General features: G+C 46.0%; 3 protein-coding genes and 1 long non-coding RNA gene across 10 annotated transcripts in view; 2 read left to right on the top strand and 2 right to left on the bottom strand.

Annotated features, from left to right (window-relative positions):
• Positions 1-58,900: 58,900 nt before the first annotated feature.
• LOC132021803 (uncharacterized) lies at positions 58,901-64,325 on the bottom strand. Its single transcript, XR_009405449.1, has 3 exons — positions 64,166-64,325; positions 59,650-59,742; positions 58,901-59,364 (listed from the first exon to the last, which is right to left on the bottom strand). It is a non-coding gene; the product is annotated as an uncharacterized LOC132021803 (long non-coding RNA).
• On the top strand, positions 63,501-109,059 carry PSMF1 (proteasome inhibitor subunit 1). Of its 4 annotated transcripts, none has more exons than XR_009405448.1 (8): positions 63,501-63,782; positions 70,604-70,756; positions 72,519-72,601; positions 84,268-84,453; positions 105,381-105,434; positions 106,148-106,306; positions 107,965-108,043; positions 108,702-109,059. XR_009405448.1 is itself a non-coding variant. In XM_059406702.1 (7 exons), exons 1-7 carry the CDS (start codon positions 63,654-63,656, stop codon positions 107,990-107,992), a joined length of 792 nt encoding a protein of 263 aa, XP_059262685.1. In that variant the 5' UTR covers positions 63,501-63,653; the 3' UTR covers positions 107,993-109,059. The 4 variants fall into 4 exon arrangements, 2 of the variants coding, with proteins under 2 accessions (XP_059262685.1, XP_059262684.1); XR_009405447.1 differs by having other exon boundaries at positions 107,965-108,098; XM_059406702.1 differs by having other exon boundaries at positions 107,965-109,059.
• On the bottom strand, positions 107,336-126,907 carry TMEM74B (transmembrane protein 74B). Of its 4 annotated transcripts, XM_059406698.1 has the most exons (3): positions 126,085-126,907; positions 120,821-121,187; positions 107,336-108,004 (listed from the first exon to the last, which is right to left on the bottom strand). In XM_059406698.1, the coding sequence occupies exons 1-3, from the start codon at positions 126,594-126,596 to the stop codon at positions 107,795-107,797; spliced, it is 1,089 nt and encodes a 362-aa protein (XP_059262681.1). In that variant the 5' UTR covers positions 126,597-126,907; the 3' UTR covers positions 107,336-107,794. The 4 variants fall into 4 exon arrangements, with proteins under 4 accessions (XP_059262681.1, XP_059262679.1, XP_059262683.1 ...); XM_059406696.1 differs by lacking the exon at positions 107,336-108,004 and having other exon boundaries at positions 119,106-121,187; positions 126,085-126,906; XM_059406700.1 differs by lacking the exons at positions 107,336-108,004; positions 126,085-126,907 and adding an exon at positions 125,060-125,488 and having other exon boundaries at positions 119,106-121,187.
• An 11,241-nt stretch (positions 126,908-138,148) lies between these two features.
• The window catches only part of C7H20orf202 (chromosome 7 C20orf202 homolog), a 5,979-nt gene continuing 763 nt past the window's right edge, over positions 138,149-143,364 (top strand). Inside the window, 2 exon segments of the mRNA XM_059407933.1 lie at positions 138,149-138,369; positions 141,772-143,364. The exon segment at positions 141,772-143,364 is cut by the window's right edge and continues 763 nt beyond it. Coding sequence (XP_059263916.1) covers positions 138,307-138,369; positions 141,772-142,005 — 297 coding nt within the window. The 5' untranslated portion in view covers positions 138,149-138,306 and the 3' untranslated portion in view covers positions 142,006-143,364.

Below are 143,364 nucleotides of genomic sequence, written 5' to 3'. Positions count from 1 at the left end.
ACACCATCTCCTCAGAGAGACTTGGGCCTACCCATCACTCGCTACACTACCTGTGAACTCTGTGCTGGCTGTCCTCATCTGACTACTGGCTGATGGGCTCCTATTGACTTACTCATCTTCAGTGTCTTTCTAGAATGTGAGCTCCATGGTGGGAGGGAATTTTTCTTTCACCCTTCTATACGCCCAGAACCTAGCACAGTGCCTGGTACATTAGTAGAGGCTCAGGTCATGGTCTCAGGGTCCTGGAATCGAGCCCCGCATAGGGCTCTCTGCTCGGCGGGGAGCCTGCTTCCCCCTCTCTCTTCGCCTACTTGTGACCTCTCCCTCTGCCTACTTGTGACCTCTCTCTCTGTCTCTCTGTCAAATAAATAAATAAATAAATAATCTTAAAAAATAAAAGTTGTTAAGTGAACGGATGTCCAAAGGAAGGATTATGTGAGTGTACAAGTTTCTATAAAAAGGCAGGAGTCCCGAGGACGGGAGGAAGCTGAAGTGAGATAAGAGAGCCTTGCTGGTCTAGGCAGTGGGCTTGAGTTGCCGACCATAACTGGTCCTGCTCTTGGGGAACCATAGCTGCTTCCCTTCTAATAATTCCCTCCGTGGAGGTCAAGGAACTATGAGAAAGGGAGAGAACACAAGGTCCCTTTATTCGGGGGAGTGGATTCCATCCCGAGACAAATTGTTACCTCCAAGGCCACCAGCCACCCAGCCAGCCTATCACTATGGCCTCCCTTTCAAGGATGTGGGCACGGGCCTGGCCAGAGCTGAAATTGCCCTGGAAACTAGTCTCCTCTTTAATTAACAGGGAGAGCAACCAAGCCTGCTAATGGAGTGGGGTATGGTGTGGGGGGTAGGATCAAGTTCATAAAGTCCCCAAAGCATCAAGGCCTCCTTGTTTATTTTCCCAAAAATGTTCCCCTTTACCCAGAACAGGGTGGGGGCCCAGTGGGCCGCAGGCAGGGAAAAAGCTTTAACCTCCAGCCCGCTCAGCTCAGCAAATCACAATTTGATTTGCATTTTTTAATAATTGCAAACTTAATGAAAAAATAACCTAACCCCAAAACACAGCAGGGACTCATGGCCAGTAGTTGGCGGGAGCCCCTGGCGGCTATGAGGACAAGACGCAAAGGGTAGAGGACCCACTGAAAGACCGCAGATGCCCTTCATCTGGAGACTCTCTCTCTCCAGAGCCAGGCTTAGCTCCCCAGTGCTTGTTGTGTCGTGCCCAGCTGGGCCCAAGTCTTGGAGCTGATTTTCTTCAGGTCTTATGTGGAAGACACTGGGACTGGAAGGGGAGAGGACATAATCAGGTTTTGTGCTGTGTGAGAGTTGATGCAGGTAGTGGGACTGGTTGGGATGAGTTCTGAGAATGTTGGAGGGAATTAAGAAGATGGCCTTCCACAATCTGAGCCCTGGCTGGGTATGCCCAGTGCGTCAGGCAGCTAGCCCTGGGAAACAAGCACTATGATTATCCCTTTTACGTTCCCAGGGCTGGAGCCCAGGCCTGTCTGGCTTTTAACTTACACATTAAGTGCTCAGAAGTGAGGTGAGGGTTGAAATCAGCACAACTACTAGCCACTCCCATGGATGGCAGACCTGCTCAGTGCCAGACACTGGGCTAAGCCCTTCACTCTTTTTATCTTTACAATAAGTCTATGGGATAAGTGGTGTAATCGGACCATTTTACAAATGAGGCAGAGTGTTGGCACAAAGTTTTGTAGTCAGAAGGTGTCCTGCACATGTGGGAACTGAAATGAGTTTTGTGAGCTCCCAAGAGCAGAGACTTTGTCTGTCTTCTTCACTTGTGGGTCCCCAGAGCTGAGGACAGAGTTTAGAATATAAATGCTTAGATAGAATATAAATGTTTAATAAATAGTTGTGGAGTGAATAAATGAAGGTATTTGGACCTAGAGGAAATTGCCAAAAAACCCATCCCATTCTCCCTTCCCCATTCAAGGTGACCTCAATTTACTTTGAAGAGAACAGTGTGTAAAGGGGTTCCAGAATCCAGGATGAGAAATAGGACTTGATTTGAAGGACAGTAGGGAGCCACAGTGGGTCCTTCTGAAAGGGAGTTCCAAGTGAGGGGGTGACTGTCTTCCTATGTTTCCATGAATTCCAGAAGCTCGTCAAGGTCAATAAAACTTTGCACAGAAAGTCAGGTTATCTCCAGAGGTCTGCACGTACTGAGGGCCCTTCTTAGGGCTTGCAGGTCCCAAACTTCTCATGTCTTTTGGACTGGCAGCTGAGAGTGCCAGGATTGGGCCAGCCAGCCAGACCTCTCAGCTTGCCCTATAAATTCCCATGATCCTGGGGCAGGATCACCAAAACACATATGTCCACAGCCAGTCTCTGGAGTCCGTGTACCACGAATCCATCAAACAATGAATTCTTTGAAACTTTTAACCCTGGAGCCTTGGAGGCCCAGAAACACCCACCTCAGACTCGGAGACAATAGAAACTTTCCAATTTAGAATAATAGTAGGAGTGAAACATTTACTGAGTGCTCACTGTGCTCCAAGCTCTGTTTAAAAATTAATTCATTTAGTCCTTGCAACTGCTCCACGAGGTAGTAACTGTCATGGTCCTTACTTTGCATATGTGGAAATTGAGGCACCAGAAGTTCAGATGATTGGCCTGTGGGCCAATCCAGTTAATAGGGGGTAGCTGAATCCAGGCCATTGGCCTCTAGAGGACACTGCCCAGCTTCAGACGCAGAGTATCGTTGAGGCTCGGATTTTTAGAATCATAGGAGGTTACAGGGACAGGATACTAGAGTCATTGAATCTTAAGATCATATCATTTTAGAAGCCACCATTGTTGACTTATCAAATTCTGCAATTGTAAAATCCAAGTGTCTTAGAATTAAGGAATTCTAGACTCCTGGATGTACAAGTCAGAGAAGTCTAGATTTTGGGGTATTAGACCAAGAGAAAGGTTAGCAACCCAAGGTTCTTCCTCTCATATGACAGCCAGGGAAACTGAGGCCCATGGAGAGGAAGAGAGGTGTCCAGGAGAGATAGAGCCTGGAGGAGTAGGTGTTGGTGTTTGGTGAGAGAAACTTGAAGGAACAAGGAAAGGTCCCGGTGAGCAGGAATCTGTTTGTGAAAAGCAGCGGGTTTAATGTGGCCAAGGATTTGCTCCTGTTCTGCTACCCTGCAGGTTTCTGCCCTCTCTCTTCCCTTTCAATTCTTTCCTCGGAGCCTGCCCTCGCCAGGCTCTGTATCCTGTTTACATTGCTGACAAATTGAGTTTTCAGAAGTTGGCTTTCTAGAAGCCAGCTTAATACATTGGAGGTTTTCTTTGCTTGCATCCTCCTTCTTGGTGAGACGCCTGCTCTCCAGGAGCCCAGAGGGAGCCTATAGAGGTGTGGTACTCTTGCATCAGCAGCCCAGAAGGGAGGAGGGATAGGAACCATGAACAGGTGCGTGGGGACATGGACAGACCCTGGAGCAGGGAGAGAGATGGACCTTCTCAAGGCAGGAGGTGACAGGCTCACAGGGCCTCCATGCTTCTCAGACCACACCTGGGAATGTCTGTCCTAACTGGGGGTCCTCGATCTCTCAGAGATATCAGCCAATGGGATTTGTCCAGACAAGGGCTGGGGAGAGGTGGGTGGGAAGCCCATGCACTGGGAGGTCTAACCTGAAGCTGATGGGCGGGAAGCAGGAAACTTAGCCTCTCAGGTGCCACCCCCTTGAAGGCAGAGGAAAGGCCAGTGGAAGCCTCAGGGGCAAACCTATGACCGAAGGGTGGAAACTACTGGAGAAGATTTGTCTTCCTTCAAAAGCAGTGGTCCTCAGGAGTCCTGGGTGGCTTAGTTGGTTAACCATTCGACTCTTGATTTTGGCTCAGGTCATGTTCTCAGGGTTGCAAGATTGAGCCCCGTGTTGAGCCCTGCCATGGGCGTGAAGCCTGCTTAAGGATTCTCTTTCTCCCTCTTCCTCTGCCCCTGACTCCCTCTCTAAGAAAGAACGAAAGAAAGAAAGAAAGAAAGAAAGAAAGAAAGAAAGAAAGAAGAAAAGAAAAGAAGAAGAAGAAAAAAAAAACAATGAGTCTTGAAATACAGTCTGGAATCCCTGGGGTCCCATGACCAACCCAGGGGAGTCTCCAGGTGATATTACCGTATTTCATAATAATACTAAGACATCACGTACCCTTTTCACTCTCAATGGGATTTTCCAAAGTTGAGATGACATGCAAAAATCACCTTCATTCTGAAAACAATGAAAAAAATTAATGTAAAAAAAATTCATGATGACCAAAATGTCAAAATTTTAAATAAAGACAAGATCAATATCATTAATTTTTCCTTCTGCCTTGGGCTCCCATATGGATTTTTCAAAATATTATTTTAAAATACTCATTTTGATTACTGAGATTTGGGGGCTCCCCTCCAATTGTATGCTCATTGAACACTCCCTAATCCTGGCTCTGGATGTAGTCCACACAAATAGAAGCATTTGGGGGTCCTCAACAGTTTTTATAGGTGTACCCATGACAAAGGGTTCCCATGAAAGTTCAAACCCTGCAGAACCCCTAGCACCCTCCCACCCTGCCAAGCCGGGCACTCACTCATACCTCTGCTTAGGTGACCCACTCTCCTCTGATATCCTATCATTCATCATAAAACAAAAGGGCAGAGAATAGAAGTTTCCAAGCAGACAAACCTCCTTTGATTTCTGGAAGGTCTGGGGAACCTTGATTGGTTACAGAGGTTGCAGAGAAGAAGGTCTGAGGGTGAAGTGTAAAAGTGGGTGTCCCTGCCTATGTGGGTTGATTTATAAACTGCCTTCCTTGTCCCTTAGGAGGGGTTGCATAGCAAGTAGTATTTAGGGTCAAACTTGAGGCTCAGGCACTATGCTAAGAGCTCTGCAGCACCCCTTGTTGATTCCTTGCAACCCCATTATACAGTTGGTACCACTGAGGCCCAGGAAGTGAAGAGACTCATCCAAGAAAGAGTTGGGAAGCAGACTTAAAGGAGGGTCCCAAAGCCAGCATCCCCAATCACTGGGACCAATCACCAGGGAACTAGGGAGGGCTGGGAGACAAGGGCAGGAAGAAGGTGGGAATGTTCCAGAGACCCAGGACAGGGATGCCCAGCTTTGCTCAGGCCAGTGCTCCACCCTCCACTTCTGGCATTTCTTTCCATCTCCCACCCTGCCACTGCCTGGGTTCCTGTACCATCTTCCCTGTTTAGGAGTTCGGGAATTCCTGCCTCAAATGCCTGTTATCTTCCATTGGTTCTTGAGATAGAGATCTAGTTCAGAGCCTCAATCAAGAGAGTTCTCAGGCGGGAAGGAGGGAGGGTGGGAATGGGGAAGCCAAGACTGGGATGACACACAGTGGATTTGCAGTAAAAGCTCAGCTGATCCCACAGGAGCTCTGGAGCTGAGATGGCCCCTCAGCATTGTCCCCAGCTGAGGGGTGGAATATTTGAACTGCACATCAATCAGTGGACCTTCCATGGGAAAGTCTGTGTCTTTGGGCGGGCAATTCCCTGCATCTCAGGGCAGCTCCCAGCTGGCAGTCATCATCAGCCAAAAGTCCCATCGGGGGAGAGGGTGGCCAACTGGGATCCAGGCAGAGCCCCCGGAATTCACTCCACATGCCCACCATCATCTGACAGCAAGGATTGTGCCTTCAGCGGTTTCCACCGAGAGAGCACTGCCTACCTCTCAGGCACCTCCCTGATTCCCTCATTCTATCCTTGTGAAAATCCCGAGAGTGACATTTATAGCTCCACTTTACAGATGTGTAAACTGAGGCTCAGTGAAATGGAGAGGTTGCCCAGAGTTACATGCCTGGAGAATGCTGCAGCTGGGATTCTAACCCAAGCCAAATAGGACTTCAGGATCTTACCGTTGCCCCTTTTAAGAATTTTTTCCTTTAACCCAAATCAGCTCTAAGTCCATGGAGTCCAAGTTCCTGCACCTAAGGATCTTATAGTCTGGTGGGGAAGTCAAGGCATCTAATGTCTTGCAGTAAGTGTTGTGAGGAGAGGTGACCTTGGCAAGAGGAGTAGGGGGAGGGGTGACAATTTTTGTCCAGGAAGTCAGGGAAAGGAGGCAAGTTCAGCCAGGTAGAGAGGGGCCAGCTACATGGTCCTCCATGACAAGCCCTGCCCCTCCAGGAATTTCTGCTGAGTGAATGAATGCAGGCATGGATGATGAATTGATGGGTGGGTGGGTTGTTGGATGGGAGGGTGAGTGAATGGATGGATGGATGGATGGATGGATGGATAGGAAAATGGATGGCTACCAGTAGGGGGCGGATTGGAAGATCCAGACAGGAGGCAGGAAACAAGGAGACAAGTGAGGAATCTAGAGCAACTGTCCAGGGGGAGAGAGTGAGACCTAATCCTGCAGGGAACATGGAACTGGAGCAATGAGAGAGAAATCGGAGGTGAACCTTATTAGATTCTGTGACCTAGAGCCTCTACCAGTGCCATGTCTCAAAATTCCATCCTTGTCTTCACTTCTATGCCCTGCAATGTGCTGTATCCCTTTTTTCTCCTCTGAATCTCCCACACTTGCCCATTTCCCCTAGCTGCCCCAGCCCTGCTTCCTCTGGGAAGTCTTACCAACACCATGGTTCTCCCTTACCCTAAGGGAGTAATCACTTCCCATTCCCTTCACAGTTTAACTTGCCATTTGGAGAGTACTGTGTTCAAATCCCTGCTCTGCAACTCCTGATGTCATGCCTATGGGGAACCACTGAACATCCCAGAGTAGGGGAGTGATGGGAGAGGGTAAAGCCACACACCTAGCACCGGTGGGGTCTCTATGCCCCCATATCACCCCTTCATTAGCCCTCTGAAGGCAACATCTGACAGTAAAAATCAGGGCGTGAAGCTTAGATAATTGGAAACAGGACCAATGTCTCAGGATGGTCCCTAAATTCTCATGGAGTGGAATGTGCAAGCCCTCACAGAGAGGCCTGCAAAAGCCCTTAATTAAAGATACCATCAGAACAAAAATTCTCTGAAGCAAAAGGGTGTGGATCCCATCAGAACCCCAAATCCAGGGAACCAGGCCTGCCCAAGTGTGCAACACAAAACCAAATGAGTCCTGAGGACGACAAGGTCCTGTTTTCTCAGGCTGCCCACATGAGTGATGCTATCCTGCCGCCAACATGCCCTGGGATTGTATCAGTTTACCCCCCTGGTTGTGGGCAAACCTCTTGTGGAAAAAGGGGACTTTTTGGACCAGAAAGTCCAGGCTGGAGCTTCAGATGGGGGTGGGGTCTAAGGGCTCCAATGATATCATTGGAAGTTTCTCTCCATTTTGCTGCTCAGCATCCTTCAGAGTTGGCTTCATGCCCTTGTCCCTATAAAGGCAAGATGGTGGCATCAGGCGAGTCTACTTGAACCCATGTAGTCATACAACTGCCCTGAACCAATCTCTGTGGCCATGGAGTACAACACCCTGATTGGCTAAAGCCTGGAGAGTGTCCCCCAGGTTGCAGTGACCAAAGAGCAGGAGAAGGTTCTCCAAACAGAAACTGAAAGGGGAATGAACTCTGGGGTAGTAGACAACCAATGTTCACCCGCTGGGTGCGAGGTAGCTATTGTTATCTATTCTAGTTTACGGAGGAGAAACCAGTATCAGAAAAGTGAAATCATGGTCCCACTTAGGAAGGGGAAAAGGCTGAACCCAGCTTTCTAACCCAGCTCTGCCTGGCACCAGAGCCCGAACTCTGAAGTGCTTTCCAGGCAACACCTACTTGAACTCGGACTTGGTGCAGCATAATTATGAGGAAGATTGCCATCCTTAGGGGGCATTCTCCAGAACACTCTCTTGGACAATCTGACACTTGGCAGCATTGGCTTTAATTAAAATCACACTCAGAGAAAACCCATCTAGGACTATCTGGGGAGACAAAATGCAACCTGTGTGCATGACCTCAGACCAGCTGGGCCTGGAGGGAGAAAACACTCTGACTTCACAGGGCTTCATGGGGGTTATTCTGAATAATGGGAAGTAACATTTATTGACCACTTTCTTCACAGCAGGCATGATTCTAGGACCTTTGCATGTCTTCTTCAATCTTTTCAGCAACCTTTGAGCTTGGTGCTGTTATTAATCCCCACTGTGGAGTTATGGAAACTGGGGCACCATGTAGACTTAGCTCAGAGGAAGTACTCAGTCAGTGCTGCTGTTTATCATTAACATCAGAGGATCTTTAAGCCTCAGATTCTGTGGGTCTCTCCAGGACTCAATTTCCCCATCCACAGCTCTGGTCATGTCTCAAAGACTCTGTTTCTACCATGTCATGGAACCAGTGCCTTCTATTCCCTTTCTTTCTTCTTTTCACTCCACTCAGAGAAAAAACAGAGTTTGGAAAAAGCCCATCCTGCACTTAGATACCTAGGATCATACTTTAGTGACTGGTGGGGGGCGTGAAAAATGTCCATTTCGGTGTCAATGGATAGCAGGTTCCAGAAAGACTGCTGATTTGGGAGCCAGCTAGATCTGAATTCTAATCTTGATACTCCTACCACAGTTGTGCAATGTACGACCTTCACAACCTTATGTGGTGGGCTGCCAAATATCCCTTTCATAAAATGAGAAGTATGGGGGCTATCTCAAAGAGCTGCTGAAAAAACTGAATGAGACAACATTTGCAAAGTATTCAGCATAAAGCCTACATAGAATAGGTACTCAAAAATAAAAATAATTATAAGATTGCACAAAATTGTCTAAGGTCACAAAGGCAGAGCTCAGATTTAAATCTTAGTCTGATAGCCAGAAAAGTAATACTTTTGACTATGTACTCAACATCACATGACATAAAGCCGGAAAGGAATGAAATGAATGATTTACTTATCTCTGTTATAGTCCAAGGTACACAACTGATGCCAGATAGACCTTGGATAACCCAAGTTGTGTTGAAAGGACAGATAGATGGGGGTGTATGTGCATAGGTGAAAGAATGGATGGACAGGGAATGAATGAATGGGGGGTAGATGGGCGGGTAGGTGTAAGGACAGATGGATGTTGGATTATTGGCTGGGGAAAGGGCAAATTGGTAGATGGTTAGATGGAAGGATGGGCGTGTGGACAATTGGGCAGACACTTGAATGCTTGGGTAGGTAAATGAATGGGTCAGTGGAAGGACAGGTGGAAGAATGGGTAGGTAGCTAGAAGGGCAGACACTAGAATATGCTGAGAGAAGCACAGGCGGCAAATATCTCTGGCCTTTTGGCTACCTCCCCTGAGTTGCCTTTTCCAGTGGAAAATTGAAAATCATGGGCCCTGGGAAGACATTTCCCTGTGTGGTCTGTTAATAGAGGCCCAGAAAGGCCAGCCAAGGCTGAAAGCTCACCCCCTACCAGGACCCTGTTATTAGCCATGCTCCCCTACCCTGGCCCTTGGGTGGAAGTATGGGCTGGTGGCCACTGAGGAGCTGGGCCCACCCAGGCCCCTCATTAAGCCCTATTAAGCCCTCAGAGTAGGAGGAAGAAGGGGAGGGGACCTTTCTTCCAAAGGTCAGCAGTTGGAAAAAGAAGGTACAAATGTACTCTGGGGTGGTCGTCTACTCTTGAGCCATGAGGAATGTGGACGTTTCCTTGGGCCAACCTGCTCCACCTCCATTTTGCAGGCTGGGAAACTAAGGCCCACACAGAAGAGTAGAGGGACATGCCCAGAAGTCAGGACAGGGTCACACTCAAACTCAGGTCTCCCAGTTCACAGACTGCAGCCTAGCCTCTCCCTGAAAACTACAGCATTAAGATTGACATTGGAGATAAAAAGGAATTGGCATGAGCAGAGCTCCTACATATCCTGGACCAAGCATTTCCTGTTCACGAAGCCCTTGGTCTCCTCTGTGCCCCTGCTGGTAACATGGAAACTACTTGTCCTTTTGTTGATTCAACAAGCACTCATTAAATATCTTCTCGGACAAAACACTGATGTAGGTGCCAGGAATATGGTGTTAACTAGCTAAAAAATGTTTCCACACTCACAGAGCTTACCTTCTAGAAGGGGATGAAGATATTAAACAAGAAGATAAATACAATGTACTATGAAGACAACCAAATAGGGATATGGGGGTCCACTGGGTGGCTCAACTGGTTAAAAACTGACTCTTAATTTCAGCTCAGATCATAATTTCAGGGCTGTGGGATCAAGCCTGGCATGGGACTCTGCACTGATTGTGGAGCCTGCTTAAAATTCTCTCTCCCTCTCCCCCTCCCTCAACTCCCTATCTGAAAAAAAAAATAGGGATATGAGATGTAGAGTAATGGGAGGAACATTTTTTTGGATGGGATGGTTGGGGAAGCAGGACCTTTCTGAGAAGGTGCCCATGGCCAAGGTAGTCAGGTGTCTATAAAATCCATGTTCCCCTTTGCTGGTGTACAGTTGGAGCTGGCCAGGCTGGAGCAACATTTCCCAGCCCTCTTTGCATCCAGGGGTGGCCACGTGACCCAGTTGTTTCCTGCCAGTGGGATGGGAGCAGAAGTAGTAAGTGCTCTTTCCAAACCCAGGCTTTTAGATATGGTTGAGCTTCCCCCATGCTTTCCTTTCCCCCTGGCTGGTAGCAAGGGACAAAAAGGCTCCAGGACGGAAGAGCCTGGATCCCTGCATTACCACATGGAAGAAAACCACAGTGCACTGGCACTACCACTACACTTTTAGTGTGCTTAAGCCATTGCCACTTCAGGGTCTTTTTGTTGAAGCACTTTAGCTTAACTGAGGCCATACTGTGAAGTTTGAACTGAGACTCAAAAGACCACATGGTAAAATGGGTTAGGGTATCACAGTCAGGGAAAATGGCAGGTGGAAAAGTCTCAAGGCAGGACTGGGCTTAGCATATTGGAGAAACAGAACTGATATCAATGAGGCCAGAGTGAATGAAGAGGTGAAAGTTACAAGCCTCAGTCAGGAGTCCAGATTTTAGGGGAGGCCACTATGGGCACGGCAATAAGCAGGGGAGAGATACAACTCGGTGTGTGTTTTGGATATCCCTGGCCTGCTGTGCAGAGATGAGCCGGAGGGAGGCAGGAGTGGACCTGGGAGCAGAGAGGGGCTGAAGCAGTCATGGCAGATGATGTGGGCCTGGATGTAGCTGGGGGCAAGAGAGAGGGAGTCAAGGGAATGGATTTAGGGTACTTTTTGGAGGACTGGCTGATGGATTTGTTGTGGAGGGCAAAAGAAATTTAGTAATCCTCAAGCTGGTAAACAAATCTAACGAAGCCAATATGTATTAATAGGCACTTGGAGGGTATTTTTCCAGCTCCCAACCTCCTCTCCTGAGAACCTCCCACCCATGGGAACTCTGCTTAGTCTATAAGGGGGCTCCTCCCCCTGTTGCTGAATAGATCAGAGATGAGCTCATAATTGGGGCTCAGCCAATCAGATCCCAGGGCTCTGTCCTTGAGAGAGACCCTGGAGAGATGTGTCTAGGAGCTGAGCATGAATGCTCTCCCATCCACCCATCCCAGAGGAAAGGAAGCATATAGCTGCAAATGGAGTCAACACTCCCTCCACCCCAGCTGGAATTGCCACCAGCCAAGCACAAACCAGCTACCCCTTGCAGAGCCTTCGCCTGGCAGTGCAGGAATGGGTCTCCCAGGGCAGAGGATGGGTGGGGCAGGCCAGACTTCTGGACCCCAGGCTGGAAGGCATAACCATTGGGTTCCGTCTGTGTGTGAACAGAGGCCCGTCATCCCCCTAGGAAGGAGGATGGAGCTTCTGTTTCCCCTGTTTGTCAAGTGGCTTTCTATGGTAGCTTGTATTTTCCAGAAACGGCCACAATATTTCCTTTTCCCACATGCTCTTCAAGAACTCTGCCACTCTCCATCACCAAGGGGTGGAGTCTATCTGGCCTCTCCGTGGGTCAGTGTGCAGGTCCTAGAGCCTATGTGGGTTCTTTCTCCCTTGGTTTCTTCATCTATAACATGAGGATGACAGGAATAGTACCTCCCTCCTATTGTTCTGTCCAGATCACGTGAGTTAATCCACCTAAGCACTTAGAACAGTGTTGGACATGTGATAAATGTGAACTGATTTTAAAGTAGGAGCAACAACTACAGAGCCCTTCACCAGTGCATGGACTTGGCACCCAGCTGGTACTTAGTAAATGGTCAGGATCTCTCTATGTCTTACTCTGCAACATGTATCATCACCCAACATGGAATTCATCTGCTTATGTGATTATTGTCCCCTTCCTCCACCACAAGGTGAGCAGCATAAGGACAGGGATTCTGTCTGTTTTCTTCCCTGCTTTATCCCCAGAGCCCAGCACACAATAAGTGCTCAGTGAATATTTGTTGGATGAATGCATTCCTAATCTAATTTTTAGTTCTGTGCTTGGTTCCAAGCCAGCATTCAAAAAAAGCTCATCCTCCTCACCCCTGCCAGTCTCTCCATCCTACCAGCCCCATTTCCACCTGCTCCAGGAAGCCCCCCAGGGCCTCACAGCACCCATGATGTCCCTGTGGTCCTAGGGTCTCAGCTGCCCACAGCAAAGTTCTCCACTGGCCTCCTCAGCCCACTTCTCACGTACTTCGCTGAATCTGTTGCGTAAATGCTCTCCTTCTTCCTAGCCCCTCTGGCCAGTATGTGGCATGCCCAAATGTGGGGACTAGAACCAGCCCAGAGAGAAACCCCAGCCTCCCTGCCCACCCCTATACCCCAGGCAAGGCACACTCTTGCCCCTGGACAGACTGTGGGGATTTTCCACGTGACTGAGCCCAGATGCTGCTGCTGGACCCTCCCCGCCTCCTCCAACTCCCAGCTGCAGGGCCTGCCATCCCACCAGGGCCAGAGCCATCCCCCATGCGTGATTCCAACATCTGTAATACTTTCCCCTCTCCTGTGGACCTCCTCCTCCAAATTCCTCCTGCTTCATTATTAGTATATATAAAAAATAAAAAAATTAAGCTGTCTTAATCATTTTCCATATTAGCTGACAGCCGGCTCCCATATGCCTGGGAATGAGACCATTTCTCCTGTGCCCCCCTCGGCTTTTCCAAAATAACTAACCCCAAACAAGGCCCAGTTGTCCAAAACCCTCCGTGTTGGAGACTCCACAGCTCCGTGTCCTCGGGTCCTGTCTGGCTGGTGTGGCCTGAGTCAGAAGCGAAGGATGGAGGTTCTCTCATGCCCCCACCAAGCAGACCTCAGGGCTGGGCTGCTCAGGGTTCAAGTCGGCATGATCACTCACAAGCTGGAGACCTCCATTTTCACGTTGTCTGTTTTGTTTAGCCCAGAAGAGGAAAGTGTATGAATTCTGGAGCAGACAGATTGGAGTTCCAAGTCCAGCTCTGCCGTTTGCCAACTGTGCAACCTCAGGGAACCCACTTAACCTCTCTGAGCCTCAGTTTCTTCTTCTGTAAAATGGCAAGATCGATAGCATCACTTTCTCAGTGTTGTGATGAGGGGTTGAGACGGCTATGATGACAACAATTACTAATAGTTATTAGCCATACATCTCCCGCCATATACCAGTCACTGAGCTGGGCCCCTACCAGCATCCCCACATGCGATCTACACAACAAACTGCCTACAGACAGGGAACAGAGAGAGAGGTCGAGAGCGTGCAAATCTCCCCCTGAGAACAAGCAGCGGGGAAGTGGAGGAGCTGGCTTCTGAAGCAGGCATGCTGACTCCAGCCCCTATATCTTCTGGTCCTCTCCCGGGGATGGCCCAATGTAGATACTCCTTGACTCCTTGTCCCACTCCCACCCAGCTTCACCTTGCCCTTCTCTCTCTCAGCCTTCAACCTGAGCACCAGGGATTGGCTGTTCTGCTGAATCTTGTCTGCACTCTTCCCCCACCGCCCTACCCCACTATTAGGCTGTGGGCATCAGGAGGGTGAGTAGGGGCTCAGGGCCCATGTACAGCTGACTCAGGAAGCACATCTCCACTCAGGCCACTCATCAGCATTCCCTGGGAGCGTTTAAAAGCATGGACACCCATGCCCCATCCCTGGGGTTGAAGAGCTAGACATTCTGGGTTGAACTTGCCCTGAAAGAGAAGTCACAAGACAGAAGGGGATACACTGCCTTTCCCACCTCAAGCTTGAAATCTACTTTTATTTTTGCTTATGGTGAGCCAAACTGCTTTTTTGTTTGACAATAAATATGATGAATCAGTTCATAATAGAAGCCCCCAATATAGCTCCCAGAATTTATCCAAAATAGCCAGACCGAACGTGGCTAAAATATCAGAATAGTCATATTGATATTGACATGTTGGGAAGACTTCCAATATTTCTTCTACATCCTTGATCCATACCCCCATGGTTCTAGTTTCTCCATGTGAAGAATTCTTTCTGAGTCAGGTGCTCTGCATATACAATTCCTCATCCTTTCTACAGCGCTGTGAGGGAGGTATCATTTATTGCTATCTTTCAGATGAGGAAATCAAGATTCGAGGTGGTTAAAGAAATGATCTGTAAGAGTCATAGCTGGATTTGAACCCAAGTCACAGACCTGCAGAGCCACATTTTTGCTAACACAGCCTTTGCATGGTTCTCCAGGAGGTCCCTGGTCCAAACCAAGAAATAACCTTGTCCCAAGGTCTTAACCGTTATTGTGTGAACTCTCCCTCCTTGAGCCAGCTAGCCTCCACCTGGAGAGGCAGCATCACGCCCAGCTGCCTGGGTTCAGATCTGGGCCCAGCCATTCACTCACCATGACATCTTGGACAAGTCATGCGCCTCCTCAGCTTCTGCTTCCCCATTCATTCAGTAGAAATACGATCTCCCACCTTTTAGGACAGGTTGGAATGAACCCATCCTGCACCTAGAGTGTGAGCACAGAGTGGCTAGAACTGTTTTACTTCTAAGTCCCTACATGGGGAGCATAAAGTAGGTACTCAAAAATTACTCATTAATGGTAAAAAGGAGACTTGGAACAACGAAAGTAAGAGACTGGAAAGAAATATGACAAAACGTGGGCAATAGATCCCTCTGGCGATGTGGTAATGGGTGATTTTTTCTGTCTTCTTAGTGATTTCCCCCCTGCCCAGGCTCTCAGACTGCAAGAATATTATATGGTTTCCCTCACACCGTGACCTCATGAGCTATGAGATACATGGTCAATCGAACAGCATTTTTTCAGAGGAAAGAAGGAAATGTGACCATATGGAATTATAAAACTTCTTCCAATTTTAGAAAAGTTCAAGTCTGTGGAGGAAGGTGTTCTAGAATCAAGGAAATTCATGAGTAACCAAGTAATCAAAATGGGGGTGGTCTGTGTGGGAGGACAAAATTTATTTTTAAAAGAAGAGAATACATCTCTTTCCAGAACCCTGGAACATCAGCTTAATCCTTCCAGCATACACCTGACTCACCTGAGCCCCATTCCAGTCCTACTGACCCGGCATCTCTGGGCTGGGACCTGGGGGTCTGTGTTTTGTGCTACCAGGGCAGATCTATGCGAACCATGTTGGAAACAGATCTTCCCCTCCTTCACTTTCTGTCTCCATCTTATAGATGAGAAATCTGAGGTCCCTGATAGGCGTCATTAGGACCCTCTTGTGTGAATAGTATAAGCAACCAATGGCCCCTCACCCCAATGGGTCTTTCTCACCCCCAGCCCCAGTCTTTCCTCTCCCCCACCCACCACCATTGCTCTGTCTGCCTTGAGCTGTTTCTTCCCTTTCTCCCTAAGGGAGTGTCCCCTGTTCTTCATTAGGAGACTCTGGGTATTTTTGTCTCTTTGAGTACAGTATTCTATTGCCAGCAAATAACTTTAAATAGAAAAAACATGCCCAAAATTAAACTGGAAAACAGAAAATAAATAGGAAAGGAGTGAGTCTGCCTGCTCCCTTGATGAAGAGGGTGGGCCCTGAGCCTTCTTTCCCACATCTCTGAAATGGGATCATAGCACCCACCTCCCGGGTGCAGGGCGGACCAGATGAGAAATGCACGCAACACGCTCTGCCCAGAGCATCTGTGTTCGTCCTCATCTGTAGTTACTCACCAGGTTTATCAGTTGCTTGCTTTTTGGACTTTGAGATAATCATGTGAAGAAAACATCAAGGGACCCCAAATCCTCCACTGGACATTTGCCCATCATTATGTAGAGTCCTCTTGATTTTCATTCTGGTGGGAAGGAGCTTAGAAAATGTGATATTGGTGTCAGAACCCCAAATTTACATACACAATTAAGGTCTGAATGTATTCAGAGAAGGACCTTGCCTGCTGATGTCTATGTGATTGTATCCTTCAGTCTAGAGTGGCTTACACTTATATCTATTTAAATTGATATTTCCCAATTAAGAGCCGTTTTAAAAACATGCTATCAAGATGTCAACGTTCGGGGCGCCTGGGTGGCTCAGTGGGTTAAGCCGCTGCCTTCGGCTCAGGTCATGATCTCAGGGTCCTGGGATCGAGTCCCGCATCGGGTTCTCTGCTCAGCGGGGAGCCTGCTTCCCTCTCTCTCTCTGTCTGCCTTTCTGTCTACTTGTGATTTCTCTCTGTCAAATAAATAAATAAAATCTTAAAAAAAAAAAAAGACATGCTTTAAAAAAAAAAAAAAAGATGTCAACGTTCATATCTGAGTGACCTTCCAAAAGCCTGACACAGACCCTATGTTCCTCCAGCTCCAGAACTTTCCAATACTCCTCACTGTCGACAAAACAAAGCTAAGACCCTCAGCCGCAGAGCCTGAGAGAGCCCTCCCCCATACCATGAAAGGTTTCAAATGTCAAGTTTTACCTTCCTTTACCTTCCTCCGTCCTCTGCTCTCCCGCCACACAGAGCTGCCCGTCAGCCCCAGACAGAGCCCCACCTTTCTTCCCCCCGGGTGGGAGTCAGGTGTGGAGTTGGGGGTAATTATCAGCCTTAGCTTCAGGTGCACTTTTGTGACTGGTCAGAGTGAGAGCCTCCTTTGTTTTATTATTTGTCCCTTTCATGCCGCATTCCTGCTGTCATCTTCCCGCACCTGGGCACCCCCTCTAACACACGTGGTGAATGTCTGTAAATATACACGTGTCCTTGGAGAAGATGCGATGTCGTGTTGTGTGTGTATGTTTCTCATTTACATAGATGCTATTAATATCATTGTTCCTTCTTTTTCTCTCAATCTGTTTTAAGATCTAGCCTCCATGTGTGGTGCTTCTAACTCGTGAATAGTCTGCCACAGTGAGCGTCCCCCAAGCTAGACCTGCCTGGGGTTGGAGGTGTGCGTTACCTCTAACTCCTTAACTCTAACCCCGGGAAATAAAACTCTGGAGCACTTGTTGTGCCAGAGAATTTAATAGCTTCTGCTGATCATGTAAGCAAGTCATTGTTTAGTGACAAGAGACAGGTGCCTGACTCAAGCTGTTTAAACACTAAGGACAAAGAGCATACATGTAGATGTTTGTTAGCAGCTGTTGTTAATTAAATGCAACTCTCTGTCCATCTTAACAACTCCAAGGCCCAGCCTCCCACCTGTAGCAGCTCCAGTGAAAGAATGCCTACAGCATTCAGGGCTGGCTGTCAGCACAGTCTTTGCCCACTTCCTTGATGGGGTCAGGGGGTGCTGGTTTGGTCCTGTCTTCAGCTCCCTCCCCAGATGCACCTGTTCAGAAACTGTGGGCTCCAAGCTCAGGAAGTAGACATTGGTCTAAGGAAGTGTTTCTCAATCTTTTTTTCTTTTTTATTATTGTCCTCCTTGGGAGGCTTTTTAGACATTTTTCTTCCTAATTGCACTCCATGATGTTTTAATACAAGAAATATACCATGTATATGTTTGTGCCCTTTAGAGGACCACAAACCACTGTAGCATCTATGATTTTTTTTTAATCACCTCCACCAACCAAATTTTTACCCCCTTGGGGGATATATTGCCCTGATGGGGAATGCATCAGCTAGGGCAATTTTCCTGGCCAGTAACTGGCTAGAGCATGGGCAGGTGAGGTCAGTGTAGACAATAGTTGTGAGATCCACAATAGAGGAAACAGTTCCTTTTCCACCTTTGGTCTTATCATGTCTGGGTGTGATGCCTGGATCTGCAGCAACTATCTTGGGACTGTGAGGACAAGGTTGATGTGCTTCAGGTGGCCAAATAAGACACCAGAACCTATTCCATCAATCATATCGTTGAACAAAGGAACTATCCCTGAAGGTGCCCTATCCATGAACTCCCTGTTATGTGAAGTAATATATTTTCTCTTGTTGTTCAAGCTTGCCCAGCTGTTTTGTTGTTGCTTTTGTTATTGGTTTTGCTTTGTCTCGTAATTGCACCTGAAGGCATCCTAACAGATTCTGTTCTCTTTCCCATAAATTCTAATGACTATCCTGAGGAGTGATGGGCCAAGAATCCATCCCCAAACTCACCATGTAGCAGGCTTGAATCCCTTGCCTACACACCCTTGGGCCTTAGGGGTAGGAAGGGGTTAACCACACCTGGACCTAGAGTGAGGAATGTTCCCCAGACAGAGATCAGGAACACCTTTCAGGAAGGTGTTTCCCGAAGGGTCCATGAATGCTGAGAAGGTTCCACACCTACACTGCCCCTTCTTCATAAAGTCCCTCCTGTTGCCCCCCCCACTCCCATCCCCCAGATGCCATATTCATCTTAATGTAGCTCACAGCTGTTTCCACTGGAAGATCTCCCCAAGGTCCAGTTGCAGTTATCCCTTCTCCTCTAGTGGTGCCTCATGGTGCATTTGTAGTCTTCCCTTGCTCTGAGTCTCACCCAGTCTTCACGGCACGCAACCATCCATCTGCCTAACCACCCAGCCATCATTAACTTGCACTTTCTATGGCCATCCACAGGCCTTGGGATGCAAAGGAAGAAGACAAGATTCTCGTCCTCAAGGATGTCGCAGTCCGGGAGAGGAAGCAAGACTCACAGGCATTCATTCAATACACGTTTATTAGGACCTTCTCCATGCCAGTTTTCAATGTACAGGAGATGAGTAAGATATTCCTTCTCAAAGAAAGAGGGAGATCCCCCGCTGGGGATACAGAGAAAGAAAGAGCAAATAAGAAAAATGTGTAATGAGGTGCATGCAGAAGCCATCCCCACTGATTGCTCTGATTAGGAAGAAATGACAAGATGCCTTAGACAGTCTTGACCCCAAGGGGTGCACCCGCTGTGTAGATTCGCGGAAACATGACACCATTTCCGGGGTGGGGGGCAGGGCAGGTGCAGTGGATGCCTTTGTGGCCTGATTGAGGCCCCCCTCACCTCACTCTCGGTTTGCAGAGCTCCTGCCTGGGGTCCTGCTTAAGGAAGGGAAACCTGGATCTTCTGGGAAGGAGAGTAGGAGGAGCCAACACCTCACGTGGCGGGGATCTGTGCAGGCAAATGCTAGGAGGTTAGGGCGGAGGAGTTTATTAAGAACCAACATCTGTGGAAGAAAGGGAGGAGAAGGACCAAGCAGCAGGCCCAATGCAGCCTTGGCCAATCTGGCGAGGAAGTCGGGAGCAAGAATTGCCCTTCAGTGTGCCCCAAAAGGGGCCTAAGTGTCTAGGTCTTTAATCCTACGCTGCTCATCCAGCAGGTGCAGGCTGCCCCAGGGAGGCATGACCTCTGTCAAAACCTCTGACCTTAAAGGGGCTGACTCTGAAGTCTCCTTGTGCCTCAGGCTGAGCCTCAGTTCTGAGAGCCACCATTCTCGGGGCCCCTTCTGCGAGAGGAGTTCCGGGGACACACCACACTAACCAGTACATTTAGGGAGACCTGTTTTGGGGGCTCAGTGTGGCCCAAGCTAAGGTCTAGAGAAACCCCCAGAACAGGCAAGTGGTTTTGCATGTTTCTTTTTTATTATTATTATTATTTTTTAATGTGAAGCTAAATCTTTAAGTTTGAGATGGCCTGAGAAACCTCTGATAGAAAACCGCAATGAACAAGGAAAGCAGGGTGGGTGGGATTCTTGCTCATCCGCTGCCAAGGTCACTAAGGATGGGCAGAACTTCTTGTATTCACGTGGAAGACTCCACCATTTTTTGTCTCATGGCAAAGGCATGGATCCTGGAAAAGGTGAGAAATTAGGGACAACAGTGTCATTGCCATGACAGATGCTTTCTGGTACATGCCGACCCCTCCAACTTCAGCCATGACCCTTCCTCGCTGGCCCACCATGCTCAAGACCCATGCTCCTTTCAGTCTTTTGAACACACGGACCCTCTTGCCTGAAATACTCCTTCCCTACCCCGACTTCAATCTTAGCTGACATGTTGCTTCCTCATAGAGCCCTGGGTCTCTGCAAACACATTTGCATGGACATGGGCTCTGCCTCCAGGAGGTAGTGATTCCAGAAACAAGCATGGATGGGTGAGCCCGTGAACCCAATCTAATCCCAGCCCTGCCTTTCACTGCTGTGAGACCCTAGGAAAGTCTGATCTCCTCATTCCTCCTTTTTCCCCTCTGCCAAAAGTCAATACCAATGGATCCCTCCTGGATCCATTAGGAATGCTTGCAGCTGCAAATAGCAGAAGCCCCAACCAACAGTTACTTAGACAATATCTCGCAAACAAAAAGCCTGAAAGCAGGAAGCACCAGGGTAGGCTTCCTGGCACAGTCATGTGACAAAGGACCTAATTGCTCCCACATTCTCTCTCTCTCCCCTCCTTTCCTTCTCTCTCCCCACCTCCTTCTCTGCCTGCTCCTCCCCCCATATCCACTGTGCCGTTAATTAACCATTTGCCTTTTGTCCAAAAACCTGCTGCCTTGTGATCTGTGGAGCTCGGAGCATCACCTTCATGTTCAAAGCTAAAAGAAAGCTTTGAAAGGCAAGACGCCCTGCATGGACCCTGCTCACGTGCCTATCTCTTTTATCTGGAAACAATGTCTTCATGAGAACCCTCCCATCAGCTTCCCCTTACATCCCACTGGGCAGTTAAGGGCTATCTTGCCACCCCAGCTGGCAAGAAAAGTGGGAATACCTGTAGGAGGCATCAATCTTCAACCTCCCTAATGGGAGGAAGCCAAGGAGAAGGAATAAGAATGGGCTCCTGGGGGCGCCTGGATGGCTCAGTGGGTTAAAGCTTCTGCCTTTGGCTCAGGTCATGATCCCGGGGTCCTGCGATCTAGCCCCGCATGGCATCTGGCTTTCTGCTCAGCCGGGAACCTGCTTCCCGCTCCCCCCGCCCCCCGCTGCCTTTCTGCCTACTTGTGACCTCTGTCTGTCAAATAAATAAATAAAAATTTTTAAAATAAAATAAAATAATTGTCTCCTGGATAATCAGCCCGCAGTGTCTCCCTTTCTACCTCATAGAATGTTTGTGAAAACTTGACTTTGCTTGGAGCACTCTGAAGGCCACGGCATGTCAGACAACAATCTATCTTTATTATTCATGACCTGTTAAGAGAAATCGATATTGGAAGAGATCAATAATACTTTGCATTTGTTTAACCACAGATTTCTCGAAGGGGAAGAGAAAAGCAAATACTAAGCATCACTCAGGTCCCAGGACCATGGCGATGCCTCACCTGCAAGCCCATCTCCTCCCCGGCACCTCTTCAATCCTCCCCGGCTGAAACAGCCTCGCCAAATCGCCCAGGATCTCCGCAGCCAGACCTTTAGCTCCTTTTCCTGGCCTTATATTTATATGAATCCCCTGCAGCATCCGTGATATTTAAGTTGACTAGTTGTCCACTCCCTCCTCCAGAGGATACTGGCTGCTCCTGAACTTGGCGAACTGACTCGGCGCTCATGCCTGCACTCTTCTCTTTCTCCCCTGCTCTCCTATCCCCAGGGTTCTCAAATCTTTGGGTGCATCGGCATCCCTGGGAGCACTTGTTGATGCCCAGAGGGCCGGGTCTCACCCCCATGGTCTGTGATACTGCAGTCTGAGATGAAAACTGAATATCTGTATTTCTGTTTTTATTATTATAATGTTCAATTAGCCAACATATAATACATCATTAGCTTTTGATGTAGTGTCCAACGATTCATAGTTGTGTAGCACACCCAGTGCTAAATATATGTATTTCTAACAAGTTTCAGGTGATGTGATGGGATCGCACCTGGAGAACCTTTCACCAGTGTTCAGGGTCCTGGCTGTCAGTGTTGGCTGCATGTTGGAATCACCAAGGAAGCCTGAAAATGCTGATGCCTGGATCACATTCCCCAGAGACTGAACTGAACAGTCTGCATTACATCCTGGGCAGTTTATAAACCTTTACAGGTGCTGCCGGTGTGCACCCGAAGTTGTGATCTACTGATTTGGTTACTCCCGGCATACTGACCACTCCTAAATCCTTCTCCCTTTCCTGGACTTGTCCTCGAGTTCCTGTCCAATTAGTCACTCAGAATCTCCACCTGGTGGACACATAGCATCTCAAGCATCTCAAGCCTCAACACATCAAAAGTTGGAAGTCTGGATCTTCCAAACTTGCTTCCAAATATGCTTCTTCTCTTATCTTGCCCCCTCTCAACAGACAGCAACTATACCTCTCTAGTTGCTTAGTCTACGGAGTTTTTCCTTGACTTCTCTCTTCCTGTCTGCTCCCATGTATAATCCTTCAGCATAACCTGCTGGGGCCACTTCTACAACACAGCCCCTAATTCTCCTCTCCACCTGCACTGCTCATACCTGGCGCAGGACTCCATCCTCCCTGGGTGGCCCCCGTTGCATCCTGACCTTCCCTGTGCTTCCACTCTGAGCTCCCCTGCCAATGCACTCTTCACAGAAAGGCCAGAATTATCTCGGCAAATCATAAACCAGATCATAGTACACCTCTGTTTAAGGTCCAGCAAAACGTCTCCTCACCCTGGCATGAAATCTCAACTCCTGCTTCCTTCTCAACCTGATCTATTCTACTGTCTCCCTGGCTTAGGGGCTCCAACCATACCAGCCTGCCTTCTCTCCCTTAAACACACCCAGTTCTTGCTTGCATTTGCTCTTCTACTCATGCGGATATCTGTGTTCCTGGGTCTCAGTGTGGCCAGCGATTCTCACCTTCCTAAGTGTCACCTCCCCCCAAATAATAACCCTGCCCCCGCCCCGTTATTCTTTATCACACTCCATTCCCTTCTCAGCACTTATGAGTCTGTGATTATTAGATTTCAGTATTTACTGCTTCAGTGAATTTCCCACCAGACTGTGAGATTTTTGAGGGCCAGAACTGTGTCTGCCTTGTTCACGGCTGGGGCCTCTGTGCCCAGAAGAGGGAATGAGACATGGTGGGTGTCTAAGACATAGTTGAGGAGGGAGGCGAGAGAGAAATGGGAGAAGGAAGAAAAAGGTCTGGGGATACTCAGAGCCCATGAACTACCCACCACACTGGTCTTGCTTCTGCCCAAAGAGATGGTTCTGCTCACATATTACATCTCAAGTCTCCAGTGTGGAAGTTCAGAACTGCTTCTGTGAGAGAGACAGGGTATCCAAGCAGCAGAAGCAAATGCAAAAATGTTAATAAGTTTCTTGGTAATCGTAGTTTGGTTACTCCTTTAGCATTGGCGTGCGCACAGACCCAAACCCCAAGTGGATGTCCGTAAATGTTTCGTGAATGATTTGAATGGCATTTACCCAAAGGAATTCTAAGATAGTCTTGTCTCAGTTTCCCCATTAAAGGGGACAAGCATTTTCAATGCCTCCTTCTGTGGAGCTGCTGCCAACCTACAGACTCCTTCCTAGAAGAGAAGGCTGGCAGCCATCTCAGCTTGATGGGGGTTACCAGCTGCCCTTGCCGCATCCACAGCCCTCAGTTTCCCAGGCGACCCCAGTGGACCAGCCTGTCCCAGCAACCGGAGCATATGCTCAGTTATAAGCACTCTGCAGGAGGATGTCTAACGAATTGCCTTTGCTAGCACGTAGCTAATCCCCCAGGGGGCTTCCTCTAATTAAAACCAAAACTGAAATTCTAACTGTGCCAACGCGTATGCACATGGTGCCACTTAAAAGGGACAGATTTACAAGGTGTTAACAATTCCAGGGACAGCCCTGCTCTAACATCAGGTGCTACAAATCATCAAAATTGGAACCAAATGAGTCACTGGGGCTCAAGATACAACATTCAATGAGGGCTGCTGGGCAGTTCTAAGAAATTTATGAGGATTATTTGAAACACACTAAACAATGTTCCTGCCACAGGGCCCTTGCACTTATAATGTATACTTAAAGATTATGGCCTTTAATCCATTGCATTTTTATCCTGACACTAGAATTGTCTCATCTTTGGCCACTAAGAAACACTTTAAATTGGCTCTGGAGTCCTTTGGACATCTCTGCACTAGTCTTTATATCTAGTAACATTTCTATGTAGTATGACAAAGTATTCCAGGTTTTTCTTACCCTAGATTCCAAACTCTTTCTCCAAAGAGTCCTGGATTCTTTTAATAGCATGATCTGGATGCTAAGGATGCTCATTGTTAGTGAGCTGGTCTTTATTTCTAGGCCTTGTTAGTGGACAGACCTAGAACATAGTATGCAAAATAATGCATGAGTACTTTTGATTTGAACTCAGAACCGAGGTTATCTTCTTTCCAACATATGTGTATCTTTGCTGTCACCCACAAAATTCTAGTTCTCAGTGCCTAGGGGAATAATAGCAGTAGCCCACAACTAGCCATTTGCTTGATCCTATGCTACACATACAGCAGTCTTAGGTAAATAATGTTAACACTGTCATCATTAACTAGAATCACTAAGAGTAGATTTACAATTTTTTACATAAGCACTCACATTCCCTTCCCCATTTTGAAGTTGACATTATCAGATACAAAAACCAGATACTAAAGCCAATACTATATTCCTTTCTTTCAAGACACATCCGGCTTTATTTCTGCAAATATCATTAATGCTCACCAATAGTCTTTTTTTTTACAACTCTCTATTCATTTTTGTTGTCCCAAACTTATTTTCTAATAGATTCTTCAGGAAAGGCTCATGGAAACAATGTTGTCAGAGTTCCTACATGTTTGTATTTGAAAGTTGGTTTTGATAGATACAAAAACTTTGGTCATTTTCTTGCCTCCGGTATCCTAAATTCTACTGTATAGTAGTGCATTCAAAAAAAAATCTGATGACAATACAATGTTCTTCCTTTATGTAAAGGCTCTTTTTGCCTAGATACCCTTTATTTAAAGTAATTTTATTGGGATTTGTCTTGGTCGGTCAAGGTCAATATTGTCAGGCATGTGGTGTTCGCTTTCAATACATAATTTCAAATTTGTTTTTTGCTTCAAGAAGGATTTCTTGAGTTGTGGTTTTTAGTGTTTATTCTGTTTGGTTTTTTTCCTTTCATTTTTCTCTTTTAGGTATTCCTGTTATCCATGGCATGTATCTTCTTGGCCTACCAACCAATATCTGTCACTTTCTTTTGAGGTGGTTTTAATTAATTTATTTATTTAGTTTATTTTTTAAAAAAAGATTTTATTCGTTTATTTGACAGAGAGACAGAGATCACAACAGGCAGAGAGGTAGGCAGAGAGAAAGGGGGGAAGCAGGCTCCCTGGCAAGCAGAGAGCCCTATGTAGGGCTCAATCCCAGGACACTGAGATCATTACCTGAGCCGAAGGCAGAAGCTTAACCCACTAAGCCACCCAAGCGCCCCCCACTTTTTTTTTTAATGTTTGTCTTCAATTCTATTTGATTGTTTAAGAACTTTCTCCAATTACACTTTCCCTTTCTCTTAAAGTATTATTTATTGTGTTGATTTACTCTGCCCTTGTTTATTTTAATGGTATTCTTTTTATTTCTAAATATAATTTCCTAGTTTTTCTTCAAGTCTTTTAGCTCAGTTAGAAAGAGTACATTGTAGTTCTAGTCTACTTTATGAAGGCTTTCAGTATCTGTAGGGATATTATTGTCCATATTCTTTTGTTTTTCAATAACTTAGTATAGTATTTGACTTTAATATTTCTCTGAGTCTCAATTTTATGTTAAGTTAGTTTAAAGTGGGGCCTTAGAATGCTCGCACTGTTTGGGGGAGCTTTTCTAAGTTCTTAGAGCTTCCTTTTTTGCTATTTTTATGCAATGTCCCAAAATACAGGGTTTGCTTTCTGACATACTCAGGTTCTCATCCCCTCCCCCACTCGAGTCAAGGTCATTCTCCTCATCTGTATCCCTCAATCCTGCTCAGTTTTCAATACCTGTTTACTTTGGGGTTTCTCCTACTTTCAAGTCTGCCAGACACAGGTTGCTTTCCTCAGCTTACTCCAGCACAGTCTTGATAGTCCACAGGTTTTGTGGTGGTGATGGTTTCCTCACAGTATGCTTATACTTGAAGTTGAAGGGAACTTTGTTACTTGGTTTTGTTACAAATGTTATCTATGGATTTTGATTTGCTATCCACCTATCTGTTCTGTTTTTGGCTAGGAAGATCCAAACACTAGGCATCTATCATTGTTTCCATCTTTCCAGAATTTTCTGGGACATTTTAAATTTAGATTTTTAATTTAATTTTTAATGTAGATCAAATTCAACCTGAGTTTTTAATGTGAGGCTATAAGGTAGACATCAGAAACATAGGTCAGTACTAGTAGATTACTACTCTTTGTGGTGGGGTTAATGTTTTTGAACACAGAATTTTAAGTATTTTCAAGTAGCTGTCAACATTTAACAATAGTTAAGATTTTAAATATAAGACCAGATTTCTGGCTTCTCTGGAAAACCTGGAAGTTTGAGGGGCACCTGGGTGGTTCAGTTGGTTAAACTCCTGCCTTCTACTCAGGTCATGATCCCAGGGTCCTGGGATTGAGCCCCACATCAGGCTCCCTGTTCAGTGGGGAGCCTGCTTCTTCCTCTCCCTCTGCCTGCTTGTGCTCTCTTTCTCTAAAATAAAATAAAATTAAAATAAATAAAAATTAAAAAAAAAAAAAACCCTGGAAGTTCTGGATACAATGGGCCTACATTTCAACATGGTGATGCTGGGCTGGACCACAGAGTGGGGACCCCATTCAGAGGGTGTATGTGGTCTCTAGTGGGCCAGAGACCCATTCCATTCAGCTTTGCTTTACATTATCTGCTTTGCCCTATAATCTTTTGAGTTTGCAACCCCTGAACTTATGGGGACTCTGGGTATATGGGTATATCAACTCCCTAACAACAAAGTACCACAAACTGGGTGGCCAGCTTAGAACAATAGATATTTGTGGCCTCAAAGTTCTGAAAAGCAAGGCATCAGGAGGGTCATGCTCCCTCTGAAGTTGTCGGGGAAAGATCTGTTCCCATCTTCTCTTTTGGATTATGGTAGTTACCTGGCTTGTGGTAGCAAATTCCAGTCTTCACACAGTATTCTGCCCATGTGCATGTCCAGGTCCAAATTGTCCCCTTACATGGTCACATTGCATTAGGGCCCACCCTTCTCCAGTACCAACTCATCCTAACCTGACTATACCCACAACAATCCTATTTGCAGATAAGATCACCTTCTGAAATACTTAGGATTATACTTCAACATAGGATTTCGCAGGGTGGGTGGGAGATAGTAGGGGATTGAGGTGGAGATACAATTCAAGCCACAACACTGGGTTTCTCCACTTTTTTGTTTGGAGAGAATCCGTCCTTTGAGGCCCTAGGAAAAAACTCAAACCCAAGCCCCTACCTCTCCAAGTATCTGCAGAAGAAACACATTCCCATGGTGGTAACATTGAATTTCTTCAAGGCAGTTTTAGGGTCCTTCATCAGCCTGTTGCTAAACCACATGGAGAGAAATCTCCAAATGAGACTGGTAAGGGAGGAAGAGCAGGCAGACGTGAGCAGCCCCCTTTCCCAAAGAAATCTGAGCCCACACCAGCCCACAAAGCAAATTAATCTCACTTTACTTAATTTCCTTAAATACAGACACTGGCCCCTTGAGTCAAACCCAGACAGGGATGGGATCCAGTCAAGGTCCCACAGAGAGATGGGGAAAGCTGGACCCTCCTGGATCCAATTCACAGTCCAGAGACATCACATAATTTGAATCAGCTTCAAAGTATGAATTCTAGATGGGAGCTGTGGCAGGCACATTCCTAGATGGACGCATGACCTTGGCGAGGTTTGTTTCAAACAATTCCCTCTCTCCCAAGTTGTGTACCCAGCTGAACTGCCTAGACATGCCCTTGACCGCAGTGGGATCCAATGCCAAGGTACTGTATCACCATGGTATGGTTTGGGCCAGATCCACCAACATCTGCACTTTTATTGAGTCCATATTTTTCTTTAGATTTCTTTTTTTTTCTTTATACAAACAAATACCTTAAAATGTATTTGCTTAAGGAAATAGAATTAAAAATAAAACACAAAATAATAAAAATTCAGACCATAACTCTAAGTCAGAAAGACAGTATCTATCTCTTGTTATGACTAACAGAGACCTGTAAGAATAAATGCTCTAAAAACTAAATAACATTATTAAACTCTTGCCTACCTGAAACACTCAGACCCGAGTTTGTTCTTTGTTAAAAGAAGATTAGCAAGTGTTGGAGAGGCGTTGAAGAGTATTGGTGCCTAACTGAGAATTTCTCCTCAAAGTTATTGGTATTGATGAAGAATTAGAAGGGGAATAGCACTCTCCCTGAGTGATTCAGTGCTTTTCAGAGTCCTGTCTGAGTCCTGCCTAGAGCACCTTGGGTCCACCCATGGTGCTCCATCCACACTTGAGGAAACACTGACACCATGGGGAAAGACTTAGAAGAATTATTGGTTGTCCTGTACTGGTCAGCAGTTGGTGCATAACAGCCAACCCAAAGCTCAGTGGCTTGAAACATTCCTTATTGTAGCTCATGTGTCTGTGGTTCAGCTGGGACTCTGCTTGTTTGGGCTGGGCTTGACCATGTGGCTGTGGGCTGGTTGGGACTTTGCTCAAGGCTGGGCCTGGCCTGGGCACATTAGCTGGGGCAGCGCAGCCCCCTGTTTCCCACTTTCCCCCTGTGGGAGCCCAGAAACATTCTCATCATGACAGCAAAAGGATAAGGCAGCAGATGGAAGCACAAGAGGCTTCATAAAGCCGAGGTATACTGTCATTTCTGCCTCATTTCATTAACCAAAACAAGTCACCTGGCTGAGTGCAGCATTACCTCTTTTGTGGGAGTAACTGCAAAGGACACAGATTCAGAGAGAGAACTGGGACCAGCAATGTACTCTCCCACAGTAAAGCAATTGCTTGCATTATTTTACAAATTTCTCCATTTGAAAGACAATGACATTGGACTATATTAGCTTTTCAGCTCTTTTGCCCCTCTTTATTTTACTTCTACAAGGTCTAAATTGTGAAAGATTTTTATGTCTGTAGTAAACTGCATTTATTAAGGTATAATTTCTTTTAGGCTTTTTGATATAGTACTGTGGACATCTGGGACATCAATTTTGAAAACACTGGATTAAATACCCTTTAAGTATTAACATTCCACATATTCAAGAGTCTATAAATTTATTGAACAGTTATTCTAAGAGTCTATGCTTTTAAAATAGTCAAGATGTTAGTATTTTTTGTTGTATACTTCTAGGATTCGGCAACTGGCCAAAGAAACTACATTTTTAAAGAATCTGTGTTTATTCTTCTATTCTTCTATTATTATTCTCTGGATTTGCTTCCAGGATCCAAAGACTATATATGCTAATACATCTTGGGATATTAACTGAAGGATTTTCCCCTGCATTATCATACTCACTGTCCTATTTCCTCATATAGGATAGAGTGTTTTAGTGAATGTTCTGGTGCACTTAAAAAGAATGTGTATTATGCTGTTGTTGGGTAGAGTATTCTGTAAATGTCAATTAAATGCAGTTGTTTGATGGTGCTGTTTAGTTCTGTCTTCTTGCTAACTTTGTCTGCTTATTCTATTGATTCATGAGAGAGGAGTATTCAACAATAATTGTGAATTTCTCTATTTCACCTTTCAGTTCTGTCAATTTTCACTTCCTATATATATGTATATATTTTAGAGATTTATTTATTTATTTGAGAGAGCACAAATGGGAGGGGCAGGGAAAGGGATAGAGAATCTCAAGCAGAGTGTGCTGAGCATGAAGCCAGACATCAGGCTCCAGACTCCTGATCTCAAGACCCTGAGATCACAACCTGAACCAAAACCATGAGTTGGATGCTTAACAGACTGCACCACCCGGGTGCTTCTCACTTCCTATATTATAAAGTTCTTCCTTCTCAATGCATACACATTAGGATTGTTTTGTTTTCTTAGTAAATAGGCCTATTTATTATTATTTAATGTTTCTCTTTCTCCCTAGTGATTTGCTTTATTCTGAAGTTCACCTTGATATAATACATAGTCACTCCAGCTTTCTTGTGATTATTGTTGGCATGGTATATCATTTTTCATCCTTTCAAATTTAACTGGACCCTCTCACCATATTTAAAGTGAGTTACTGGGGCACCTGGGTGGCTCAGTGGCTTAAAGCCTCTGCCTTCGGCTCAGGTGGGGGCTCTCTGCTCAGCAGGAAGCCTGCTTCCCCCTCTCTCTGCCTGCCTTCTGCTCTGCCTACTTGTGATCTCTCTCTCTCTCTTTCTGTCAAATAAATAAATGAGTTCTTTGAAAAAAAAAATAAACTGAGTTACTTGTAGACGTCATATAATTGGGTCATGTTTGGGTTTTTATCTATTCTGGCCATCTCTGATTTTTTATTGGTATGTTTAGACCATTTACATTTAGTGTACTTATTGATAAGTTTTTGGACTCACATCTACCATTTTATTGTTTGTTTTCTTTGTTTCCTCTATTTTTCATTCGATTTCTTCCTTTTCAATTTTCCGGTTATTTGAATGTTTTCAGTATGCCATTTTAACTTATCTATTATGTTTCTTTTATGTCTCTTTGGTGATTTTTAGTGGTTCTTTTATTGATTGCAACATACCTACTTGACTTGTCACCATCTATTTAGAGCCAATATTTTATCACGTCAAGTGGAAAATAGATAGTTTTCCATTTTTATGTCTGTTTACCCTCCTTCTTTTATGTTACAGTTGAGTTGTACTTCTCATCTACATACACTGAAATTTCTAACAGACAATGATTGGCAAATTTTCACTATTACATGTCTGTATATTTTAAAGAGCTTAAGAGAAAAAGAACTACTTCATTATTTTTACCCAGATATTTACCATTTATGACCCATTATTACCATTTATGTTGCTCTTTGTTCCTGATCTTTTAAATTGCCTTCTGTTTGAAGAACTTCCTTTAGCAATTCTCTTAGAGCAGTTTTATGGCTATGAATTCTCTGTTGTTGTTGTTGTTTTCACCTAAGAATGTCTTTATTTCACTTCCATTCCTGAAGGATATTTTCACTGGGTATAGAAGTCTGCACTGACAGTTCTTTTCTATCAATACCTTAACTATATTGTTCCATTTCCTTCTCACCCCATGGCTTCTGTTGTAAAATCTGTAGTCAGATTGTGGGGAAGAAGTATTATAAGGAGTATCAGTTAAGAAAAATAGTGTGTTATTTTTCTGGATTTTGCATTGCTTGTGGCATTTATCATCTTTTAAAATTTGTGACTTGTTTTCATTTTTTTCTCTCATTCTAAAGAAATATACACAATCCTACCTAAATGTACATTCATAATTTTCTCTTCTTTTTCTTTTTTTTTTAATTTAAGATTTTATTTATTTATTTGACAGACAGAGATCACAAGTAGGCAGAGAAGCAGGCAGAGAGAGGAAGGGAAGCAGGCTTCCTGCTGAGCAGATAGCCCGATGCGGGGCTTGATCCCAGGACCCTGGGACCATGACCTGAGCCAAAGGCAGAGGCTTTAACCCACTGAGCCACCCAGGTGCACCTTACCTTCTTTTTCTTAAGAAGGGTCACCCAAAATGGTATACGTTTTAGATCTCACCTAAACTGGATTGAACCCTGCTTCCACACTCCTCCTGCACCCTTCATCCCTTCAAGGATGTGTCAGGGTCAAAAAAAGGCAGGAGTTGGCTGGGTCTTGGGCAGATCTCTCCTTCTTATCACAGTACAGGAAAATTCTTCAGCAGGTGCTTAGAGAGATGGGTTACCTCTCATCGATTCCCACAGGTCAGAGAATCGAGCTGAATCAGATACCTGAAGATGGCACAAGTGAAGCATCAAAAGCCAACAGTCCTGGCTAAAAATGAGAATAAAGAGGGCATAGCAGGGGCAGAGAGCATGGCTGTAGTACTAGGTGCTCCCTCCCATGCTGGGATTACAGAAGCCCCTCCAGGATTTAGACAAACCCAACAGGGAAGAACATTAAACTTAGATTTCAATCTCAGTCTCTTCCTTTTCCTCCTCTCTCACGTTTGCCCAGCCATCTAAGTCTTCCTGCTATTTGTCCCATGACAGGCCAAGCACACCCCAGCCTGGCCCCAGGGCCTTTGCACTTCCCATTCCCTCACCAAGAAGGACTCTTCTTCCCTCACTTCCTCATGTCTTTCAGGTCTCTGCATAAAGTCTGCCTTGTCAGAACATGTTCTCTGAACAAGTGGTATAAAATAACACTCCTTCTCCATTACTACCTATCCCTTACCCCTACTTGATTTTTCTTCAGAGCACTTACCACCACTTTGGACATTCTATCATATATTTATTTGTTAATTTGTTTTTCATCTGTGTCTTCCATTAGAATACAAATTAACCTCCATAGTAGCAGAGACTTTTATCTGAAATGTCATGGTTATATTCCTACCACCTAAAAAAAAAAAAGAAAAAGAAAGAAGAGAAAATACTTGATACATAGAGGCTCTTGATATACATTTATTGAATGAATTAACTAATCAATTAAGTGTCTGCTAGTTGTAGGAATGGAAGTTGATAAATTTAAGTTTGTGTGAGGAAAGTTATATTAAGTTATATTTATATAAATATAACTTATGTTTATATTTTTATATATATTTATATAAATATAACATATATTTAAAATATATTTATAATATATAAATATATTTTAAATATATATTATATATATATATATATATATATATATATATATATAAATAAAGTTATATTTACTGGAATTCATACCTGGCTCATCTATGTTTAGTGCTAAGATAGTCTGGCTTTTTAAGAGTCTTGCTGTGTGTAAGATTCTATAATCTGACCTGTATTTGTTTATAAATTTCTATAATACTCTGATTCTCTGTGTCTACATCAAGGATCCTGGAAATCCTGGCCTTGGTGGCTCTGGACAGCTCACCCTGAAATATAAAGCCAGATCTTAATGACTGCAAGATGCACAGGATAAGCTGAGGGCACGCAGCCTGATTTCACACAGCAGCTCCAGCTTGGAGGGATAATTGGATAGATTATCACCAGGAAATTGTTTACAGGACAAGCAAGCTCCAGACACAGCCATCACCACCCCCAGCTCCTGCTGGTTTTTATTTCACATAAGTGGTTTTCTGAGCAGAGAAAAGGGTAGAATCCTGCCTAGTTTGGTGGGTTTATGTAGCTCCAGGGACAAGAAAGGGGCACCCACAGAGGTCAAGGATAACTAGGCCATCACAGGAGGGGAAAAGGGGCTGAGACATTGGGTGGCCTACAAAGCAGTTGGATGGTTCTGTTGCAGGATTAGCACACCCATATGCACACAGGGATCAGACAGGTAACCTAAATAAGCAAAGACAGCCAGATGGGGGCCTAGACAGACAGGACCTCCATATCCCTTCTCAAAAGGGCAACCCTGACCAGTTTTTGTCCAACAGGCATGCTAGTGTAGCCAGATTTTCTGATTTCTCATTAAAAGCCAGAAATCCAAATTTGTATTGGAAATCTCCTAATTTTAAATGTTAGCAACAGAATCAAAAAATTTTAAAGCACTTTTTCCTAGTTAATATTTCCACGTAACAAGCCACTCCAAATTTCGTGATGTAAAGCAACCATTTTATTATGTCTGTAGATTCTTTGTGTCAGACATCTGGACAGAGCATAGTGGGGATAGCTTACTCTGTTCCACAGAGTCCAGGGCTTCATCTGGGAAGACTCACATGGCTGGGGCTAGACTCATCTGGTGGCTTCTCCACTCACATATCTGGTGCTTGGGCTGGGATGATTCAGAGGCTGGGCTCAGCTGGTATTGTCCACTGGAGTGCCTACGCATGTCTTCTCCATGTGGCCTGGGCTTCTCCCATTGAGTGGCTGGTTCTGAGTATCCAGAGAGGGAGCACTGCAAATCCAGACAGGGAGCACTACTGCAGAACCAGGCAGAAGGGATCCAGCCTCTAGTTCCATAATGTCACTTCTACCATACTCTAAGGGGCAAAGCAGCCACAGACCCACCCAGATTCTAAGAGTAGGATACACAGATCCTACCTTTACATGGGAGGAGAGTCAAAGAGTTTTCAGCAATTTGTAAAAGCACTACACACTGTGTGGCCATGCCAGATGGGTCTGCAGGCTGGATCTGACCAGCACATTGCTAGCAGCGTCTTCAAAGGAAGACATAGATGAAGATCCAGCTCACATAGTAAGGTAAAGACTAGAAGTGACGTGCTCAGAGCATAGAGCCAAGAGCAGAAGGACATTTGCCTGGATGGGCTTTCCTTGGAGCACACAGTCTCATGGGACTGCTGATCCAGGTCCCAATTCATGCACCATCACAGAGCCTGTTCATGGCCATCCTCTTCCTTGTCTACAGGGTCAGGCCCATCCCAAGCTACAGGCTGACGTAGAACACATCCTCAGCATGGTCAAGGCATCTGCTTCCTCACTGACCCCAGGCCTCAACCATTTGCCCTTCCTCTTCCTTTCTAGAAGGTCTTTCTTTAAGTCCTTGGACCCAGAAGGCTGATCCTACACTTTTTCTAGGCAGTATGACATAAGGGCCTCTGGTGGGCCCAAATGCTCCAAGGGGGAAATATCTTCCTTTCTGGTCACCCTCTGAAAAGTCATCCCTGGGGAACTGCACAGAAATGGGTGTGCTGTGGAGAAGCAAACATGGACTTGTTGCCAAGCACCATACACTTGGCCTCTTCACAGCCATTGTTTTTATTTATTTAAGAGAAGGGGCACAGAGAGAGAGAGAGGAAATCTCAGATTTCCTGCTGAGCATGGAACCTGATGCTGGGCTCCATCTCACAACCCTGATGACCTAAGATGAAATCAAGAATTGGGTGCTTAACTAACTGAGCCACCCAGTCACCCCTTCTTTACATATATTATTTCATGTAATACTCACAATGACCTTGCAAAGCCACTGCTCCCATTTAAGAGATGAGCAAACTGAGTTTCATAGAGACTACACAATTTGCCCAGAGTCACTTACGCAAGGCGGTGGGTTCACACCAGGTGGAGCCATGGGATTGACTTGGAAGCAAAGGAGTGTGGGGCAAGAGAAGACCAGACTTCTTAGAGTGGAGGAGGTGGGTTAGAGACAAAGGGGTACAGGTAGGACCAGACTTTGGAAAGCCTTGGGAGCCCCACCAAGAAATCTCAACTTGATGAGTTGGGCAGTAGGGAGCCATTGAGGGTTCTTGAGTTGAGGAGTGACTATAGTAATTAAGGCCAGTGATGACGCACTGTCCTGTCTGTAATTCCTTACAGAGTCTTTTATTTTGCAGATCTTCTTTTCCATGAATTTCCTCATTTGATTCCCACCCACGTGGTTAGTCTCTCTTTTTGCCAAATAAGCAAAGTAAGAATTTCTGAAATTACAATATGCCAAAAGTACCAGCAGCAAAGCCAAACTGGAATGCAGGCCACCCCAGTCAATGAGGTAGTGAGGGACTGCCTGATACAGTGAACAGTTGCCATTCTGGCCCCCTGGCCTCACTCCAACTTATCCATCTTTTCTTTATGGGTTCTCTCCCACTTGCCTCTGATTCCAAGAGATTCTAATGGGCTGTCAGTTACATGGTCCTCTGGGGGTGAGAAAAAGTCCAGGATGGCCAGAGTACTTCTCAGGGATTAACATGGAAAGACAGTCTGTGTTTTCTCAAAGGTTGCCAATGGTGGGGCTCATGTAAGCCCAGAGCCTCTGGCAACCGGCTTTACTGGTACATGGGGAATTCCCACTTGAGAATGGGAGAATGAAGCCAGCAGAGAAGACAGCGGGGCTAAGAGGCAGAGGGAGAGAGGCTGCTCCTGGGGCACCAGTGAGAGCCCCCAGACCCAGTGATGCCTCAACCCCCAATTGGGAGAACCACTCTGATTTTCTCTTCTGTCACTTGCACCCGAAGGGGCTCTGACACACAAATTTAGGGGTAAGAAAGACTTGGGTTCTCTTTTTCTGTTTCTTCACCTGTAAAATGGGAATAATCAAAATACCAAATTTAGGGCACCTGGGTGGCTCAGTGGGTTAAGCTGCTGCCTTCGGCTCAGGTCATGATCTCAGGGTCCTGGGATTGAGTCCCGAATCGGGACTGCTTCCCTCTCTCTCTCTCTGCCTGCCTCTCTGTCTAGTTGTGATCTCTGTCTGTCAAATAAACAAATAAAATCTTTAAAAAAAATACCAAATTTACAATTTCTGGAGAGTTAAATATACTTCATAAACTGCAAGAGAACAAAAAACAAAAAAAGAAAAGAAAAGAAGAGACAAGAGGACAAGGTAAAGTTATGAAGAAAAGGAATACAAATTCCTGCCATCTGTAAATGATGTACTTCTCCTCTTAGAAATTTCAAACTCTGGACATAAGAGAATCCTAAGACAGTTCAGTGAAGTTGCTGGATAGATGATCAAGATTCACAAATCCATAGGGCCTCAATATACCATCAGTGACAAATTTTATTTATTTTTTAAAAGATTTTATTTATTTATTTATCAGAGAGAGAGCACACAAGCAGGGGAAGTGGCAGACAGAGGGAGAAGCAGGTTCCCTGCTGAGCAGGAACCCTTCCCCCCCAACAATGCAGGGCTAGATCCCAGGACCCTGGTATCATCACCTGAGCCGAAGGCAGATGCTTAACTAACAGCCATCCAGGTGTACCAATGACAAATTTTAAAATATATATATTTTAAAAGACCTCATTCACTCTAGCCACAAAATCTCTAAGATTATCAGGAATAAATCTAACAGGAGATGTACAAAAACTCTATGGAGAAACTTGAAAATCTGTAGTGAAGGACATACATGATGGCCTATATACATGCTGACATGTACCAGATTCAGGGATGGGAAGCTCAGAGGAATGAATATGGCAATTCTTTCCCCAATTTAATTTATAAGTGTAATGCAATTTTAGTTAAAATCCCAACAGGGTTTTTCCCTAAACTTGACAATTTGGTGGCAAAATCCATGTTGGAGAATAAAAGACCAGATATAATAAGCCTAAAAAAGAAGAACTTGTCCTATAAGACATCAAGACCCACTCACTCTAAGGTTCTAGTAATGAAACCATAAAACATAAAATACAGAGTCGTTGAATGTCTTTCTGAATTAGCAAACAATCCAAATCGGACAGTATTTTAAGATACGGAGGCTAATTCCAAAATGACAGATTGAACAGTGTTTCTTTTGTTGTTGTTCCCAAAGCTCTCTCTCCCTACAAGATGATTATACTTTCTGTGCCATTGACATCAGGACTAGCCACATGACTTCCCTTGGCCAATACGATGTGATCTTGAATGCCGTCATGCCACTTCTGAGTAGAAGCTTTGAAAGCCATCCCATATTTCCAATGTGGATATTTCCCCCTTACACCAAAGCGGCATAACCCAAATAGGGTCACTGGGTCCCAGAAGGAAGACATGTGGCCAGAGCTGCAGCCAATCCTGGATGTAGGATGGGGGAGAAAGAGACTTTTATTGTTGTAAGTCAGAGAGATTTGTGGTTGGTTGTTATCGCAGCATAATGTAGAGATGCTGACTAATACAGGAATATAACCTAGTGGGTTGACAAAATACTGCAATTTTTATCCATTGTCAGAGTATAAATGGCCAATTTTTGTAATTAGGACACTGATGCTTTACATTGGTTTCTCAGTGCTCTGCTAAACAGGAGCATTCCTCAAATTATTCACAAAAAGGTATATATTGAAAAGTATTTTTAAAAACAAGTTTGGGGAAATGCTGCAGGCCAACTGTCTTCCCAGAAGAGAGCCATCCTTCATATTAGCATATTAAAGACTGGAAAATCCTGCAGGAAAGAAAACTCTCCTAACCCAGTGTTTCCCCAAATCCTTTGGTGATAGAACTCTTAGTCTGACTATTAATGTATCATGAGAGTTTGGGATAAGGTTTTTCTCAAAACAATTTTCTCTCTTTGCTGTTATGTATTTAACACGAGGTGCTTTGTATGCATTATATATATATATATATATATATATATATATATATATTTGTATGCATTATACATCTCTTAACCTCTGTGAGAGAGACACCATTATTCCCATTTTATGGCTGACAAAACAAAGGCTTGAAGAGATAAACTGACTTGTTCAGAGAAAACACAGTAAAAATAATAGGGAAGCCAAGGTTTGAATTCAAGTCTGGCAACAAGACTGAGCTCTCAACCCACCCGATCTTCTCTTGCCTCCAGAATCACCTCCTAGCTTCTGAAGCTAAAGCTGAAAGGCCATTATCAGCTTTGATACCTACCCAATCCAATTCAATTCTTCATTTTACTCCTGACCACACCTCCTCTTGCTCTATGTACCTCCTTCCTGACTATTCCTTTCTCACGCAGGGTCTTCCTTCCTGCTACCATCCTTACGTGTTTTCTCCATTCTTAAGCTGTCTTTAAGGTTTAGCTCATGACCCTTCCTCCAAGAAGCCTTCCTTGACTACTTCTCTCCATGATGAATTCTCTCTGACTTTATATGAATAAGTGATGAAGCAGAACATTTCTTTGGGATGGAACTTCTCAGCCACCCCCTCAGACCTACTGAATCAAAAATTTGGGGATAAGACCCAGCTATCTGGCCATCCTAGTAAGATTGCTGATTCACTTCAAAGTTTGAGAACCACTGGTCTAAGCCAACCACATTGGGTTTTTTCCTTTCTGACAGATAATTAACTAAGAAAAAGACACTGGAAAAAATTATGGACAGAGCTGTGAGGGGATCTATAGGGATGGGATTTCTAGGAACTACCCTCATTCTTAATAAGAAACATAGGATGAAAGATTTTACCCATTAACATGCTTTCGATTTTAAGCAATAGAAAATTCAGTTAAAGGGGCTTAAATGAAAGTTTTATTCTTCCCACTTTCAAAAGTTCTAGAGGTAGGTGGGGGCTAGCCCACCTTGGTTTGATGGCTCAGCAATGTGTGTTATTCTCTTGGTGTTTCCCTCTGAACACAGAATGGCTGCCACAGAGCAAGCATCATATCGCATTCACACCGAAGGAAGAAGTGGGGAAAGCCGTTGAAGCAATAGATGTCCCTCTTATCAGGAAAGTGGAGGCTTCCATGTTTGTCTCATTGGCTAGAACTGGCCACATGGATCCCTCTGGCAGCAAGGGAGGCTGGGAGAGTAGGTGTTTGGTATTTCCAAGCTCTATAATAAAGTCTTGTTGGGGACGAGCAAATCCACGTTGTCTTCTCACTGAGTTCTCAGGAGTTCTAGCTTCCTGATAGGAAGCATTATCACTTCTTTCTCAGTAGTTGGGGGATGAATAAAATGGTTCACGGTCAGCTCAGAAATGAAGTGAGGCTCCCCCACAGTTGGTATGCGTTTTTCCAACATGCCTTTCCCCTTCTCTTAACTTTGCTGTCTTCTTGCTTTTTATAGAATCATTCCCACTGGAATAACTGAGGGAGAGGCCTTTAGAATGTTCCAAAAGATGAGAAAGGGTAGAGCCATTTAGTTTCAGAGAGGGAGACTGGTCTGTCACTTCCATGCTGCCATTTCCATGCTGTGGGACCTTGGACACATCGTTCCACCTCTCTGAACCTCAGTTTCCATATCTGTGAAATGGAGCTAGTGAAAGCCCTTGCCTCTCCCTATGGAGGTTATGAGATGAAATGAGATCAAGTACATAAAGCAACAAGCTCAGTGCTTAGTCCTAAGGTAGGTGCTTGGTGAACTGATACCTGTTATGATCATTATCAGTGACTAACAATGACGACCAATAATGACCTGTTATAGTAGTCATTATTCTAGCACATGACTGTTATGGAGTAGAGGAGGTTGCTGTTGAGACATCAGCATGGGAAATTAGTGGACAGTTTTCTTATTACTCCTCTGTAGACAAAGTGCCAAACTAAATTCTCATTAGCATGTCAGTCATTTGCACATCAGGGAGCGTCCTAGAAGCCTGGAAGTAATACCCTTGGGGGGTGGCAGAGAAATGCCTCCCCCACCTTTATCAGAAGCTCAAGCCTAATGGGGGAGGGGAGGTCAATGGCTGTCCTCCCTTTCAGGACGGAGGTGGCCAGCATTCCGAGCTGCCCTCCGCACTTCCTGACATTTGTGGTTTAATCAAGCCCCATTAATCCCTCCCAGTTTCAAAGCCCGGCACAGGAACCACAAACTCCCACAGCCTCTGACGGGAATCGTGTGGCTAAAGCCAAGGGGAACTCTTTGAAAGGTAATTAGTGTCCTTTGAATCCAGGGCCCTTTGATTTTGCTTCCTGGCTTTAAACGGTCACAGGAGATTTTGCAGTGTGGGGGAAAACAAAAAGGCAGCAGCAAGAGACCCTTGATGCCCAATCTTCTGCTCTCTCTGGAGTCCCCATCCCGCCAGCGGTCTGAAAGAGGACGCTTGAGGGTGGCAGAGCTGCTGAGTTATACCAAGGGCCACTCACTCATTCATTCATTCATTCATTCGGGCTCACACACTGTGCCAGGCATCATGCCAAACATGGGATGTGCAGTTTCCCTTCCTTCATTCATTTACGAACATCTCCGGGGCGGACACTGAGCTCCAGCCCAGGGCTATGTGCTTATTGTCCAATGGGAGAAACAGACCATGAACAAGTCAGTAAAAAAATGTAATTGCCTTTGAGAATAAAGTACCAAGAACTAAATAAGCTGAGTGTTCACTGAGAGAGGAACAGAGGGAGGACCTTAAGGATGGGTAGTTAGGGCAGGCCACACTGGGGAGAAAACAGGACCAGTGGGTACCATGACCCCTGTGAGCTAGTTGTAATATGGAACTGTAGGGTATAGTGTATTGATAGAGCTGTGTGCTGGTTGCCATGGCAACCCATGGGCTGTGATCAGTTCTGTTTGAGGAAAGTTTAAGGAAGCTTTCTTAACGAAAGAAGTCAATGCAGGCTAGGTAGTACTGTTATCTCAACTCTGGAGGCTTAAACCACAAGAAGGACTTTTTTGCTCAGCACATCTAAAAACTGGTATGCCTGGTAGGCTCTGCTCATACCACTGTCCTCACTCCAGGGTCTAGCAGCAGTGGCAGAGGGGAGACAGCTCTGGAAAGTCTTGAACCTGCTGTTAAATGCTCCAGCCTGGAAAAGACACGTGTTATTTGTACCCACAACTCACTGACCAGATCTTGTCATGTGACTCCAACCCAATCTCAAGGTGGCCAAGAAGTACCATCCCACATCGTGTCCAGGGCAACCAAACAGATCTGGTGAGTAGTGTTAGGGACAACCTCAGTGGGTAGCTGTGGACTGAGTCTTGTGACAGAGAAACAGGATGTGTGAACTGCAAACAGAGGGAACAGAGAGTGTAATGGCACAGGGGCCTAAAATACTCTGGAGTGTTCAGGTAGCTGGGGCTCTGGCAGGCCTGGAGACAGAGCAGGGAAGGTGGTCACAAAACCCTATGATAAATATTTTTATTGTCTCCAGTTTTGAGATGAGAGAATTAAGGACACAGCAGGTGAATGGTGGGGCTAGCAGGTAAAACCAGCTGGACCAGGGCACATGGGTGGCTCAGTGAGTTAAGCGTCTGACTCTCGGTTAGGGCTCAGGTCATGATCTCAGAGTTCTGGGACTGAGCCTAACATTGGGCTCTGTGCTCAGCTGAGAGTCTGCTTATCCCTCTCCCTCTGCTTCTCCCCCTGCTTGCTCTCTCTCTCTCGCTTTCTCTTTCTCTCTCTGTCTTGTGCTCTCTCTCACACAAAATTTAAAAAAAAATTTTTTAAAAATTAAATCAGCTGGGCTGATCCCAAACCCTGGGATCTCTATACCATCTTGTCTTTAAGGTAGGCAATGCCAGATTACAAAAGACCTTCAATCACAAACCAAGGAAATTTGTCTCCACAGGCAAGGCAGTAACATTTACACGTTGTGGTGATTGTGTAGTTGTTTAAAACACATATATGTGGGGGGCCTGGGTGGCTTAGTCAGTTGAGTGTCTGATTCCTGATTTCAGCTCAGGTCAAGACCTCAGGGTCGTCAGATCGAGCCCCCTTTAGGGGTCTGTGCTGGGCATGGAGGCCACTTAAGATTCTCTCTCTTTCTCTCTTTTTGCTCCCTCCCACTCATGTGCACACACACTCTCTCTCCCCCCAAAATACAGTAAAATAAAGTACATATATGTTACTTTCATATTAAATACACAGAAATAGTCTTCTCTCCTAATAAGAAATGTGGTCCTCTTGATTCTTCTTAAAATGAGAGACTCTCATAAAATATGTGTTCTTTGTCCTTTTTTAATGTAGATGAGGTCGCAGTGAAGTATTTCTCTACAGTAAGAAAACAGGCCGAAGACTATTATTTTTTAAAGATTTATATATGTATGTATTTAATTTTTTAATAAAGATTTTTATTTATTTATTTGAGAGAGAGAGAGAGTGAGAGAGGGAACACAAGCAGGGGGAGTGGGAGAGAGAGAAGCAGGCTTCCCACCAAGCAGAGAGCCCAATCTGGAGTTTGATCCCAGAACCCTGGGATCACAACCTGAGCCGAAGACAGATGCTTAATGACTGAGCCACCTAGGTGCCCCTATTTATTTATTTTTGAGAGAAAGAGTGAAAGAAAGTGTGATCAGAAGGGGAGAAAGAATCTCAAGCAGATTCCCTGCTGAGTGCAGAGCCGATGAGGGGCTTGATCTCACAACTCTGAGATCATGACCTGAGCCAAAATCAAGAGCCACATACTTAACCGACTGAGCCACCCAGCCATCCTGGGTCAAGGATTGGTATTAATGATCACTAAAATCCAGTTTCTCTGTCAGGGATCAATAAAGAATGGTGAGAAATGTGGTAAAGTAGAAAGAATCATGCCCCATGCAAAGAAGGTAACTGTTTATTCAGCACCATCCTGTTGTTACACATGTGGGGGACAATTTAGATATTTTAGATATTTTGTGAAATCTCCAAATTTAAAAATATCAACATAAAGCATGGTGCAAGCCTAAGAAAATACATGTATAGATTAGTATGCTCATGAGAGCATGAGTTTGCATCTTCCATATGGTAGCCAGCCTCCAAGATGGCTCTAGGGATCCCACTTCCTGGTATGTATTCTCTTTGTCTTCTTTTCCTACATTGAACCAGGGCTGGTCTGTGTTATCAGTAGAATATGGCAGAGGTCAGAGGAATGGTTTCTGAATCTGGTCCCTAAAGGCATTGAGATTCTACCTTATTCTTTCGATCTTGTTCTCCCCTTTGGGGACAGCAGTCACCATGCACGAGAACACTCAGCTATCCTGGGTTGCCCTCATAAAGCAGAACTGAGTCCTCCAGTGTATAACCAGCACCAACTGGCCAGTCACACAAGTGAACCTTCTTGGATGAGAATTCTTCAGCCCCAGTCAAGCCTTCAGATGAATGCAGCCCTATCTAATACTTAACTGAAACCTCCAGAAAGACCCTGAGCCAGAACCATGTGGCCAGGCTGCTCCCAGATTCCTGATCCAGAGAAACCACAAGAGATAATAAAAGATTACTGTAGTTTTAATCCAGGGATTGACAAGCTTTTTCTGTAAAAAGCCAGATAGTAAGTATTAGTCTGTGTGGTCCATATGGTCTCTGTGTAAACTATTCAACTCTGCAAAAGCAGCCATAGAGCATATGTGAATGAATGAGTGTGGCTGTGTTCCAATAAAACTTTATTTACCAAAACAAGCAATAGACCAGATTTGATCTGACTCTCGTTTGCACACCTCTGCCTTAAGCCACTTTGTTTTGTGATTTGTTGTGCTGCAATGTGTAATTAACCCATTCCCTGAATTTGTGAATTACCTGAATACCTCACATTTTAGACAAAGCACACTGTTGGTGATTTGAAGGCTGGATTGGAAGCTCCTGGCAGAGGAGAAATGGTCCCAGGAAGAGATAATGATTTTAGGCTTGGGTGAGAAGACGTATGCACCCAGGTGATCACGAAGATGTCTTTTGTTCTTCCTGCCAATCAGTATTGCAAGATGTTAAAGCCATTATGCAGACCATTCCCTTTCATTCTTCCTGCACTGTTTAGGGCTGACCTTGAACTATCTCAGTAATGAGCAAATGGGTCAGATAAGGGTGAAGACTTCCCCCTGCCCAGTGCTATGCAGAACATTCAGAGCCAGCCCCGGGGCAAGCTCCTAAGCTGGTAGCAAAGCTGCTGGTGCCAAGGGTGCCCCCAAGAAAGAAGCTCTCTCTGGAAGACAAGGAATGCTATGTGTTACCCAGTCTCTCCACCCCTTCCATGTGCCCTCTGCACACTGCTCCTCACAGCCCCCTTAAGACGCAATTCCTGCCCTGCTGGGCTCTAAGTTTGCAGGTGGGCCAGGCACCACCTGGGAGAGACCTGACCTGAGTGGGATAGGGCAACAGGGGGTTAGATGCTCAAGACCTGGTGCAGTGGGGGGGGGGGGGGGACACCAGGGACAGAGAAATGAAAAAGAAGGCAAGGGGAAGGAAGAAAGACTCAAATCTAGGAAAGGCTAGATACAGAGGTCAAACAATGGCATCAGAATCTGGTCTCTCTTGACCCATCCATGTGGATCCCCCTCTCTAGCCACCTAGGTAGCTTTTGGGTTCCAGAGCCACACAAAGCAGGGACAGTCTCCAGCAACCACCCTTGCAGTTGCCAGCAAACTCACTCGGATTGGCGCTCAAGTCACATGCCTATGTGCCCCAACCAGCCACTGGGGCCCTAAGTCAGGTTGCCATGCCTAAGAAGGTCCAGAGCACCACACCCCACCCTCCTGGAGTGAAAGAAATCAGGGTGTTTGCCAGAAGAAAGGGGGGTGGCTGGGAAGATAAAAGCTCCCTTAGTCTGCTGACTGGTTGAAACTTTCTGATCCCTTCCTTGTGCAAGAGGGAAGCTCAGCCTGAGAGGGGAACAATGTGCCTGTAATTGTACAGTTTGTCATGGGTACTGTGGACTGAATGTTTGTGCCCCCCCCAAATCCATATGTGAAGCCCTACCCCCTAAAGTGATGGTATTAGGAATGGGGCTTTGTGGGCGGTAATTAGGTTCAGATGAAGTCATAAGGAGGAAGCCACAGTGATGGGTCCAGTGTCCTGGCAAGAAGAGGAGCACGGAGTCCTGTCTCTGCCATGGGAGGACACAGAAGCGAGTCCTCCCCAGACACTGGCTCTGCTAGCACCTTGACCTTGGATTTTCAGCATCCAGAACTGTGAGAAATAAGTCTTTGTTATTACAGACCCCTGCTCTAGGGTATTTGTTTTGTGACAGCAGCCCAAGCAGACTGAGACAAAGTCCACACATTGTTCTAGGACTTACCCTCTGGCCACCGCCTCCTGAAGGGCAACAGCGGAGAAGCCAGACCTCAAGGGAATTGATGAGGTTCTGAGGCCACCAGGGAAGATTTCCTGGGCGGGGGCGGGGGCAGGACTGTGGAGGTCTTTGAGCAAGGGCTCGAAGCATGGGCAGAGTTTCATGGAGGAGAAGGGAGGAGGACAGGGAACAGTTCTCTCTCCCTTTGAGGACTCAAGTCAGGTTGGGGCAGTGGATGGCAGTGGATGGCAGTGGCCACAGAGTGTGATCAAGACGTCATAGGAGAAAGCACTGTAGGAGAGGGTGGGGGTCCCAACACACCTCCTGCCCAGCGCGGGGAGCTGGAGGAGGCTTCCTGGTGGCAGTGCTGTTGAAGATGAATTTTGAAAGTTGAGCTAGGAAGAGAGAAAAGGCCTTTGCGGTAATGAAATCATCATGGACAAAAACACAGAAGCACAATAGCTTGTGATACGGTCATAGAACAGAAATAGCTAGATGTGCAGAGAGAGGTAGGTGCTGAAGCTGGGACACCAGCAGGCTCAGACGTTGACCAGAGCCCCAGCATTATTCCTTTACTCGAGGGTAGGGGGGACAGAGAAGGGTAAGGGAGGATTGTAAGATGGGCAGTGGCCATTTGTAAACACGCATGTGGCCTTGATCTTGGGAGGGTGGCACAGGTGTATAAATGAAGGCTTGTGGTGAGAGGGGCAGAAGCCACTTGACTCAAAACATCTTAGTCCAAAGTGCTGTTTGGAAGGAATCTTGGAGCAACTCACGCTATCAATCCAAATTGTGTGAAACATCTGTGGGGAGGGGACCATTGTAACTTGGCTTTTTCTTTCTGGAAGACAGTTGGGCAATATGAACTAAAGCCTAAAACCTAGAAATTCCACTTCTGGGAATTTTCCCTAAGAAAATCTGTAAAGATGAGGGTAAAGTCTTAGCTTCGAGGATGTTCATTGCAACACTGTTTATAAGGAAGTAACTGGAAATGATCTGAATGTCCAACACCAAGAGATGCCCTATCGAATGACTGGAAGTCTGATGATGGGCTGTTCGTTAGTCATTCACTCTGCTGCTGTGGTCAGAATCGACAACTTCCAGACGCCTGTCCCTGGGCCAAGGCGGCTCTATGAGAAGTGGCTGCTGGCAGATGGCAAAATCAGAAACACGGAGACAACAGCAAGATGTCCATGTAACTTTTTTTTCCTGTAACGTTGTCTCCTTTCTACCTCTTTGGTTTGATGCATGTAATGAATGTTCACTTTTTCTTTTTTTTAAACGTCAGAGAAAGTCTAACAGTGGTATAAACAAAAGAGGGCTTATTTTTTCACACTGAAAGAAGTCTGGAGGTAGAGGCCACGGGGAAGTGTCTTTTCTCACAATGCATGGCAGGGAGGAATCTCTCTGTTCTCTTGCCCGTTGCTTCATGGTCCCAAGAGAGCTGCCCCTGGTCTTGGTAGGAAGAGTGGGGATCAAATATCACCAATGACCTTTTCCCTTTTACAGGAAAGCAAAAGCAAAAACCTAGAAATTTCCTGAGGACCTCTTCTGTCTTATTGGCTAAACTAGGTCATGGGACCGCTCTTAGCTGTAAGGGAGTCCAAGAAATATGAAATCTGCCAAAAGGAAATGGGGTTACCATGTTGAGTTTATTCAATGAAGAATTGCCTGGAACAGAAAATACAAGACCCTCAAACAAAACCAAGAAAGAAGGGGGTAGAGGGATAGCTTAGAAATAATTGGAGGGCAGCGACCCATGCCTGCCACATTTGATGGGAAGAGATATGGCAGCCCTAGATCAGTGCCTCCTCATTTTTGGAAAGCGGAAATTACTGGTCCTTGAAGTGCTAAACACGGGGAACCCCTGGAACAAAAGACTGGTTTTCAAACCAGACCCTCTGTGGCCCGGAGTTCCTTAGGGGCTGCTGTTAGGGCGAGAACATAGCAAGAAGGGGTCAAAGTGGCTCCCAACCTTCCTTCAACCCAAGAGCTGCCATTTTTACCTGAGTATTATACTGAGCATCCACTTAAATTTCCACTTGATGTACATGTGTCTTCATGTGTTTATCTGTATATATGCGTGTATATGTAAAATGTGTGTTAATTTTTATATATACATTTTTAAGTATTAAGGTTGATTAGTTGATAGATATAGAAAGATACATAGAAGTGTATGATCTTAAGAGGGCCAGAGGTGGCAGACTGGTGACCACTGGAGCCCAAGTCAGTGTTTAAAATCTTTTTGACTTTTGAATGTCTTTACCCTGGCTGCATACTCTGCATTACCCTACAGATTCAAACATTTCCTGACATTTTTTTAATATCATAATTCCCATATTTATATTAATTTTCATATAAATTAATTCACCCTCCTCACACATTTATATTAATTTTAATGTCACTCGAGTCACACATTTTTATTAATTTTAATGCCATCCAATTCACATCTACATTCACCATCTGGGACCCTGTGCATTCGGTATGTAACCCCCCCACCCCGCCTCCAACACACCAGGGTGCTAACTAACAATGGCTCTTTCTGGGTCGTGGGTCATTTTTAATTTTTCCTTTTTCCTGGTCTGGCCTGTCTAATTTTGCTAAAATAAACAGACATGGCTTTTGTAATAAGGGGAAAAGACGCCATTTTAATTAAAAAGTAATAACAATGTGGCCTATGATCCCGTGGGCTGTTTGGGCCGTGCTCCATCGGCCCCCACTGAGCCTGGCTCTTCTGGGCTGTGCCCGCCTCCCATTCGGCCTCGACAGTGTCGCCAAGACTGGGGTGCTGGCCTCACTCTGTGAGTGAGGTTCTCCCCAGGGGTGTGTGTGGGAGTCGGGGGGCTGCATGACCTCCGAAGAACGAGCCCTTCCCGGAAGAGCTTAGAAGGTCAGTCGGGTTCTGAGGTCCTTTGAAACGCTGAACTCCAGCACGGGGACACAGTTCCTGCAAATGCCAACTGCTTCGCGCTGGCTGAGGCTGTTGATAGATATACTGCTTTCAGCTAATACGGCATTATCACAACACGGTTCCACCCTCAGCTACTGCAAGCCACCAGGACCACATCTGGTTTGAATCTCTTCTCATTACAACCTAAAAAAAAAAAAAAAAAAAAAAAAGCTGAAATCTAAGCCACCACTTTGACACTCTGTATCTCATCTTCCTTTAATCCTCTCCCCTTCTTCATCCTCCTCTCTTGCTCTCTTTCTCTCCCAGGCCAGAGCTTCAAACCAGGCCTGTGAGTTTAGAAACTTCCCAACCCATTTTACAGATGAGGACACTGAGGCCCAGGGTGGAGCAGGGACTCTATCACAAACCTTCTTACTGATCTGGCAAGTGGTTGGAGTTCCCCCAGTTTCCTTAGCAGCAAGGCAGGATGGTGCTGATACCCACTCCGCCCCAACCCCAACCTTCCCCCATCACCTGTGAGAGGAGCCCCAACCATACTAGAAGATACTATTGTTACTGTGTTTCCCATCCTTCCTCCCAAATAAATTGTGGATGTTGCTATGTTAGAAATCAGGGGAAGCAAGTTCTAAGAAGAGCTACTTCTGCCAACTATTAACTAGAAGGCTTGGAGGGAGAGTGGTAATAGCCTTGAGATGGTCACTAGGCTCTTCCTGCTCCCCTATTCCGTGAACTGCTTGTGTGTGTGTTGTCCTTTTTGAAATTGGTTCATCTTTTTCTTCACAAATGAAAGCACTTATATGTTCTGGTGAACAAGTCTTTTGTTGGTTGTTCATAAAGCAAATATAGCTTCTTTTGCTCTGTGGCTTACCTTTTCACTTTCTTAGTAGTTAGTATCTTTGGATGAAAGACATTCATAATTTTATAAGGTCCAATTTATCACTATTTTTTTATGGTTAGTATTTTTCTGAAGTATTTGAGGGAACCTAGCCTAACCTAAGCTTATTTGTTTTACTTATCCTTTTATTTTTCAGATTTAATTTCACAAACCACTTGGAATTTCTTTGTATGATACTAAGAATCAATATTTCATTTTTCCCCAGCTCGATATTCAGTTGACTTACCACCATTTATTGAAAAGTACATGTATTTCCAGTATAGCCTGTATTCCATTGTCACTTTTGTCCTGAATCAGGTATCACATATGTATCAATACGTATCACATACATATCACATACAATCAAGTATCACATATAGGGACGCCTGGGTGGCTCAGTTGGTTAAGCAGCTGCCTTTGGCTCAGGTCATGATCCCAGCATCCTGGGATCGAGTCCCACATCGGGCTACTTGCTCCGCAGGGAGCCTGCTTCTCCCTCTGACTCTGCCTTCCACTCTGTCTGCCTGTGCTCGCTCTCACTCTCTCTCTCTCTTACAAATAAATAAATAAAATCTTTTTTAAAAAAAAAAGTATCACATATAATCTCTTTCCAGCCTCTACTCATTCCATTGGTCTCTTTCTACAAAAACTATATTGTTCTAATTACTTGTTTCCTAATATATTAACATAATACATCCTGATACCTGCTAGAGTAATTTTTTCTTTCTTCTTCAAGACTTTATTGGTTACTCTCGTTTGTTTGGATTTTCATGTAAATTTTAGTATGAGCTTGATATTTTTCACACAAAAAACACATAGTAATAAAGGAAAGAAAGAAGAATGATTTCTTAAAATTTTGATTGAGATTGCATTGAATTTGTAGATCATGCTAAACACACATGAACATGGATTTTACCCATTTTAGGAGTGAGAAAATTGAATTTCTATTTAGTAATGGAGAATTGTGACCCAGGCATTTCTGAAATAAGGGTGATCACAAGAACCCAAGGGGACATATTGTTAGGCATAACTCCTCAGAGGTCACTGGGAGGGCTGGAAACTTGGCCAGAGTAGTCCTACACTCAGTCAGTTTGGGAACAAAAACACCACTGGCCAGAGGAAGGAACAGAGGAAGGGCAGAGGAAGATGGACTTACCAGGTCCCAGTGTCTCCAAAGAGCAGAAAGGAGAGCCTTAGGCTCACCACCTGCCCTCGGTAAGGCTCAGTCCTAACTTTGTGGAGATAATGAAACTTGTCTAACCTTACAGTGTTGGTTTGCAGTTCAAGCAAGATCGTGGGGGTGTTCATTCATTCATTTGTCCACTCACCCAACAAATGGGTATATTGTATTCTAACTGTACATTAGAAGTGCCAAAGGAATTAGACAAATTGCTCGCCTAGAGGGGGAAAGAGACAAAATAATGAGGTGATATAAAAATAATCACAGTCATGATCAAGGTTTATAGTTGTCTTGTGGTAGGTGGAGCAGCAGCTTTAGAAAAAGACTCGAGAATGCTCTATATGTGGGCGGCACACACTTGAGAATCATTCTTATTGTGCCTCCCATTTTTTCTTCTCTAATAAGTAGAGGTCAAAATAAGACAAATTATAGTTAATTTATTCCTCCAACCCAGCAATTAGTAAAGAAAAAAATTAAGATAAAAACTGCTAATGTTTAATGAGCTTACCCTGTGTCTGGCACCGTTCTTTTTTAAAGAAAAGATGCACATTAAAAGATACTCACATAATTCACCTTTTTGAAAAGTGTACAATTCTGTGGTTTATGCAACCATTGCCACAATCTGATTCCAGCACATATTGATCACTCTAAAAAAATCCATTATTTTGAGTGAACTCTCATGTGAGCTCCGGTCTTTGTGTGATAACGTTGGGTCAATGTAGGTTCACTGATTGTAGCAAATGTACCACTCTGGTGTGGGGTTTTGAAAGAGGAGGAGGCTGTGTTGATGTGGGAGTGTGGGGTGTATGGGAAATCTCTGTACCTTTTGCACAGTTTTACTGTGAGCCCAAAACCACCCTAAAAAATAAAGTCTGTTTTTTAAAAGGGGAAAAAAGAAACCTCATCCCCATTAGCATCACTCCCTCACTCCCTATTGCCCCTGTTCTCAGCCTCTGGGAACTACTCCTCTGCTCTCTGCTTCTGAGGACTATTCTGTTTCTGACTATTCTGGACAATTCCTAGAAACAGAATACAATATGTGCCTTTTCAGTCTGGCTTTTTTCACTTAGCATTTTCAAGGTTCATCTGTGTGATCTAGTGGATTAGTACTTCATTCTTTTTTGGTGGCTGAATAACATTCTGTTGGATGGATAGAACACATTTTGTTTATCCATTTATCAGTTGATAGACATTTGGATTTTTTTTTCCACTTTGGGGCTATTATGACTACCACCACTGTGGACATTTATGTCCAAGTTTGAGTGTGAATAGGTTTTTGGTTCCTTTGAATATACACCTAGGACTGGAATTCATGGATTATATGGTAACTCTGCATTTAACTGCCAAATGATTTTGTAAAGGGGTGACATCATTTTACGTTCCCACTAGTGATGTATGAGAGTTTCAATTTCTTGGTGTTTTTTTGCCACCAGTTGTTACTGTCCCCTTTTTTATTTGACTCATCCTAATGGGTATGAAGGGCTATCTCATTGTGGTTTTGATTTGCATTGCCCTAATGAGTAATGGATGTTGAGCATCTTTTCATGTGCTTATTTGTATATGTTCTTTGGGAAAATGTCTACGCAAGTCCTTCACCCGTTTTTAAAAATTTTTTTAAAGGTTTTATTTATTTGACAGAAAAAGATGCAGTGAGAGAGGGAACACAAACAGGGGGGAGAGGGAGAAGCAGACTCCCTGCTGAGCAAGGAACACAATGCGGGGCTCGATCCTAGGACCCTGGATCATGACCTGAGCCAAAGGCAGATGCTTAACTGACTGAGCAACCCAGGTGCCCCTCTTTGCCCATTTTTAAATCGAGCCATTGGGGGATTTTTAAATTCAGTTATAAAAGTCCTATGTATGTTCTGGATACTGTAACCATACCAGATAAATGATTTGCAAATATTTTCTCCCATTTCGTTAGTGGTCTTTTCACTTTTTTGGTCATGTTCTTTGAGTTACAAAAGTTTTAAATTTTTGCTTCCATTACTTATGCTTTAGATGTCACATCTAAATAATCAACTGACCCCTAAATTTTTTTCTAAGACTTTTCTAGTGCAAGTTCTTAGATTTAAGCCTTTGATCTGTTTTTAGTTCATTTATATATATGGATCAAGATAGAGATCCACCTCCATTCTACCTGGATATTCTGTTGTCCTGGTACCATTTGTTGAAAAAATTCTTCTTTCCCCCGATCGAGTTATCTTCAACTTTGTCAAAAATCAGTTGCCCATAAACATATGGCTTTATTTCTGGGCTCTCAGTTTTATTACAGTGAGCCATATGCCTGTCCTCATACCAGTACCACACAATTTTTATAACATTGTAGTAGATTTTGAAATAGGGAAGTGTGGACCTTCTAACATTGTCCTTATTTTCGAGATTATTTTCACTATTCTGGGTCCCTTGCATTCCCATATAATTTCAGAATCAGCTTACCAGTATCTTCACAATCATCAACTGGGATTTTGATAGGGATGCAATCAACCTGTAGCTCAATTGGGAGAGTATTGCCAATATTATATCTTCTAATATATGAACACATGATGTCTTTCCATTTATTTTGATCTTTAATTTCATTCAATGACATCTTCTCATTTTTACTCTACAAGTATTTCTCGAAGGGTGGGTTTGCTAACAACAAATTCCTTTAGGTTTTGTTTATCTGGGAATGTCTTAATTTCTCTTTCATTTTTTAAAAAAGATTTTATTTATTTGAGAGAGAGAGAGAGAAAGTGAGAGTGGGGAGGGCCAGAGGGAGAGGGAGAGAGAGAATCTCAAGCAGACTCCGTGTTGATTGTAGAACTAGAAGCAGGGAACCTGAGATCATGACCTGAGCCAAAAATCAAGAGTTGGATGCTCAACCGACTGAGTCACCCAGGCACCCCTCTTTCATTTTTTTTAAGACTTTATTTATTTGACACAGATAGAGAGATCACAAGTAGGCAGAGAGGAAGAGAGAGAGGGGGAAGCAGGCTCCCTGCGGAGAAGAGAGCCCGATGTGGGATTCTGGGATCATGACCTGAACCGAAGGCAGAGGCTTAACCCACTGAGCCACCCAGGCACCTCCCTCTTTCATTTTTTAACAGATAGTTTTGCTGGATGTAGAATGCTTGATTGACAATCTTTTTTTTTTTTTCAGCGCTTATTACATCTCACTGCCTTCTGAGCTTAGTGGTTTCTAAGGAGAAATCAGCTGTGAACTTGTTGAAGGTCTTTCCAGCTCATGAGTTTCTTCTCTCTAGCTGTTTTCAAGATTCTTGCTCTGTCTCTGATGTACACTGGTTTGATTATGATGTGTCTAGGCATGGATCTCTGAGTTCATCCTACTTGGAATTTGTTGAGCCCCTTGGATGTGTAGATTCATGTTTTTCATCAAATTATCTCTTCAAATATTCTGACTCTCTCTCTCCTTTCCTTCTTGGATGCTTGTCATGCACACAATGTTATGCTTGATGTTATGCCATAAATCTCTGCAGCTCTTTTCCTTTTTCTCCATTCTTTAGGCTGGATCATCAGTTGACCTAACTCCAAGTTCAGTGATCCTTTTCCTACCAGCGGTCATTTGCTGAGCCCCTCTTGTGAATTTTTCATTTCCATTTTTGTGCTTTTCAACACCAAACCTTCCATTTGGCTCTATTTATATAATTTCTATCTCTCTGAGAATTCTCTATTTGGCGAGACATCATTCTTACTTTCCTTTACTTCTTTCCACATGGTTTCCTTTGGCTCTTCAAATGTATTTAAAATAGAGTATTCAAAGTCTTTGTCTGGGCTTCAAGCCTGATGTCTGGGCTTTGTTGGGGACAGTTTCCATTGATTGTTTTCCTCCTGGGTAGGGGTCATGGCTTCTTATTTATTTTCAGGTCTCATTTTTTTTTTTTTTTTTTTTGGTGAAAAGTGGGACATTTTACATACTATAACATGTAATAGTATGGAATAGAATAGAATCTGGAAGCCAGATTCTCTCCATCCCCACAGGTTTTTGTTGCTGCTGTTTGTTCTAGTGACTTCTGAGTGAATTCTCTAAAGTCTGTATTCTTTCTCTTGCAGGACTGAAATGTCTCTGTTCAGTTACTGTGGTGGTCAGCCAATGGTTGAGCAGAGATGTTCTTAAGCACTGGGAATGGGTGAGTCTCCCAGTCCTTGCTGAGGGGCCATCTGTGCACGTCTGGGCATGCTCCCAGGACTCAGGCCAAGGGCTGGATAACTCTGCCTCTGCCTTCTCTTCCAGCTTTAGCATGGCCCTAAGCATAACCAGGGGGGAGAGCTTAGGACCTTCTCAGATCTTTCCTACACATCTGCACAGCCCTGGGTGCACGGAGCCCTCCACATACATGCACACAGCCTTTCAGATTCCCAGGAATATGTCAGAGCATTTCACAGCCTCCTGTGGACATGCCATTCCTCAGCTTTTCCCATTAAGCTTTTTGGTTAGCCCAGGTAAGCCTGTTGTTTTCTGCCAACCATTAGCCACCGCCTCAGGCTGCCCCAAAGTTAAACAATTGCCTCTAAACGGTTTTTGTAAAATGCCCCCACCCCGGGGGGGAGGGGGTGGGGGAGCTTTTTGCTTTTCATGGCGAGCTCCTGGTCAGGTCAAATAGAGTCCACCTTGCAAGAGGGGTCTTCCAGGGAACCATCAGACAGGCCAAATAATGACAATACTCTGGGAACAAGGCTTTGAAAGAGATGCAACTGAATTTTGTCATGTCTGGTGGCCACCAGGCTGCTGGATTCTAGGTCTACCATGGTGGGAGTTGGGGGCGGGCTGCAGAAGGGTCATGTCTTAATAATATTTAACCATTTGCCTTGAATAACTGTTTCCTTGATTGCTGTGAGCCTTTGATTAATTCAACAATTCTGAAAATGTTGATTCTGACCATTTTTGCCCATGTTTTCAGTGCTTTTATAGAAGAGAGAATTTTCAGAAGCCCAACACTACCATTTTTTACTTTTCTAACCCTTTTGCAGATAGCACCAAATTTCCTTTAGGCCACAACTATGAGGTTAAGTGTTGTTATTAGCATCACTTTTATTTTACAGATGAGGCAGCTGAAGCACAGAGAGGTGAAGTGACAGGCTCAAGGGCACGCAGCCAACAACTGGTGAAGCCAGGATTCACTCGGTTAACTGTGGGGCTGGCATGCCCTAGTCTAGGCTCTTCAGTCTTCCCTGTTTGAAGAAAGGAGTACTGGAATCAGGAAGTCTGAATTCAAGTCCTAGCTTTGTGGTTATCCCCTTGTTTGACCCTGGGTGCACCAACTCCTCGCCCCCTGCCTCAGTTTCCCCATACATAAAACGAAGTAGTTGGCTGATATCTCCTGTTCTCTCCCAAGATTTTGAGTGTCTTCAGAGCCTGGAATGCCCATCATTTACTCTCCCATGAAGTTATGTCCCCTGGATGGGGGCCAGGTCTGGACACTTCCACTACAGAGAGTGCTCTGTGCACCAGAGCCCATCCGTGGTGGGCCAGCCCCTATCACACACAGCTCTGGCCTAGCCCAGTTGCAGGGGTGGAGTGGCTTTAGGCAACTCCAGAGTAGGCTTTGTTTGCTGAAGTTTTCACTAATGATAGGACCTGTTAATTAGCTGTGCTGTGGAGCGAAGCCATGAATTCTTCTAGCTCCTAGTCTGAGTCTCCCAAGGTCAAAGAGGGCTGAGCTTGAAAGGGGTGGTCCTTGCCTCATCCTCCTATCCCACCTGATTCCCCCATCTCAACCCTCATCCCCACCAAAGCCTGCAGGAACCAGACTCTGAGTTTCAGGCCACGGGATAGAGAGCTTTCTTTAAAAACATTTTCGTTTGTTTGTTCAAGTCTTTTCCCAATATTTGGTTTTAGGTGACCCTTTAGACCTCAACTCTCCCCTCCCCCCTCCCTTCCTAGGCTCTGGACATACATGCTGGGTACACTTGCACCTCAAGGCCTTTGCACTTGCCGTTTGGCTGTCTGGGACTTCCACCTGGCTCACTTCCTCACCTCTTCCAGGTCTTTGCTCAAATGTCTCTTGTCTGGGAGATCTTCTGTGTCCTCCCAAGGCAGAATATGCCTGCCTCACCCCTACCTCCTTTTCTCCTCATTTCATTTGTTTACATAAGCCTATAAATTGGAGGGGTTTTTGCCCAAACCTGTTTGCACTGGATTTTCCTTCCTTTGCACACGAAGCATCCTAAGCACCGCATCCCTGATGGAGAACTTGACAATGAAACCCTCCGAAGACAGGGGCCCCTCCCTTAACTCCACCAAAGGACTTAGCAGAGAGCTGGGTGTATGGGAGGCCCTGACCCAAAGGAGGACAGCCTGCCTTGCAGCTGCCACAGAGACGCTCCCAGAGGACAGCTGTGTGTGGGATGACAGCTAGGCCACGGGTAGGCAGAGGGAAAACATTGATTCTGATGAGCTGGCCTGGGTCTCATCCTTCTCATTCTCGCCAACCTGGAGTTTGAACCAGCAATTGGGAAACATCTTTTTTTTTTTCCCCCCTTTTTTTTCCCCTGGCTGGTTAGAGTCCAGCCAGGACAGGCCCTTTCTACCAGGCTGGTGAGCAAGGTGGAAACTATGGTGGTTCTGGCCTGTCTGAAGTTTGCATGCCGGAGGCTGGACTTCATCCCCGCCATGTCCCTGGCCATCAGTGTCCCTGACTGCCCTACTCACACCACCTGCTCACCAGGCCATTCCCACAGTTGCTCTGGCCTGGTCAGCTTGGCAGCCTTGGAGCACTCCCACAGAGCGCAGGGATTGGGAGGTGGCATTCAGAATTCAGTGGATCGAAACCTCCTGGGGAAAGGGGCAGTGACCTGCCTCAGGTCACACTGGTGTTCAACAGCATCCCAGGGTTGTGAGGCCAGTTTTCATTCACGGGGCAAGCACGACTACCTTTGTGAGCCTTGGTCCCCTCGTCAGAGGCTATAACGGTCTGTCTTAGATCGAAATGTGAGGAGGATGAACCGAGGGTGCGATCCACCCCGTGGCACGAGGTCCCATCTGGATACTCAACTCCACCAGCTTGTGTCACCTACGTGACAACCCTGGGAGGCCAGATGGTTAGTGACCCCATTTCACAGATAAGAACACTGATCCCAGAAGGGCTGAGAAGCCCTGCGCTTGCCAGCATGAGACTCTGGACCTGAAATTTCTGGGCCAAAATGGGCCACAGAGAAAAGGGTAGAACCCCCTCCCGCGGTCTGATTCTCACCCTGTTCACTGTCTTTGAGCTATTTTGCTCCTCTTCGGTGACTAACTCATTAGCATGCAAACTCTGTCTTGACTGGTAGAATTCACTTCCCTCCCTTTTGTGGGAAAACTAGCTTTGCTTCCATTTCTTGTCAGTTCTTTTTGTCCATACGAACTCATGCATTTTTAATTTTTTCTTTGAACCGGTTCTAACATCTGTCTGATTCCTTCACTGTTTAACAAGTAAAATTAAGTCTTTAATACGTGCTCCTTCCAGATACATACAAAAATCAGGATTTTACCTTTTTCTGAAAATGGCCTCTAATAGAGCTGTAGAAATCAGTGCCAGATCCTCCGGCAATAGTCCTATAGATCAACCTTCCTATGGCTCCTTGCTTCCCTCCAGTGCTCAGGTCTCAGCCCTGTCTCGGGTATTTTCTAGATGATGCTCCTATATGACACTACCCTTTGCCCTTCACTTTACAATGAAGTAATGAGGAAATTAGGGCTCAGAGAGGCAGAGCAATGGAGCCCAGGTTACACAGCTAAAGCCAACACTTTCTTCCTCTAAAGCTACGTGTGTGTGTGTGTGTGTGTGTGTGTGTGTGTGTGTGTGAGAGAGAGAGAGAGAGATTATGTGTGTGTCCTGCCTACTTGACTACATGGTGACTCCAGCTCTAGGTGGAATCCAAAGAAATGGCCCAGTATATAATGGGGGTCCGGGTGGGGCTGGAGCTAAAAAGGGCTCCAGAGGCCTTGGCTGGTGCCTCAGTCTCAAGGGAACAAAACTGCAACGTTACAGTAGGTGTCTTTGACTCCTCCAAATCTGAAAGAAGGACCCAGGCCTATGCAGCAGCCCCCTACTGTCCCTTCTGACATCTCCCTACTAAGAAACGTGCCCAAAGTCAAACCACTTGAAAGTGATAGAGCCAGGACTTGAACCCAAGAAGTCTGGCCTTGCAAGCTACAGTCTTCAACTTCCGGAGAGAAACCCAAGTTTGTTCTTCTCAGCTGTGTGACCTTGGGCACATTATTGAACCCCTCTGAGCTCTTCAACCTCTCACCAAGTAGTTACAAAAATGGAATTGGAGAATGTGAGAAGAGTGCCAGACACATGGTAAATTCTCAATAAATAGCAGCTGCTTTCCAAGGGTTCATTAGTTCAAATAATGAGGCACCACTTAGGAGCCCCTGCCATGGGCCAGGCACCATGGGAGGCACTTTAGTGACATCATCTCCAGGAATCCTCTCTGACAACCCCACTGGAGACACAATTATAATCCCTGTTTGACAATTTGATAAGTCATCTCCCTCAAGTTGCACAGAGAGTAAGCACTGAGACTGAGATGTAAACCAGGCTGCCTGACTCCAAGATCTAGACACTTTTTCGAATCTATGCATTTGTTCTTTTATTTGTTAATTCAACAAATATTTATTGGGACCCACTATGTATGCCAGGCACTGTTCTAGGAGCTGGAGGGAGGGCAGTAAACCAAACAGATGCCATTCTTGTACTCATGAAGCTGATGCTCTAGTTAGGGGAGCAACTGGCCTCTCAATGAGGCTGATCACCCATGCCAGCTGCCACACCAGGTGGGGCAAGTCCCACACCTGATGGGACTTCGGGGCTGGAGATGGAAGGGGCTGAGGTTGTGGGGAAAGGGAGAGGATAGGGCCAAGTCTGTGAAAGGATGGATACAAAGATGTCTGCTGAAGGAAGTGGGGTATTTGAGAAGAAGAATGGCCTCAGAAAGGAGCAGAGCAGGGGCACCTGGTTGGCTCAGTCGGTTAAGTGTCTGCCTTCCGCTCAGGTCATGATCCTAGGATCCTGGGGTGGAGCCCCACATCCAGCTCCTTTCTCAGCGGGGAGCCTGCTTCTCCCTCTCCCTCTGCCATTCCCCTTGCTTGTGCTGTCTGTCAAATAAATAAAACAAAACAAAACAAAATAAAATAAAACAAAACAAAATAAAACAAAACAAAACAAAATAAAATAAATAAAATAAAATAAGGAGGAGAGCAGGCCCTTTGACCGCTGGGACTGGGGTCCCCCGAGGACGGTTTCCTCTTGGGGTCAGCAGTGCGCAGAGCTCTACAAGTAGGCATTTCCATTTGTGAAAAAATCTGACCGCACTGCTGTCCCCAGTCTAGGGCTCCCCTGAAGAAGCCTTAGAAAGAGGAGAAGGGAAAGGAAATAGGCACCTCACAGCGCGTGGCTGCCCTCGGTGGGCATTTGGGTGGGGCCGGGCGCCCTCTTGTGGCTTCTCTTGTCTCTGCATGGGCCCTCCTGGGTCGCTGTGGGTGGAGAGACTTTCCATGGTTAGACCATTTCTGGGGACAATTTCTCAGTCCCCAGCCTATACCGTTTTCCGTGTCCCCAGCCTTACCAGCCACTAGCCAAAGTCTGAAAAACTCGGTCACAGCTCTCTCACCATCTCCTATGCAGACCTCGGACAGAGCTTGCAGGCCTGCAAGCCCCTTGGACGCTGTCATGGGGCAAAGTCACGTGGTGATGTATAGAGATACCATCTGGTTCAGATCCTGTGTCACTGAGGAGCCATGGTACAACCTTCCTGTGCCTTACTCTTTTCACTTTAAAAATGAGGGTGATATTAGTTTCTACCTTAAAGAATTACGGAAATTAAGTAAGAGAATATTGACCAATTTGTCTGTGAGAGTCTCAATAGCATCCCTGTCCAGCCCACCCTTTTTCAGAAGGACTTGTTGGTGGGACTCTGGGTTAGATCCAGGCAATGTGAGGCAGCAGAAGCACCTTATTGCTTCTCCAATAACAGTGGGTCCAGAGTTTCCATTCAGGTTTGGAGCCGCCTCTGCAGATCTTCCCCCTGAATGCTGCCTTAGGACACGAGGCAGCTGTGATCATTGCTGGTGTTCTCCTACAACCTTCAGACCCCCTGAAAGCTTCCTACAACTTTCAGACCCCCCTGAAATCTAGAGGCAGGTTTCCCCATTTCTACATCCCAACTCATCCAGTGGGTTCCTGTACTGAACACTACTAATCATGGAGGGCTTCCTGGAGGAGGTGAGTTTGTTAGAATGATGCTAAGCCAAAAAAGCAGAAGGCTTCCAGTGTGGAATAATTCCATCTCAGTGCCCATTTGGGCCCTGCACCTCAGCTCACCTCTTCATGGTTTCCAGGGATACAGTTTCCAGGGAGCTTAGAATCCTCACATTGCTGTCACTTGGCAACCAGGAACTGGTGGCTGCAGCCACTGCCCATGTTCCTTTCATCATCTTGGGCCCTCGCCCTCATATCTGGCATGGGCTCTGCCCTGCCCAGGTAGCGAGGGCCCAGTTGGGGAGGCATCTTCCACCTGCTTCCCTTCTAAGTCCATCACAGGCCTCACAGGGACAACTGAGACCCTTGTCAATGGTGGTAAGTGCCCAGAAAGTGCTGGATGGACCAGGGGCAGGATATACACAAACCTCTTGTCCCAGAGGATCCTCTCGTGGGCTCTCATCCATGGAGGACCCTGAGGATCAGGGGTGAATAGAACACAGTACTGGCCCAAAGGACACACAGCCCAGTGCAAGAGATAAAGCTTACCTCATTCCTGTGGCACACAGATGCTAGGAACTACTCCGTGTTGCCTGCTGGGCCACAGACTGGTGAAGGCATGGCTCACCCTTGGGAACAGGGTGGGGGGGCATGGCTGGGGAATAGCAGATGCCATGGTGTCCAATTCACTCCTTAGCAGGCATCTCTAAGCACCAAGAGCCACTTCCTCTAAACTGCGCAATTCCCTACCTGAGGGCTTTTCATGTTGGGCATGAAAGGCTTTCACGTTGGGCATCTCTTCCTCCAAGAAGCCCGCCCTGACCTCTAGCCTGAATTAGATGCCTCTTCTGGGCTTGCACAGACCTCCAAGTACCCCTATGTCATGATGGTCTTCACACTGGGTTACCTTTGTCTGTAATTCTTTTATTTCTAGACAGTGGGCTCCAGAGTGGAAGGAACTAACTACAGCTTGTTCACCTGGGCCTGGCTCACAGTAGGTACTTAGGAACAGGACCGCCCCTGGGCAGCCAGCATGGCCATCCCTGGCAACACACCCTAGAGAGGTTTAGCGGATGAATAAATGAAGGAATGAGGGAATGATGGGTCAATTTTTCAATAACTGGGGAGGGACATTTAAAGTGTCTTAGGAGTCCACCAGCATTAACACAACCGAGAGTATGGTCAGCATGCCTGCACTCTACCACAGGCACTCAGCTACAACTTCTGCAGATGGGATTCAGGAATCTGGGTGTCCTAGAAAAGTCCCAGGAATACAAAATGTGGAGTGATACGGGGCCAGGTAACAAAGTAAGTGGGGAACTGCAAAAGGGATGAGACTGGCCCCATGAAGTTGAGCCCACACCAAAAATTCATTCAGTCAGCATTCAACAAGTATACCCTGAGCCAGGAAGACCCTCAGGTGTATACCTGTGCACAAGACAGATGTGGCCGCTGCTCCCTTCTCACAGTCTAGTGAGGAGACAGTCGTTAAATAAACAAGCAAAGAGATACCTGCTAGAAGGTCAGGTTATGATTAATGCTTTGCAGGAAAGAAAGCAGTGTGAGGGAGGGATTAAAGGGTAGATGAGGTTATTTTGCCTGAGGGTCAGGGAAGGTGTCTGCTGAGGCCAGTAGGAGATGAGAGAAGGAGTCACTTAAAATTGAAGGAGCAAACCATGCGGGTGTCTGGGGAGAGAGCATTCCAGGCAGAGACAGCAGTACATTCAGAGACCTGCAGAACCAAACATGTGGAAGAGGAAACCTGGTTAGGAAGCTACTGCATTAGTCCAAGTATAAGACGCCAGAGGCTCAGACCAGGGTGGAGGCAGTGAAGGCAGTAGGAAGTGGTCAGATTCAGAATACATTTTGAGGATAAAGTTGACTGGCTTTGCTTGTAGGTCCCATGTGGGCACAAGAGGATGGTGGTCCAGGTTATTGCAGCCAAGAGTGCAGGGGATGAGGGAAAAGTTAGAGGAGATGATGTCGGAGAGGAGAGTGGGGAGAGGGCACAGACCATATGCAGGTTTCTGCAGACCACGGGGAGGACTTTACTTTCCCTGATGGGAGCCCCAGGAGGATTTTAAGCAGAGGAAGGATGTCATTTGGCTTGTGTCCTAACAGAATCTCTAGATGCAAATTGTAGAACAGACTTTTGAGAGACAGAGATGAACTGGGGTGGTTCAGAAGTTGGTGCAGTCATCCAATTGAGACATGATGGTGGCTTGCCACAGGGTGCTGACTGGGATGGGAAAACTAAATTAATTTGAGCAAAAACAAAAAGTGGATTTGAAAAAATGTGTGGAAGGAATAATAGGTAGTAAAAATCACAGAGACAGGCAAATAAATGATTGAAATTTGGTAGTGGATTAGGAGCTCCACAGCAGCTTTGTCTTTTTGGAGGAAGGGGCTTCAGTTCTCTGAGCTGGTTTTGTCATCTGCAAAATGGGGATGATAATGGAACACACCTCACGGAGCTGTGGATAGGGTGGTGTAAAGGTTTGGGCACGGGATCTAGCACACAAACGTTGTCCTGGGAGCCAGACTGCTAGGTTCTGGCCACCGTCTCAGCCACTCACTGGCTGGCTGTGTCATGGCGGTCAAATTCACCCCTCTAGAAAATGGGGCTATCATTAATACCAACTTTATAGAGTCGGGTTGTGAGGATTAAATTAATGAGTTCAAGTAACGCATTTAGAATTACGTGCCAACTGCATAGTGCCAACTATTATGAATATATTTTAGCCGTATCTCATAAACTCTCTCGCCACAACATATGCCCACCCCATTGTGCGGGTGGGAAGTCTGTGGCTCAGAGCAAGGTGGCCTCTCCTGGCGACCTTATTTAACGTCCCGCTTGTGGCAGTCGCTGCAGCTACCTGGAAAAGCAGGATTCCCGCTTGGAACAGCCCCGCCCGCCCCGCCCCCGCCCCGCCCCCCGCCCCGCCCCGCCCGCAGGTTGTCTTGCAGAACCCTTAAGTGCCCAGCTCTAGTTTCCAGCCGGCGCATTCGCGCTACTGAGCCGAATTGGAGTTACTTCCGGCGGCCGCACTCCGCCCCCGGGCGTCTCCATTTTGGCCGCCGGTGGGCCTGGCGGAGTAGCGGAGGGAGTCTTCAGCAGTCGCAGGGCCGAGTTGGCTCACCGCACTGTGTCCCTTCCTTCCTCCGCCCGCAGGAGCCTGGGGTGCCCATGGCGGGCTTGGAGGTACTGTACGCGTCGGCGGCGCCGGCCATCACCTGCGCGCAGGACGCGCTCATCTGCTTTCTGCACTGGGAGGTGGTGACGCACGGCTACTACGCCTTGGGTGTCGGCGACCAGGTACTCCAAAGAGCGGGCCCGGGGCCAGGGTGGTGGGGGCGAGGTGTCTTCTGCCCGGATCCAAGGGCCGGAGCTCTGGGCCAGAGCGCCTGCCGCTCCCCTGACCGAGTCCCGGCGCTGGGGCTCCTGGCACCTTCGGTTTGGTGTGCGGGTCGGGGAGCTGCTCTGCTGGCCCGGCCCAGCGCCCCTCACAACGCAGCTGGGGCAACTAGATTTGGAAACTCAGAGAAGCTCGCTTCGGCACAGCCTGTCAGTCTCCCAGGCCAGGATCGTGTGGACCGACACTGAGACGGGGCTTAGCTCCCCTGAGCGCGGCTTACCTGCCGGAACTCCGCCAAGCTCCTCCCCACACGGCGGCGGGGGCGGGGGGAGGTGGTACTCACTTGGGCTTCCACCGGATCATCTGAATCCAGGCGCGCGTATACCCGCGAGCTTCGGTCTACTCCGCCCCGCGCAGGGACCCTTCCGTCACTCCTCAGCACCGGCCCAGAGAGCACACACACCTTTCACCTTGTACTGAAGGGCCCAGTGCAGCCCACTCAACCGCTGCCATCCCCAGCTCAGGTTCTGGGAAACCGCCCCCCCCCCCCCCCCCCCCCCCCCCCCCCCCCCCCCCCCCCCCGCCTCGCACCGCCCCACAAGTACATCCTTGCACCCTGAATGTGAGAACCAGGTAAGGTTTCCTCCCCAAGAGCTGACCCTACAGGGTCAGCCCCCCTCCCACTCTCCCATCCTCAGGCTCTGCCCCTCGGAGCTGGGGGGCGTGTCACACCCACAGATCTCCCAGGACTGCTGGGCCCTGCCTACTGTGTAATTCTTTGGGGGGAAACTGTTCATCTTCCCTTTCCCTTTCCCGTGACTTTCACCCTCCACAGCATCCTGCACATTAGCTTCCTGTGAGAACTGGGCCTGGCCCCCTTTCTGCCCCTTCAGTTCTCTTCTACTTCATCAGGGAAAATACCCTCCCAGCCACACACGCCACATACACACGGGATTCCTAGCCTGCCCCTCGCTGTCACGTTCTTCTCACCCTCAAAACCAGTATCAGCTCTGGGGAATAGGGCATCTCATCTCACCCCTTGCATCTCTTATGGTGAGATTTTAACCTTACTCTCATTTCTAACTGCTTCAGTTCTCAAACTCCCCAGTCCTTTCTTAGTTTCTCAGATGTACACCCAGTGTCTTAAGTTTTCCTCTCCTGACACGGAGCTTTAAGGATCCCTCCTCAAACAGTTTACACATCCTGAGCCCCGAGAGCCAGGCACTTCCTTCCACTCCCTGCGGCCCCATTCCTCTGTCCTTTAGAGCAGTGAGCAAAACAACCACCCCCTCTCATACTTAACGCCCATCAACAGGAGTCACATGAGAGGATAAGAACTGTCATGGATATTTGGCTTCCCCTCCCCCCCGGCCCGATCCCAGACCTCAAGTATCTCACAAGGACCCCAGATACACACTTAGTATCCCCCATCCCCACCCCTCTCCAGGCTTACACATCCTTGTTCCTTCTTGTAGAATCTAGGACTGGATATAAGGCTGGAAAAGAAGGGGCCTCACACGCACACCTGGAAGCAGGAACCGAGTTTTCCTCCCAGATAGCTCTGTTCTTGGCCTTTCTGCCCATCCTGCTCTGCATTCCACTTACCCTGCCTTTCAACATCTCAGGCCTTGGGACCCGGTAGAGATGGGATCTCCACTCATGAGTGTTGGGCTCCTGCTCAGTGTATAGTGTCCCCAACAGAAACTTTGTTTCCCACTTGCCTCAATTCACCTTTCCAATCCTGAATGACTCTCTCACTTGCCCCAGTCATTTCATTTCAACTTTGCCCGGGAAGTCCAGAAAGCGGATGTATAGAATGGCATGGTATGCAGTGGGATTGGAAAGGGGAGGAAGACTTATTTGTTCTTGCCCTTGGGGTTCATCCATGGGCCCTCAGTTTCCCCCACCCTTTACACTGTCCTTCAGACCTAACAGGTCTGCCCTGCTCTCTGCCTCTCATGGACCTCACCTTGTTTACTCCCAGCTAGCTACTGCTCTGATATAGTTGGAATCTCTCCCCTCAAACAGGAACTTGTTCACGAGGGCCTGTGCGACTCCTTCTCTTCTCCCCATTTCACAGGGACATATCAGTACTGCAGACCTGCTCCCACCACCCGTCCTTCACACTCCTGTCTCTGAGTTGTTCTGACAGCTTAGGGACATCAGTTCATATAGGTCATTGCCTCCTTTGGCATCATCCCCTTGCCAGATACTCAGGGTCCCAATTTTTCAGGTGAAATGTGCAAAAAGAATACAATCTCATTTTAATACTGATTAAAAAGACATAAAAGATGCTTGACTGATTCCTAAAGGTCCATCTAATTCCACTCTGTTTATGGTGCCACTTACTGAATTCATGCCGGCCAGAAAAAAATGCAGACCCCAGATGTATGGCAGGAGACCAGAGAGGGTGGGGAGGAGGGTTTTGAAAGGCACTGTCCACTGTCCATGCGTCCACCCCAGCGCTAAATCATGCACGCCTTCCGGGGCTGGGTGTTCGTATTGCTCCTTGGTGTGTCTTTTTGCTTCTGTGCCCTTTCCCTGAAGAGCTGCTCAGGCTTGAGTTGCACTTGTCCTCCTCTGACTTCTGCTGAGTCAGCTTCTGTGGAAATAAAAGCCTTTTAGAGAGGCATCTATTAGTTTATTTAAGAGAGGGTTTAATTTTCTGGCCTGGGACCAGCAAACTCTGCTGAGACCAAGAGTATTTACCATGCTTAGAGAATATTTATGTTGCCTCTCCATCCTCCTCCTGCGCCCCATCCTTGTAGGGGTGATAAGGAGAGAGGAAGTTCCCAGAAGTATGTGCTTCATCATATAATATATTGACTGTTAAATAGAAAGTTGAATTGGCTGTTTTTCTCTTTGATTTTATGTTGTCCCGTGCACACAGAGCAGTTGTGTATGTAAAACTTGGTTAGAAGAGCAGTGAGGCCACTGGCTTCAATAAAAATCCAGTATCTGAATTTGGATTACCTTTTTGGAGTCAGTACCACTCCTCCTAAGAGCTTTACAGAGGTGGCAAGGGGGTTAGGTGACAAGGGGTTATAGATGGCTATAGATGTAAGGTTGAGAATTTTGTTTTCTGTTGTAGGAATCTAAAGGTTATGACAGAAGAGAGGGAATGCCCAAAATGATCTTTTTGTGTTTCTTTGAGTGCTTTTTAGCCCAGAGACCCGGGGATGAACTCATGGCCACTGAAGAATGCTGTCAGCCCTAGGACTGGGGTGGACTAAGTGGACAACTATCTTTACTCTTTTGGGGTAAAAAAGAGTAGTGGATCTGGCTGGGAAAAATCTCCAGCCATATACCAAGCAGCCAGGAGCTCTGAGTGCCAAACCCAGCTCTGCTTCTGACTTACTGTGACCTTAAGCAGTTCTCAGCTCCTCTGAGCCCTTAAATTTTTCATCTGAGAGTATTAAACCACCCAACCATATGCTTTGGCTGCTTTCCAGTTGCAGCTTTCTGGGGGGCCTGATATTTGATGTCAGGGCCCAGAACACAGTTGAAATGCCAAATTTGGCCTGATATCACCAGGACCAGTCCCTCTTAGTCCCACTGGTTTTCCCCATATCAGGGCAGCCCTTGGGCTGGGACCATCAATTCGCCTGCAGCAAGAGGTATCAGCTTCACCTGACCCCAGAGTGCTCTCTTGCCCTAGAAGCCAGAGTCTGTGAAAGAGTGAGGAGACCAAATTATCTATATTCCAAGGAAAATTCTGGTGGGTCAAATGCTATATGCAGAGGATATACATAGAAATTCAAAGGCCTCCGACAGAGAAAAGACAAGGCACATTATCAAAATCTAAACTTCCAAAGGAAACCTTGAATCCACTAAACCTGTTACAGGAAATGTACGAAGTTGGTGGTGAGGGATTGTTTCTCTTGGCAGACTAGTTTGAGTCCTTTCACTTTTGTTTTTCCTCACTCTCATTTCTTTGCTTCAGGCTTGTGAATTTCCTTGTTATTCTGCCAGCTTTTAAACCATGCCAGTTGCAACATCTTGAATTGCATTTGGGACCACTTCCCCCATTGGATTTCTGGGCACCAAGGGTGACCAAAGAGGAGAGGCCCCTCATTCTCCACTCTTGGCCTCCTATTGTCCTTGTTGTGTGTAAGGGCTGCGGTGCTGGACCTTTGTCTTTTGCTGTTGTTCCTCATCTTTTTATTTTAAAGATACTTATTTATTTATTTGTCAGAGAGCGAGCGAGAGCACACACAATCAGGCAGAGAGAGAAGAAGCAGGCGCCCCACTGAGCAAGGAGCCCCATGCAAGACTCGATCCCAGGACCTTGGGATCATGACCTGAGCCGAAGGCGGTGGCTTAACTGACTGAGCCACCTGGGTGTCCTGGTTCTTCATCTTTAGTCCAGTTCCTCCCAGCATAGTCTCCTGAGTATGAAGCTTCCCAGTCCATTTTGCTTCGTGTTCAGCCATATAAGTAGATATCCATGAAAAAAATATACGGATTATTTTCATGTGTTTTAAAAATTTTTTACATAAATGGTACCAGGCTGTAAATTACATTTTTTCTTAACTTCTAAGAAAAATTTAAGTTCTATACGTGTGTGTGTGTGTGTGTATACGTATATATATACGCATATAAATGCAAATATATATACACAGAAACACACACACACACACATTTTTTTTTTTAAGTAGGCTCCTAGCCCAGTTTGGATCCCAGTGTGAGGCTTGTACTCATGACCCTGAGATCAAGAGATCAAGACCTGAGCCGAAATCAGGAGTCAGGCTCCCAATAGACTGTGCCATCCAGGTGCCCCTTAAGTTACAGTTTTTAAGTTGCATTTTAAGTTATATTTTTTACCCTATCTGTGATGCTACACTTTGATCTAATTTGTTCCTTCTCACTTCTATATAGTATTCCAGCATGAGCATATTTTTTCATTTCACCTCCACTTTGGTATTCATGGCAAGATTGTGATGTCTCCTGTGTCTTTGTGCACAGGGTCTCCTCCAGGAATGGAAGTTTGGGGTCCCTGGGTGTCTGCTTACCTGAGTGTACCATATGCTGCCAGACTCCTTTCCAGAGGGTTTGCAGCAGTGTAAGTGGCCACCTGCAGTGTCTGAGCGTCCCCATTGTCCCCACACCCACATGAAAGAGGAATAGAGAAATGGATGATACCAGTGAGATGGGTGTGACGTGGAACCTTGTGGTTTCAGCCTGCACTTGTCTGAGTGCTGGTGAAGTTGAACAGCCCTCTGTATACCATTATCTACTCGCTCTTTTGCTCGTTCATATCTTTTGCTAGTTTTTCAAATGGGTTCCCAATTTTTATTGTTCATTTTCCAGGCATTCCCTTAATGTGCTAGTTATCCATTCTTTTTCATCTGTGGCCATGGCAGACATCTCGTCCTGGCCTGCAGCTGCATGTTAATGTTGCAGTGTCTGTTGTTAAACAGAAGCTTTCAGTTTGGGGAACAGTCTCAAAGACAGTATTATTTTTCTCTCATGGATCTTAAGAGATCCTTCCCCACCTGGAAATTACTCTGTTACCTTTTCCTATAGAAGTAATTTAAAGATGATTTTGCAAACTTTATAGTGTGTAAAAGGGAAGTCCTAGGATGGTTTAAAAGGAAAAATAAGACCTCACAACTCAACAGGGATGCATTTTTACACCCACCAGGTGAGCACAAATTTTAAAGTTGGGCAGTGACAATGTTGCTGGCCACACGGAACTATGAGGAGACCCCTACCACGTTGGTGAAAGTGTAAATCAGTACCTCTTCCGAAGACGGTTTGATTTTATCTTACAGATTGAAAGTTCTTTCCCCACACATACTCTGCAGAAGTTTATCCACCTGTGTACCAGCAGGTGTGTACACAAGTGTTCCTAGCAGCAGCATTTGTCATAGCGAACCTCTACACCATTCACATAGGCTTCAACAAGTGAGTGTGTACCTGGCAGCTTGTACAGCACCACATCGCGTAGCTGTGAGCTGTGCTGCCGCGGAGCGCTAGGTAGTAGACCGTGTGTGGTTAAATGTGTCAACACAGTGAAACCTCACAATCTCGAATGAAAAAGGAAGCGATAAAGGTGATCCCGTTTCTATAAATTCAAACAGACCTGAAGCAATACATCTTTTAGGGTTGTGTATGTAGTAATACAGCTATAAGGAAAAGTAAAGACGTTTTAAAAAATAACAGAGTGGCGATTATCTGTGAGAGGAGTAAGAGATTCATTAGGAGTTACCCTACTTAAGGCGTTGGCAGTGGTGGTGGTCTGTTTCTGAAGCAGGAGGCACAGAGGTGTGCAGTGATGTTTTCTCTTGTACATGTGCTCCATTTGTGTGTGTGTGTGTGTGTGTGTGTGTGTGAAAACTCAGTCATTTGTGGGAACCCACTGCAGTAGTCTGGAGGGGAGCACACTAGGATCTTTTATTTTTTGTCAACGCTTCAGTGCTTCTCTCGCTGATGGTCCTGAACTTAGTTCAGGTCCTGAACTTAGAAAAACAGTCTTGGAATTTCACAGCAACCCTTCAGGCGATTGGCTTTATTCTTGGCAGGGGGGTGGAGAGGAGATTCTTACCAAACCAAGGCTGCAGATTCTGGACAGGTTCCCGCACTGGGTCATGAAGGCAGTCAGCTACAACAGAGGGACCACTGGAGCAGGAGTCCCAGACCTACCTTGGACATTTTATTTCTCTTGACCTCCATATCCTCATTTGTGAAATGAGTAAATGGGATTAGGTTGTCTTCAAGGTCCTTCATACCTCTGTGTTCTGAGGTTGTGATCTTCCTCTCAACCTCGGTGTCTTCTCAGCCAGGTCCCAATGATAAGAAGTCAGAACTGCTGCCGGCCGAATGGAATAGCAGTAAAGACCTGTATGTCCTCCGGTATGAGTCTAAGGATGGGTCCAGACAGCTCCTTGTGAAGGCTGTCACTGTGGAGAACAGCATGATCATCAATGTGCTGGTGAGTCTCAGGGACATGTTGGCACCTGCTGGTGGGAGCGGACGTTGGGATCCCCTTTCTGCAGCCCATTTAACAGTACAGATCAAGAGCCTTAAATGTTCGTGAGGACTTTACCCAGTGACCCTACTTCTGGAACTAAGACAGGAATCCTCCATATAGAAAAGCTTTGTGCTCAAAGATGTTCAGCTTCTGGTATTACCAAGGGGGGTACTTCATCACAGGGGAATGATTATGTAAATGATTATGCAAATCATCCTTTCAATGACAACAGGGAAGGAAAAAAGTTTACTGTAGGCCCTAGCGGGGACTACTTTTAGTTTTTTAGATAAACCTAGCCCTCTGCTATCCTAGTGCCCTTACATGTCTTATTTCCAGGGATGGAAAACTCTCCCCACCACCGTGGGCTGCCTCACACACACCCTCCTCCCTTCAGCTCCTGTGGATCCCTTCTCATTTTTCACTTCCTCCAAACGTGTAGTTCTGCCTACCTAGTCTTCACCTGCCAGAAAAATCTAAATTATGCCTCTCTACTTCATCATTTTATTTCCTTGCTGGTCCTGACCACAGTTTGTAATTATGTACTTAGTTGTCCTTTGATTTGATGTTTATCTTCTGCTTCTGGACTCTAAGCCCCCCAAGGGCAGTGACTCTCCTGTTAAGTTAGTCTTTGTTGTCTCTGTGTGTTCATCAGAAAGTAGCATGCAGTCTGTATTGCACTGTACCTGGCTTTTTCACTCAGTATATTTTGGGGGTCTTTACATGGGAATGCATGTAGATATACCTTATTCATTTTAACTAGTATGTAGTATTTTATAGTACCATAATTTATCCCTTTCCGGTTTTTTTCCCCCTTATTTAAATTCAGTTTAGTTAACATATGCTGTATTATTAACATATGCTGTATTATTATTTCAGGAGTATAATTCAGTGATTTATCAGTTGTGTATAACACCCAGTGCTCATTACATCACATGCCCTCCTTAATATCTGTCTCCCAGTTACCCCATCCCCCCACTGACTTCCCCTCCAGCAACCCTCAGTTTGTTCCCTGGAATTAAGAGTTCTTATGGTTTGCCTCTCTCTCTGTTTTTATCTTATTTTTTTTTCCCTTCCCCTATGTTCATCTTACCCTTTCTGTTTTGACAAAGACTTAGATCATGTATCAGACAGAGTTCTTAGTTATAAATAACAAAATTCCCTCAAGTTACTCAAACAGATTTGGTTTATTAAAAGAACTGGGATAGCCACTGAATTGTTGGGAGGGCTGGAGAAACAGGTTCAAGGCTGGGCTTTCAAGTCAGTGCTCAGATGCACACCATGAAAACCACTGCTGCTGCCACTGCCCCAGACATGAGGTGCTGGCTTGGGTTGTGGGCCCTGGAGCCCCTTCCCATGAGCTGCTGCTGCCTTTGCTACCAACCTTGTGAGCAAGACATCTACCCTTTGTTGGGCCTGCTTTTCTTTTCCATGTTGCCCACCTCCAAGTCAAAGATGTGCATCCATTTGACACACCAGTGACATGCCTGTGCCCAGGCTGCAAAAGAGCCTGTCAGGTAGATTTACTGGGCCCAGCCTCAGAAAGGCAGTCTTTCTAAATCTAAATCAGAGCAGACCCCAAGCACCGGAAGAGTATTCCACATATTACAGACATTCCTGGTATGTTTCTTTGTGCATGTATATTTCTTTAACCTGAATATTTAACTATTCTCCCATTAGCCCAGAAATATCCCCAGTCTCTCGTTTTCTGTTTTCATTTTTCTAGGAAAGTGGGTCACAGCAGGTATCAGATTTGACCCTGAATTTGGATGATTATATCGATTCAGAACACCTGGCTGACTTCCACAGGTACTTCTAAGTGATGGCTTTTCCTTGGGAAAACGAAGAGAGAAACAATGGAATGGGGTGGAGAAGTCCAGAGAGTCAAGAAAGGTTAATAAAATGATCTATGTCTTCTGGGCACAGATACTTCCAGTACTAGGTCATGAAGGCAGTCAGCTACAAGGCAGGAAGCAGCAGAGCAGGAGTCTGGAGACTAGGTCTCAGACCTCTAACTTGGACATTTTATTTCTCTTGACCTCCGTGTCCTCATCTGTGAAATGAGAAAATGGGATTAGATTATCTACAAGGTCTAAATTCTCTTTTCTATTTTTAATTTAAGAGAAGATTCACGTGGGAAATGCTACGTGAAGTACAATGATAGAAGCGAGGATCCACATGTGCTGCAGTGGCTTCAGGGGAGAAGTAGAGTCAGGCCAATGGGGTCAGTTACGGTGGGCTCCTGGAGAAAAGGTGTGCCTACCTCCACCTCTAACTTTTTCTTTTAAATGAGCTTTATTTTTTAGAGCAGCTTTAGGTTAACAGCAAAATCGAACAGCCAGTGCAGAGTTCCCATGAACACCTCCCCCTCCACTCCCACCTCCGCCATCAGCATTCTGTATAGTTATAATGGAAGTGTCTGCATCAGTACACATTCTCACCCGCATTCCATGGTTTACATTCAGGTTCATTGTTGGCAGTGTGTGAGGGAGTGTTTACTTTTTTTTTTTTTTTCTTTTTTAAGATTTTATTTATTTATTTGAGATAGAGCAAGTGAACAAGAAGGCGGGGCAGAGGGAGAGGAAGAAACAGGCTCCCCACTGAGTAGGAAGCCCGACATGATGTGGGGCTTAATCCTAGGACCCTGGGATCGTGACCTGAGCTGAAGGCAGACATGTAACCAACTGAGCCACCCGGGAGCCCCGAACATGTTTCTGTTTGTAGGAACCTGCCCTGCTGTTTTCCATTGTGGCAGTACCATTTCACATTCCCACCAACAATGTGTGAGTGTTCCTGTTGCTCCACATCCTTGTCAGCATTTGGTGGTGTTAGTTTTTCAGATTTGGCCATTCTAATAAGCGTGTAGTAGTATCTGGTTTTAATTTACAGTTCCCAAATGACACACGACTTGGAGCGTCTTTTCATATGCTTGTTTTCCATCTGCATATCTTCTTTGGTGAGGTGTTTGTCTAGATCTCTGGTCCATTTTTTAATTGAGTTGTTTATTCTCTTGCTGTTAAGTTTTAAGAGTTCTTTGTGTATTTTGGGTAATGGTATTTTATCATAGATGTTTTGCAAAGATTTTTTCCCTGTCTGGCTTATTTTCTCATTCCTTTGACTTTATTTTGAAATTTGCTACTCCACAGAAAAGATGGTTTGCAAAAATATGGTGAACGCCCATATGCCTGTCACCTAGATTTACCAGTGTTTAATGTTTTACCACATTTGTTTAATTTTTCTGTGTGCTCTTCTGTTCTTGAAGCAGCTGAGAATTATCTCCAGACTTTGTGAACCTTCACCCCTAAATACTCCAGCAACATCTTTATCTCCTTGTTCGGATGAGGGCGTCCCCCTGTATGACATTAGCACAGTGGTCACACTGGGGAAGTGTAGCGCGGATGCACGAGTATCACTGAATACACAGTCCATGCTGATATTTCTGCCGTCATCCTGGAGTGTCCTTTTTAGCTAGTGTTTGGGTTTTTTGGTTTTGAGGGTTCTTTCTTACCCAACCAAAGATCCCATGGCCCTTTAATTCCCTTGAATCCAGAACAGTTTCTTAAATGTTTGTTTTCCACGGCCTTGGTATTTTCAAAGACTCCAGATCCATTATCATGTAGAATGTTCAGATTGTTTCCTAGCGATCAGATTTATTAGGTTATTTGCTCATCATTTGATTCAGACTGATCATTTTTGACAAGAGCATTGCATAGATGACACTGTGTTCTCCTCAGTGTCTCACTTCAGGTGCAGATGTCTGTCTTGTTGACTCTGATCAGTTTGATCACTTGGCGATCACTTGGTGTCTGCCAGCTTTTTCCCTGGTAAGGGCGTCTGTTTTCCTTTATGTTTAATAAGTCATCTGCAGGATTATACCAGCAGACCGTGAGTACTGTGCTTCCTAGCAGTCTTCCATCTAGCAGTCTTGGCATCTATCCATGATTCTCCCCTGAGTCCGTTATTACAGAGATAAATGTAAGACAGTAATTTTCTGTCTTAATCATTCTTTTTACATTTATCATCATTTTTTTAAAAAAGTTTTTTCCTGTCTCCTTTATTTTTATTTTTTTTAAATACCCATGTAGACTTAAAGCTTCTTTTTTATTCTAAGTTATGATCCATTTCTGTCATTCTTTGGATGCCCAGTGGGAAACCTTTTAGACTGCCTTCTTTGTCCTTTTGACATGTACCCATCATTCATAGAGTGCTTCATACTTTCTGGCACAGTAAAGATGTCCTAGCCTTACCCTGTAATTTTCTTGCCCCTGCCTTGAAATCAGTTGATTTTCTAAGGAGCCATGATTTCTGTTAGTGGGGAATCATATTTAAAAACCAGAATCTGAGCCCTGAATATGCTCTTTAATACTAAGGATGCCATTGCTTCCAGGTCCTTTCAGTGAGTGAATAGAGCCTAGAATCTTTTTTCTTAAAGTCTTTTCTTATTCTAAAGTGATGCCTTCATTTTTAATCTAACACCATGGGATTCTTACTCTTTTATTTTGTACTTTAGCTCTCTTCTGTGGTGAGAATTCCAGTTTCCAACAGCATCAACGTATGTACTCATTTGTTTAATCCTAAAATACACAGTCTCTGACTGCTACATCAGTATCAATGAAGAACAAATCAACCAAATAAAGTTTCAAGTACAGTTTCTTTCTGGTTCTTTTTATTCAGCTGTGTCCCGCTGAGGATGTACATAGTCAGAGTATTATGTTCAGAGGGTACTTACTCCTTTTCCGTAAGTATGATGAAATTGTTACATGGTTAGGCCCAGCTATTTCCACTTTCTTGCATCGTAGGGACTTTTTTGCCATCCTCCTTGACCTTCTTGATTTTAGAGGAAACCTGGAATGAGTATAAATTCACAGTCATCAGAACAGCCTAGAAACCCTATTGCATTTTATTATATCTAATCAGGAATAACTGTTTTGAACCCACCCCACTCCTCTCAAACTTGCACACCATCTGCCTCCATGATTGAGGCCACCCCTTCATCTCTGCCCCTCTTCCAAGCAGCCTTTGTGTGAGGAGCTCCCGACTTCTGCTCGGCTCACCACCCTTCAGTTGATTCCCCACACAGAAGTCGGACCAGCCTTTTTAAAACATGGTCATGGTTAAAACCCTGGCTTGAAATCCTTCAGTGATACAACCTCCCATACATTAGGAGGGCTACTATCACAAAACAAAACAAAACAAAACAAAACAAAACAAAATAACAAGTATTGTCCAGGATGTGGGCAGATTGGAATCCTTGTGCATGGTTGGTGGAAATTTAAAATGGTGCAGCCACTGTGGAAAACAGTGTTGTGGTTCCTCACAAAATTACATTACCATAGAATCCAAGAATTCTTCTTCTGGGCATATACCCAGTAGCATTGAAAGGGTCCAGAATGCATACTTGTATACTCACGTTTATAGAAGCATTATTCACAGTAGCCAGAAGGTGGAAGCCATGTAGGTATCCATGAATACCTAGAACAGACGAATGCATAAACAGAACGTAGTATAGATGCACAGTGGCATACATGCAGTGTGGTCTGTACCTACAGTTACTCAGCTTTAAGAAGGGAGGAAGAGCTGGACACAGGCTTCCACATGGAATAACCTTGAGGACATTATGCTAAGCAAAATAAACCACTCACAAGCAAACATGTTAGGATTCTGCTTAGATGAGATATCTATAGTAGTCAGATTCCTAGAGACAGAAAGTAAAACAGTGGATGCTGGGGCTGGGAAAATGGGTGAATAGGGAGTTACTATTTCCTGGATACAGAGTTTTAGTTTTACAAGATGGGGAGCTCAGAAGATGGCTAGTGGTGGTGACTGTAATCTGCACCTCACACCGCTGAGCTCTATGCTTACAGATGGTTACGCTGCTAAATTTTATATGTATTTTCCCACAATTAAAAACATTTTTTTTACTCTGAAAAATACTCAGAACCCTCCAGTGAATGTTGTTTGCTCTTAGGATAAAAACAAAATCCTCGATGAGGCCTCAAGCCTAACCCTGGCAACCTTATCCTGTACCACGTCCCCCCCCCAGTGGCTGTGCCTTGGCCAGTGTGCCACACACACCTCTCCCCTGCTTCTGAGCTCTCCCCTGTGCGTAGAGCACTCTCCCTGACTGCCTCACGCAGCCAGCTCCCGGTCTTCCTTCAGTTCCCATTGAAACTTGAGTTCCTCAGAGAAGCCTTTCCTGCCCGCCCACCAGATCTGAGGTTTCATAACACCCTTTTAAGCATTTGATATGTCGGTGTTTTATGGTTAGAGTTGGTCACCCCCACCCTGGCCTGTGATGTCCTTGAGGGCAGGGCCTGGGTCTGTTCTGCATATAGTGGCCAGTGGAATGAGTGAAGTGAGGCCAGCCCAGAGCCGCAGCCAGAGTGGGCGCTGCACATTGTGTGAGCCCCGCACCCCTAAGGTGGGTAAGGAAAGGACGTGGAGCCTTTCTCTTGACTTCTTCATTCTGGAATTGTATTGCAGGAGAAGATGATGAAATCCGTGCAGGAACCCAGGTCCCGTGCTAGGCTCTACATGCCCATTCCAGCATTTAGTCCCCTTAGCAGTACTGCGAGAAACGATGACAGTGTCTCCATTTATTTATTTATTTATTTGTTTTAATACATATGTTGGGGTTATGTGCTGGGGGAGTGTTTTGTTTTGGTTTTTGATGACTGTGAAGTGCGGAACCAACAATGCTACCTTGGAGTGTTGTGAGAACAAAACAAGATGTCAGCACTGAGTGCTCAGGGCTGGGTGTAGCAGCTTGTAGTAAACATACAAAGGGAAAAATATCTCATCACTAGGAATCATCTCCATGGAAACTGAGGCTCTGAGAGCTGGGGTATGGATCTGCCTCCTGATCGTTAGGCACACCCTCCCTGCTCTGTCCTATTGTCAGCGACACTGAACTGCCTGTCTCTAGTCACCTTCCCCGATCCAGCCCTCCTTGGTAGGTGCTCATGGCTTGTCTTGTACACACTACAGGGGAAATTTGTGCCCCTGCTGAGCAAACCCTGATTTCCTAAGGAGTAGGAAACCAGTTCCTCTCTGCCGTGCCCCTTCTATTTCTGCCCTTGCAGGATGGTAGCCTATAGGCTGTCTTTGCTGCTACCAAAATGGCAGTGCTACAAAGGCTTAGAAATTGTGCAAGAATTTCAGACTGGAATTCTGCAGGTAAACACACATCCTACATAGAGGGATCAGAGGCCTTCTAGCTGTATCACACACAGCTCATCTGATTGAAAGGAAAAGAGGATTTAGATTTTCCCCTTCCACCCAGCTTGGTCAGGGAAGCAGCAAGGTCCCCAAAGTTCTGTGTTCTGAGCAAGAACTTGATTGTTGTAGGGATGTAGAACCCACAGGCCCTTAGATCTTCCAAGCCATTTCACGTGTTACACTTTTGAACCACCAACTCTTTCTTCACAGTGTTCTTTAGGATTGACACATTAAAGTGGTAAAAGTAAAATTGTTCTCGTGGAAAGGGTAAGGGCAGGAAATAGAGGTCCCTGGGCTTTCTCTTTTATCCTCCGTGGGCCCCCTTCTGTGAAAGAGAAAATTTGAAATCACTGATCTACTCTAAATCTCTCAGTCCTCTCATGGTTATATAATAAAAATGTATTTTTTAATTAAACATTTTATTTTGAGGGGCACCTGGGTGGCTTAGTTGGTTAAGGGCCCAACTCTTGAGCTCAGTTCAGATCTTGATCTCAGGGTCATGAGTTCAAGCCCCGTGTTTTGCTCTATGCTGGGCATGGAGCTTACTTAAAAATTTAAAAAATCAAAAAATTTTATTTTGTGATAATTGTAGTCTTAAATGCAGTTGTAAGAAATAATACAGAGATTCTTTGTATCCTTTATACATTTTACCTCAGTGATCACATTGTACAAAACTGTACAGCTAGGATATTGACATTGATATAAGTCTTTTTAACACTGTAAGGATCCCTCCTCATCTTCTTCTTCTTCTTCTTCTTTTTTTTCTTTTTTTGAGAGGAGTAGAAGGGACAAAGGGGGAGAGAGAGAGAGAATCTCAAGCAGGCTCCAGCATGGAGACTGACATGAGGCTCTATCTCAACCCAATGATCATGACCTGAGCCAAAATCTAGAGTCAGATGCTTAACCTGATGGAGACACCCAGCTGCCCCCATAAGGATCCTTCCTGATGCCCTTTTATAGCCACACCCACTGTCCCTCCCCATCCCTAACCCCAACAACCACTTCTTCTCCATCTCTAACATTTTATTTCAAAAATGTTAAGGAACACCTACCTAGGTGGCTCATTTGGTTAAGGGTCTGCCTTCAGCTCAGGTCATGATCCCAGGGCCCTAGGATTGAGTCCTGCATCAGGCTTCTTGCTCCATGGGGATCCTGCTACTCCCTCTGCCTGCCACACCCCCTGTTTGTGCACTCTCTTCGCTCTTGCTGACAAATAAATAAAATGTATTTTTTTAAGATTTTATTTATTTATTTGAGACAGAATGAGATCACAAGTAGGCAGAGAGAGGGGAAAGCAGACTCCCTGCTGAGCAGAGAGCCTGATGCAGGGCTCGATCCCAGAACCCTAAGACCATGACCTGAGCTGAAGGCAGAGGCTTAACCCTCAGAGCCACCCAGGTACCCCGAAATAAAATCTTCTAAAAAATACCTTTGCCTTAAAAAAAAAATGTTAAGTAAATGGAATCTTACAGTATGTAAGCTTAGGCTTATGGGATTGGCTTTTCTCACTCTGCATAATGCCATATGCACTATGAACACTATAGGCATATGCATACCTGAATGCTGAGACATTCAGGTACAGGCTTTAGTGTGGACGTAATTCTCTTTCTCTGTGATAAATGCCCAAGAGCACAATGACAGTTGCATGTTTAGTTTTTTAAGAAACTTCCAACTGATTTTCTAGAGTGTCTGTGCTGTGTTACATGTGCACCACCAGTGAATGAGTGATACCATTTCTCTGCATCTTCACCAGCATTTAGTGGTGTTACTCTTTTTCATTTTAGTTTTTCTGATAGGTATGTAGTATTATCTCATGGTTTTAATTTGTATTTCCCTAATGGCTAATGATGTTGAGCATCTTTCCATGTATGTATTTGCCATCTGTGTATCTGTGTATCTTCTTTGGCAAAGTGTCTGTTCGCATCTTTTGCCCATTTTCTTTCTTTTCTTTTTTTTTTTTTTTTTAAAGATTTTATTTATTTATTTGACAGACAGAGATCACAAGTAGGCAGAGGGGCGGGCTGGGGGGGGGGGGTGGTAAGCAGGCTCCCCGCTGAGCAGAGAGCCTGATGCAGGGCTCGATCCCAGGACCCTGGGATCATGACCTGAGCCGAAGACAGAGGCTTTAACCCACTGAGCCACCCAGGCGCCCCTTCCCCTTTTCTAATTGGATTGTTTGAGTTTTTTTACTGCTGTATTTATAAGAGTTCTTTATATACTTTAGATGCAAGTCCTTTCTTAGATGATGGCTTATAAATGTTTTCTCCCAGCCTATAGTTTGTTTTTTAATTCTCTCAAAAACGTCTTTCACAAAGTTTTTTATTTTGATAATACTTATTTTATCAACTTTATGGATCATGCTTTTGGTGTCAAGAATGCTTTGCCTAGCTTTAGAGCCCCAAGATCTTCTCTTATGTTTTATCCTAAGCTTTTTATAGTTTTGCATTTTACATTTAAGTCTGTGGTCTATTTTAAGTTAATTTTTAGGTAAAATGTGAGGTTTGGATAGGGGTTCATTTTCTTGCCTGTGGATGTCCAATTGCTCCAAACCATTTGTTCTTCTTTCTTTCAACTGCTTTTGCAGCTTTTTCAAAAAGCAGTTGTCTGTACTTAATGTGTGCCTGTTTTTAGGTTTTCTTTTTTTTCTCATTGATCTTTCTGTGTGTCCCTCTGCCAGTATCACACAGTTTTGATTAATGTAGCTGCATAGTAGACCTTAAAATTGAGTAGAATGATTCCTCCCACTTATCTTGTCAGAAGAGTCCGAGCTATTCTAGGGTCCTTGCCTTTCCGTACTAACTTTAGAATAAGCTTGTCTGTGTCAATAAAGACCTTGCTGGGAGTTGCATTAAGCCTGTAGATCATTAAACCTATTATGGGGAAAATTGACATTTTCACTATGAACATGGTATATCTCCATTTATTAAGTCTTATTTGAATTATTTCATCATCATTTTGTAATTTTCAGCAAGTAGCTCCTGAACATGTTTTTGCTGTTTCTTTTCTGGAGGAGGGGGGTGATTATGAATTATATTAGGCTCTTAGTTTCGATTCGCAGGTATTTACTGTTAGTATATAGAAATGCGTGTTGATCTTCTATGCAGTCACCTTGCTGAACTCATTGTTCTTGGAAGGTTTTTTGGTAGATTTCTTGGGAATTTCAAGGGTGACCGTCATGTCATCTGCAAAAAAGGGAAGTTTTATTCCCCTTCTAATCTATATTTTTTTCTTTTTTCTTATTTACTTGCTTTATTGCAATGGCTAGAACTTCAGTGTTATGTTATTTAAGAGTGGTAAAAGAGAACATCCTTGCCATATTCCCAGTCTGAGGCAAAGCATTGAATCTTTTGTTATTTTATTATAATTTTCATTCAAATTCTGACTTTATTTACTGGATTTGTAACTAATAGTTGTTCTGTTAACTTACTTAGGTAATGTATGTAAAGGACTTAGAACAGTGCCTGTCACATAGTAAGTGCTCAGTAAATATTAGTTGTTGTATCATTATTGCTCCATGTATATGAGCAGCCTTTTTCTAAAACTCCATATTTAAGGTCCCAAGAACATATGACCTAAATCATATGGGAATACAATCCATATTTCCCACTTTTACCTGTTCAGTGGCTTCTCAGATTAAGGGAAATAAACTTAATTTGTAAGACTTCTACCTCTCTTTCCATTCTAGTAAATCTTAAGAGGGGGAAAAAAGTCATACCTCAGCTTTTGTTCCCTCCTTCCCTACTCCCCAGTCTTTCCCTCCCACTTAGCTTCAGAAATATCCTGCAGTCAGCTCAGGGCTTTCATTATTAAAATGATTGTTATTGTGGGTTTGTTTGTTTTTTAAGGTTTTTATTTATTTATCTGACAGAGAGAGCACAAGCAGGGAGTGCAGCAGGTAGAGGGAGAGGGAAAAACAGGCTCCCTACTGTGCAGAGAGCCCCAGTATGAAAGGCTTGATCCCAGGAACTGGAGATCATGACCTGAGCCGAAGGCAGACACTTAACCTACCAAGCCACCCAGGAGCCCCTATTAAGTATTTTGTTAACTGTGGATTTTTGTTGGTATTCTTTATGAAGCTCAAGAGGTTCCCTTCTGTTCCTGGTTTGTTGAGTTTTTATAATGAATGGATTTCCATGTTGGATTTGGTCAAATGCATTTTCTGCGTCAGTCGATAGGATCATATATCTTTTCTTTGCTTATTGATATCGTAGGGATTTGTGAATACTGATCCAGCTTTGCATGCCAACAGTGAATCCTGGGTGTGTATGATTCTTTTAATATATTTTTTAATTCTGCTTGTTAGTACTTTGTTGAACATTTGTGCATCCAAGTTCATGGGAAATGCAGGTCTGTAGTTTTGTTTTTTGTGCTCTTTTGTCTGGCTTTGATGTGAGGCAATCCTGGCCTCATAAAATGAGTTGGGAAATGTTTCTTCCTCTCCTATTATCTGGAAATAGCTGTAAATTAGTCTTAATTCTTCTTTAAGTGTTTGGTAGCATTCTCCACTGAAATCATCTGGCTCTAGAGATTTCTTGTTTTGGGTGCTTAAGTATGAATTTTTTTACTGTAATAGAACTCTTCAAATTATTTTATTTTGGCTGAGTGTTAGTTTGTGGTTTTTGAAGAATTGGTGTATTCTAAGTAGTTGAAGTTGTTAGTATTCTCTTATTATCCTTCCAGTGACAATACATGTGTTGTAATATCCCATGTCATTCTTGCTATTGGTGATTTGTGTCTTCTCTCTTTTTGTGTTTGCCAATCTTGCTAAAAGTTTGTTGATTTTATTCATTTTTTGGAAGAACTTTTTTTTTTAATTAATTTTCTCTCTCATTTTCCTGTTTTCTCTTTTATTGATTTTCATTCTTTATTATTTCCTTACTTCAGCCTTGCTTAGGGCTTTTGTTTTAAAAAAAAATATTTATTTATTTGACAGACAGAGGTCACAAGTAGGCAGAGAGGCAGGCAGAGGGTGGGGGGAAGCGGGCTCCCCCTACTGAGCAGAGAACCCGATGTGGGGCTCCATCCCAGGACCCCAAGATCACAACCTGAGCTGAAGGCAGAGGCTTTAACCCACTGAACCACCCAGGTGCCGCCTTGTTTAGGGTTTTATTTGCTTTTTCTAGGTTCTTGAGGTCAGAATTTTGATTATCGATTTCCTTCCTCTTTTCCAATGTGAGCATTTAGTGCAATGAAGTTTCTTCACCACTGTTTTAGCCATATCTCTGCCTATTTTTTCCTAAGATTTTAAAATTTATTTTAAGAGAGAGTATGCAAGTAGGGGGAGGGTCAGAAGGGGAGGGAGAGAATCCCAAGCAGATACCCTGCTGAGAGGGAGCCCCATCATAGGACTCGATCTCTCAACCCTGATCGTGACCTGAGCCAAAATTAAGAGTCAGCCACACAGCTGACTGACACACCAGGCACACCTACCCCATATAATATGTTATATATTTATTTTTATTCAGTGCTTTGTATTTTCTTCATGTCTTCCTCTGTGACCTGAGGGTTTTCTAGAATTGGGTTAATTTCCATTATTTAGAGATTTCCTTCTATTTTGATGTTTGGTATCATTCCATATGGTCAGAGAACATACTCTATATAGTTTCAGTTTTTTAAAATTTGTAAGATTTGCTTTTTGGCCCAGAATATGTCTCATTTTAAATTTCAGATTTTTAGGAATTCTGGAGCACTACCCACTCATTGCTACCTCAGCCTGCCTCAACACTCAGCTACAGCCCACCATGCTTGGCTGTCACAGGCAGAGAAAAGAGGCCCAGCGTAGCCTTCCAAGGGCTCTGAGTTGGTGACAGAACTGACCTTGAGCCCCCAGAGCCCCGCCTACCTGGACCAGGAACCTGGTTCATCCTCCCCAAGAGCCTTGGCTGTCCATGACCCTTCCCATGACCCTTGATGAACACACAATGAGGCTGAGGAGAGGGTTGGGCAGGTACAGAGGAGTAGCCAGTCCAGGCCCTGTGCCCCTGCACTGTCACCTCTTTCTAATGGGGTGGTAAGCGAGGAGGGGCAACTCAGATGCCTAAGAAGCTTAGGCCCAAATCTCGGAGACGACACCGGGCTGTTGCCCCCCTCACACAGGTCCGCCGGGCGGCCTGTCCCCACCCTTGCAAACAGTCCAAGCGCAAAGCGAAGAGCTATCAGGGCCGCCACTGCCGCCGCCGCCGCCGCCGCTGCCAGAATAGTGTATACGGGGTTGCCAGCCAGGTGCAAGCAGTTGACACCTCGTCTCCTTCCTATAGGACCTACAAGAACAGTGAGGAACTTCGGTCTCGCATTGTGTCTGGAATCATCACACCTATCCATGAGCGCTGGGACAAGGCTAGTGTCAGCAGTCTCCCCCGGGAGTTTCCGCCTGCCACTGCCAGAGAGGTGGACCCGCTCCGGATTCACCCACAGCACCCACACACGAGCCGGCAGCCTCCCTGGTGAGTACAGAGCCCCCAGCAGGCAGCCATCCCGTGCTTCTGCAGGGTTCTAGCCATAACCATCCTGCCACGTGGCCCCCTCTCTGGCCTCCATGTGTCTGCAACAGATTGTCTGAGTCTTGGTGGATGGAGACAGAAGTGGAGCATTGAGTTCTGATACGGCTCCTAGTCACCCTTACTACCCAGCTTATTTGGGTTGCAGGGACTGGGGCTGGGCATTTCAGGGAAACGCGGAGATGCAGAAGTACCTTCCCAGAGGGTTGGAGGCCAACTGTCTTTCCCGTTCCATTTCATTCATGGCAGCCACCTAACCTCTTTGACAGCTTCAGAACTTTTCCAAAGCAACATGAGGTATGAGTATGTCTCATCCAAGATCTTACCAGATTAGGGTGGGAGCATCTATGACAGGAGACTCATGCTCTGAGGATGGAGACGAGAACCAGTGGGAGACCTTAGTGTCTGGTTGAGACCGCACTTTTCCCAATTTGGAATCCCCAGTGTAGCAGTAATGGGGGCCTGGGGCTTCACCGTGGGGCCATAATAAGCACTCAGTAAGTGTTCACTGCCATTGTTATTTTATCCTGTTTTGCAATTAACGTATCCTTGTTTAGTTAAAAAATGGGAAATTAATTTATTACAATGAATAATAATTGGTAAGTCTCTTTGGCACTCTTCAGAAATCCTGTGGGGAGGGTGAATACTAAAAAGTAGTTGAAGGATTGGGAACAGCTTGTCTAATCTAACCTCCTTATTTTATAGATAGGACCACAGGTAAGATGACCTGCCTAAGGTCACCAGCCACTAATAAAGAGACAGGGCCAGGGCTGCAGTTCACTTGTCAAATCCCAGTGTAGTGCTGTGGCTACGATGTGGCCAAATATGGTGGCAAGATTTAAGAACAAGCCCTGGATGGCAATCAAGAGGTTGGGGTGGATTTTTACACCTTAAGTAGATAGTAATTCTCAGCTCTCTCAGACTCACTGCCCATGTCAAAACAAATACTTCGTGAAATCTCCTTTACTTTTCTTGAAATGATATTCATAGATAATCTAACTGAATGTACACTTCAAAAGGAATCAGTATAAAGTCCTAACTATAATATAAATGAGAAATAGAGAGTAATTAATAAGATAATGTCTGTTTGATCATGTAGATGCTTAAGCAGAGTTACACTGGAAAATAAAGTCAGACATTTGCACTTGTATATGGAATTATGTAGAATTTGACAGCAACAAAAGCTGGCATATACACATGTATTCAAGCCAAATTCAAATACTATAAATTGCATTGCTATTACTAACATGACTCTTCTGAAATGATGAACAGTTCTTAGGAGAATGGCAAACAAAATATTAGATGGAGAGTGTCTCATTAGACTTGGATACTTTATGAAGGCTTTATACCTCCCTGAACACCTAACAAGACTTTGGAAAGTTGTGTGGGATGCAGGTCATTTTTCTAATGTAGAACTCATTATGTAGAATGTGCCTTGTCTCTGGCGTCCGCCTCAAGTGCTGTGAGGATCCTCCAACCACAGAGGCAAGCAAGAATCCCCCCAGGGCTTCCACAGCAGCACCTCAAGGCTCTGCCACCCTAACTAGGAATCAGACCTGGAGTTTTTAATTGTGAAGATAAAACTTCCTAACCTTGGAAGAATTGAAAGAATCAAAAATAACCATTTTGCAACATCTCCTGAAAGAACGTACCTAGGCACAAATCATCAGCGTTTGCTGAAACCCTTAGGTAGCAGGCTGATGGAGAACTTTATAAAGAATAGATCCAGGCTGATAGCACCTGAGCCCATAGATCAATCTTAACACTAAAAATGGTGTAGCCAGACATTAAGTGCTTTCTGATATGATGCAGCAGTAAGTACACAGCAACCTGGGTTTAGATCTAACTCTCACATGAAAAGAAGCATGAGAGATGGAAGAATGAGTTAAATAAACACCTGAGGATACATGTGTTGCAGCCAAAACTGGAACATTTTAAAAAACTGAACATTTTTTACAGGATAAATTAACCTTGTTTTCATTGTCACATGAATGGCATGAGGAAAAAAGGGAGAGCGGGGCTGTTATTAAAAGAGTTATATCAACTAAATACAGTGTTTGACCTTGTCTGTCTGGATCTGTGGGGCCCTGATACCAAAACCAGAGACCTCAGAAGAAAGCTACAAACCAGTATCCCTTTTGAATATAGATTTTAAAATCCTCAACAAAATACTGGCAAAATAAATCCGGCAACGTAGAAAAAGGATTATATACCATGACCAAAAGAAATTTATCCCAGAAATGGTTGGTTTAACATCTGAAAATAAGTCAGTGTAACATACCACATTAATGGAACAAAGGACAAAACCACATGTTCATTTCAGTAGAGAAAAAGCGTTTGACAAAATCCAACACTTTTTCAGAATAAAAGCATTTAGCAATAGAAGGAGTTTTCTTACTCAATAAATAGCATCTGCAGAAAACCCACAGCTAATATCCTAGTTAAGGAAGAAAGACTAAATGCCTTACCCCAAAGATCAGGAGTAAGACAAGAATGTCTGCTCTTGTTACTTTTATGCAACATCATACTTGAGATTCTAGTCAAGACAATCACTTGAGAAAAAGGAGAAGTATCTAGATTAAAAAGGAAGATGTAAACAAACTCTTTTACCTGAAATCTCATATATAGGACATCCGAAGGAATCTTCTAAATAAACTTTTAAAATAAACAATGTCAGCAATGTGACAGGATACATGATCAAAAAACAAAAATCAGTTGTATTTCTGTACATGAGTAAGGAATAATATGAAAATTAAGGAAATGATCCCATTTATAATAACCCCCAAAAGAAAAAAAATACTTAATAAATTTAACAAAAATTAACTTGTACACTGAGAATTACAAAGCATTTTTGAAAGAAATTAAGATTAAATAATGAAAACACATCTGTGTTCATAGATAAGAAGAATTAATATAGGCAATATTCTCCAAATTGATATACGTATTTAGTGCAATCCCAATCCCAGAGTTTCTTGTTTGTAGGTTTTTTGTTTTCTGGGGTTTTTGTTTTTGTTTTTGTTTTCAGAAATTGTCAAGCTGATCCTAAAATTCATATGGAAAATCAAAGAGAACCAGAATAACCAAAGCAATTTTGAAAAAGAAAAAAGATTCACACTTTCCAATTTTAAAACTTATTACAAAGCTACAAGTAGTCAAGACAGTGTGGTACTGAAATAAGGATAGAAATGTAAAGCCAAAGGAATAGAATTGAGATCTAGAAATAAACTAGGGGTGTCTAGATGGCTCAGTGGGTTGAGCCTCTGCCTTTGGCTCAGGTCGTGATCTCAGGGTCCTGGGATGGAGGCCTGTATGGGGCTCTCTGCTCAGCAGGGAGCCTGCTTCCCCCCACCCCCACTGCCTGCCTCTCTGCCTACTTGTGATCTCTCTCTTTCTGTCAAATAAATAAATAAAATCTTTAAAAAAATAGAGATAAACCCATATATCCATGGGCAATTGATTTCAGCAAGTGCGCCAAAACAGTTTAGTGGGGGAATAATAGTCTTTTCAAATGGTGCTGAAACAACTCTATGTCCACAGGCAAAAGGATGCAGTTGGACCCCTTCCTTACACAGAAATTGACTTAAAATGGATCATAGACCTAGGCATAAGAGAACTGTAATACTCCTAGAAGAAGGCAGGAATAAATCTTTATGACCTCGACAGTAGTTTCTTAGATACACCACCAAAAGCACAAATTGGACTTTGTCAAAATTAGAACCTTTTGTGCATCAAAGGATAGTCAAGAAAGTGAACAGATGCAGAAAAAGCATTTGACAAAATCCGGCATCCGTTCCTGATTAAAACGCTTCAGAGTATAGGGATAGAGGGAACATTCCTGAACTTCATAAAATCTGTCTATGAAAGACCCACAGCAAATATCATCCTCAGTGGGAAAAAGCTCACAGCCTTCCCGTTGAGATCAGGAACAAAACAAAGATGCCCACTTTCACCACTCTTGTTCAACATAGTATTAGAAGTCCTAGCAACAGCAGTAACAAAGAGAAATAAAAGGTGTCCAAATGGTCAATGAAGAAGTCAAACTCTCTCTCTTCGCAAATGACATGATTCTTTATATGGAAAACCCCAAAGACTCCACTCCCAAACTATTAGAACTCATACAGCAATTCAGCAACGTGGCAGGATACAAAGTCAATGTACAGAAATCAGTGGCTTTCTTAAACACTAACAATGAAAATACAGAAAGGGAAATTAGAGAATCGATTCCATTTACTATAGCACCAAGAACCATAAAATACCTGGGAATAAACCTAACCAAAGAGGTAAAGGATCTGTATTCGAGGAACTACAGAACACTCATGAAAGAAATTGAAGAAGACACAAAAAGATGGAAGACCATTCCATGCTCTTGGATTGGAAGAATAAACATTGTTAAAATGTCTATATTGCCTAGAGTAATCTATACTTCTAATGCCATTCCGATCAAAATTCCACCGGTATTCTTCAAAGAGCTCGAGCAAATAATCCAAAAACTTGTATGGAACCAGAAGAGGCAATCTTCTGGTTCCATACAAATTGGAACCAGAATCGCTGGTTCCAATTTGTATGGATCGCTAAGGAAATGTTGAAAAACAAAAATAAAACTGGGGGCATCACGTTACCTGATTTCAAGCTTTATTACAAAGCTGTGATCACCAAGACAGCATGGTACTGGCATAAAAACAGACACATAGACCAGTGGAACAGAGTAGAGAGCCCAGATATGGACCCTCAGCTCTATGGTCAATTAATCTTCGACAAAACAGGCAAAAATATACAGTGGAAAAAAGACAGTCTCTTCAATAAATGGTGCTGGGAAAACTGGGCAGCTGTATGTAGAAGAATGGAACTCGACCATTCTCTTAACACTGTACACAAAGATAAACTCAAAATGGATAAAAGACCTCAACGTGAGACAGGCATCCATCAGAATCCTAGAGGAGAACATAGGCGGTAATCTCTTTGATATCAGCCACAGCAACTTCTTTCAAGATATGTCTCCAAAGGCAAAGGAAACAAAAGCGAAAATAAACTTTTGGGACTTCATCAAAATCAAAAGCTTCTGCACAGCAAAGGAAAGAGTCAAAAAAACAAAGAGGCAACCCACGGAATGGGAGAAGATATTTGCAAATCACAGTACAGACAAAAGGTTGATATCCAGGATCTATAATGAACTCCTCAAACTCAACACACACAAAATAGACAATCATATCACAAAATGGGCAGAAGATATGGACAGACACTTCTCCAATGAAGACATACAAATGGCTATCAGACACATGAAGAAATGTTCATCATCACTAGCCATCAGGGAGATTCAAATAAAAACCACATTGAGATATCACCTTACACCAGTTAGAATGGCCACATTTAACAGACAGGAAACAACATGTGTTGGAGAGGATGTGGAGAAAGGGGAACCCTCTTACACTGTTGGTGGGAACGCAAGTTGGTGCAGCCTCTTTGGAGAACAGTGTGGAGATTCCTCAAGAAATTGAAAATAGAACTTCCCTATGACCCTGCCATTGCACTCCTGGGTATTTACCCCAAAGATACAGATGTCGTGAAAAGAAGGGCCATCTGTACCCCAATGTTTATAGCAGCAATGGCCACGGTCGCCAAACTGTGGAAAGAACTAAGATGCCCTTCAACGGACGAATGGATAAGGAAGATTTGGTCCATATACACTATGGAGTATTATGTCTCCATCAGAAAGGACGAATACCCAACTTTTGTAGCAACATGGACGGGACTGGAAGAGATTATGCTGCTGAGTGAAATAAGTCAAGCAGAGAGAGCCAATTATCATATGGTTTCACTTATTTGTGGAGCATAACAAATAGCATGAAGGACATAGGGAGATAGAGAGGAGAAGGGAGTTGGGGGAAATTGGAAGGGGAGGTGAACCATGAGAGACTGTGGACTCTGAAAAACAATCTGAGGGGTTTGAAGTGGTGGGGGAGTGGGAGGTCGGGGTACCTGGTGGTGGGTATTATAGAGGGCACGGATTGCATGGAGCACTGGGAGTGGTGAAAAAATAATGAATACTGTTATGCTGAAAATAAATAAATAAATAAATAAAAGAAAGTGAACAGATAACCCACAGAATGGGAGATAGCATTTATGAATCATAGTTGACTGTAGGCTTGTATCGAAAATACATAAGCCTTACAACTCAGTAATAAAAAAGCCCAGTTTAAAAGTGGTTCAGAATAGTTAAAGTAACCCATGAGCATGTGAAAGATGCTCAAAATCATTAATCATCAGGGAAATGGAACTCCACACCACAGTGAAATAGCATGTACGACTTCTGTATGTGAATGTTCATAGTATATTCATATAGGCCAAAAAGTGGAAACAGCCTAAATACCCGTCAGCTGATGATCAGATCTACAAAGTGACAAGTGTGTACAGTGAAAGTTATTCACCAGTAAAAAAAGGATGAACTACTGATGGATGTCACAACCCGTGTGAACCTTGAAAACATTTTGCTGAGTGAGAGGATCTACATATTGTATGATTTTATGTGAATTGTTCAGAATAGGCAAATCCATACACACAGAAAGAAGATAAATAATTGCCAGGAACCGAGGTGGAGGGATTGGTGGGCATGAATAGGGAATGACTGCTAATTGGTACAGAGTTTCCTTTTGGGTGCAGAAAATATTCTTTTTTTTTTTTTTAAAGATTATGTTTATTTATTTGAGAGAGAGACCATGAGAGGGCAGAGATCAGAGGGAGAAGCAGCCTCCCTGCTAAGGAGAGAGCCCAATGTGGGACTCGATCCCGGGATTCCAGGATCGTGACCTGGGCGGAAGGCAGTCGCTTAAGCAACTGAGCCACCCAGGTGCCCAGGTGAAGAAAATATCCTAATAAGAATATTTGCGGGACGCCTGGGTGGCTCAGTTGGTTGGACGACTGCCTTCGGCTCAGGTCATGATCCTGGAGTCCCGGGATCGAGTCCCGCATCGGACTCCCAGCTCCATGGGGAGTCTGCTTCTATCTCTGACCTTCTCCTCGTTCATGCTCTCTCTCACTGTCTCTCTCTCAAGTAAATAAATAAAATCTTTAAAAAAAAAAAAGAATATTTGCACACTCTGTGAACATCTAAAGGCCATTTCCCTGTATAATATAACTGGGTGAATTTTGTTATATGTGAAATATTATCTCAGTAAACTGTTAAAAAAAAAAAAGTCCTAGCCTTGCCTTGGCTTTATTGGAAATGTGAACATATAACAACAGAAATGAGGTCTCTGGGTTCAGACTACAAGAAAATTGATAATTGCTCATGATTGAGACTTTTGTGTCTTACCTTCAACTAGAGAGTAGTTTGTTAGTACCTAAGTTGTATTTTATGGGTTCATCATCATACCAGCAGAAGTGATTTATTTAAAATAAACTGCTGAATACTTCCCCCCCTTAGAAACAAGGCATAGGTATCCACTCTTACCAGTCTTACTCATCATAGTACTGAAAGTTTTGCTACCACATTAAGATGAGAAATAAAATTAAATAAAAGGATACAAATAAGAGAGGAAGAAATAAAACGGTTCGTGTTTGCAGATGACCGTGGTCTACATAGAAAATCTCAGGGAATCTACCAAATAATAGCAGTAGCAACAGTAATAATCACGAGTTCAGCAAGGGTTACCAGCCCAGAGCTCCGAATGAATTTGAGCTGGTAACTCAAATAGGATCACAGATCTAAATGTGAAACTTCATGCTACAACATTTTAGAACTCACAGGAGAAACTCTTTTGGATGTAGGGCTTGCTGAAGCATTTGTAAGACACTAAAAGCACAATCTGTAGTAGACATGGTTAAATTGTACTTCATCAAAATTAAAAATGTTTTTGCTCTATGAAAGACCCTGTTAGAGAATGAGAACATAAACTACAGGCTGGGAGAAATATTTGCAAACCACGCATCTGACAGAGCAGTTGTGTCTAGGAAGATACAGAACATTCAAAACTCCACGGGTTTAAAAAAAAATCCAATCAGAAAATGGGACAAGGATGTGAAGAGATGGCACACTGAAAGGATACACAGATGGCACATAGCATGTGAAGCATGAAAAGGTATTCAGCACCATTAGCCATTAGGGAAATGGAAATTAAGCAGTGAAATCCTTCACACCTACTAGACTGGCTAAAATTAAAAATAAAAATGATACCAAATGCTGGAGACAGTGCAGAGAATCTCAGTCTCTTACCTGTTGGTGGTGGGAATGTAAAATGGTATGGCCACTTAAGAACATTGGCCGTTTCTTAAGCAAACACTTCCTATGAAGATCTAGGAATTGCATTCCTAGGCATTTATCGTCAAGAAACAAAAATTATGCCCACGCAGAAGCCTATAGACAGATGTTCATAGCAGCTTTATTTGTAATAGTCAAAAACTGGAAGCAATTCAGATGTCCCTGAGTTGGTGAGAGGTTACGCACGCTGTGGTGCTGCCTGAGGAATACTCCACAAGGTAAAGGAGTAAGAAAAAGCCAATTCCAAAAGGTTACAAACTGTATGATTCCACCTTCACAAAACTTTCAGAATGACACTATTAGTAGATGTGCTACATAGATCCGTGTTTGCAGGAGGCCAGGGATGGGGGCAGGCTGTAGGTGCGACTATGAAGGTGGGCGAGGTAGCATGAGGGGAGCTTTGTGGTGGTATCACTTGGAGAAAACTGGGTGAAGGTGCACAGGATTTCTCTGCACTCTTTTTCCAACTTCTCATGACTCTTTATTTTAAAATGAAAGGTATTTGAAAATGTAGATGCTAAGGAACCACTTAGGTTCTTAAGTCCAGAGTATTTCTTGAGCTCACTAGGTGTGTGACACTAGATCCAGCCATAGGTGCTTCGTGAAGACCTGTGATGCCATCTGCTCCTGCTGTCCTCTCATCAAGGAGGGACAGCGTACTAGGGAGCATGTAGAAGAGGAACCTGAACCACACTTGGTGTTCAGGGAAGGCTTCCCCAAGGAGGGGCTGACCTCTCGGCAGGCTCCTAAAGAATGAGGAGGATGCGTTAGCCAGTTCAGAGTGGGATAGGGAGGGTGTCCCAGCATGAAGGCCTGGCCTGTGCAGAGCCCTGGAAAGATAAGAAGTGAGTAGAGCCAAATGGAATGGTGGGGGTGGGGAGGGGGGCAGCAGTAAGACAGAAAGCTGAGACTCCTTGTTTCCACATGCCACTCTTAGCACGTGGGACTTGGTCCCTTTTTTCCTGCCACCCCACCCACCTCCCCCATATCAACGAGAGAATATTATATGGCAGTCTGGAGCACAGGCTTTGGAGGTCGATCAGCTAGATTCAAACCCTGACCTTGTAGCTTGACCTCTCCCTTGGTGAGCACATGTAGCCTCTGGGAGCACCTTGGTCTCCTCATCTGCGCCTTGAGAATTGTTATGCCGGTCTGCAGGGTCTCTTAGGATTGATATGTAATGGATATCATGTGTTGAATTCATTGCTCAGAATATAGTAAAGGTTAGCTAAATACTCAGTGGACCCCATTCAGATAGCAAGTGGAGATCAAAACCAGACTGAAGGTGTAATGAGTGGACGGTCCTCCCAAATACCTAGCATCTTACCCCCACAAAAGGATTTGATGCTGTGGAGTCACTTAAGCTGTGAGAGTATGGACCTGGGGTTGTGTGGGATGACTGCGTTTAGGCCCAGCCCCTTAACAGACATGGTCTCTTTATCATCAACATTGGTTGCATTTATCAAGGAGAGTGGTAATTGCCATTTCTTGGTTGTCGGCCGTGTTGACCGCCGAACCAGGTGCTTTCATTTATGGTGACTCATCTTCCAGACAAGCCCCTGAGAAGGTCCGTAGCATCCGTGCACTACACGGGAGGGGTCGGTAGATAAGAAAGTAGCGTGGCTTCCCAGCCTTACCTAACTGGAAGGGGGAAGGCTGGGCCCAGTCTGCGCCTTCTGTGGGTCTAACTCTGCCCATGCTTTCCCCACTGTACCCTTCAGTTTTAGTTTATGCGATAATCAATTTATGTACAAATCCAGTATAGTGAGTGCACAGTGTGGAGAGAAATCCATCCCCTTGCCATCCCTCAGTTAGGTCTTTCTCAAGCCAGTCTTTCTCCCAGGACTAGGACACTGCATTACGTGAGAGATGGTCAGAGAAGAGGCAGAATGTTTAGGAGGCTTTTTGTCAGCCGCTCACCCCCCTCCGCCCGCCCTCCTTGCCAGCCCCCTTCCTCCTCTGTTGGCACAGATGTCTGTGATGACACCGATTCCTTTATTAGAGCCCCCCCCACCAGGTTGCTGGGCAACCAGCACTCACACTTTCACCTTTTTGTTTTTTCCTCAAATGCAGGATTTGGGGGGGGGGGGGCTGTAGGGCAGGAAGGAGGGAAGGAGCGGCACAGGAGCCGGCCCATCTGGCTGCGGCAGGGTGTTAATTAGCCCATCACGGGAACAGCCGAGGCTTGTACTCGGAGTGGGAAATAGTCAGCCTCTGCCTCCTTCACAGAGGACACGGTTCCATGTCACCCTGCTTGCTTTCCACACCCCATCTTGTGTAGCCCACCCCTGGAAATCTCCAAAAGCAAACACATAGGGTGTCCGTCTTGGGACAGAAAGAGATCTGCTTCCCTAAGTGTGTGGAGATGTGTACCCGGAGTTTGTCAGAGGATACTGGGCGTGACGCAGGCTGCTTCTCAGCCCGCAGTACAGGTGGAGAGGACATTCCATTGTGGTGGAGAGTTGATAGTGAAAAGTAGGACTGTCCTACTCCTGAGATCTCTAGGGGGAAGAATTACTGAAAACAGCCCATCTGTAAGGGAAGGTTTTTTTGGTTGTTTTTTTTTTTTTTTTTAAATCTAAGCCTAACTTTTGTTGTTGTCTTGCGATTCTAACCCATTTCCCTTTGCTCCATCTGTCCTCAGGCAGACTGTATGCCCCAAATCCTATTCGCTCTTTTGAAAAACCAGCTTTTCCTACGCTTAACAGGCTTCACTAAAAATAAATCCTTAGATACAGAGCTCTTGTCATTCAAGATTCATTTTCAGTACCAATCAGCCTGTCTTTACATACTTTTGATGTTTCCAGTATTTTGTGTTCTGCATTTTCTTTTTAAAATTTCATAACCTGTTTACTAAAGTGCTGAATCTATCTTTTTTAGTATCTGATATTTTATTTTGCTGATATGCTATAGTTTGCCTAACTTCCATGGGATATTTTAAGCATGTTCAATTTTTCATTTTAAATAGTAAAGCTATATGCATCTGTATATAGTTTTTTCTTCTGCTTCATTTGAGTTATATTTTCCATAGTGGCAGATCTCAACATTTTTGGTCTCAGAAAACCCTCTTAAACTCTGAATTATTGAGGAAGAATTATTAAATTTTGAATTATTAAAGAGTTCTTGGGGCACCTGAGTGGCTCAGTTGGTTTAGTGTCTTCTGCCTTCAGCTCAGGTCATGATCCTGGGGTCTGGGGATCGAGTCTTACATTGGGCTCCATGCTCAGTGAGGAGTCTGCTTCTCCTTCTCCCTCTACCCCGTCCCCATTCATGCTCTCTCTCTCCCTCTCTCTTGCTGTCTCTCAAATAAATAAAATCTTTTAAAAAAAGAGTTCTTGTTTGGGTTCTATCAGTCAACATTTTACCATATTTGATATTATAGCTAAAATGTTAAAAATACACATTTATTCATTCACTTAAAAGTAACAATAATGAACCCATTACATGTAAACACAACTAAGAAGTTTTCACAAAAATACCTATTTTTTTCCTCAAACATAAAAATTTGGCGAGAATGACTTTCACGTTGTTGTAGGCCTTTTTATCATCAGGCATGGAAGACAAGATTCTCATTTCTGCTTCTGCATTTAGTCTGCAGGCAGTGACGTTTTTGTTGAAGCCTTATCAAGATAGTTATTAGATAAAAGAGTGGTTTAATAATGTTTTCAGGGGTGCCTGGGTGGCTCAGTCAGTTGGGCATCCGACTCTGGATTTTGGCTTAAGGTTATGATCTCAGGATCATGGGATCGAACCCCATGTCAGGCTCTGTGCTCAGTGCAGAGACTGCTTGAGATTCACTCTCTGTTTCTCCCTCTGCCCCTCCCCCTGCTCACTCACACTATAAGTAAATAAATAAATGAAATCTTAAAAAATAAAAAATTAAATCTGTCGTGTCCTTTGAGTGGATCTTTAACCCAGGTATGATATTGGAAGATGATATATTGATCATTTGGGAAATATTGGTTCACTGAGTTATATAGATCTGCTAAAGGCTGACCATTATCCAATATCAATCACATTTATTAATATTACCCGTCTCATCACCATCAGTACTGGGAGGCCATCAGATTTTAATACAAACTTCCAAATTGCTGATTTTCACTTGAAAGCTTCGTTTTATCATTAGTAATAATGTCAGTTGCTTTCCTTGCGGTAACAGTCTCACATTGTTTTGAGAAATGTCTTAAATTAAAAAAAACAACAAAAAAAGTCTGAATAGCCATGGTTTTTCTGTTAGTCATTCTTTCAAGTAAGAGTGGTTTTCCGTGAAAAAAAATGGCCAGTTGAGCTGGCAGCCTAAATGCAAAAGTATTGATAAGTACAATTGCACTTCTCTATGCCGCAGAAGTGCTTTATGCCTGTTTCCCATCGCATTACATAGAATAGGAAAAAGAGGTGTGTTCAAAGATGGCAGTTTTAGAACACTTGGTAATTTTTTACTACCTCATCGAGAACATTCTAAAGTGACACTGGATGTGCATAGTGCATCGTTGATGGCTGACCAGGGAGGGCACACTCACAGCTAGTTCGGAGCTACTGCTGGGATTTATGCTAAGGCCTCAGTGATTTTCCTCACCACCACTTTTGTACCATCAGTGCAGATTCAACACAGTGGACAAAAGTACATAGCTTCTAAGATGAAATAGCTTTGATCTCATGGACCCCCCGAAGTGAAAGAGTTTCAGGGACCACTCCCCCAGGATTCTATGGAGGACGTTTTGCATCCTTTCTTTTTCTTGTTAAAAAAATGTTTATAAGCTCTTTTAGCCATCCCCTTTTGCTGAGGAGTCTTTCACATCTCTTGCTCATTTTTCTCTTTTGTTGTTTGGTCTTTCTGTGATTTGTAGGCATTGGTTATATATTCTGGATTTTAGGTCTTTTGTCAGATAAATGTATTACAAATATCCTCCCTGTGTAGCTTGCCTTTTCACCCTGTCAGTGGTTTTTTAAATTAAAATGTTTTTCATTTCTATGTAATCTAGATTATCAATGTTTTCCTTTAAAGTTTGGTGGTAATTTTTTTTATCTGTTGAGAAATCTTTGCCCTACCCTAAGGTCATGAAGTATTTCTCATATTTTCTGGATGCTTTGTTTTACCTTTTGTATTTAGATTTATAATCCATTTGAAATTAATTTTTATGTGTGGAACAAGATAGGTTGATATTTTACTGTATTGCTATCCAGTTGATCCAGCACCATATTTTGAAAAGAATTATCCTCTACCTATGCCACCTTAATAATTAAATTTTCATTTTTCACTACTCATGAAGCTATTATTTCCTGTTCTTAAAATTTGCCTTCTTTGCTTTTCCTCTTAGAGCCAAATAAACTTGATCTCTTCAGTTTTTCCCATGGATGGTCAGGTTAGCTCAATAATAATTATACAGCCTCTACTAGTTGAGTGTCAGCTATTGCAAGCAATAAGCTGGGCCTTCGTCCATATGAAACATCCATATGCTCTTATTTAATCCTCTTAATCCCGAGAGATTGATAAGGGCTGTCCCTATTTTACAAGTACGGAAACTGATGTTCATGTATAATAAGTAACTTGATCATAACCAGTATAAAGCAGAAGTTGTGATATAATAATAGAATATTGGATACCACTTAATTAAACTCTTCGTTATGTACCAGGTGTTACACTTTTGTAAACATTCTCATTTAATACTTAAAACAACCTTGAGAAATAGTGTTGTCAAATTTCGCAGGAGAGAAAGCTAAAGGCTTAGAAATTTCATTTCCTTCCCTAAATCAAACAGCTGCTAGGTGGTGAAGCCAAAATTTGAACTTGGGTCTAACTCTAAAACCTTTGCTTTGACCTTCTCACAGTTTCTCATTTCCGAGTAGGTCTGTTTAAATGTTGCTTGTGTGTCGAGCACTGTACCAGGCACTGGAATTACATGACGAGGTATGGACCCAGCCTTCTAGGAGTTCACAGTCAATCTGGGCTGATGGCCCTGTTCATTCCAGATCATAAGTCTTTTAAAAACAGTGACATATTTCTGAGGTCTGCTGAAGCACAGAGAAAGGTGATTATTCTGAAGGACTGATTGGTACAAGATAGAAGTAAAGGTTTCACAGAGATAATGCTTGATGGGTTAAATTTTAAGGACTAATACAAATTTTGTGGTATTGGGAGTAATTGGCATGCATTGTTGTGGGGACAGTGGGTATAAATGAGGCTGTGTGTGTGTGTGTGTGTGTGTGTGTGTGTGTGTGTGTTGGGGGGCAGCAAGGGAGGGAATAGGGCCATTATATTTACCTGTAATGGCATGTGGAAGGAATAGGGGAATGTAAGGAACACATTACGAGGGCCCCTGTGGGCTAAGGAGCTAGATTTGATCCTGGGTAATGGGAACTGTCAGAACATTTGGGTTGGAAAGCATTCTGATTGGGACCCCTTGAACCACTGACTTTTCTTTTGAGGAAGAAGTTAGGTTCTGACAACTATTAATATTTAATAAGCCCTTACTATGTGCCAAGTGGTTACATTAAGTTTAATTTGTAATCTGTCTTATTCTTCCTAATGAAACTCCTAATTCCTCATAATGAAATTCCTCCATTTTACAGAGAAAACTGAGGCACAGAGAGGTTAATTAACTTACCCAAACCAACACAGCACAGACATTGGAGCAGGATTCAGCCCTAGTATTTCCTCCTTGCAACATGCATGTCGGCAGTCATTTCAAAAGAAACAGTCTTGTCTTAGACTGTTCTGAGAACAAAGAGAAAATAGTGTGGCTGGAGCTCAGTAAATTGGTGGGGTAGAGAGAGAGGTGATGACCCTGTAGGGGTAAGCACGGACCAGGGCATGCAGAGCCTTGGGGGCAAGATCAGAAGTAGTAGGAACCCCTGGGTATGTTTAACAATAGAGAGGCTTCATACTGTTTACATTTTATTTTTTAATCTCTCTGGCTCCTTTGTAGAGAATGGATCACAAAGGGTCAAGAGTAGAAACAGGAAGACGAGGTCAGGAGCTGACACAGGCACTCAGGCAAGAAACTGTGGTGGTAGGTAGTAAATGGCAGACAAGGCAGATGATCTTGGGTATATTTGGAGCTACACCTGACAGGATTTGCTGATGGGTTGGCTTAACAAAGGGGAGACAAATCAAGGATGATGCATCTGGGGTATTTTTGCCAAAGTCACTTCTGATTTGGGATTACCACAGCTAATACCTCAGTGAACATACTTCCAGACTTGGAGCACATCTGTGAATTATTTCCATAGCATATATTGCTGTAAGTAGAATTACTCCATTAAGGACTAAGCCTGTTTTTCAAGATTTTTATGTTGCCCAGTTGCCCTCCTAAACAGTTGTAACTACTTGGCATTTCCACTATATTTTGATGTTTCCCTATCCTTGCCATATTGCTGGAATTAGTCTCCATTTTCTTTCAAATTAATTAGAAATGCATGATCCCAGTAACATTTGTAAGCTGACTGAACTCAAATTCAGTTCCTTGTTTTTGTATGACTTGAGGTCCCCATTCCAACCCCAACATTGGCTGTTGGCCGAGAGCCTCTCTCTCAGCTCCTGAAGACTTCCGACATCTCTTCTCACATGGCCTCCTCCATCTTCAAAGCCAGCAATAATTTGTCAAGCCCTTCTCATGCTTTGACTCTCCCCCTCCAACTTCTCCTTTGCTGCCAGCTAGAGAGAGTTTTCTACTTTTTAAGGGCTCATATGAGTACATTAGCCCATTCAGATCATCCCTATTTTGAAGTCAGCTGTGCCATTTTACATAACACAATCACAAGATTGATTCCTCATCTCATAACACGGGTTCTGGGGATTAGGCAGTGTGGAATACTGAAAGGGGCCATTTCTAGAAATGTTACTACCACAGCCTACCTTCTGGCCTCCCAAATGCAGTATACATCTTCCCTTCCCTAGGATTCTTAAGAGTTCCCCATTCCTGCATCAGCTCAGTGTCAGATCTTACTTGAATCTCCTCAGCTTGCAGGACCCAAATCTCACCTTCTAAATTGTCTAAGTCAGATGCAGCTGAGGCTCCTAAATACAGCTCCTCTATCTTTTGAGCAGAGAAACAGATTTGCCCCCACCACATAGTGGTGGGACAGGCAGAGGATAACAGTTACTGATTTCTGACAGGAAAAAAACATGTACAGGAAAATTATTACTCACACCATTATTTATAGTTACACAGACCAGAAGCAATACCAGTACCTACAGTAGAAGCATAAATTTTTAAAAATTTGCTTCACTTGAATGATTATTACTTGGTCAATAAAATGTCAATAGCAAAGACAGACAACTTGGGAAATACAGGACATAAGTGGAGGAAAACAGTAGGGTCTAAAATTATAATTTCATAAAAGCATATTTATGGAAGAAGACTAGAAAAACAGCAGTAAGAATCATTGCGTTAGATTATGGTAACATTTTTCTAACAGTTTGTTAGTATAATTTGTGCATTTTTTTTTTAAATCTTTGTTCACCTAGCCTAAATGCAGTATCAGTTCCCAGTTCACCCTTAAACTCACAGGATTTCCTCAGGGTGGGGAAAAGGAAAGGGTTAGTGTCCCATTTGCTTAGAGTGCTCTAACTGTGCTCCACATGAGCATGTATATGCACTTTTGTCTACACTTCTCAGCATCCCCATGTCCCCAGTCCTAGGTTTCCACACTTAGCAGAACAGAATACATATAACACACCAAAATTTCCTAGCTGAACTTGTACCCTGATGGGCCTAGACATTTGTGTTCCCCAGAGTAACAAAATCGGGTCACTTGAGAACTTGTGAAAAATGCAGAATCTCAAGTCCCATTCTAGGTCTTCTGCATTAAAACCTGCACTTTAGCAAGATCCCACACTGATTCATCTGCACATTAAAGTTCGAGTAGAACTGCCAAGGTGGTTCAGACAGTGTTAGCACATACGTGTTATAGAACTAAAGGGCACAGCAAAAGGCTCTGAAAACAACTGACATTAAAATGAGAATTTGGATCCTGAACCCAGCTATGTTGGTTGCCTGCTAAAATAAAAATAGCAGGATGCCTCCAGAGCCTCATAACAAATGTTCAGACTATGCAGGATACAATCCTGAATTATTGGGCATACAGAGAACCAAGAAAACTTCAACTCCCAAAAAGACAACAGATGCCAGCTCTGAAATGACACAGATGTTGGGATTATTTGGCAAAGATACAAAGCAGCTATTATAAAAATGTTCCAAGTGAGGGCAAACAGTCTCGAATAATTGGTCTCAGCGAAGAAATAAGATACGATGAAGAACCAAATGGAAGTTTTAGAATTGAAAAATAAAATAATCAAAATAACCTCACTGAATGAATGGTTAAATAATAGAAGAAAGAGTGAACTTGAAAACAGAGCACTAGAAATTATCCCGTCTGAACACAGAGGGGGGAAAAAAAAAGATTTAAAAATGAGGTTTCAGGGATTTGTGAGTGAATTATGAAAGGTCTAACATTGGGGTGATTTGAGTCTAAGAAAAAGAGAAAGAGTACAGTAGAGAAAAATTACTTGAAGAAAATGAAGCCTGAACACTTCCCAGATTTGGCAAAAGACATAAGCCCACAAATTCAAAAAACTCTGCAAACCCTAAATAGGATAAACCCAAGGAATTCCATGCATGGAAATGTAATCAAACTCCTGAAAACTAAAAACCAAGAAAAAATGAAAGTATCTAAGGAAAAACAATGACTTGCTTATAGAAGAACAAGGACTTGAATATCAATTTCTCATCAGAAATCATGGACACCAGGAAGAAGTAGATCAATGTTCTTAAAGTGTGGAGAAAAAAGAATTGTTAACCCAGAATTCTGTATCCAGCAAATATTTTGCTTTATTTCTGAAGGATATTAAAATATTCTCAGTGAAAGGAAACTAAGAGAATTCATAGTCAACAACTCTTCGCAAAAGGAATTGCCAAAGGAAGTTCTTCAGATAGAAGGGAAATGATACCAGATGGAGACGTGGAACATCAGGAATGAAGGAAAAGCAATTTACCAAAAATGGTAAATGTCTGGGTAAATGTAATTGACTGCTCTCCTCTTCAATTCTCCAAAATGTGTTAAAGTTGAAAGCAAAAATCGTGGCATCTCAATGTATGTTGTGTAATATGGATCAACTGTAGCATAAAGGGAGGAGGATAAATGGACCTATATATGCTGGTATGGTCTCAGCCTTCTACTTGAAATGGTAAAATACTATTTCTAAGTAGGCTGAAGAAGTTAAGTATGTGTATTCAATCCTTGGAGCAACTATTTGGGAAAAAAGTCTACAAAGAGATCTAGTCAGAAACACTCAAATTGAATAAAAAGAGAGGAAAACAGAAGATTGGAAAACAATATATGGTAGATATAAATCTAAACATCTCACATAAAATCACATTAAATGTAAATGGTCTCAACACATTAGTTTAAAAAGCATGGGTTTTGAAGTTAGGCAGACCTGGCATGAATATCGTGTTGGCCCTTACTACCTTTGTGGCCTTGTATAAGAAGCCTTGCTTCTCTGAGCCTGTTTCCTCATCTGTAAAATAAGAATAAAAATATGTGTACTCAGAGGCCTGATGCAAAGACGAAATAAGATAATGTATGTAAGGAGCTCAGTACATCCATTTGTTAAAAAAGTAGGAGAGATACATATTTGCTCACTCTGTATGCAGCGTGTCTTTGGAAGAACATACAAGAAACTGATACCTTAGTCATCTGTAGAAGACCTAGGAGCCTGGGGAACAGGGATGAGAAGGAGAATTTTTACTTCTGTGGGCCTACAATCTTTTATGTACAATTCTGATATCAAAAGAGCTCTGAAAACCAAAGTTGTGTTTTGTTTTTTGGTTTTTTTTCCCATGAGACTGGTGCCAAACCTTGTTCCTTAGCAAAACCTGACCTGAAGTGAGGCATGAGTGTTGTGACAATTTCAAGTACCCAGTGATCAGATTGGGCCCAGCAGCTGCCTTTCCAGCCTCCATTGTTCTCCCTGCCCCACGCTCTGTGGCCCAGGAGACAGAAAGAGAGAAGTCTGAAGTATGAGAACAATATGGCTGTGTTCTCCCAGGCATTTTTGTGGTCATTAGAGGCTCCTTCTGTTTGCTGTTCTGTAGCAGGGCAGGGCATGGGAATAGTAGGTAAGATGCTCACAGCTCTCCAGCACACCTGGTGTATCCAGGGTGGCAGGTAACAGAGGTCACCAGAAACTTCCACCATCAGCTCCATGAACCATGACTTGGGAACAGTCATCTAGGTCAGGAAGAATTACTTCCCTTGGAAACCTAGCCATGTCTACCTAAATCACAGTATCCCTTCCAGCGTATTAGGCAAAACCAACTGAAGAAACACCTCCTTTTGGATTTTTTCCCCCAGTTCTTTAATAATGGTCCCTTACCTGTAAGCATATATTAGCTGCTGTTTAGCTCCAAAGGTCTGGCAGAAACACCCCTACCCCCCACCAACCTCAGAACTGCCTGGCTCATATCACTCTCTAGGACTCCATCAGACTCCAAAGCACAATTCTGCAAATTCTAAATCTTTTTTGTTTTATTATATCCATATCCTTTATAGAAAAAAACAGGAAAGAGTAAAGATAATCATTCCAGGAGTAAGTATCGCTGTTTATATTTTCTATGTGCTTCTTTCTAGTTTTATTTATACATACACACCCACACACACATTTCTCATGGTTGATTTCCTAGGCTACTCCTAGACTGTCCGTTTCCCCCACGCAGTTAACACTAGAGCATAAATATTTTTTTCATATCAGTTTAAAACTAAGAACATTGTCCCCATAATTGCATTCAGCGATAAACTAACGTGCCTAACTGGTCCCTATTTAGGCCAATTCCAGTTCCCTTGATTAAAGTCTGTGGTGATACTTTAATTTGAATGATGTGTTCTTTGAGATGGAGACTTAGATATGAAACTGTTGTGTCAAAAAGTGTGAAGATACCTAAGACTTTTGAAAGATGCTTATTATGATTTATATGTTAGCCAGTATAGAATTGCCTCCAGAAAGCACGCCCTCGCTTAATGATCCTAGCCTGTGCATTCCCAGTGAGAGCAAAAATGGGCTTTTGATATGGGGGTGAAAAACTCTTCGGGGGGCAGTGGTTTTTGGCCCTCCATGGACTGCAATGCATAAGCAGACACACGGGGTCTGTGGGATTGAAGTGTCACACAGAGGCCATCAAGGAAAAAGGCTGCGGAGCCCTGTTCTGGCTTTGTGGTCACCCATCTCACTCCATCCTGAAAGCTCTCAAATCTTAGTCTTGGAGCTCTGGTTTTAGTGTTCGAGTATATTCTGAGCTAAAAGTTCTTGGTTCTTTACATAAAGTTTAGGAACTTGAGAAAAGTGTAAACAAAATTTATCTGGAGGATACCACGGTTAATATTTTTATTTATTTAATATATTTATAAGTGGATCCTCCTCGCTTTGTGTTCATTATCAGCGTTAGTCTGTGTGGAAGACCACTTTGAAGTGTCCCTTGTTTAATGGTCTCAGGTAGGGGTGTCCCCTGTCCTCATACCTGGGAGTGTCGTTGTGACCCCACAGGCGTTGGCTTTAAGCCCCTGGGAACCCAGGCACCTGACTGCTTTGGGACTTGTGGTAATTGCCCCTTGTTTGTTTCAGGTGTGATCCCCTGGGCCCGTTTGCTGTCGGGGGAGAGGATCTGGACCCCTTCGGGTGAGTGCTGCTGGGGAGGGGGCAGCAACACACCCTACTTCTTTTGTGACTTTTCAGCCCCGGCTTATCTTCTAATCTTAGAGCTTTGTGTCAGTCTTCCTTTGGGGTGAAGGAGGCCACTGTTGCTGAGCTGCTGTGAAGTCCCTGCTCCTGTTTCGGCTCTGCCGTGCCTGGAGCTTTGTGGAGATCTCTGCTGCCGGGCAGGGCCGAGCAAGCTGGGCAGGCAAGCTCTTCTGTCACCCGCTGGCCCCACTGGCCCTAGTGGTGGAGTCATAGATCACCCCGAGGCCCTCTAAGGAAACCACAGGAAAGCCAGCGTCATGAATCGTCTCACTGCTACTACTAGTCTGTAGACCTAAAGTAGTGCCCTGCAGAGCCTTGAGATGGTTCTGCATTGACCTTGGCAAGTTTTGGCACCTGTTCTTGTTCAAATTGTCCCCCTTAGATGTAAGATGTGGCAGCAATCTCTGTTTTGTGGGTTCAGGGAGCCTGGAGATCTCAAAGGACAGGCCGCATGCTCCAGGAAAAGTGTGCTCTTGGTGTGCTCTTGTTCTTGCCCGCTTCCTGCTGGCACTCAGGTAACCAGCCACCTCTGTCTGCTTGAGCTGTCCAGAGGAGCTATCGGGGCATTCTTCGTCCACTCTCACCTCCTTCGCCTCTTCTTCAGCAGCTTCTTGCCACACCTGCTCACCTGTCTTTTCTTCTTGCCTCAGGTGTCGGAGAGGTGGCATGATTGTGGATCCCCTGAGAACTGGCTTCCCAAGAGCACTCATTGACCCATCCTCGGGCCTCCCAAACCGTCTTCCTCCAGGCGCTGTGCCCCCAGGAGCACGCTTTGACCCCTTTGGACCCATTGGGACCAGTCCATCTGGGTAGGTACTCGGGCCTGCTGCGAAGCAGGGCCTGATGGCAGCTCCGCTCAGCTTTGCAGGAATGAGGTGCAGCTTTGCAGGCGCAGAGGTGCCCCTGGCTCCATCCCCCTTCCATCCAAGGGAGTGGGGCCTCATCCAGGCCCCTGCCTGATGCTTCCCTGGAGCTCCCCATCCCTCAGTGCCTCCCTGCCTCCAGCCCCCTTCAGAGAGCACTCAGGAGGAAGAGCTCCTCACGCTTCCTGAAGTTTAGTCTGTGTCGGGAACTCGCTGGATCCTGATAGCAACACTCCATTCACATCCTGTAGAAATCAAGGCCCTGAAAAATGAATTAACTTCTCCCAGGTGGGAGAGTCAGGATTCAAGCCATGACTGTAGAGCACATGCTCTTCCGGCCCACAGAGCACTTCGTTCTGGAGGACAGGCTCCCTCTGCTTTTAGGGCCCATCTGCCCGTGTGCCCCAGCCCCTCTATCACTCCCAACTCACCAGCCCCTCTTTCCATTCCAGACCCAACCCAGACCATCTCCCCCCGCCGGGCTTCGATGACATGTACCTGTGAAGGCCTCAAGAATGTAACATCCCAGCCTTCCCTCCACTGTCCTGGAGCTGCCACCGCCGCCCCATCAGCAATTGTGTTCTTGAGGGCTGGGGGCGAGGGACTCTGCCCATGTGTTTGCGGGCCGGCTGGGATTGCCTCCCCACCCCCTGTCAGAACCAAGGCACCTGCTGCAGCTCTCCACCAAGCTGCATATAGGTCCCAAAGAGAAACCAATGTGTGCGTCTCTCTCCCTACCAGCTCCCCCACACTTCTCAAGAGAGACTCCGGCAACATCTGCCCTCAGCCCGATGCAGTCCCAGCTGTAGCGCTATAAGAACAGAACACATTTTGGATGTTATTATAAGAACCAAATGTCAATACAAAAATCATGTTGCCAGTCTCCCACTGTTCTTTACTGCCCAGCTCTTTCCATTTCTGAGACTTTAGAGTTTAAATCTTTGTGGGGCTAAATGACTCTTCTCCTACCCAGGGCCTGTTCTTGTTTCTTAGGCCCCATCCCTTCATAAATTGCTTTCTGGTTCCTGACATCACTCAGGTGGGTCCCAGTGTGGCTGCAAGGCCGAAAATGAGGGATTGAAAACCCCGTAGGGCCACAAGGATGACTTTCACAAGGGCAGGCATATTGCAAAAAGCCTGCGTCATTCCGAGAAGGGACCTAGTTCCGCCTGTGTGCGTCCTCAGTCCATCTGTACCTAAGACAGTGGAAGCCTTGAAGCAGAATAAACAGACCTGAAGGCTGATCTCATTTCTGCCGCTAACTTACTGAGTTGACCCTAAGGGCTTTCCCCTTGCGGGGCCTTCTTGTTGTCTATGAAATGTGAGGGGACCCTTCGTACTCTAAAACATTCTGGTGTCTGCTTCTGTGTGTGGCCACCTCTAGGAATGGGGCCACCTCTAGAATGAAATTTCGAGGCTCTGTGTGGTACTTACCTACAGAGTAATTCTGTGCCCCTCGGGGCCCGGCCAAGAAGAGCCAAGGAGCATGGGCTCTGTCTGAGTATGGTATTGAACTCTGGCAAGAGCAGGGAGCCCAGCCTCTGGAAGCCGGTGTCCTTTGTCCAGGCCCGCCTGACCTCTGGTGTTCTCCGGATCCTTTTCAGCCCGAGACCTGACAGACGTGGTCAGTGATGAACCCCTGTGCTGGAGTGGAAAGAACACCATGGAGCACCAGGCTCATAGGCAAGAGATCAAGGCATTAGTCACTTTCCCTCCACAACTAGCATTTCATCCATGGGTGGGTCCTTTTACTTCTCAGCTCCTTGGGTTCTTTCCCTGATATTAGGGCATACTGTTTATCTATGGGCAGAGGGTAGGCTACCAGAGACTTCCTGAGGTGTCTGCTAATATGCTGTAGCTGGGGAATGCCTGTCCGAGTGTGGGTCAGGGATAAACTGAGCTGGGGCCTGTGGGGAGGCTAGTGTGAGCATTTCTGGCAGACCCCATCTCAAGCACCGAGTTATTAAAAGACCACCTCGGCAGCTTTAGAACGTTTCTACTCTGGAGAGAGATGCAGAGGTTTGGCAGAGCTACAGATGCAGCCATCAGTCATAGTCTTCCTCGGGCCTGCACATGGGTGGAACGTTTTTGTTTTGGAACTGGATTTTTCCTGTTGTGGAAAGGACGTGGGGCACTTTGGTCACACAGGCATCCTTTATCATGAAAGGAAGCATCTAAAGAAACATCACACTAGAAACCATCAGACAAGCAGGGAAAGTAGATCACTTTAGAACCATGATTCGAGGAAAAGAAGATTGGAACAATGAATTTGCCACTTAGGTTTTCTAGTAGCAAAGGTCAAAAGGATGGTCTTATACATAATTCTCTTTTCTGAAAACAGAAACTTCAGTGACTGTCATCTGCAGAATCAGCCATCCATTTTTTGCATGGATCTCCTTGTATCAAGGACACTGAGGAACACAGACAATGTCTTAGTTGTGCCGGGGGTAGTGAACGGGGCCTTCAGGAACTTTCAGGTCATGCTGTCTGTGCTCGTGGTCTGGGCCACTTCACTCCTCCCAACTGCCAGCAATCGCCAGGCAGCCAACAGGAGTGGTTGCGGGTATGTCTTGTGGAATTTGAAAGGTGGGAGCCTTAACAATAAAATCAGCACTTAATAACCTGTTCCTTTTTTTATATATAACAACTTTATTGAGATACACTTCACATACCCATAAAGTTTACCTTTTTAAAGTGTGCGATTCAGTGGTTTTTAGTGTATTCACAATGTTGTGCATTTATCACCACATCAATTCCCAAACATTTCACCACCTCAAAAAGAAACCCCCTGGTACCTATTAAGGGTCATCCCCACAGCTCCGCTTTCCAGCCCCGGGCAGCCAATAGTCTGTTTTCTCTCTAAGGATTTGCCTGTTCTGGACAGTTCTCAGTAGAATCACACAATGTGTGGCGTTTTGTGCCTGGCTTCTTCCACTTCGCATTTTCAAGATTCATACCCATGCTGTAGCAGGTTGTCCGCACTGCATTCCTTTTGATGGCTAAATAATATTCCATTGTGGGAATATATACCACATTTTCTTTAGCCACAGCAGTTAAGGGACAATTGTTGGTTTGTTTCCACTTTTCATCTTTGTGAACAATGCTGCTGTGGACATTTGTGTACAGATCTTTGTGTAGACCTACATTTTCATTTCTCTTGGGTACATACCTAGGAGTGGAATTGCTCGATTGTGTGGCAATTCAGTTTAACTTTTTGAAGAAATATTAGACTTTTCCAAACTGGCTGCACCATTTTACATGCCCACCATCAGGGTAGGAAGGTTCTAGTTTTTCAACATCCTCTCCAGTACTTGTTGTTCTTGCATAGAATCATCCTAGTAGGTGCGAAGTGGTATCTCATTGTGGTTTTGTCTTCTGTTTGTTTTTTAAAAAAAGAATTTGACCTAGGCTGAGCAAGATGGGGACCAGAATCAGTCACCCCTAGGGAGCAGGGCATGGCTTTGGTAGTAGCCACCTTGGTGTACTGTGGCTGGAATGCCACAGAGGGGTTGGGTTTGATTTGGGAAGGTTCTGGTCAGGATGAGCTATAGGGAAATTCTCATGACCTTTCCAGGTCTAGTGTAGTTCACGGCACTACTTTTGCATGGTTTGAACTTTCTGTGTTTACCCAGTGGCTTACAAGGAAAAGAAATGTTTGATTCCAGATCTTTATGTTAACGGTGACATGCCATAGATCACTTGTCCTACCTCTGGCAGCCCCCACATCCCCATCTTCTGTTCCTTTGCCTTGTTTCCGTCCCACTTCTAGAGCTGGACATGTTTCTTTTTGCTTCTGTCTACTCTGTGTCCTGGGTCCAGCTGTACCAGGGGCCAGGGTAGAGAGGAGTACCATGGCTGAACAGGAACTTAACAGTCTCCTGTGGTGCTTGCTCCAAGTACACAGTACATCCTGCCCCAACCAACACATGGATCCAGATCTCTTCAGTCAGGCTTTTAAATCTGTTTTTTGTTTTGTTTTGTTTTATGAGTTCCTCAGATGTGTATGATCAGACAAGTTTAAGAATTCCCAAGAAGGAAAGGGAAGACCCTCTATATCCTTGCTGCTCAAACTGGCTGCACCCAGCAGCTTCACCTGGGAACTTGGTAGAAATGCAGAATTCCAGGGTCCACCCCAGACATAATAAATGAGAATCAAGTTCACTAGGTGATGCACATGCACATGCAAAGTTTGAGATGCACTGGTGTAATACCTGTATTGCTTCCTTTCACCTGGCTGTCAGGTGCAAAGAATTCAGCCAGTCTTCTTGGTTCATGACACACAATGACTCATGCACACAAGAACTCCCTCATTTTGTTTTTCAAGTTTTGCTCCCTGTACCCACTCCATTCCCTTGCCTCTATGGGTCACTCATATGTGTTTCATGTATGCATCTAAATATGCATGTACCCTTTTAAAATAGCATACACTATATCTTCAGAACATAACAACCATAATGAGGTAGTGTCCTCACTCTCTAGATGAGAAAAAGAGGGTTTGAAAAGGTCTAATAGGCTCACCATGCTCAAAGCCAAGCAGGAGTCTGAGAAATCAGGCAAGCGTGGGTATGACTCACAGACTTCCCTTCGCTGGTACATGGCTTTATGCAAAGTCAGCTGTATTTCTATCTTCAGGATTGTTGCAGGGTCCTACCAAACTTTGTGTCTTATAAACAGATACCTGGAGCTCAGTGGGGACCAGTAGTTATTACTGAGGCCATATGGATGGATCAGGCTGAGGGCTTAGGATAAGGCTGCCCTCCAATGCAAGAAACAATATTTATCTGGTGCCCACGGGGTACTTGGTTTTTCCTAGCCTCATGTAGGACTCTAGCCCTGCAGGGTGAAAACTGTTAACAGCAGTGGCTGATGTGCTCGGCTTCCCCACTAGGGATGGTGGAACCAAGATGGGAACCTGGGTCAGCCTGGTTCTAAAGCCAGTGCTCTTTTCGAAGAACTGCTATACTCAGAGCCCCCCACCCTCTCCAGGGGAGGAGCATGGATCCCTGTGCAAAACTCACTCCTGAAGCTGGAAAATTGTCAGGGACTTGTGTGAAAAGGGAACAATGCAACATAAGCCCCAGGATGGGCTAAGACTCCCAGGTCTGCGATGTGTATCATGCTCCTGACCACTTCCACCTACAGTCACAGCACCCAGAGCACCCAGACTGGAAGCATCTGAAGTTACCCAGCACAACCCCCATTTCAGAAGAAGAAACTGGCCTATGAAGCCCCTCTGTGAGGGTGAGCTCCTGAGAGCCGTCACCAGGCCCCAGAGATAGGCTTGGGGTTTGTGCAGGGCTCTGTCACCTGTCCCCAAGAGATGATCACCTCTGCCTTCTAAGTTTAGTAGGATAGGAGCTGCTCTCCCCATTGAACGGATGAAAAAGCATGTCCAGAGCAGTTGAGTGCCCTTCCCACAGCCTCAGACCTACAGAAACTGTAGCTCCACTAAACTGCCCAAAGCAGTAATTTTTATCCTTGAGGGAAAAAGAATAAGTCTCTTGCCTTCAACCTCCCTCTCCCCTCAGCTAGACTGAGTGTTTGAGGAAGGGGCCTATCCAGCTTCAGCACCCTGGTCAGCACCATCCTGCACAGCTGCCTTTGGGCCAGGGTAAGCCAGACTGGCAGCGGCTCTCCAACCTGGGATGGCAGACTCCTGGGGCAGGCAGGCAGACATCCCTAGGAGAAAGGGACCTGGAGCTAGGTGTTCTCCCTTCTAGACAGTCCTGCCCTCCCTTCCTTCAGACTAAAATCATGGGATCGCAGTTTCATCCTGTAGCCTTCTTGGTTCCCAGGACATAAATTCAATAAGAAGCCTATGAAGAGAGGGACAGGTATAGGGCCTGAGCCATGGTGATCCTGGACAAGTTCTGCCCCTCTATGTCTTTCCCCATAGGTAAAATGGAATTAAAGGTCAACCTGACTGTCTCTAAGATCCTGCCCATCTGTGAGAATCCACGATTCCAAGTGGGCCACGGGCCTGGCCCAATTTAGTACTCCCGTGCATGCCAGTACTCCAGTACTCCCTCATCCTCTCCCCCACAGAGCTCCCAACACATTGAAATTACAGGCCTCAAGGTGGCAGCCCACAGCCCAGATCCACCTACCAACATGCCCTTGCCTGCATGTTATTAAATGTAGTAAGAGGCATGATAGCATATTATTAAATTTGAGTCTTGACTCTGAAGGGTACCACCCTGTGCGACCCTGGGCAAGTCACTTAACCTCAGCTTCTTCATCTGCACAATGGAAGGAATGACAGCGCCTACTCTGCAAGATGGTTGTGAAGTTTAAATGAGCTGTTAGAGGCAAATGCTTAGAAGAGGGCCTGGCAGAAAGAGAACATGGTATTTCACTTAAGAATGGGATAACTGACGTCGTGTAATGCATAGCCAGTTCAATGAAATGAAACAAAGTTTTCTTTCATCCAGCTGACCTCTGCCAGTGCCCCCTTTCTCATCTCCACATCTACAGCTCAGGCAATAACAAACTGATCTCTTTTGACTCACAGACTCGGTCTCGTCCTGTTAAAACTGGAGTTGCAAGAGGTCTCCCCTGACCTTTTAGACCGTAGCTTTTCCTCTGTGGTAGGGTGAGGAGAAGGAAAACAAAAGCAAAGTATCTCTTCCCTGGCATGATGTGGGGGTGGGGGGAGATGCTCTTGCTCTAGTTCATACAGGGTGATTTGGGTGGGTTTTTTGATGCTGGGTCCCTAGTAAACAGCAGGCATAATTTTGAGGGGGGGCTGATGAGAGCTTTGTCCTAGACCCTCAGAGAGGATGGGGGCTTCTGTCCAGTCCACCAGAGGCTCACAGCCCATCTGCTTCTTGAATTCATGTGCCAGCTGCACAGGCACCGTGCCCTCCACAGCTCGAGCCTCCCCTCCCCTCCTTGCACCAACAATTGGGTCCCTTCCAGTCACAGGGTCCTCCATTTGCCTACCTTTCTGGACCTCAGAACACCAGGAGGGAAGGCAGGCTTGCCCTTCCTTCCCAACACACTCTCCCTCAAAGCCAGCACTGGCCATTTCCATGGACTCTCACGTCCGAAGTTCTCCAGGGCAAAGACAGACCTCATCTCCTTGTTCACGAACACCTCCTGAGTTGCAGAAGATATATCTCCAACCCTCTCCAGAGTACTCTCTACGTTTTTCATCTGTTCAGTACTTTATCTCCAAACCTAGCAAAGAATTGATGCTCAAGTCTTTGTTAAAAGAATGAACGAAGAAGGATCCTCGGATGGCCGCACTCGGGTGGTCTGCAGGCCTTGTACTTCCAGCCTCCAGACAAGAGACAGAGGTCAGTCCACTTGATGAGGGTGTACCTATCTTTCAGAGTGACTTAGTAAGCCCTGGACAGGGGACAGGGGGTGAATATTTGAGCCCAGCAGGCAGCATCTCATCAGACACTCCTGTGTCCTCAGTTTTGCCTTACAATTCTCAGGCCATGGGATAATCCCTATGAGGTTCCTTTTACCCACAATGTCCAGATGCCCAAGTTGCTCTTGACTGATCCAGAGCTCTGGGAAGCCCAAGCCCATCCACCACAGGGCACCAGCCAGCCAGAACTGAAGGGAGCACCCCTTTAATCCTGCCCCCACTGTCCAGGGCCACCTGCAACATTCGTGAATGTCACCTGCTGAGCCCTGCAGGCAAGGGCATGTGGGCTCTGCTTTCCTCTGTGATGGGAGAGGGTGGGGACTCTTAGGAGGGGAGTCAGGGGGATAAAAGGGAGTCAGCAGATAGTGACAACTCACCTATGAGCTCTTAGCCCCCAGCAATGGCTTCAGTGAAAGATGTGGACACAAAGAAAGGAGCCAAAGAGGAGGAGGTTAGGGAGACTGGAGAAGTAGAGTTGGGAGAGGGAGGGACGTGGCCTTTGCTGAATGCCCTTGATGCTAAGTCAGTATTGGCCCAGGTGCCCCACCCCCTGGGAAGAGGTCTGCTGGCAGCACCTTCTTCCCCTGCCCTCCCTACTCCCCTGGGGCCAGCTTCCCTGTCAGAAGATGCTTCCACTCACTAACTTCCCCCTAGGCCCAGGTGAGCCAGCACCTCAACCTGGGCAGTCTGAAGGCACAGAAGGAATGGGTTCCCAAGACGGAGCCTGGAGATTCAGGTCATGTCCTCTGGCTGCAGCTGGAGACCACAGTCCCACCGACTGGCCTCCCCAGTGCCAGTGTCACCCCACAGTACATCTGCCATCATAAGTGTCTTCCTGCCACATGCATCTGCAGGCAGTCATGATGGTCAGCAGTGAGCTCTCACCATGTACCAGGCCCCATGCCCTGCCCTGCACCTGTGCAAACACAGTCCTCATAACACCTCTGTGAGCAGAGGGCTATGGTCACCCCATGATGACATGCCTGCCCTTCAGCATGCCTCACTGCATTCCAGCACAGAACCTATAGACCTCCCTCCCCAGTAAACCCCAGGCTTTGTGTGCCGCCGAGCCTCTGCTCATGCTGTTTCCCTGCCCAGTACACCCTTCCTGTTCCCCACTATCAGACACTCTCTTCATATCAGACACTGCCTCCCTATTTAAGATTCCTATTATTCATTATCCCTTCCAGGAAAGCCTTTTCTGACCCCAACTTAATCAGATACTTCCTCTGGGTGTGCACGCATGCACACACACAGCCTGGTGTGCACTGTCCGGTTTCCCCAGGCAGTCTGTGATTAACTTAGGGGCAGGGGCAGTGTGTCCCCACAGTGCCTTGCCCAGGGAAGAATGCTGGTTAGATGCAAATGAATGAATGTGAATAGCTAATTGTATTGACTTTACTCATTTACTGCTCCCCATGCCTTCTAGGAAAGGTGCTGTTATTAGCAGCCCATTATAGGATGAGAAAACAAAGGCTTGGGGACATTAGACATCCACCAAGCATCCAGGTGATCAGAATCCAGAGCCAGTTCCCATATCCGGAGTTGGGCCATCTCAGTGGACCTACTCCATGAGGGGCCATGCCCCCAAACCTCTGAAATTTGAGTAGGGACAAAGCTCAGAAGTGCAAGGCCTCCTGGGAGAAAGATGGCAATAATCCCGCCACCTGCAGCACAATTCAGATATCCTAGGCCTACTTCTCATTGGCTCCTGGATGACCTAACCCAGGAAGAGGAATGATCTGGGGAAGAGGGTATTCAGGCCAAAGAGAATATACAGAGGGCCACTGGGACATTGGCTCATCTTAAAGAATAGGGGTTGGAAGCAGGGGGAGCCTCTTGATTAAATCCTCTCCAACTCTACTATGTTCCATCCCTAAAGATACTCAATACCTGACCAGTAATCTAACATAACTGCACTAACAAGGAGCTCCTGGCCACTCCAACCAGGGCAAGGTCTCAGCAAGCTTTTCCCTCCCTTAGCCAATATCTACCTCCCTGGGGACATCAAGGGGAGTCTACTCTCTCCCAGGGAAACCAACAGGCCCGACTTCATCAGTGCCACCAACACCCTATTTCCCTCGAAGACAGAGTTCCAGCTCGTATGGCTTCATAATGCCTCCCTTCCCCCTCCCTCCTCCTGCCCCTACAAAGCTCTCCAGACATGGGGTCACATGCTCTTAACTTTGCAATGCCTTTGCTTGTGTTTCCCTATCTCCTCAGTCCCCAGACAAGGCAGAGTGGAAAGGTTTCCGATTTCATTCTGGAGGACCAAAGAGGAGGTGATTGGCCCAGAGGTCCCCAGGGAAGGGTGACTTGCAGGACCCGGCTCCTCTGGTTCCCAGCCAAGACCATACAGTCCCCTCCCCAAATGCCTGGTGGAAACATTCTGTGGACATCTCTTCCCCTGTGCCCCACAGGGAAGCAGGAAGGATAGAGACACCAGCATTACCCGGACAGGGGAAACTTGACTGTTGCTATGAGGTTAGCAGCCTGGGAACCGCAAGGCCTGTGGCTTCTGGAGAAAGAATACATTCTCAGTAATCCAGAGGTTGCTTTGGCTTGGAGCTGTTTCAGAAGAGTATGTGTCCTGGCTTCTGAGCTAGGTGAAATAAGAGAAAGTCGGGGGTACCTGTGCGTGCACACACACACAGGTGCATGCACAAGTATGTGTCCTGCACACGTGTGGGTGTGTGCATGTACCTAGGGAGGCATTTTGAAGAGCATCCCAGAGAAGGTAAAGCTTATTCTCAAGGAAGGGAGCAATAACGATGGGATCTCAGACAGCAGATGTTTTCAGCCTGAAGACTCAGGATGCCTGGTGTCAGTGAGCAGAGGTGAAGACGGATTACTGTTTCAAAGGCCCAGGCCTGGGCATTCAAGTTTCTTGAGTAAGAGATAATCAGGCTGGTGAATCTCACAGGCTCCTAGGTAGCCAGTAAATGTCCCCCAAGACTAGTTGGAACCCATCTCCAATAAGGCTGGGGAAGAACAGTCTTGTTCCATCAGAGGAGAAAGCCCTCTACCTATCCCACATAAAGCAGTACCAAGGGCCCGAGAGAGGAAGGCAAATGGGTTCCGAAGCTCCAACTTCAGGTCCCAGGGACAAACTGTCCCTCCTTCCAGCCACAGGATATTCTGCCCTAAAGGGAGTTCCAGGGAGTGAGGTAGGGCCTGTGGGTCTCTGGGGCCCTGCCCAGGGCCTGGCTGCCACACAGCAGGTGGAGGAAACATGGGTTTCATTCATTCATTCATTCATTCATTCATTCACTCATTCAACACTGAGCATCCACCAGGTATCTGGCACTGTTCTAGCCCTGGGCCCTCATTCTGCTTGCAATCCAGTGGGGGAGCTGGTGGGTTAGAGAAACAAGAAGCATAAAACACAGCTGGCGGAGTGGCGATTAGTGCTCTAAAGAAAAATAAAGCAGGGAATGAAAAGAGAGAATGAGGTTGAGTTGGGGGGGAGGGTGCTATTTTAATTAAGCAGTCAGCAGAGGACTCATTGAAAAAGGTAATATTTGAATAAAGCCCCTGAGGAGGTGAGCAAGTGGGCCTTGCACCTATCAAGGGGAAATGCCTCCCTGGTAGCATGTGTAAAGGCCCTGAGGTGGGAGTGTGCCTGGCAGGGCTGAGGAACAGCAAGGAAAGTGTGGCTGGGCTAAGCAAGAAGGCAAGGGGTGAGAAATAAGGTCAGAGAGCCACAGGGACTGGATCGTGTAGGGTTTCATGGGCCGCCGTGGGGGATGGACCCACATCTAGGGGGACCTGAATATATGCAATTTAAGAGACCATCCTTTTAAAAGATCAAAATTACAAATAAAATTTGGACTCAGGGTGCCTGGGGCAAGTGAGGGGCCTGAACAGTACATCCACCTCTGGTCAGCGGGAGAATTTTGGCCTTTGCCCAGAGTGATAGGGAGCTAGAGGAGGGTTTTGAGCAGAGGAGGGACCTGACCCAATTAAATCTGTCTGGCTGCAGAGCAAAGATGAACTGGGCCCAGAGCATGGACAGGAGCGAAATTAGAATAGTGATGTGCAGCGTGGAGCCGGTAATTGTGGCTGGTGGGTGGTCAGGGGGCAGATTCCTAATGTAGAACCAAGCAGATGTGCTCCTGGGTAGGAAGGAGATGTAGGAGAAAAGGCAGATTTTAGGCCTAAGACAGTTATCCCAAACTGAAGAGGGAAAGGAGTGACCTTAGTGACTGGACCTCATAAATCTCCCACTTCATAAAGTGGGATAAAGAACACAACACTCAGAGAGGTTGAGTAGCTTGCCCAAGGTCACACAGCCAGGAAATGGCAGAGCCTGGATTAAAGCCAGGTTTACCAACTCAAGCAGATATCTAACACGGGAAACAAGTTTGGGGGGGGGGACCCCAGTAGCATGTCAGGTAGGAGAGGCAGTTCCTGCAAGCAAAGCACGTTCCAGTGACCAGAGGGTCCCCTGAGACGTCACACCTACCCCCCAGAAAACCTAAAAAGAAAGTTCTCGGCACCCTGTGCTGTGCTCTTCTCTGATTCTTTCCTAAACCTACTTCTGCCCCACTGACTGGGAGAGCTCAGCTGCAGTCTTGAGGAAATGTTTTTGGCATCTCTCAAGTTTTCTTAATTTACTGACAAGGTAATGACTGCCTCGATCCATTATACACATTTTCTAAAGGAGGTTCTGCATTAGGATGCAAAGCAGGCTTCTCTGACTTGGAGAGAACCTGAGATTCCCGGGATTCCATCTTCCAACACACTTAGCCTCTAAATACAATTCACTGCCTTTAAACTGGTAGGCACTAATGGTCCCAGATGCATCCACTCAACAGGTTTGAGTGAAACAAGCCCTCCCCCACCCCCCGCGCCCCCTGCTGCCGCCATGGTAATCCACATGGTTTGGACCAGTATTTGTATTATCATCACTGTAGGGACTGGAAAGGCCTCAGCCCATCATTTGGAATGTTCAGCTCAAACTGTAGTTTACCTAGAACGGCTCCTGCCGCTTTGTTGCTTGCACTCCTCCCCTGTAGTGCGGGTGGGGGAAGCGACACAACAGGGAAGCCCTGACTTGGGCATCTTCTACCCACTTGAGGCTTTGTTCTTTTCAAACCACAGCCCTTCAGCGCCAGGAAGGGAACCCGGCAGGCCACACTGAAGAGCCCTTGTCCCCTCCAGGCCTCCCCCAACCCTCTGCTCCTGGCAAAACCCGCCAGCAGGAGCAGATATCTGATCTGTCCTAGAAGCTGTGATGTTACATTGCCCAGATGTTCAGCTCACCAGAGTGAAGGCTCAGGTTACAGCTAATCGGGGCTACTCTAGCCCACAGACCCCATTCCCACCCCGCCTCTCCCACTCCCAAGAGACAGTCAGGATCCAGGACTCACACGGCCAATAGAGACGGAGTATGATCTGTGTGGGGTCAGGGGACTCACAGAAATGACCGCGTCAGAGTCTTCGCACCAGGGGGGCCTAGAAGGCATGTACTCTCGAAGCCCCCTAGGGTCGTTCATATGGGGCAATCCCTCCTCCAGTCCTCAAGCACCTTGAGCTCCCCCCCACCATGGCCCACTTCTTTCCTGGTCAGTAGTTTAAAGAGTCTGGACAGAGCCTGTAAACATGCCACAGGAAAAACGGGACACACAGTGGTCATTGGGAGCTTCTAAGCCACCAGAACATACCTGATTTCTCCTACATACACTGGGACTCACTTTACTGCTAAAGGGGAGTATCGGGAGGTTACAAATTTGGCATTAAAAAAAAAAATTTTTTTTCTGCTACCAGAATAAGGTGAGGCATGGAGACATAATATTAAGAAGGGGGAGATCCTGGAAGCCCACATCATGTCCACGGAAATACAACAAAGCCCTCCTATCGGGGGGGTTGGTGAAAACTATGCACTTGACCTTGCTAGACGTGTGCTAAGATCTGGTCACTGTAGGTAATTCAATCCCAAGATCCAAATCAGGCTGTAGCCAATTTTGGACTTGAACCCTGCCTAACCAGGGGACTTAAGAGGCTCCCCGGCAGGATCATGTGAGCTGCTGCATGTGTGACAGTGGTGGTCACTGGAGCCAGACCAGAAAATGGCACAAAGAATGGTGAGTGGCTGCTGAACACCCTCTTTCCTGTAGAGGTGGCCAGAGGCAGAGATCTACTGGGCTCCCATTCCTTGGGCAGAACTGGAGGGGCCCTGGGGATCATTAAGCCCAGCCCTCTCACTTCACAGGTGGGGGATTGAGACCTGGAGAGAGGACGGTCACCTCAGTACTGATTTCTCCTCTCGTCGGTAAGCCACCTCCCAAGAGACAGGGCTAAAAGGGGGTCCCTCCAAGGTCACCCAACAACCCACACTTGGCTGATGAGGACCACAGAGATTCCGAAATTCCCCAAGGCATGGGGAACAGGAGGGGCAGCCTTTCAGATGGCTCTCAATCCTTGGAAACGCCAAGAAACCTCATCCTCCATGGGCAGTGGTTTCCAAACTTTTGTATTTTTAGCAGCAGAAGCCATCCTCCAAATAATGCAAAACCTCAAGCTGCCAACAGATGGGGGGGCGCTCTCCCACCTGCCACCTGGATCTGGCCCCAGGACTCCCCCTCCAGCACCCAAGGCCCCTCCTGCAGGGCCCTCTGTGGAGCTAAATCTGCAACCCCAGGCTCTCAGGGGGCCTTGCAGCCCTGAAGCCAAAGCAGCCAGATAGGGTGGGCTCTTACTTAAGAGCCCTGGAGGGTGTGGCTGGTTTCTGAAACCTGGACAACCTCATTCTCCACCAGCGCCTGGCCCCCTTCCCCATTGAGCTGTCTCATGCGCAGGTTAATGGAGCCATAGGTCTTCCGGGAGCGCCTGCCAGGGACGAAGGTGGGCCGGCGGTACAGCTCCCCCTTGCACAGGGAGACCATCAGCAGCACTGACAAAAGCATGCCGCCCACAGTGAGCAGCCCCAGGCCCGCGATGATGCACTTGTCTAGGTGGGAGCCCAAGCGGGCATAGTACATCTCTAGTCGCTCCATCTCCCGCGCAGTCACTGTGTCAGGGTTGACGCGGGCCTCACGGGGGATGGCGTACGCTGTCACCACCAGGAGGATCCCACTCACCAGAAAAACCAGAGCAGAAACAAAGCCGTAATCCACTGGGCGGCTCACAGGCTCCAGGCCCGGCCCCTCTTCAGAACGCAGGGATAGATCGTCTCGCTGGGATCGCTGGGATCGGGGCCGTGAGGAGCCCCCCGCTGGGGGACTGGGGGATCTACCCAGTCTGGTGTCCCTTGGGTTCTGGAAATGGGTCTCGTGCTCCTCTGAGGAAAAGCAGATGTTCTCCACACCCTCCCTGGACGCAGCCGCTGGGCCCAGAGAAGCTGGTCTCCTTGGGATCTGGGGGCCATTACTCAGTGTCTTCAGTTCCAGACCGGGGGGAGATGCCATTGGGAAGGTGGGCCCCCACTCATCCCTTGGCCCTTGGCAGCTAGAAGAGAAGAGAGAAAGGCAAATTTAACAAACCTCTACCAGGAGCCTGCTGGCGCCGGGCCTCAGGCTCGGCTGGGAGCGATGTGAGGATGGCCGGGCACAGTTCCCACCTGCGAAAGCCTGCCAGATAGACGTGGAGATGGGGACTCAGACAATGACAGAGTCATCCAATCCAGGCCAGGACCCTGCTTCATCACTGGCTGGCACATGGCTTTGGACAATCTACTTACCCTCTCTGGCCTCAGTTTCCCGGACTATTAAGTGATAGTAACACTACTCCTTCCTACTTAATGGGACCGGCGTAGCAATTGACATCATCCATTCAAAGGACTCAGAACAGTAGGTGGTCAGTAAGCTATCATTCACACAGTGAGTCTCAGGTTCAAAGCCCAGCTTCACCATTCCAACTTGGGCAAGTGATGTGACCCCTCCAGACTCAATGTTCTCATCTGTTAAATGGGAATAAGTGAAATGCCTCCCTCCTAGGGTTGATGTGGGGAGTTCATAAAATAATGTAAGGCCCCAGCCAGTTCAATTAATGAAACAAGTGTGACTACGGGTGAGGAGAGGGGCAGAGATGAGGACGATGGTATGCGGACAAAGAGAAGAAAGCCAGGGAAGTTTCTAGAAGTTGATCACATTTGAACTGGACCTCAGAGGATGAGTGGAAATCCCCCAGCTCGGGGGCGTGGTGAAGGCATTCTAAAGAGGGGTGCCTCAGAGGGCAGCTGGCACCAGCCCTCAAAGGACTCTGGAGGCCAGACTAAGGAGCCAGGGAGTTGAGGTGTGGGCAGAGAGTGCTGATATCTGCCTAGTTTTCAGGAAGCTCTCTCTGGCTCCTTCCTACGTGGAAGACAGGACAGGAGAAGGGCAGAGATCAGGAGTCCTGGAAGGAATCTTCTGTGGTCGGGGGCGGCACGGGTGGTGGCTGAGAAGGTGAAGAGGAAGGAGCCCATTTGAGAGCCATAACTGAGGTCAAAGCCCAATGCCTTTATGGATGTAGAAGCTGGCAGGGGCCTGGATGGGGATCAAAGAAGGGAGCTGAGGGGGAGGGTAGGAGGGGGCAGTGTCCGCTCAAAGAGGAGACACCCCACCCAAGGATCCGAACACACACCCACACACACAGACAGCACATGTCCATTCCTGTCAGAGAATGCCAGCTTCAGCCAACGGACCATATTTGGCTGGCAGAAGTTTTGCTTTTTTGTTGTTTCTGGTCTGTTCACTTGTTTTTGAAGTGGTTGCCAATATATAAAAAGCAAAAGATTTTACATTTTAAACTTTGGATTCCTGGCTTCTCTCGTAAAATGGAAGACTCTGGCCCACGTAGGCTCTCATTCCCTCACAGCCGCCCTCCACTGGAGTGGACGGCCAGTGCTGCCCCAGCTCCCAGCTCCCAGCTCAGGCCCCTTCCCCACCTTAGCCTTCCCTGCACACACCGACATCCTGGGGGCAGGACACGCCCAGGGCCCCAGGCACACAGACCCAAGTCCCAGTGTCCTACATACAAAGACCCCCAGGTACAGAGCAGCTCACATGCCATGGTATGTCTATACACACATACACACAAGTCAAGACATTTCTCTGCATTTCCAAACCTGACTACTATCCTGTGCCCTGTGGTTCTGTGTGTGTGCGTGCATGCGTGCGTGCATGCGTGTGTGTGTGTGAGTGAGAGAGAGAATATGAGCAAATGAAGTGCAAATGAACGGAACGAATGAATGAATGAAACTCATGGAACCTCAGTGCAAGAAGGCACGTTTTTCAATCCTTCTGATCTTGCTTCCAACGTGGACTTTGCAGCAGACACCTCCTCTTAGCACACACCGGGCCTTTCATGTGAGTACAAAGCCTGTTTCCACTTACAACCCATTCCTAGCACCATGGCCCTCTTGCCTGAGTTCCAATTTAATAAACGTTTACTGAGCGCCCGCCTAACAGTAGGCACTTCAGCTCAGACTCTCTCCTGTAACCTTTACCAGCCCCACGAGCAGGAATTACTACCTCCACTTTACAAACCGGAGCAAGCTCCCCTGGCATGCCCCCGGGGGTCAGAAGATGAACATGGTTTCCCTAAGAACTGTTCTTACAAACCTGCAGACCTGCATTCTCTGCACCCGTGGCATCATTCCTCCCTCACTGGCTCTTCCAGCCCCCACCCAAAGACTCTACTTGGTCCCACTGTTTAAGGCCACAGAGAGCAGCTTGAGGGCAGGGATGTGTCTGAATCCTGTCCAGGTCCCAGCCCCCTGGCTTGGAACACAGCCAGCCCTCAGGAATGGCTTGGCAAGTGGCCCCAGGGAAGACAATCCCTCCCCCACCCCAGGGAAGCAGGGTATCTACTCAGAGCCAGGCTCTGCCCAGGCTGTCCCCACTTTCCAGTAAACGGAGAGGAGAGGTATGGTGTGGTGTGGTGTGGTGTGCTGGCTGGCCTTTTTTTTTTTTTCCCCCAGTCTTAGCACCAAAATCATTTTCCTGAGTGCCACCACAAACAGGGAGGGGCTGTGACCATTCCTGTCCACTAGGTGTCCAGATGTGCCCCCCTCCACCCAGATATTCAGCACCCATGCTAATACCTCCGTATCCCAAGGAAACTAAGGGCACCCACATTCTGGGAGCAGGGCTTTCAGCTAGCAGGAATCCGAAACTTTTTCTCAGGATGCCAGAGGTAGGAAAAGGGCAGAGAAAAAAAAAAAAAGGCTCCCTGTCACCCGGAGTTGTGATGTCTCCCACAGAGATTCAGAGATCCCAACCAGTCCCCACCAGTCATACATGGGAATGCCCAATTACCACCCCCCCATACACACACAAGCAGAAACTGACAAAGATGCTGGTGTCCACTGTTCACCACACACCCCTCCTTCCGCCAACAGTACCAGTACCGCTCCAATCACTCCAATTTCATCTGCAGCCCAACAGAACCGAAAGACACACCCCGGATCCACATTCACACCCCCAAAGACCTTTTCTACAGGCAACACCCAGAGACTTGGGAAGCCACGCAGTGCAACCCACAGATCCGCAGACCACACTGGGACTCACACCCAGGGAAGGGGTAGAGCTTGTTACGCACACACAGTTAACTACCCCCCCCCCAGAGGGCACCCACCGAGCCCCTCCGGGAGCCCAGCACCCCACCCTCTCACCGCACACGCACTAACACGCGGGGAGACAGACGCACAGCGGCCGTGGGTGAAGCTTCACAAAACCCAATCGATACACACACGCACGAGTTGTACACAAAGCCTCGGGGCGCTCACATACGCACACGCAGGTCCACGCTGTTATACCCAAAGTTCCACGCTGAAAACCCCCGCACCCCGGCTGCCAGCCGCACCACGCGCCCGCCTGCCCGCAGCTCACACCCCCTGCTCCTGCCCTTGACCACAAACGCGGCGGGGTTGGGCCAGGCCGGACCGGGCCGGGCGGCGCCAGTAGCAGAGCGGCCAGGCGGCCCGGGGAGGCCCGGCTCCTCGGGGACCGGCGTGCGCCCGGGTCCCCTCGCCGCGTGTCCTTCGGCCGGGCCGCGAGGTCAGGCTAGCTCTCCCCTGCCGGCCATCCACGCCTGGGGCCCTCGGCCTCCTGCTGGCCCCCGCCGTTCCCGGTCCGCGTGCGTACCTGTGCCGGGCCTCCCTCCCCGTCTCCGCGCGCGGGAGACGCGGGCACCGGCGGCCCGCGGGCCAGGGCAGGGGCGAGTCCTCCCCGGGCGCCCGCCCGCCTCCCAGCACTGGCGCCCGGCCGCCGGTGTCTCCGCTGCGTCGCAGCCCGGGCGCGCGCGGGCCCGGCCGCCACTGCCTCATCCTCCCCGGCTCCCGCCCCCTCCCCGACCCGGTCCGACCCGGCCCAGAGCCGCCACCAAGGCGCACGTACCTGCTCGCGCCGCGCGGGGCTTTACGGCGGCGGCCGCTGGGGGCTCCGGGGAAGGAGGGGCAGGGGCGGGGGCCCGGGAGCTCCGAGCGCCGCCGATCGAGCTCCGCCCGCGGCGGGCGAGGGCGCCGGGAGAGTTAGCGCGGGGAGGGACCGGGAGGCGGGTAGCAGGCTGGGTGTCGGGCCCGCGGGGGATCGGGCTCCAGCCCCTCCCTGTCCCCCGAGGGCTTATCTGTTTCGCCCGCGCCCAGGCTCTGGGAATTGAAGCTCTGAGCCCGCGGGGCCGGGTGCAGGGGCGGGGCGCGGGGGTGGGTGCTGAGGGAGACCCCTCCCCCGCCGTCTGCCTCCCCACCCCCCCAGCAACCCCGTTAAGCTGCCCCCGCCGTGCAAAGTCGCGACGCTCCCTCCGCCCCGACCCGCTCCTACGCGCACAGCCCCCAGGTGAGACCTGGGTCCTCTCCCAGGTCCCGAGGTCGGGACAGTCTTCCCAGGCGCGTGCGGCTCCGTGGCTCAACGGCGCCACCTGAAGGCTGAAAGGAAGCTTCTGACGAACCCCCCTCCCTTTCCTTGCTCTTTGTGGGACAGTGAGGTGCACAGTCCAAGGTGGGTGTTCTCTTGGGGAACTGCCCATGGCTACACACACCGTAGCCCTCCAGGGCCTAGCTGCAGTGCCTTCTCCCCTGGGAAGCCGACTTCAGGGGAGTCGGCTGCGCCGGTCCTTTGCCTGCACTATCGCTCTGATCTCTGAAAGTTATTTTCTCTGCGGGTCAGCCTCCCTCATCCGACTGGCCACTCCTGGAGCACAGGGTCCCTGTCTGATCCCCTAGAACCTGTATGCGTGGATGAAAGGTGGGTAGGCGCTAGCTGTTTCTTTCCTCTACAGGGCCTAGATTAAGGCGGCATGAAGAGAGGGGCCCAGAGCACGAAAGTGAAGGTGACACTCCGCCTCTGAAGGCCCAGGACAAGCCCCGAGGGAAGTTCGGTCCGGAGATCATGGAGTTTCCACGAACACTTGGAGGCCAGCTCACCTGCATGTCCTCAGCGAGGTCATCTCACCTCTGTGAGCCTCGGGGCTCACCTCTGTCAGTGGGATCATGAAAATGCGGGCTTGGGGGGCTTTCAGAAGATCGGACGAGTTCGGACACCTGGAAAGAAAGGCAGAAGAGGATGTCCTGTCCTGACTCCTTAGCCACCTCATGGGAGAGCCTGACACGTCCTGCTCCGAAGGCCTGTGCGGTCCCTGCCAAGCAGGATGCCAGAGGCCTTCCTGGAGACTGAGGGCCTGCGCCTTTGAGGCCGGGGTGGTGGAGACCTGGGAGGGACCTCGGGAATGGGGAGGCTTCAGTCTCTCCCTGCCTTCGGAGGTCTGGCCTCCTGTTCTGGACTCTGCGGGGAAGCTAGGTGTGAGGCCAGACTCCCGCGTGTCTCCCAGCACTGCCACAACCCTGGGTGGTATCATCTGTGGAATGGACGGAGTAAGGACTCTGCTGATTGGCTGAGACCTCAGCGTAAAGCGCTCCCAGGCCCCTCCCACAGTCATGCGCAGTCCTGCCCCAGAGCTTTTGTCTTTGCTGTTGCCTGTTCCCAGAACATTCTAAGGCCTGATAGCCCCAGAGCTTGCTCCCCAACTCCCTTTAAGTCCTTGGTCGGATGCCCCCGTCTCAGAGACTCCCTCTCAGACCATCCTTTTAAAACCAGCACTGCCCCAGCATCCCTTACTCCTTAAGTCTGAATTTTTCTCCGTAGCATTGATCAACGCCTGCCAAGAGCTTATTTGTTTGTTTTTTGTCACCTCCGCTAAAAAGTAAGTACCGGAGGCAGAAGCTTTGCCTGTTTCCCACTCTCCTGTATCCTGCAGACTCGAAAAGAGGCCAACTCATAGAAGGTCCCTGATAAATACTTATTAAATGAGGAATGAAGCAAGTGAGCCCATATTTACTTAGAGTGCCTGTTATATACTGGTTAACTAAGGAAACTTCAGCCGTACCCTCAAGAAGCTCATATTCTACTGGGAGAAAAGGGCGAGAAAATGTAACACCTCTTCCGTCGTAAATGTCATAAAGCAAAAGCAGGCAGTGCTGTGCCAAGCCTGGGGCAGGGTGCCGACCTAGTCCCAGAGATGGGGATGGATCCCCTGCAGAAGCAAGGATTGGGCTGAGGTCCAAAGGATGAAGAGGGCCAGCCAGATAAAGAGGGCAGGGAAGAGAGGCCTGCCTAGCAGAGGGTCTGGCATGCGCAAAGGCCCTGAGAGAGAAGTAGGATGGCGTGAGGCTTGGCAGAGGTGGTTGCCAAGGAGAAACATGGAAGGAGATGAGGCTGGACTGTCGTCGGCAAGCCAGGTGGTTGCAGAACTCCTAGGCCACGGAGTTTGTTCTTATCCACAGAGCAGTGGGAACCACTGATGCCCGTGAGTAAAGGGTTAACAAAACCTCTTCTGCTTTTGCAGGAGAATTTGACCTTTGGTTAACTATCTAGCTCTGTTTCCTTGGAAACAGATAAACATATGTCCACTATGTTACTAGGCAACATTGCTATGATAAAAATGACCCCTGAGGAAGAGGCTGGAATGAGCCATGTGGTAATTGATTCGAACTGGAGACGTCAGGGGTGCTTGGATGGTTCAGATGGTTAAGTGGGTAAGTGTCTGACTTCAGCTCAGGTCTAGATCTCAGGGTCCAGGGATCTAGCCCTCCGCTGGGCTCCCTGCTCAGCAAGGAGTCTGCTTGTCCCTCTCCCTCCCCTTCGGCTCCTCCCCCTGCTTGCGCTCTCTCTTTCTCTCTCAGAAATAAATAAATGAAATCTTCAAAAAAAACCAACAACAACTGGAGCTATCAGTATGAACTCATATTTAGCTTAATTTAGCTGCAGAAGATTACATACAGAAATATTCATGGCTTATGTGTGTGCACACAGGTTAGTTAGTATACACATGTACATTTCCTTCCTCTGTCAGCTCAGAGAGCCTAGACAATGATACTACATTGCAGAGAGCACACGTGGTGCCCAAACTTGGTTTCTAATACCATCCACCAACACAAGGAACCAGGAAGAAACGGGCTGATTGTGGGACTGGAGCAGGACATATAGGAGATGAGTGTGGAACAAGTTAGAGTGCGGGAAGTGAGGCGGTCCTTCAGTACACACACAACACACACACATACACACACAATGATGGGGGTGTTTCAGAGGGCATTGGGAGGGCATTGAGAGCATTCCAAAGCTGGACAATTTTGATCAAATAAATAATAATGGATTGTAGCCTAAAGTATGACAAATGAAAAAGAAGGGGGAGAAAAGATAAATCTTCCACACAGAATTCCAAATATGTAGATACTCCATTCCCAAGGAGGGGGAACATAACTCCCCAGTTCTTAAGGGTGGGCTGAGCATAGTGCCCTTCAGGGAGGACACTGTGAGGAGGCGGTAACTTTATAAGAGAGATACATGACAAACCTGCCTACCTCAGCCACGTGATCAAGGTCAACATCAACAGTCAGTTTATGTTGATAGTATGTACCCTTGATGTGCTATCCTGAGAATGGCACTTTACCTCTGAGGTCTTCCTCCCAAAACACACAACCTCCAGCCTAATTATGAGATAAACACGAGACAAATCCCAATTGAGGGACATTATGCAAAATGCCTGACCAGTTCTCAGGATGGTCAAGGTCATCAAAAAGAGGGCAAGTCTGAAAAACTGTCACAGCCAAGAGGAGCCTGAAGGGACGTGACAACTAAATGTAGCGTGGTATCCCCAGTGGGATCCTGGACAGAAAAAGGACATTAGGTAAATACTAAGGAACTCTGAGTAAGTGTGGACTTTAGCTAATAATAATGTATCCATTTTGGTTCATTAATTGTAACAAATGTCCTGTACCAACCTAAGAATTAATAATAGGGGAAACTGGGTCTAGGGGAACCCTGTACTACCTTCCCAATTTTTTCTTTAAATCTAAAATTGTTCTATATAATTTTTTTAAAAACAAGGATCAAGAGATTGGTAACTTCATTTGGACTGGAACGAACAGTAAATACCTGGTGGAAAATCCTACTTTGGGCTTCCTGAACATGGTGACTCATGTAACCAGGCAGGTCCACCAGCACCCGCTGATGGGATCTCGTTTCCTTGTACCCGTGCTTTACTGTGCTGGCAGACAGGAAGAACCCCCCAATGAGAGAAGCTCCTGTTGCTAGCATTCATTGAGTGCTCTGCTAGCAAGCTAAGGTTCCTGTCCTATAGCCTTCAGAGTAGATCAACACCAAGTGTGGCTTATGGTCATCTGTTGAGTGTATATGGTTGAACCCGAGGAGACCCCCTCATGCACACTGCAGTAGGTGATACGCAGGGGGATGATATGATCAGATTTCCATTTTGCAAACATTCTCTCTTTGGCTGCTCCCATGTGCAAAGGGGAAAAGATCAAAAACAGAGACCCTTGGGGAGGTTATTGTGGTTATGTTGGCGTGCCACAAGTCTTCAATCAGTTTCCTCCTTGTGTATCTATCTGGTGATGTCTGAGTCTCTGTGTGTGTGTGTGTGTGTGTGTGTGTGAGAGAGAGAGAGAGAGAGAGCGTGAGCGCACACTTTTCTAGAATATTAGAGCATCACTTAATCTAGAGTTTTTCAAAGAATAATGATGCATAACGTGATTTTAGGTGTTACATAGGTACCGAGAGGCCTGGGTCACTGGGGAAGGTAACAGTGTCCCACCCTCTAGAGTATGTCTATATCTGTACCTATACATGTACCCCTATATGTATATATCTATTCATTTTAATGGCTAGGTATGTATTTTAATGTGTTTTAGAAAAATATATAACTAGCCCGTGAAACCAGAGATATTATGGATACTATTGCTAAGAGTGAGAGAGAAAAAAATATGAATGTCTATAAAATTGGGGTAACATAATCTGCTGGTTTCCTCTAATATTTACTCTCCCTTTCTCCTACTGGGGTAGTACCTGGCACAGTGCCCTTTAAATAAGGATCCCATTTCCCAGCCTCCCTTGCACTTAGGTGTGACTAAGTGTAATGGTAAGCCCTTAGACTGTCAGAGGAGGTGGTGTGTAGGCAAAATATATTGAGTGTTCTTAAAGGAAGGGGACATGATTTCCTTCTTCTTTTGTTGTTCCAGCTGCCAGGATGCAGACCTGATGGCTGGAACTTGTGTAGCCATCTTGGTCCATGAGATGGAAGAGCAACAAAATGGATCCCAGATGACCAATGCGACTACCAACTTAGGATAATTTCCCATACTTTTATTTGTGAGAGAAATAAACTCCTATGTTCTATAAACTACTATTACTTGGGATTTTCTGTTACTCAGAGGATCTATTCCAATCTATATTTGTCAGTTTAAAGACAAATATAAGTAAATCAAAGTAGAAGTGGGTAGGCAAAAACCGAGAAAGTAGTACAAAAGTGGCTGAAGTTTGAAAAATACAGATCCAGTCAGCCCCCCTGTGTTCCAAGTGAGAAAAATCAGGAAACAGTGTGTCCAGGAGGGTGATAGGAAAGAATAACCCAGGTAAGATTGAGGTTTTGCTGCATGAAGGAGAAGGAAGAAAAGAAGAGTGTTCCTGGGAGAGGTAATAACACTTAAACAGAGGTGAAGTGATAGTAGCGAATTACTTGTGTGTTTATTTGACAAACATTTATATAAACCTCCCCATATGCCAGACACTCTTCCTTTTTTAAAAAAGATTCTATTTATGTATATTTATCTATTTATTTATGAGAGAGCAAGAGCAAGAGCAAGTGAGTACACATGCAGGGGGAGCAGCAGGCAGAGGGAGAAGCAGGCTCCCCGCCAAGCAAGAAGCCCAATGCAGGACCCGATCCCAGGACCCTGGGATCATAACCTGAGCCGAAGGAAGATGCTCAACCAACTAAACCACCCAGGCATCCCACCAAACACTATCCTAAGTGCTTTACAAATATTAGCCCACTTAATCACCTTAACAACCTTATCATACAGGTGCTATTCTCCTCATTTTAAGCTGAGGCAACTGGGCACAGAGAAGTTAATTACTTGCTCACAATCAATATACCACAGACCTCAGACTCAAATCCAAACCTCAGGAATGCCTGGGTGGCTCAGTTGGTTAAGTGTCCAACTCTTGGTTTTGGCTCAGGGTCATGATCTTAAGGTCTTGAGATTAAGTTCTGTGTCAGGCTCAAGGCTCAGCACAGAATCTGCTTGAGATTCTCTTCTCTCTCCCTGCCTACCCTTCTTGCCCCTCCACTCCCACTCTGGAACAAGCGTGCACTCTCCTCTCATACATACATACATACATAAATTCATTCATTGATTCATTCTTTCTTTCTTTAAAAAAAAAAAATCCAAACCTCAACTTGGTGCCCATAACCACTATGCTAGGTCCCATCATAATTTTCAAAGCACATGTAAAACTTCCAAGTCGTTGACATTATTCCCATATATATATATATTTTTTTTTTGCATTTGGAAAATTTGAGTGCCAAAGAGAAAAGAGATTGATCTCTGGCCACACTGAAGGTCAGTAGAAGTGTAAGCAGAACCAAGGGCTCTGACTTCCAGGTTGATTCAGGGATGTCAGACCTAAAGTTCCAGCGCTGATTGGCCACATGCCTAGTGTCCCCTACCCCATTCACTTTCATCTGTCTCTGGGCATCCTGCTGAGTGCTGGTGGTATCTATCTATCTATCTATCTATCTATGGTCCCATCCTGCCCAGCTCATCTGGTTTTCCTGGTGCTCTGATGCTCTTATGGAGTGCCTCTGATATCCCAATAACGCGGCATGGTTCGGGGTTTAGAGGAAATGAACTGGTGGCCATGCATTCTTCAGGCCCTGGAGGGAGTGTCCACACCCCCGCCCCCATGCACACACATCTTCAGCCAGCTCAGCCTCCATTTCCTTCCTCTCCACACAGTCTGTCAGAAGCTCCCAGCTTTGGAGAATGAAAAACCTGGATGCTGTGATTTCTCCCTCACCTGGAGAGAGAAAGAAGGGGAATCAAGACTTACGTCCCCAGGCTTTGCAAAAGCAAGCACCTCTCCCTGGCAGCTCCATGAGGACAGGGTCCTTGTCTCCTCTTATCCCCGTGCCTTCTTCCCAGGCCAGCCCAGGGTCAGTGCTCTGGAGGCATGGGGTTCCCTGGATTTAAAGCACCCCCTGGGAGATGGTGGGTGCAGGAAGAAAGGAGGAGGCTTGCTGGAGCATCTCCTGTGTGCCCCCTGTCCCCGTGTTGTACTTCACAGGGCTTGTCTCCCCTGCATCAATGACAGCTTCGTCACTTGGAGCTCATCCACTAGGGGAGGAAACAGGAGCTCGGATCAGGCAGGCATCTCACCTCAGAGTCACACCCAAGGTCAGCTGGGTCCAGGATATTCTTCCCACTGCCCCTTTCTGCTTCACTAGAGTCTCCACCGCCTCACTGGGGGCAGGGGCTATGCTCATCATGTCCTAGGATGTAGGACTGTGTACTGGATACTGGCCGTGGGACAGTGTGCGTAGGACACCTGCATACCACGGGGCTAGTGTGCTGTATAAAGGACACTCACACACAGCACAGATGGGCTCAGAAAGAGGTGCCTGGGATTCCTGTGTATGGTGCACATGAGGAGAAGGACATGTTGTAGGTTCGGTTCCCCCCGAGAAGTAGACATGAGACAAGAATGTGAGGGCAAGTGGCTTTTCTGGAGGGTGGACCCGGAAAGCACAGTAGAGAAGTGGGAAAATGAGACTGAGAAGGGAAGGCCTCCCATACACTGCCGGTGCATCAGTGGGCATGTGACTGCTACGGGCACCTGGGCCCCATCCTGAAGGATTCCTGAGAGCTGAGGGAAGGGAGGTATTCACCCATAGACCCCTGTTTGTCATTGGTGAGGGATGCTCCTGTGCCCCCAGCCTGTCCTTTGCATGGGTTGAGCATGTTTCCTAAGTAGAGAGTCAGATGTGCTTTGCAGGAGGAGGCCTGGATGTATATGGTGAAGGTAGGTGTTGAGGGGCTATGGATAGGGGAGGGACATTGGCTCAGGACCTACAGGTACAGACATAGATACAGGGCAAGGGAGCAGACAAGTGATTGGATTACTGGCCTTGTAGGTCTGGGCTGAAGTGGGGGCTGCTGGAAGGGATAAGTAGCCACAGGAAGAGAGGTGGTGTTGGGCTCCCCACGCTGGCTGGACTCCATCCTTAGCCCCCACCCCCCACCCCTGTTGGTGTGTTAGCATGTGCTTTCTTGGTGGGAGACTGGGAGGGCTCAAGGCTCTCAGAATGCAGAGACATCTCTCTGCCCACCTTCCATCTTGTTCATATTTTGAGAAGTGGGGGTGAGGGCAAAAGGTGCCCAGGGTACAAGGAGGGATATCACCAAAGGCTGAGTAGGACCCTAGACTAGGAGTCAGACATGGAGGCAAAATGAGATAACATCTCTGACCCCACTTGCCCCATCCATGTGCCTCAGGGCAGGTCACCTACCATTCTTGCCTCTTGGGTGAGCATCACAGACATCCTGTCCCTGCTATGGACTTTACAGAACTGCTGTGAGGAACAGATCAGGTCATGAACAAGAAAACATGTGAAAGAAAATAAAATATATGGGGAAGGGGGTGGATTATGGAAAGGGCCTGAGCAGGGAAAATCAAGGAGCCCAGCTTCTGCAGCTGGCTCTGCTGCTATTTTTTTAGGAGCTGGAACCCTGTAGTAAAGACCCATAACAATAGTGTTTTCAAAAAACAACTTATTTCTCCTTCGTGTTAATGTATACTTGGCATGTGGCTTCACCAATCTCAGGAGACCCAGGTTCCTTCTATCTTGTTGCTCTGCCTTCTTACCACTTATGTTCCAAGATGGCTGCCCCACCTCCAGCCCTTCAGTCTACGTTCCAGTCAACAGAAGGAGGACAAGAGGAGGGGGCAGGAAGCCTCCTCCTTCCTTTTAAAGGCACAAACCAGAAATTGCACACCTCACTTCCATTCATATCCCATTGGCCAGGAATTGCATGGCCACACCTACCTGCGAGGGAGCCTGCAAATGTAGTCTTTTGCCATGTGTGAAAGGGAGAAGGGATATTGAGGGACACCTGCAATTTTTACTATAGTTGCTGACTTGTGGGGGCAATTTACATGTCCAGTGGAGCCATAGTTTCCTTGTTTGCAAATTCATTCATAACATAATAATATAATATTGTTTTGTGTATTATTTTATATGTATCATATAATATATTTTGGCATATATATTATATAATATGATCTATTATGTATATTATATATCATGTGTATTATGTATCAAATATCTATTGTATATTATATAATATATAATCAATTACATAATATATATCAATTATATATTATATTGCATATATGTGTCATACTTGTAGTGTGAAGAATGATTTTTGAACCACTTGATCGCTAATGGATCCTCTCACTAGCTGGACCACTGACCCCAGAGGTCTGGTGTGAGGTCTGTCTTGCTCACCATTAGGTACCTGCAGCATCCAGGGCAAAGTCTAGGACACGGAAGCCGTATTATTAGCAGCCCATGGATGATGAATGGGTGGCCATTCTGGCTTTTGTATTTGGTGAGGACATTTCTCCTCACTCAAGGGTTTAAGTTTTTCCCTTTATAGGCCTCCTGGATCCAGCACCCTTTGTCCCTGTGTGTCAACCCTTGCTGAGCCTGCGAAGTAAACTGTGCTGTGAGCCAGGATCTTGAAAGTGGGATTAAAAATAAATGAAAGTGCATCAAAACAAGTTAACCACAAGAAATGGCTTTCCAGGGTAATTGGGCATCAGTGCTAGAGGCGAAGGACAGAGTGTCAGACTCTAACTGCCAAATGGTCTTATCAACACCACTACTGTGTCAGGCAGAGAACCCACTGGGCCCGGCTTGAGACCTTCCATGACCCTCCACTCCTGGGAGACATGGAGCAAGACTGTCCCCGTCAGGGACAGGTCAGGGAGAACAGGTTCGAGTTCCAGCCCTGCTGCTCACCTGCTGGGTGGATCCTAGGAAAATCCACAATGTTTTGAGCCTCAGTCCCCTCAAAGGTTAATAGTAGAAGCTACCTATTATCAACTATCAAGCATGGAAAACAAGGGTACCTACCTCACAGCACCCTTAGCATCTCCATAATTTTTTCACAGCGTGCCAAGCTCAAATAAATACCAGAGGCTTGTTTATTAAGCAGCTAGGTTCAAACAACTTAATTAATAGTAGTTCCGCCAGTAACTGGCAGATGTCATTGTATCTCCCTCAGAACTGTAAAATATCTTGCGGTGTCTCTGTGAGTTTTCTGCAGTGTCTCAGGGTGCTGGGGCACATGGTTTGGGAACTGCAGCCATACGGTTTTGAGGACAAAACAGAGTTATGCATATCAGGGGCTTAGCCTGATGCCTGGTCTAGAGTAGATCAAAGAATGCTGGTGGTCCTAAATCATCCTTCAACTGTCATTCTGAAATGACCATCTCTCTTGTTCTTTCTCTGTCTCCCAGCAATGCCATAGCAATTTTTTTCTGCCTCGGGCTCCTGCCATCTCCTCATTTCTGCTTGCCACCTTCCCCCGGGTCCCTCCATGCCCAGGGCCCCTCCTTACCTACCTTCCTTCCTGGTCTAGAATTGGGGCTCCCACTTCTCCACTCCTCCCTGACTCCACATGCTTGGCAGGATCTCTTTGCAGGTGGAGTGTGGGTCCCTGCCCTTTCACTTTGGGCTGCGCCATGTGATTCTCTGTCCAGTGGTGCGCACCAAAGCGACAGTGTGGCATCTTGAGTCTAGGCCTTAAGTGTTGCATGATTCCACCTGCTCTCTTATCCTTTGTCACTGCCAAGAGAAAAGCATGGTCAGTGATTCCAGGGGGAGCAGAGGCCCACAGAGAAGGCTCAGAGCTGCTGATCTGCAGACCATCTCAGTCAAGCGCAAAAAGAAGTACTTGCTGTTTGAAGGTATGGAGTTTTGGAGAGCTTTGTCACACAGTGTTCTGTGACAGTCTGACCTCCTCATCTGTTGGCAAATTCCCCTTCTCTGAGAGGAGATCTGATTGAGTCATTTGGTCACCACCCAGGACACAGGTCCTTTCACACTGTTTCATACCCACAAACTGTCCTGTCAGATGGTTGCCTCAGGCTGGGACACCACCTCTGACCCAGACAATTGTCCTATAATTACAGGGTCATGTGACACACAGCCTGGTGACTTGACTGCAAGGAATGGTTTCTGGCCCCTCTGGTTAGGAGGCATATGCAGGTGGCAGATGAGAGTTTCTTGGACCCTCTCTGATTCTAAAGAGTGACCTTGGAACCAGGAGAAATTGCACACAAAATTTTCTCTGCATGTGGCAGAATCCGTCCCTGGCTGTAAACCCCCCAGGGGCTCAAGAAATGTGACATTTCTTACAACTCAGTTTGGTAACTATTTTGAGTCTCATCCTACCTAAGATGGAAAGGATGAGGCCCAAGTTCACATAGAAAGGTTGGTAGAGCTGGAGTTAGATCCCAGGTGTCCTGGCTTCCTGTAGGGACCCCTTTTCCTGCTTGGTGGATCACAGACTTGCCAAGAGCCCCAGCTCCCGTCTCCAAGCTGGTGGCTGTGCCTCCTCATTCCACTGAGTGCTTGCTGGGTAGAATTCTGTACAGCACTTTCCTCCCACCGAGTACTAGTCTGCCTCCCTAGGTCCTGTACCCACTGCCCTAGCTCTGGGACTACTCTAAAGGTATGCTCTTTTTTTCTTTAATTTATAAACATTTGTTTTCATTTTTACTTCTGTGAATTCTGTTTAGTTCTTTTTTGAATCTGCCTTTTTAGTAAACTTTTCTCTTCTGTTTTTTAATTCTTTCTTTTATGAACTAAATTCTTTCCAAAACACTTTGTTGTTATCTTCATCTGAAGTTGTTGGGAAAAGAGGGGCCTAACCCTGCTGTTGATGGTGTCTGCTGACTCTCACTTATGGTACATGATTCCCTTGTAATTCTGAATTCTGAATGCCTCTGTAGACGAGCTTTGTCTCTGGACCACTTGTGCAGCCTAGGTTGAGGGCAGGTCCCTCCAAAATGGGTTGAGTTGGTTTTACTGGTCCCCTCAGCTCTCTGTCTGGGATTACCGTGTTAATTCTTAGTTTGGAGTTCCTCGCTCATGTAGATAGAATAAATTATCTTAAAGCCTATGTGGGAATAGATCCTATTTATTTCCATCATAATATTAATTTGATTATTGTTTGTTTGTTTCCATCCACTCCAATGTCCTCCAGGAAAACGGGACCTGTGTCTCTCCGATTTGGGGCCATATCCGTGCCTAGAGCAGAACTTAGCACCTAATAGATACTCTATAACGGTTTATTGAAAGAGACAACTAAAATAATACCCGCTTCATAGTATGTTATGAAGAATAAATGGTGTGTCTGTCGGCCTGTGTTTACCCAATTAAAAATGAGGTTTTATTGTCTCACAAAACAGGCAGATGCTCTTGATTCTGTGACTCAGTTGTTCTAATGTCTCTGCAGGGTTTTTTTGGCCCTTGTCTTAGGGTTGCAAGATGATTACTGTAGCTCCAGGCATCATGTTCACATTCCAGGATGAGGGAAGGAGAAGGAAGTTAGAGTTTAGGAAGAGCTTCATTGACGTTTTTCCTTTTCTCAGGAAGGTGGGTTTCCCTGAAGTCTAACAACTAATTTCTGCTTTGATCTCCTTGTCTAGAAATGGGTCGCAAGGACACCCCAGAAATTAGGGGACCTGGAAAGTGACTCTATGGTGAGGTGAGGAGGAGGGAGGGGATTAGGGACACAGATGTGGAATCTGCCCCAATTGGGGTCCCGTATAGGTAAAGCACTGGAAGAAAACTAAGCCTTCAGAAAGGGACACCTATTCTTGTAATTGTTAATTCACCATTAATATTTATATTATTACTATATTAATTTTATTATTAATATACTAATTTTATTATTAATATTAACACTGAAAGCTTTGCAATCACTATGATCCTGTTGGCAGCAGACTTTGGACTCTGGAGCCGCTGGGCACTGAGGTGCCCATACCCCAATGGTCTCCCTCCCTCTCTCCTTATTCTGTTCAAAGCACTGAAGCCCTTTAAAAAAAAAAAAAAAAAACCCACATTTTTCCACCGTAAGCCACATCCTGCTCTCATTAACTCCATCCTCAGTGACTTAGCCAGACCCCTCTCCCTCCCGGAAGCAGGTAGGAGACTGTATAAATCAAAGGTCCCTCGGGCCCATCAGCAGGTCAACGTCAACAGTTCCTCCAAGGACACTGAGATGAAAACAGAAGAGCCAACCGCAAGTCTTGGGCAGACCCTGGAGTGGCTGAGAAAGGAGCTGGTAAGGCTTTGCATTTCTTTTTACCTGATCGCTCCACCCCGTATCTTCCCAGGTTCCTTGGGACCCTCCCTTTTCGGACCCCCCGGCTGGGGCAGAGGCTGCAGCGAGGGTGTAGGTCCTGCGGCCCCCACCCTGCCACCCCGGGGATACCAGCCATAAGGCGCACAATGGCTGTCTTGGGGGCTGGGATAAGTAGGTCGTGGCCTACATAGGAGGCGGCTCTGGGTGCTGTAGCAGCCAGACTGGCCTTGGAATCACACCACGTCCTGGGAGTGCGCCCAGCTCTGCTGCTGTGTGGCCTCTGCCAGTGATCTTACCTCTGTGAGCCTCAGTTTCCTTACCATACAATGGGGATGACAACAGGACCAACACTGCAGACATTATTTTACTAGTATGGGAAGGAGGCAGGTGTAATTCACTTCGTGTTCGTTTCCGCTTGGGGTATCACCACCATTGCCCAGGACAACATGGAGCACACCCACTGTCCTAGCCCAGACCCTCTAGAAAGCAGATGCCCACACAAGGATTGGGGTACTAATGATTTATTTGGAGGGGCAGCCCAGATGGTGAGAGGGGAGGAAACAGGGAGTGACAGCAAAAGGTGGTGCCATGTGAGGCCACGTACCATGCCACTAAGCAGGCCACCACTTTGCAAGGGGCCTCGAGAGACCCGGCGCTCTTTCAGCAGCTGGTTTTCCTGGCCACAGGCTTCTCTGCAGGGATGGAAGGGGAGCTGCACCCTGGGGAGAGGGAAGAAGAGGAACTCTGCCTGCCCAGATCACTCCTGTCTTCTGTTCCCTGTGGTAGAGACCCACCCCATAGGCCTTAACTTTCCTGAATTTCTGGGTCATGCTACTTGGTCCCTTGGGGACTGCTCAAGAAGCCTAGCCTTAAGCCCCTCTTTGTACCATTTTCTCCAAGTCCAAATATAGAGGGATGCCCCCCAAAGTGCATGGGGATAGCAGCCAAAAGAGAGAAAGAAGTGGTTCAGGGAACCTCAAAAAACACCCAGGGTTTGGATCCCAATAGGCCAGCCTCTCAGTCAGGGGAGAGACCCATGGGATTATCCAAAGACAACCTTTCTCGGTTGCCAGGTGACCCAGCTGGGACCCAGTCCTATCCTCAACCTAGTGGGTAGGGCTGACCCAGTAGGGCTTCTCATGGGACCAGGGGACTCCCGCAGCAGGTGGGACAGCTTCTCACAGTCCACAGGGATTCAGAGGCTGGACAGGGGTGTCCCTCATGCTCCCCTAAACAATGGGCTCCCACGCTGAGTCTGCTTGGTGCCTGAACCCAAAGGGCCAATATCCACCTGATAAGGTCTCTCTCTCTTTCACCACGTGAAGAGGGAAAACAAGGCAGTGCTGGGGGAAGCCCACATAGGGCATAGGCTCCCAGGCTCAAGCACCTCCCTCCACATGATGCCAAGAGATGGGAGTCTTGAGTTTCCACTTACGGATGCCAGCTTGTACACTGCCCAGAAGAGCCTGTTTTATCCTCGATCACATGGGATTTACTTGACTCCATAAGGGCACCTAAGCCCAGCCAAGAGGCTCCATTTGAATAACAGGGAAGGATCAATATTGGGCAGTGACTTTATGCAGGAGAAGGGACAAATCGGTAACACTGAACTACCATGGACCAAAATCCAATGTTCTCCCCTCCCTTATAAGATGGGGAACATAGAAGCCCAAAGACCTGGTGGGATCTAAAAGAGGGGAGAGAACTGCCACCATCTTGCGACAAGACAAACCAGTCTGATGGACTCAGTGGCACTCATTCAGAGGCAGGAAAGAACTTTCAGTACAGAACTTGAGCAAACTGAGCCAGAGCTCTCTCGCCCCGTGAGATGGGACACCGTGCCTCCTGGGGAAGCCAGTTTGCTCAGGGTTCACGGCCTTCAACTCCAAGGGCATGGAGTCTCCCACGTCCCTTACCACTGCTTCCCTGCTGGGTGCATTCTCACGAGCCTGGACCCAGAGCTGGCATTAAAGGTTGAAAGATAAAAATGTGTGGGAGGAAAACCCTAGAAGTGAGAAAACACAGACTTAATGTTTTCCCAAGAATTTGGGAAGGGGTGGCCCTGCTACCACACTCATTGCAGCCTGGGGAGCCCCCAGCATTCTCGGGAGGTGGTTCTCCCTCCTTCCATCTACTCTGTTGGATGGCCAGCTTCTGCTGGCGTGTAGGAAATGGCCTTTATCTTCACACCTGTGAAGTAATTAGTTTGTCATGAAAATAAAACGCTATTCTAGTGGGAAAATAATGTTAATAATTACCTCTGGAAAGATGGGCAGACAGAAGGGACACTGTTCCCAGAGGAGCCCCTGAGAAGCAGACTGAGTTGCTGGAGGGAGTGGGATGAGGTGGGGGAAACTTCCTCACAGGCCCTTTTGTAGCTTCTCAATATTGGATCATGTGTGAGAATTACTTAGTTGGAAAAAAAAAAAGATTTAACATCATATGATGTGAGTTATATCAACCAGTGTGGACAGAAGGACACATTTTTAGTGTTTACTTAATGCACTTAAAAAGAACAACGGTAAACTCTTTATGATAGAAAACTGCTGGATTCTCCTATCTGCTTCTGCATGCCATCAGATACCACATTACACATCATGTAGCTTCTGGAAAATTCCACTGAGGGCTCGTAAAAGTATAAAGGGGCAGAGAATATCTTAGTATTGTCATGAAAGTCGTTTTGACCTCCCTGGACCCCTAAATCTTTCTGGGATCCAAGGGTTCCCTGGGCCTTATGTTGAGGCTCACATAACATATTAACATACGTTAATAATTTACAAAGGGCTCCTGCCTGCCAGTAGGGTGCACTCCACTTTATTTTAATATGAAGTCACTTTCACCTTATTCCTATAAAGCGATTTGTTTGTTGCAGTGAGAATTAAAGCATACAGTGAGGGTGTAAATAAGAATAACATTTGATGATGCTGATGATGCTGAAAATTATCACAGGGCTTGTAGTTGAGCATCTCATATTTTAAAGATTTATTTATTTGAGAGAGAGTGTGTGAGTATGGGGGCAGAGGGAGAGGGAAGGAGAGAGAGAATCTCAAGCAGACTGCATGCTGAGCATAGAGCAGGATACAGGGCTCAATCCCATGACCCTGAGATCATGACCTGAACCCAAATCAAGAGTCTGAGTCCCAGTGTACTGAGCCACCCAGGCGCCTGGAGCATCTCATATTTTAAAACATAGACTGGCTCATTCAGTCCTCCTAAGAGCCTTGAAAGGTAAGTAGTTTGCTTTCCACTTTGCAGATAAAGAAACTGAGGCTTGGGTGGACACGCCTTCTGTGAGGCTGTGGGTCTGTCTCCAATGAGACAGTGATGGGAATAAACTTTCTGGGAAACGCCCAGCCCCCTCACGCTGATTCTCTCTCCTAGGCCGAGATGCAAGTTCAAGACCAGAGACTCCTGCTCACACTGAGGCATCTTGACAGTGTCCTGGAGGAGCTGCGCACTGAGAGTGCCCACTGGGAGGACTCCAGGTCCAGTGGAGGGACGTCCCCCGTCAGAGCTTGAGCAGGCTCTGAAGCCAGGGGTCATCCTCCCATCCCCACCAAGAGGCTCGCCCAGCTCCTCCAAGGGGTGGAGAGCAGACGAAGCTCCCTCCCTTAACTGGCCGGGCCTGACCCCCCCGGCTTGAACCTTCCCACCACTTGTCCAAACTTCGTGATGTTGCTGGGGGAGAGCACTGCAGTGGGAGTCAGGGAGCCAGGGCTCTGGGTTCTTCTCTGCGGTAATCCACGGTATATTCCTAAACCTGTCACTCAACTCTTCTGTTGCTCCTCCGGGTTTTTGGTGAGGCACAAATAAGGTATCAGATGTTGACTTGCTTCTCAAACACTGGCCTCTGGCCAGCACGATCCCCTCAAGGTGATCATTAGAACAAAGAAAGAACTCAGTGTGTGCCCAGGATGTTTCCTGTTACTATGGTGAAAAACAGACCCCCGCCCCATTAGAGTGACTCCGCAATTGTTTTCTGTCTTCCCAGGAGGCCTCCCCTTTCCTCTGTCTGAAAGCCACAGACCCCATTACCAATCTGGCCCTACAGATGGGCATGTGACCAGGCCTGGCCAATAATAACTCGCGATCACCCTAACAACATGATTGGCCCAACCGGGGACCATGCGACTCAACAGAGCCAATCACAGCCCTTCTCTGGGATCCTTCTCTGGGATCCCGCTCTGTATGTTCTTGCCCCTGGAGTTGCAAGGGCCACACGCACTTGCCGGGTGAAGAAGACCTGAGCGCAGTAGCAAGGAAAGAGAGGTGGAGGGAGGGCCATGGAGAGCTGGGCAGAGAGGAAGGTGCTGGTTTCAGGCCCTAGTTCTGTGAGTTACTTCTGTATTCTTTCCAGTGACAGAAACCAGTAAGTCCCATGACCGCCGTCCTCCGCCACACACACATTAGGTTTTGCTTAAGCTGACTTAGAGGGGTTTCCCTCCTGTGCAACCGAAAGAATCGGGAGGAACACAATCCGGATGTTCAAAGATGCAAAGAGAAATGCTGAAGAAAAGGGCATTTTGCTCACTCAGGATTGACAGCAACAGCTCTGCGACCGCAGACCCAGTCTGTTCTCAGTTGTGTGAGATGCTGGCCTCATCACTTTGACAGACTCTATCTGCCTAAGAGAGACTTTAAGTAAGACAGCCGAAAATTTAAAAAGCCTCATGTTAAGATGGTCCAGTTATTGGTAGGACTTTTGTTTTTGGAAAATCTACTTGCACGTTGTTAGAATATCATTTTTATGGCTTTGAAAAAGTAAACCCATTGTATACAGGGGCAAAGAGGGGGGAGGAGTGTTATATGTACAATGTTTATAGTCAGATTAACCTGGGATTTTAATACAATATTTGATAATATAAAAAAATATTTGTCCATCAATAGCTGAGTGGATAGACAGAATATGGTATATACATGAAATGGAATGTCGGTTGTTGAAAAGGAAGGAAATTCTGACATGTGCTACAACAT

Source organism: Mustela nigripes, chromosome 7 (genome assembly GCF_022355385.1).
Source record: "Mustela nigripes isolate SB6536 chromosome 7, MUSNIG.SB6536, whole genome shotgun sequence".
Lineage (NCBI taxonomy): Eukaryota > Metazoa > Chordata > Mammalia > Carnivora > Mustelidae > Mustela > Mustela nigripes.
The sequence above is the reverse complement of the archived record's forward strand: the minus strand, read 5'-3'. Positions and strand labels throughout refer to the sequence as shown.

Coding starts and splice junctions, on each gene's coding strand:
- PSMF1 (XM_059406701.1), top strand. CDS start 63,654: ATGGCGGGCTTGGAGGTACTGTACGCGTCGGCGGCGCCGGCCATCACC. Junction 70,757..72,518: donor GCATGATCATCAATGTGCTG/GTGAGTCTCAGG, acceptor TCATTTTTCTAG/GAAAGTGGGTCACAGCAGGT. Junction 106,307..106,812: donor ATTGGGACCAGTCCATCTGG/GTAGGTACTCGG, acceptor TTTCCATTCCAG/ACCCAACCCAGACCATCTCC.
- TMEM74B (XM_059406696.1), bottom strand. CDS start 126,596: ATGACTGTGGGAGGGGCCTGGGAGCGCTTTACGCTGAGGTCTCAGCCA. Junction 121,188..126,084: donor ACCTCGCTGAGGACATGCAG/GTGAGCTGGCCT, acceptor CTTCTCTTCTAG/CTGCCAAGGGCCAAGGGATG.